General features: G+C 40.8%; 1 protein-coding gene and 1 long non-coding RNA gene across 7 annotated transcripts; one reads left to right on the plus strand and one right to left on the minus strand.

Moving 5' to 3' along the window:
* Positions 1 to 33,691: 33,691 nt before the first annotated feature.
* Positions 33,692 to 50,826, minus strand: LOC138744735 (uncharacterized). 2 transcript variants are annotated; one of them, XR_011345745.1, is made up of 3 exons: positions 50,560 to 50,826; positions 42,276 to 42,353; positions 33,692 to 34,485 (listed from the first exon to the last, which is right to left on the minus strand). It is a non-coding gene; the product is annotated as an uncharacterized lncRNA (long non-coding RNA). The 2 variants fall into 2 exon arrangements; XR_011345746.1 differs by lacking the exon at positions 33,692 to 34,485 and adding an exon at positions 40,757 to 41,860.
* On the plus strand, positions 50,645 to 119,045 carry vps9d1 (VPS9 domain containing 1). Of its 5 annotated transcripts, XR_011345743.1 has the most exons (16): positions 50,645 to 50,793; positions 55,792 to 55,864; positions 59,554 to 59,646; positions 63,993 to 64,152; positions 65,292 to 65,403; positions 78,528 to 78,590; positions 80,290 to 80,342; positions 82,643 to 82,733; positions 83,206 to 83,291; positions 88,106 to 88,695; positions 94,282 to 94,411; positions 98,957 to 99,162; positions 101,054 to 101,138; positions 108,608 to 108,712; positions 112,435 to 112,503; positions 117,761 to 117,811. XR_011345743.1 is itself a non-coding variant. In XM_069901317.1 (15 exons), exons 1-15 carry the CDS (start codon positions 50,701 to 50,703, stop codon positions 117,840 to 117,842), a joined length of 2,022 nt encoding a protein of 673 aa, XP_069757418.1. In that variant the 5' UTR covers positions 50,645 to 50,700; the 3' UTR covers positions 117,843 to 119,045. The 5 variants fall into 5 exon arrangements, 3 of the variants coding, with proteins under 3 accessions (XP_069757418.1, XP_069757420.1, XP_069757419.1); XR_011345744.1 differs by lacking the exons at positions 112,435 to 112,503; positions 117,761 to 117,811 and adding an exon at positions 104,690 to 104,944 and having other exon boundaries at positions 108,608 to 108,691; XM_069901317.1 differs by lacking the exon at positions 112,435 to 112,503 and having other exon boundaries at positions 117,761 to 119,045.
* Positions 119,046 to 144,179: the final 25,134 nt, after the last annotated feature.

A 144,179-nucleotide genomic window follows, 5' to 3' on the forward strand; every position in this document is an offset into this window, starting at 1 on the left:
CTTTTAATTGCACCCTATCAAATAACAGCTCTTGATCACCATGGTGTGTGCTATCACTCGCAGTACAAATGTATTGATGGATGTATTCACCTAGCAACAGAATTCCCTGTACAAGTATGGGGAATCTTCTGTATATATTGCCAGAGTACGGTAATTTCAGTAATCTATACAAATATCTATCCCAGATTCCCAGCAGAGCGACAGCCTTGATTTCCACTTTTGAACAGGTCAGTTCGACAATGCCATCAGCAATAGAAAAAGATTTGGGGTGTCAGAAAGGGAGTAAGTTATGACAACTGACACAGACTCTTTAGAGCATAAATGACAGCTGGAAGGAAATGGGTAAAAATACCAAAAGGAGTCTCACAATTATCTGAAACAATTATTTACACAAGTATCGAATTCCCCACTTGCAGGTCCTCATGAAACTCGTGCCAAGTTTCCTGTTCTTGCCTCAAAGTTGGCTGGAAGTGCACAGCACACATAATCAGGAAATATTGCAAGTGCATTCTCTGCTCCCCTTTGAATACAATAATATAGGTACTTCCTGCTTTGGACAAGAGCTTTCACCACCCTGCCCACAAATCATAGGTGACTTCAGCCTGTTCAGGAAGTGGTAGAGCTCAGGAGTCACAGAGTGCTTCCAAACATTACCATCTGTTACATCCCAGCTGTACTTGGAAACCGGGATGTAACAAATACTAAAATTAGGACCAATGGTTTCTCTGTGGCTGATGTCTCTCCAACCAAACACAGTAAAGCCCCTACCATTCAGCACCTATGGAGATGCCAGATAAGTGAATTTTCCAGTTGCTTGAGATTGTGGGTTGTGTGGATTAGTGAACTAATGGTGCAGCATGCCAATGGTAAACTCTATTTTTAACCTATTTATATTCAGCAATATATTTTGCTGGTTGCTTGAGGCTGCCAACTGCTTGAATTCTGGATAAAGGGGAATTTACTGCATTGTGAACAAAATAAAGAAAAGCATTATTATTTCAGCATCTGTTAGCTCATGTCAGAGTTTCATTAGACATGCTTGTAAATTCTTTCATCAGAAAGTGAACAGCACTGATTACTGTCACTTTGTGACATCATTTTATTAGTGACAGAATAGATTTTACACTCTGTTCCATTGTTTGTTCTGAACTAGATTTCTAACCTTCAAAGGGTTAAATGCACCATTCAGCACGAAAACTGGAGGGGAAAAAAAAACACAGTAATCTCACCAATGTTGGGACAATTAGGGTGGGAAGGGGAAGTGAGAACATATAAAGGAAGCCAATTTTAAGGATTAAATGGAGGACCCCCCCCCCCCCCCCAGGGATTATTGATCTTAAAACAGTGATTCAAATTTTAACCCAAAATGTGCTGAAGTTCCAATTCCATTTAAATTTCCTTATATGATATTCTTCACTAAACTGTGTAACAAAGCAAGGTAATTGTTCTATTAGGCAATTTTTATTACTAGATACGTACAGGTGCTTATCTTTATTCTGAGATCCTTGGGACCGAACACTTCTTGGTATTCAGATTATTCTGGATTATAGAATTAAAACGGTCGCAAAACCCAAGCCCATTTTTTATGGAGTGGCGCACCATTGAAGCCGGCTCAACAAGCAATGGTTGACTTTGTTACCCATAATCCCCTATGCAGCTGGAACTGCTCTGGGAAATGCAGAGCAGTTCCAGCAGCGTGGGGAATTATGGATAACAAAGAATGCCATTGATCCCGCATTAAAACAAAAAGAGGCTCCGCCGCCGGGCTCCGCTGCGCCTTTGTCTGCCTCCTTCCAGCCTGGCTTCCATTGGGCTGCTCCCATTATCTGATCCCTCTGCACCGGCTCAGCTACTGGGGGGGCTTCCCATCACCTGCTCCTCCCTTGGGCCCGGCTCTTGCTGCTGCTTGAGCTCGGCCGCTCCCTGGTGTCCCCTCTGCACCGCATTCTCTTCGGCACTCGTTTGCTTCTCTCCTCCTTCCTCCTGGGCCGTGGAGCTCAGTACCTGGGTCCCTTCGTACTCTGGCTCCAGCGGCTCGGCAGGCTCTGACTCTCCTTGCCCACCACACTTTTGGAGTCACATTCTCTCCTCAGTCTCCCTGCTCACCCACCCGAGTCGCACTGCAGCTCTCTCACCGTTTGCTGCCCAAGCCAAATATACTTTACATGCAGTTTTTTTTAAAAATGATCGAAATTCAGAGGTTTTTGGAATTAAACATAAAGGGATAAGGACCTGTACATGAAAGATTTGCAGGAAATTATGCCCATCTGGACAATTCCTTACTGGAGCCATTTACTCAGTAGAGCTGGCAGCATGCTTCCTTGTTATGTTAGGCTACACAAACACTCAACAGGGGAGTTTAAAATTCTGCTGATTTCCCAGTTCTCAAGCTGGGAAACCCACTGAATCCAGGCCAGGCTCATTCGATACAAGTGATTGTTTTTGCACCAGATCTCAAAGTTCAGCCGTTCCAGACTGAGAGGTTTGGTGGGTAAGGAGGATCTGTGTAATCTTCTGTAATTAGACAGAGTGACAATAGTGCTAATCAGGTAGGTTGGGTTTTATAATTCTGGTTTAAAGAGACTGCTTCTGGGGGAAGGGGAGATGGACAAGACGACAGATTGCACCTCAACTGGAATGAGTCCAAAATCCTTGCAGGGATGTTTGCCAATATTATTGGAATGGTTTTAAACTAATTTAGCAGGGGAGCAGGACTCAGAATAAATGCACAGTTGGGGGGAATTGCAGTCAAATATAAAGGGAATACTAAATCAATCCAGTGAGTGGAGCAGATCTGGGCATAATATGGCACATGAGAGGGATACAAGGCTAAACTATCTATTTTAATACAGAGACTGATTTGTAAGGCAGATGAACTTAGCATGTTGATCAGCACAAGGATGTGTGATAATGCTGCTGTCATAGAAACACAGATGAAAGAAGGACAGCTGACATTCCAGAACATACAATCTTCAAATGTGATAAATGGCAGTAGGAAAGGTATGAGTTATGCAAATGAGAATCTGGAACTGCAATATGGACTGAGATGTCCATTACTGCGGTAAAGGAGCTTACCCGAGAACCTCTTCAAATGAGGTCATATGGGGAGAATTTAGGAATAAAAGAGAGGGATATACTACAGACACCTCTCAACAGCAGATAGAGCAGATATGTGGACAAATGTAGAAATAAAACCCTCAAAATATTGAGAAGTATATGAGAGGTGAGAGGGTAACCAGGGAAAGGGCCTGTTAGAGACCAAGACAGCATTCGGAGTATGCAAATAGATAAGGTCTGATACACCGTCAATAATGCCAGAAGACTGGAGTTACTTTACGACAGGCTTTTATATTACCACAAGACTGGACACAGGCTGTTGCTGGCCCGATTCCAGGATTCATACTGAGGGAGGGACTCAGGTGTAATCGCCCTTATTGGGGAATTCCATGGGGTTGGAGTTACAGGGAGGATACAATACCAATGGCAAAACAGTGTCACAGTTGTATCACCACAAGGTCTTAAATCAATACCTCCTATCATTTTGCCAAAAGAACTTTGCAATATAAGAATTTGGGATGGGGCAGGGGCGTCAAATTTTACAATGCGTCATCTTGAAAAAGGAGCAAGTGTTCAATGTTTTAGCAGGCTTAAAGAGGAGGAGGAGATTGCTGGGACCCAGATAGAGATGCTGTGTTCTTTTCTGGTCACGTGATGAGAGAGCAGCCAACGAGGTACCCTACTGTTGTCCAGAAGAGTTGCAGGTGCAAGCTGCTAACTACATGTCATCAGTTGGAAAATTATCAGAATAAAAATCTGAGCCACAGGTTTAATCTGCACTTGCAAGGGGAAGATTAATCAAAGATAGTCAACAGAGTTTTGTTGAGGAGATCCCTCTGACCTACTTGACAGAACTTTTCAAAATAAGTAGCTTGTATATGGTTGGAAGAAATGTGGTTGAACATGAACACCAGTGAAGCCTTTGATTTGATCCGAGATGGGAAACTGGACCAAAGGTTAGAAGCCATGAAATTTTCCAAGGAAAATTGGATCCAAAATTGGCTTTTTAAAAGGAGGGAGATATTAATGGGGAGAGTGCTTTCGACGATTTGAATCCCATGACTGATGCTGGATGAAAGAGGTTACCAAGTATCTGAGGTCAGAATCAGATTCAAAATTTATTGTTAAGAGCATGTCACAAAATTGGTTGCTTTGCAGCAGTATCACAGTGTAAACATTTATACAAACCCATTTCAAAATAAATAAAATTGTGCAAGAAAAAGAAAAAGACAAAGTGAGGCAATGTCTTTGGTTCATTGCTTCTTCGCCCAAACACTGGTTGGAATCTAGAATATACTACCTGAGAGACTGGTGGATGTAGATATAACATTTAAGATGCATCTGGTCATGGAATTTTTTCTGTTCTATAACTTAATGAATTAACTTGAACTGGTGGGTGTGAATTATATGGGAAGGCTGGAAAGCCTAGAGCTTTTCTCTGTGGAACATGGGAGGCTGATTAGGGACCTTATAGATAAGGAATATGGGTAGGGTAAATAGCCATAGTCTTTCTTCCAAAATTTGTTTTTCACAGTGCAGTGACACAAGACCTGCCACCATACAGATTCAGCAGTCTAAGTTCGATCTTGATGTTACATGGAGTTTGCATGTTCTCCCTGCAACTGCATGGATTTCCCCTAGGTCCGAAAATAGGACTGAATTGTTTCTTTCAGTGTCACGATCAGTAAAAAGAATTGAGCTTTGAAAGGGCCTCAGGGTGTGTGCCTGTGTATGTGTGCGTGCTTGCAAGTGTGTGTACGTTGTGTGCTTAATTCTTTAAAGTTTAATTTTTTTTCATAATTTTAATTTTTGGTGATTTTTAACATTTGCTCAAATACTCACTTTTGAAGGATGGGTTTAACGCTGGCAGGCTGGGAACTGGGCCCTGGTGGCAGCTGAACATTAGTCAGGCTACATTTCAAGAATTATAAAAGTAAAAATACAATACTGGAGAAACTCAGCTGGTCAAATAGTACACTTTATGTAGCAAAGATAAAGATACAGAACCAACTGAGTTTCTCCAGCATTGTGTTCTGACTTCAACCATGGTGTCTGTAGACCTTTGTGTTTTACATTTGAAGAATTATGCACAGATCCACTTGTCATTCACTAGGAATGATACTGTAGCAAAGAGCAATTGGATAGAATGTAGATTGCGCTATTGAAATATTTTTTTTCTTGCACTTACTGTAACTGAGAATATTTATCTATCTATACATTACCTCTTTCCATACTTGCGAAATTTAATGTATACTATTGCAATTGGTGTATCTCACCTGTTAGGCCTGCAGCAAGTAAGCAGCTCGGGGCATATGTACATTGTGCTTATCTGTATGAAAATAAACTCAATCATTAAAATTAGCTTAATAGGTCAACCCCAGTGAGGACAAACTCTTCCCCGCAGGACATCAGTCTGCAATGTGCCAAGGCAGACTCATGGTTCAAAGTATGTACAAGACATCACATAAAACTCAGATTCTTTTTCATTCAAGCCAGACAGAATTTCTACGTATCGGTACAGTAGTGCAGACTGTACTCAAGAAGATATTTATGCAAAATTCAGAAATGTAAAGAGAAAATTGCAAACAATCTGACTGTGCAAATACAGAAAAAGAATTCAGTAATAAATAATGTGCAAAGAAAGAGTCTTTAAATGAGTCCCTGATTGAATTTGTGGTTTCGGAGTTTGATGGTGGGGTGGTAGCAATTGTTCCTGAACCTGGTGGTGTGAGTCTTGTAGCACCTATACCTCTTACCAGATGGGAGCAGCAAGAATAGAGTGGTGTAGATCCTTGATGATTCCTGCTGTTCTCTGACAGTAATGATACATGAAGATTTCTTCGATAATAAGCAGAGTTTTGCCTGCAGTGTACTGGGCTGTGTCCACCATCTTTGCAGGGATTTCCGCTCAGAGGTTTTGCTGTCCTCAGACAAGGTAATGATGCATCATCCAGTCACTCTTTCCGTTAATGTAAATCACTGACAAAATTCATAAATTATCATTATTTTGCATACAAAACATTGAAGAATTATTATATATTCAAAATAAGTAGAGTTCAATCTGAGAGGTGTGTAAGGCTGATGAAGTGCATGTAGGAACTGATGATCCTTCCACATTTGGAGCAGGTGTTATGTTGCAGACCAGCAGCAATAGAAATTTACCAAGTCAGTGAGAGAGAGAGAGAGAGAGAGAGCGAGCGAGAGAGCGAGAGAGTGAGAGAGCGAGAGAAAACAATCACGCACATTACAGCTTAGGCACAATTCTGGAAAGTCAATTCAAAGTTGTCTTAGAAATCTCGTATTAAAACCCAACTTTTAAACTGATGTACAGAAGTAATCATGAAGGAGGTGACTTGACTGTGTGATCATACTCAAAACTCACGAATCCTTGTCAAATTGCTTCTAAGAGATTTTTTTTTTCCCCCATACCAATGGTTGTCACAACTCCCCTCTTCTTTGTATAGGGGAAACAGAAAGAGTGACTTTCACAATGCTTCCAAACTCCAGGCATAGATCAACCAAAATGACCATTGGAATGGTCACAATCCCAATGCATGAATCCTCCTGCTTCCTTTATCCAGATATGGCTCATTCACAGTGATTATTACAATGGTCATGGTGGGTGACTACTTCTCCTGACAAGGAGAAGCAGCAGAACTGTCCATCATATACAAAGTCCTCCACCTTCATTTTCAGATAACTGGCTGATCAATACTGAATTCTTTAAGTGACCCAAACACATGACTTTCAATCAAGTGTCTCATTCACCACTCTCTTTGTCCCCCGTCTGTTTTCCTTGAAAAAAACAACATTGTTCTTTTCTTCTTCCAAAGTATCAACTTTGAGTTATGCTCCTAGTTGACGGTGCCTTCTGTCTGACCATAAGCTGTAAAAGGTTTTGCTGGTTAAGGTTTGCAGCCTGTGTTAAACCTTAAAGTGTGGTTATTAAAGAAAATGTGTGATTATAATCCAGGGAATGACTGAAAGGGTGAGCAACGTGAGGGAATCTTTGTTGATCTTTCAGTAGACGAAAATAAATTTTGTGTAACATCACATTTTCTGTTCTATTACATGAAAATAACATAATACTAAATCTTGAAAAGAGATCTAGCATGTTTTGATTCAGATTACAGAAGTTGGTTATCTGAGCAAGAGGTACAAGATAGCTTTGATAGATTGGGGAAAAGCTCCCAAAGAATTGACCAGTGGATAGGGAATAGGTATTTAATAAGTGGATGGAAGAAAACTGAGGTCCATCATCAGCCAGCTCCCCACCATGACTACCAGCCCCCCACATCTCCATCGTGCACACAAAACTCAAAACGGTCAACCAGTTTACCTATCTCAGCTGCACCATTTCATCGGATGCAAGGATCAACAACAAGATAGTCAACAGATTCGCCAAGGCAAATAGCACCTTTGGAAAACTATACAAAAGAGTCTGGAAAAATAACCAACTGAAAAACCTCTCAAAGATTAGCGTATACAGAGCCGTTTTCATACCTACACTCCTGTTCGGCTCCGAATCGTGGGTCCTCTACCGGCATCACCTACGGCTCCTAGAACGCTTCCACCAGCGTTGTCTCCGCTCCATCCTCAACATTCATTGGAGCGACTTCATCCCTAACATCGAAGTACTCGAGATGGCAGAGGCCGACAGCATCGAATCCACGCTGCTGAAGATCCAACTGTGCTGGGCAGGTCACGTCTCCAGAATGGAGGTCCATCGCCTTCCCAAGATCGTGTTATATGGCGAGCTCTCCACTGGCCGCCATGACAGAGGTGCACCAAAGAAGAGATACAAGGACTGCCTAAAGGAATCTCTTGGTGCCTGCCACATTGACCACCGTCAGTGGGCTGTTATCGCCTCAAACCTTGCATCTTGGCGCCTCAGTTTGGCGGGCAGCAACCTCCTTTGAAGAAGACCTCAGAGTCCACCTCACTGACAAAAGACAAAGGAGGAAAAACCCAACACCCAACCCCAACCAACCAATTTTCCCTTGCAACCGTGTCTGTCTGTCCCTCATCGGACTTGTCAGCCACAAACGAGCCTGCAGCTGACGTGGACATTACCCTTCCATTAATCTTCGTCTGCGAAGCCAAGCCAAAGAGAAAGAGAGAAATTACAGAAATGATTTGTTCAATTTTGAGTTCTATGTCTTTTGTTTCCATATCTCTCTCCCCCTCTCTTATTCATCTGTCTCAAGGGAGAGGCTCAATGTTAATGTCCACTTCAAGGTGCTTTCAGTGATGAAACATTCAGTGAGAAGAATCAAGATCATTATCTACAATGTCAATAAATTAAGTGCTTTATAATGATGTCTCCAAGTGCCAAATTTACTGATACTGACAGCTAATTTTTTTGGAGAATTTTGGGAACCAATATAACATTGTGGAATACTCTGATACAACAGTTGCTAATTAACACACAACAGAAGCACAGCATTTCATATTACCTTCTTCTTTCTTTGGCTTGGCTTCGCGGACGAAGATTTATGGAGGGGGTAAAAAGTCCACGTCAGCTGCAGGCTCGTTTGTGGCTGACCAGTCCGATGCGGGACAGGCAGACACGATTGCAGCGGTTGCAAGGGAAAATTGGTTGGTTGGGGTTGGGTGTTGGGTTTTTCCTCCTTTGCCTTTTGTCAGTGAGGTGGGCTCTGCGGTCTTCTTCAAAGGAGGCTGCTGCCCGCCAAACTGTGAGGCGCCAAGATGCACGGTTTGAGGCGTTATCAGCCCACTGGCGGTGGTCAATGTGGCAGGCACCAAGAGATTTCTTTAGGCAGTCCTTGTACCTTTTCTTTGGTGCACCTCTGTCACGGTGGCCAGTGGAGAGCTCGCCATATAATACGATCTTGGGAAGGCGATGGTCCTCCATTCTGGAACTTTAAATGTATCTTCTGAAGTCTCAGGAGGGGAAAAAAGTACTGAAGATTCAAATCCACTTCTGTCAAACAGTTTAACAATGACAGGTTGCCTGCAAGGTAAATTTTCTTTGGAAAATGGCCTAATGATTAGTTGCAGAATAAAAGGAAATTTTAAAAAATCTAAGAACAATATATAGTGTTTATGTAATTATAAAATTAATGTTAAAGACTTTGAAATTACTTGGTTGAAAATTTCACGCAATCCAGCTTGTTGTTAAGCATCTGTAATTCAACTTTTTCAGGAATACTGTGTCTTTATAATCCAAACTGTTTTATAACCTTTAAAACAAATAGAATTAATCATTTTCACTTCTGCAGTGATTATTCACTCTTGTAAAACTCATCTGTAGGTGATTTTGCTCACCAACAGCTGTCACTCCAATACCAGAGCACGGTCGGGTAACACATTTCACCAATTATTCAAGCTGTTTAAAAATGTGTCTGCAATCACAAGGTTAAAAACACCCTCTGGGAATACCACATCATTTTGCCCCCATCTCCATGTATATTTATATTTTGTTAGTTGTTATAATTTAATAATCTGCAGTATTTTATTACTGCTTTATAATCTTTTATTCAATTATCATGTCCTTTATCATTCAATAATCCTATAACACTGCACCTCCTGACATTGCCTTTCCTTCTACTTGTTCTCTGTTTGATGTCAGAACCCAATTGCTCTTGAATGTCCCGTCATCTCATTGTTAATGTAACCAGATGCAAGGATTGCTATCTTTTTCAAAGTCAAGGAACAAAAAGAATTTGTATGCATGATAAAAATAACATATGGTTAAGATAAAAATTACAGATCTGAGCAGGGTCTTGATAGTTTCAGACTTCCACAGTATGTGTAGTCAAATCGGAAACACTTGCATTTTTGCTGGCCCAAAGCCAATTCAGCATTGCACACATTGTAATTCATCTAAACGTTTATTGCTTTATATACAATGAAATCATATTTTTCAATGTGCACATTATTTCAATGAAAAATAAACATTGAAAAGTTTTGTTGTATGGTTCCAGTTAGAAGTTCAATGGCAAGAAATTTCTCATTTATATTTTACTTCTCTAGATAGGACAACAATTCATATGGTGCAGTGTTCGATCACAGCTGCTCAACATGTAACCTCCCATGGCTTTTTTTTTAAACCCAAATTTGTCACACTTCTGGAACATATTTCAAAACGCAAAAAGACTCTACAGATTTGTGCAATTCACAGTTACCTCCCGCACAGGGAGTTACTGTTCAACATGACCACACGGGAGGAAGTTGTTAATTGTGCCACTCCAGACAGTGTGTTCTGCCAAGCTGCAGAAAACCAGCTGCAACAAAAACATCTTAACAAAAAAAAGGGTAATAACTGAAGCGCTTCAGCAAACACGAAGAAAGCTTTTCAATTAAAAACTAATATTGTGATCACCTGCCAATAGTTAGCTGGGTAGACCTACAGGGATTATAAGCTCTGCGCCCACCTTATTAGAACAAGTATTTATCTTTACCATAACATTATTGAAAAAAAGTCAATAGTTACTTTGTAGTATGGATTTAATTGTCGCCATCTGCTGTCCTCTTGCTTGAATTTTCTTTCCCGAAGCACATTTTCAAAATTTCAGTAGCTTCCTTGGTATAAATTTATGACTTTTGTTGTCTGTGGATAGAATCCATGTTTACTTTGAATTTCCAGCCATAGCAAAACTTACTTGAAATTACCTACAGATGTACATTTTGCACTGCTTTCTTTGGCAAAGGACATCAAAACTTATGTCCAAATTTCAGTTATAGACTAAATACAAAGTTAGAATGTTATTCAACATAACTTAGAATATCATTATTACAGTGGCTAAGTTTATTTTAAATGACAATTATAGCTATTTTGGCACTCATTAAATGCAAAATGGCTTCCATATTTTTTCGTAGGGTGATTCAGCAGTTGGATAACATGGAAGGAACATTTGGATACTGTGTCTAACACAGTACACTGCCTTTCAGTGCTCATATTAATATACACAGGACAAGTACACTGATTTTAACACATCCAACAAACACTTGTTTTTATGGCATGTTGATCTTCATGTCTGGAAAATCAATTACATATTATTTTATCCAGCAGCACTCAAATTTGAGTTTTCCATGAGTGAACCATGGCAATGACTATTTTCAGGTCATTTTTATTCACTCAGACAATTTGACTTGGCATTTATGCCAATTTCTGCTTTGGGTCCGCAAGAGATTACCTCATTACTCGTGGAACTTTCTGACTGGAGTAGTGCAGGAGAGAATGGAGCACATCGCCTTGGGGGCACCTGTTAATCAGCACCCTCAAGACAGGAAGCTTGTGGGAGAGTGGGAGATTAAAGTCCGCGAGTTTGTGGGAGAGCTGGGATTAGAATGGGATGAGATGAGAAAGGGTTGTGGAATTATAAACAAGAGAGTTTGGGGGAAAAACACAAGATCAGCAACTGGGAATTTGTGACCTATTCCTGGATCTGGGACTAGTGCCGAGGAGATGAAGGGCTCTTGAAGGGCCTTGGGCGCTTAAGGATTCCTGAGGCAGCGAGAGCACTGGATGGGAATCCATGGACACTCAGAGACTCTGAAGGGACTCTCTTTTGCTTCTCTTTCTCTCATATCGGGTGACGCTAATGGCATGTCTTAGTCTGCCTTACGGCGGGCAGAGACAATTTCATGTAATATTACATGTTCTGTACCACAGTCAAACTCCTGGCATCCAGCACCTACAGAGATTAGAAGATGCCAGATAAGCAAGTTTTCTTGTTGCTTGAGACTCACTCTTACAATGCCCAATTAATTCATCTGCATTAAAAATAAACATTTTAAAAGGCAAAAATCCACTGAACAAACTTCAGTTGCATAAACCGTAAATCATTTTATTTTCAGTCACATTCTTTGAAAACATTTAACCATCATTGCATCTGCAGGTTCCTCCCCTCCATGGAGGCACCCAAAGATGAACAACAACATCATAATTAAACATCTATCCCCCCTGGTTTACAGTTAAAGCCTAACATATACTTAATAATAAAGATAATGATAGGGATAAGGAGACACTTTAAGAGAGTCACCCCAATGGCATCAACCAGCTCTTCATCCTGGGTGACACCATTTTATTCAAACACAACCTTATTCGAACAGCTACTATGAGCAAAGGCACTCCACTGGCTGAATATTAGCTCCCATCTTTACCAAAGGTTATGTGTAATTTCAGAGAACATTTACAATTGTAAACTTTTATTTAATTTATTATTATTATTTATTCTTATTCATTCTATTTAGCTATTTATTTATTTCCTTTGATTTTTTTTTGCCTCTTGTTTGGATTCCTGATAACATGTGATACTGTATCACATGACAATAAAGGAATCATGAGTACTTACCTGGAAATTAGGAAATTTCATAGCTACATCCTTTAGGCCCAACATTCTAAATGTCTTCTTTGCCATTCAACCATGGACATCCAACAACATTCACAAATTCCGGCTACATAACCACATCCAGTAGACATTCTCACTCAATTCATGGACATCATGAACCTGTAATCCCCCTTTAGGTTTACTGCCAGTCATGATCCTGCCAACCAACAATGCTGGACCATTAATCACACCACATGGTCTCCGATGGAATCATAGACTACAACAGCACAGAAACAGGCCATTCAGCACATCAAGTCTGTTCCAAACTATTTTTCTGCTTCGTCCCACTGACTAGCACCCAGACCATATCCCTCCTGTCCAATTTTCCTTTAAATGTCAATCTTCTCAAGCATCCCAGGCCTCTGGTTCCCAGGGTCTAATCCCCTGCTGCTTCTCGGCCTCTGATAACTATGGCCAAATAAACACCCAGTTTTTGATATGCCACCTTTTCTGGAACTTGAATGCTCTACTCCACACAGTCCCAGTCTCTGATCTGCTGTTTTCCCATAAATTCTGTTTCCAATTCCACTCCCGTTTCCAGTCTCCAATCCTACTCTTCTTCAAAAATGTCGTCACTGATCCCTGCTCTCCCATAAGATGATCTTTAATCCTGATACTCGTAGAACTTTGTTTCTGATCTACTACTCTCCCACAAACTCCAGCATCCAATCTTCCAAACGCTCCTAAACTCCAATCTCCATTCGTGCACAAAGCCTGAGATTCCAACCCTGACCATCCTCCCGACTCCCAGAACAGCAATACATCAGTCTGCTTCCTCAGTCTCTCGACATTTTGACTGTCACAGCAAAAGTCTGCTGTCCATTTTCCCAATCACATAACATCCCTCATCAATTGCTTTGGTCTTATCCCACTACACACAAGCTACAGTGATGACTGGTTCGTACATCTATGGTTTTCCATTTCCTAAGTCCACAATCAGCTCTGATGTCATGGTGGCATTGAGTGAAAGGTTATTGTTATTACACCATTCAGCCAAGTTTCCAATCTCCCTTCTGTTTGCTGACTCATTGCTCCTTTTTATACAGCCCATTACTGTAGTATCATCAGTGAATTTGTAAATGGAGTTGTTATCGTACCAAGACACAGTCATAGATGTAAAGAGAGTACAGCAAGGGACTAAGAATGCAGGCCTGTGGTGCTCTGGTGCAGATGGAGATGTTCTTGCCAATCGTACTGATTGGGTCTGCAGGTGATGAAATCCATTATCCAATTACACAGTGGGGAATTGAGGTTCGTGTTTTGGAGTTTTCCGATCAATTTTGAGTGGATGATGATGCTGAATGCCCAATTGTAGTCAACAAAGAGCATCCTGATGTATGCATCATTGCTGTCCAGGTGTTCCAGGGCTTTGTGTAGACCCAGTGAAATAGCATCGGCCATAGTCCTATTGCTGCGCTAGGCAAATTAGAATGGATCCATGTTTCTGCTCAGATAGCAGCTGACACTTCATCACTGTGGATGTGAGTGCCATTGGTCGATAGTCATTTAGGCAGATTACCACACTCTTCTTGGGCACCAGTACAATTGAGGCCTGTTTGAGACCGGTGGGTCAAATCTTTTTGATCACAAGAATGTGCAATGCCCCATCTCTGTGATTAAAGTTTGAGCCTCATGTTGCAAATGAAATATGATTTCGGTGGGCAACAAACAAAAGTCATTGTTCCATGGCATCTGCCCTATTTGAGAAAAAACTTACCAGCTACTTTTGGCTGTATTCAAAGAAAAATGAAGCAAAACAAAAAAGTAAAATGTTGTTGATCCTGGAATCTGAAATTTAAAAAAAAGATAATGTTGGAGAGATTCAGCAGGCCAAGCAACATCCAGGGGTGGGGGGGGGGGGGGGGAGAGAGAGAGGGAGAGAGAGAGAGAGAGAGAGAGAGAGAGAGAGAGAGAGAGAGAGAGAGAGAGAGAGAGAACGAGACAGAGAGAATGAGAGAGAGAACGAGAGAGAAAACGAGAGAGAGAACGAGAGAGAGAACGAGAGAGAGAACGAGAGAGAGAACGAGAGAGAGAACGAGAGAGAGAACGAGAGAGAGAACGAGAGAGAGAGAACGAGAGAGAGAGAACGAGAGAGAGAGAACGAGAGCGAGAGAACGAGCGAGAGAACGAGCGAGAGAGCGAGCGAGCGAGAGAGCGAGCGAGCGAGAGAGCGAACGAAAACATTTTAATTCAAAACCTCATTTGTGGAATCTATCAATACAATCAAGAATGTCCAATAATATTGATTGGGTATCATCCTTTTTAAAAAGAACATGAGAGTATGCCTCAGTAATGACACAAATGTATGCAGATTATTCGCACGTCATTCGTAATCCACACTCTTTGAGCTGTCTGTCGTTTTTGCTTGAGTTATTGGTAAAGATAGATACAAGAGGGTGAATAGCCAGAGGTCTTGTTCCACTTTTCCACCATAACCTTGACAGAAAAATTATGGAAAAGTTGCATTTCTGCATTTTGCTTCACAAGCACATCTGTTGTAAAAGCTTCAATGCATCTGTAGATATACATGGACTTGCAACATTAGTGGTTCTCAACCTTTTTCTTTCCACTCACCTACCACTTTAAGTAATCCCTATGTCATAGGTGTTCTGTCATTAGTTAGGGATTGCTTAAGGTGGTAGGTGAGTGGGAAGGTTGAGAATCACTGCCCAATTGCTACTGAAATATTTTGCTTGAGAAAAATGGTCATTGGCCCATTTCCTTTGGAGTTATGAAACCGTGCAAATAATGATTCAATTAGGTACGATTAAAACGGTGGATTTCAAACTTTTTCTTTCCACCCACATACCTCCTGAAGTAATCCCTTACTAATCACAGACCACCTGTGGCACAGGGAATGCTTAAAGTGGTATGTGAGGGGAAAGAAAAAGGTAGAGAACCACTGTGCTACATCCACATGAGGCGTCCACTAAGTGATGAAGTGTTAAAAAGTGTCACAAAGCACTGAATGGCTCATGGCTTTTACAAAACAACTTTTATAATTAGTGGTGAGAAACATGAAAGACTGCAGATGTTGTGATTGTTGTAAAAACACAGAAATGCTGCAGGAACTCAGTTGGTACAACCAACATTTCGGCCCTGAGTCTTTCTTCAAGGTATGAGCAAAAAACAAACAGGAGCCTGAATTAAAAGGCTGGGGGCAGAAGGATGAAAGGGCAGGGGGAGGACCATAGGCCAACAACCAAAAGGCCATAATTGGACATAGATAGGAGGACAGGAGAGGAAATGTGAGAATTGATTAGGGGAGGGGGTGGCTGTGTGAATGCAGAGCTGGAGGGAAGGAGAAAGAAGGGAAAGGGGAGAGAGGGAAAAAGAGCTGGAGGAAAGAAGACTGTCTCAAACAGGCCTCAATTGTACTGGTGTCCAAGAAGAGTGTGGTAATCTGCCTAAATGACTACCGACCAATGGCACTCACATCCACAGTGATGAAGTGTCAGCTGCTATCTGAGCAGAAACTGGATCCATTCTAATTTGCCTAGCGCAGCAATAGGACTATGGTCGATGCTATTTCACTGGGTCCACACAAAGCTCTGGAACACCTGGACAGCAATGATGCATACATCAGGATGCTCTTTGTTGACTACAATTGGGCATTCAGCATCATCATCCACTCAAAATTGATCGGAAAACTCCAAAACACGAACCTCAATTCCCCACTGTGTAATTGGATAATTACACTCCCTCTAAGCTGGGAGTGATGGGGGTGGGGGCTAATGAAAACCTGAGAAGTTGCTGTTAATACCTTCCAATTGGAGGGTATCCAGACGGAATATGAGGTGTGGTTCTTTCAATTTGCGGGAGGTCTCAATCTGGCAGAATTAATAAAGGTGATTTAACTTTTTCAACATATTCTTAATGAATAAAATGTAGAGAGCTTTCTATTTAAGCTTTGAGGAAATGTAAGATGAATGAAAGAATTTTCACTTTTTAAAAAAAAAAATTAATCGTTGCATATCCTCCCACTGATCTGAGGGCCAAGGTGAGTTGCAATCCAAGTTGTTGCCCAAGGGCTGGTATCCCAAAAAATCTTCTCTTTCTTTATTTCCATCTTAAATGGCATCAGACCAAAAGTCATTACGTCCACTTGGAAACTATAGGTAGATGCAGGAGTGGAAAGGAAATAAACCCAGTTTGCTCAACTAGATTTAGCATAATGATTGCGCCAGAATACATGCTGGTCTGGAATTTACTTTCTTATACCCTTTGACTTTCAAAATAATCAAGCCTTTCAAACTCAGCAATACTTTCTGCAAAACCATTGCAATGAAGTCATAAAGTACCATGTCTGTAGAATATGTCTTAATTAAATTTACATGGAGAATTTTACAATAAAATTATATTCTAGTTGGTTAATTAATTTATTCATAAAATGGATCATGCTTAGCCAAAAAATATTCAGACCCAAAACTGTTCCTATTCATTAAACGATAGAGGATAGTTGTTTTGGCTGAATGGAAATAGCTGAAATGGAAACGTGACCCTGAATGTAGAGGTTCTCTTTTAACTGGAGATGGAAAGCTACACATTTCTATTGATTACAATTCAAGATTCCTTTACTGTCATGTAATAATAGGGAGTATGTAATATTACATGAAATTACACGAAAAAAGCTACACCTTTTATGCCTTCCATAAGGGAGACAAAAGGTCACCATTTACAGAATGGAAGAAAGAGAAGCAAAAGATAGTCCCTTTTGAGTTACTAGCCCCTTTCACACTTGCAAGTGAACCCAGGAATTAACAGCCAATCAGCCTTTAAAGTGTGAAAGCAAAATCAGCTCAACGCCAGTGTCAGATGACGTCATTTCATACTGGGGATTGACGGCCTCGACACCAAGTATGATCCCCGCCGTCTGCAGGCGGTGGCGTTGAAATAATTCAAGTATGAAACAGGCAACTGCATTGTGAGATTGAAATTACCCAAGTGTTTGTGTGAGTGCAGGAACGTGAAGGAAGATTAAAATGAAGGTATAAACTTTGCCGTGGGAAAGTCACGGGTGGGGGGGGGGGGGAGAAGAGAGAGAGAGAGAGAGAGAGAGAGAGAGAGAGATTGAAAGAAAGGAAATAAATAGCAATAAATATCAATAGTGGGCACTTTTTAGACAGCGACGGAAAGTTGGTAGTGCTAAAACGCACAATTTATAAAGACCATGGAAAAAAGCTACACTTTTTCACACTGTATAAAAATTGTCCATTTTTGTTATTTATTGCAAGCTTCTTCCTACGGATGCTTATAAAGGTTTATATAGGTCAGCACAACAACAATGGGCTGAAGGGCTCATTCTGTACTGAACATAAAGCTTAATTATTTTATAATTAGGCATAATTAATTATGTTCAAATATAAGATCATAATACATTGCTCAGGATTTAGGGGAGGATTTAGTGGATGGCTCCTTGCAAGTGTGAAAGTGTTCAGGAGTGGTCAAATGTGAAAAGCCAAACCCCCATTCCTATCCCAGGACACGGAATGGCCAATTTCATGGAATGCAAGTGTAAAAGGGGCTACTGAGTGCCCGTGGATTCACCTCAAGTGCTCCCACAGCCTCTGAAACCGCACAGACCCGTTCAATCCATCAGCAATCCGAGCTTTAGATCCAAACCAACACGATCAGGAAACCATCAGGGAGCCATTCCTTGCCCTCAACACCCTCTTGAATCCCTTTTCCAATTCCTACAGGCGCAAGTTGCCTGCGGTCTGTGCTGCTCTCAGCTCTCAGCTGCTGAGCCCCTCACTGGACTTCCGCTGTGGACACCATACTGTATCCATTAATGGTTGCTTACAATATAAATTTCAAACATCTTGACCATTATAAAGTAGAAATAGATATTTAAATGTGAAAGTTATACAGGTTTTAGTATCAACAATCTTTTGTAGGTCAAAGAAATTAGAGCCTTGAAAATGGGAAAAAAAACCTGACAAGCCAGATCGATTATAGTATTATTGAGTTGCAAATGCTCCCAGGTCCACATTTTGCCAGAAATATAAAGTGCAATTAAAATCATTTAATTTTTACAGCATTTGTTTCCATTTATACATAGGTAGTTCTTGGGTCAGCATCATTTAAACATGGACATTTCGTGCCTTGTTGCCATAAATTAAATCAGCATTTTAATTGTGGCCATGCTTGTGGTTGTTGGCAGTACAAAAAGATCAATGAATGCACGTACCCAAAAACCTACTGAGTGATTAATTACCTGTCTGGAAGATATAAATATCCCTTTCACTAAAGATGGTATGAACCACTGGGAGAACAGTCTACATCACAGTGGGGTGCATTAATTTAGCAGACACTAATTCAAACAAGACTTCAGTACAATAACTGGCAACATACCACCATTCCATAGTCCATCCATACAGAAATATAGCCAGAGATCACTTTCTTCCAGATGAAAATGATGATCTAATATAATTACCATGCTAGACATTGCTCAATATAAAAATGTTGGAAGCCTTCATTTAAATTTATAAACTGTTGTTTGATTTACAGCCTTCTGCACATGTGTTTTAATCTTCAGAATACTCTACTTTGCAGCTTGCTCCAAATATTGTTCTCAAACACATATTGACTCCAGTAATTGCACTTTGTAAAACGATGACTTACTTCACCTAAATAACACTAGACAACATATTTTTCAAAATGTTTTGTTTCAGAAAAAAATTAATGATGATGGACCAACTACAAGTGAAACACAAAGATAATTTCAGATTTTCTATATCCTGGAGGAAGATGGAGAAGCATTAAATTATTTTTTTATTGAATTTAGCATGTTTAATCGCTTAATGCTACTGACTCATTGTATTTATTCAACTGACCTAAAAATGTTTGGCTACTGATTGTTGTTGGTACTCAGCATCTGATGCCTCTCAGGTCAGTGTCCAACAATAGTTGGCCAGCATTGATGGATTCCAGTTGCCCTGATAATTGCTTTTCCATGCTCGAATGTCCTGATGAAACCTTTCACCATCCTCATCCCTGACTGCACCAAGATCAGCAGAGAAGACGTCCAAGTGAACAACAGAAAATCAATTTTCAATAACAGCTGCACTTCGTGGCTTTGTATCCTTGACGTAGACTTAAAATATGACAGGAAAACACAAAAACAGGTTATATCTAAAAAAAAGGTATGCGATAGGAAAATTTTAAAGCGATTTCTGTGATTAGCAACCAAAAATCCATAAGATACACCCAAAAATATTCAGGAAGCAAAATCTTTGTTGTCCAGTGTAATATGGAATAAAAAAATTACTTGCAAAAAAAAATTAACATTGTCAGTTGAGGGATAGCATCAAGGAAGCAGGCACTTTTTTTCTTCTAAAACACACCATAGCTGATTTGCATGTTTCTCCTTTATTTCAAAGAGATTTAAAAAATCCATTTCAGGAAATGGAAGCTCAAAGCTATCTATAGCTATAGTAAGTGCTAATGATGTAAATGTTGAGGCCACTTTTGCCCTGTTGAACCAAGTTCCCTCCCTAAGAATGGACTTGTAAATGCTGAGATCCATTTTAGTCTGGATCACATGCTGGCAGTAGAAAGTAATATCTTACACCATCACTTAGATTAGACTTAAAAAGAGATTCCCAAAGGGATTTTAAAAAATTATATTACATTCTACTGTTTGCTCTACCTTTCAGGAAATATTTTCTGTCATTGATTTATATTATTTTGGGGGGCTAAGTGATAGTCTTCTGCTCAGCAGCATAATTCATACTTTCCCTCTCACCCAAAAAAAATACTTGCTTCGGCACAATAGCAGCAGGATAATGAAAGTAAATGGTTCTTGGGATGTAGACGTCACTTGGGTCTAATAATTTATTTGATTTTCCTTTGGTATGAATCAAGGGAGAATACAGCAACTAATGTTTAACACAGGTGACACAATATCACTATTTAGTAGATCACATTAGCTATTTTATGTTCCCATTTATTTCCTAAAAAAAGAATAAATGCCACTCAAATTTGCACTTAGCAAGTTGGTATGGATACTGCTATCAATAACATGCAAAATGTTGACAAGAATGGCTTGGAGACATCAAGTTATTGATTCCCATGAGAAACACTGAGTAGCTGAAAAGAAAAATCAATGCCTGAAGGTCTTAGGAGTGTTTTCTTCTCATTTACACTTTCTTTTTTTTAAAGAAAGTTCTTCATCTCTCATGACTTGAGCATTGAAAGGGAAGGAAAGGCCCCACTTTCAAGATTTCCACCACCAATGCTTCAGAAAAACCTTCAAACAATATTTCTTCTGTTATTGTGAGACTTGCTTCCCAATTTCCTCTTTCCCAGAAAACAAATTTCTCTGGCTTACAAAATTCTCAATGCCCCATTCCAAACATAAAAGCTGGCAAAGCTGATCTTGATGATGGAGAATGTGGTCAAAATTTCAACCATGTAACAAGGGATTAACTGCAGACAATAGGAAATGAGGAGAGAGAAAAAAATAAACCAAGTGCAAGTCTTGTCCAAAAGAAATAATTGAGAGATATTAACTGGACCTACATCATATGAGCTTACACCATTCAAATCCAATGCATCTATTTCAGATCCTGGTAGGTGCTTCACAGTAGTTAGCGTTGAGGCCGCTTCTTTTTATGTTGTAGATTAACAATTTGGATTTTGGAATGAATGGCTTTTTGGTCAGGTTTGCAATTGATACGAAGGTAGGTGGAGGAACAGGTAGTGTAGAGGGCAGAGAAGTAGCAAATAAAGTATAATGTTAGGAAGTTCATTTGGTAGAAAAAAGTAAATGAGCAGACTTAAATAACATTGAAAATACCTACTGTGGATGGAAAGGGACCTGGGAGTCCCAATGCAGGATAGCCTGAAGGTAAAATTGTGGGTTGAGACAGTGGTGAAGAAGGCGAATGCAATGCTGCCATTCATTTCAAGAGTAGAAGAGCAGGAATGTGATGTTGAAGCTCTATAAGACATTGATGAGACCTCATTTGTAGTATTGTGAGCAAATTTGGGCTCGAAGAAATGATGTGCTGATGTTCGAGAGGGCTCGAATGCGGCTCACAAGATTGATTCAGGGAATGAAAGGGTCATCATGAGAAGCATTTGACGTATTCATTGGAATTTAGGAGAATGGGGGGGTAGCTCTCATTGAAATATTTTGAATGCATGGACAGAGTAGATGTAGGAAGGTTGTTTCCCATGGTAGGAGAGTGCAGGACAATGACTTTCAAACTGCTCCCCCCCCCAACTCACACTTCACCTTAAGCTATCCCTATGCCATAAGTGCTCTGTGATTAGTGAGGGATTGCTTAAGGTGGTATGTGAGTGGAAAGAAAAAGCTTGAAAACCACTGTTTTAATCGTACCTAAATGACTCGTTATGTGCACCGTTTCTTAACTCCAAAGAAAATGGGCCAATGACCATTTTCTCAAGCAAAATATTTCAATAACAATTCGGTCTACAGTACAGGTTCTCAATGTTCTGTTACCGCTCACATACTGCCTGAAGCAATTCCTTACCAATCACAGAGCACTGACAGCATAGGAATTGCTTATGGTGAAAGGTGAGTTTAGGGGGCAGTTTGAAAACCACTGGTCTAGGACAAGAGGGCACAACTGCAGGATTAAAGGGTGTCCACTTAGAACAGGCATAGGAAAGATAGAGATAGGCAAGTTGTTTCCATTAGTGGGAGAGACCAGAACTAGAGGACGTAGCCTCAAGATTCAGGGTAGTAGATTTAGGACAGCGAACTGCCTTTCCCCAGAGGATGGTAAATCTAAGGAATTCACTGCCCAGTGAAGCAGTGGCTGTTACCTCAGTAAGTATATTTAAGGTAAGATTTGGATAGATTTTTTACAAAGTAGGGAAATTCATGGATATGGGGAAAAGGTAGGTCGGTGAAGATGAATGGCAGAACAGGTTCGACAGGCCAGATGGCCTACTCCTGCTCCTATTTCTATGTTCTTATGTTTACTTCATACATGTTTACACACCTTTTTCAAACTCTGAAAAGATTTAAACATTTTAAAGGCTTTTTTTTTAATGCCACTGTTTCTCCCATTCTTGTGTTCTCATGTTTTCCTACATTCTGTCTCAGTACACAAATTTCTAGTCCTCTTAATATTGTTGGATGACTTTTCTGCCACTTTTGTTCTTTTTGTGTAAAGGTGAAATTAAAACTTGGGCTCTCTTAAAACCATCAGAATCACCCTTCCAAAACAAAAAAAATACACAACTCAGATGATTAACTTGACCACTTCCTCGGATTTCACTGAGATTTCTCCTTACCGTTTTACTATCTGCTTTTCGCTTTTTTAAAAAATACTTTTGTCCCTTCTGGAGTTTCCCTACTTCTGTTTCCATTATAATTTCCCAGTGCCCCCAGCACTCACTCAGAAAAAGAAAGGTATTGAATTGTATTTTTTCTGGAAAATTCAACAAAGAGGCATTACACCAATATAATCTTAGTGCACTAAGCTTTCAAAGTGGCATTCTGATAACGTCCATCTGCAAATGTGAGACTTTTTATTTATTAGATAAAGTAGAAAATAAATATTTACTATTTATTAGTGTAATAGTTTATTAAAACAATTAACAAAACCTATTAGATGATAAAGAGATAGTCAGGAAGTGAGGCAAGCTGCAAAATACTTAACCTTTATTATTCCCTAAGCACTCGTTTACATCAATATCAATGAAATCATAGAACATAGAACACAACAGCACATTTACAGACCTTTCAGCCCTTAATGTTGTGCTGACCCATATATCCCAAAAATCAACCAATTTCAATTTGAAAAAGTACCAAAATTGTTTGCTTTTTTTTGCTTGATACCATTGGCAATTTCAACAGGTCTTTTTTGTTTAGAAACATATACTATGTGCTTGCCTTGATAAAAGATAAGAGTGTTATCCTCTTGGGTGAATGTGTTCAGGTCACTTCACTTGAGGAATGAAACGATATTAGCCAGGGAAATGACGTTAAATTGGTAATCATGTCATGTAAAACTTGTTCACTTATTTCATCCAAGAATTCCTCAAAACATCCTCAGAACTTGCATTTCCGATTTACAATATTGTTATGAGCCAAAGGACCCCAAATCGCAGCAGCAATAGAAATTCACCAAGACAAATGGTAACTGAAACAAATGTTGTTTTTAATTATCTTTAAACATGAAAACAGGATCAAACTCTATTAATATTAACGTAACCCCCTTCTACTTCTAAGCGCACATGTATGTAATGCGTGTGCAAGTTCAGAAAAGTTCTTTAATTCACAGTCCAATTTCACTTCTCACTGGTTTACTGGTGACAGGCAATTCTTATACGGTGCACAGAATTTAACATTTAGGCTTGGGTACTTGACAGGTAAATGGTTACGGCTCAGAAAGGTTCTTGTCGGTTTTCAGTGAGAGATTTGTTGCTCATTGGACACCCACAACTGATTCCGTCTGATCAGCCATGTCAGTGTGTGGTTTTCTCTGGGCGTGCCGGTGCGTGGGCGTGCCGGTGCGTGGGCGTGCCGGTGCGTGGGCGTGCCGGTGCGTGGGCGTGCCGGTGCGTGGGCGTGCCGGTGCGTGGGCGTGCCGGTGCGTGGGCGTGCCGGTGCGTGGGCGTGCCGGTGCGTGGGCGTGCCGGTGCGTGGGCGTGCCGGTGCGTGGGCGTGCCGGTGCGTGGGCGTGCCGGTGCGTGGGCGTGCCGGTGCGTGGGCGTGCCGGTGCGTGGGCGTGCCGGTGCGTGGGCGTGCCGGTGCGTGGGCGTGCCGGTGCGTGGGCGTGCCGGTGCGTGGGCGTGCCGGTGCGTGGGCGTGCCGGTGCGTGGGCGTGCCGGTGCGTGGGCGTGCCGGTGCGTGGGCGTGCCGGTGCGTGGGCGTGCCGGTGCGTGGGCGTGCCGGTGCGTGGGCGTGCCGGTGCGTGGGCGTGCCGGTGCGTGGGCGTGCCGGTGCGTGGGCGTGCCGGTGCGTGGGCGTGCCGGTGCGTGGGCGTGCCGGTGCGTGGGCGTGCCGGTGCGTGGGCGTGCCGGTGCGTGGGCGTGCCGGTGCGTGGGCGTGCCGGTGCGTGGGCGTGCCGGTGCGTGGGCGTGCCGGTGCGTGGGCGTGCCGGTGCGTGGGCGTGCCGGTGCGTGGGCGTGCCGGTGCGTGGGCGTGTTTGTGCGTGGGCGTGTTTGTGCGTGGGCGTGTTTGTGCGTGGGCGTGTTTGTGCGTGGGCGTGTTTGTGCGTGGGCGTGTTTGTGCGTGGGCGTGTTTGTGCGTGGGCGTGTTTGTGCGTGGGTGTGTTTGTGCGTGGGTGTGTTTGTGCGTGGGTGTGTTTGTGCGTGGGTGTGTTTGTGCGTGGGTGTGTTTGTATGTGGGTGTGTCTGTGTGAGAAAAAATTCAGTTGCACAATTCAGCAGAAGCAGCTGGGACTGGAACAGGACAAGCTGGCAAGCTTGTGGAAAAAAAAACCATTTTGAAGACTGGTTGTGAGTTCCTAGTTCGGCCTGGTCAAAGCCCTTGTGGTCCATACAAGAGGAAAGGACTGGCTGCATAATGTTTCACTTGAAATAATGGAAACAAAAAGGAACTCTGTGTGGTGACCTGAAAGAAAGAGGTTATCATCTGGAAAACTCTGAGGGGGCAAGTTTCTTTGGCAAGACACTGACATGGCTGATCAGACGGAATCAGTTGTGGGTGTCCAATGAGCAACAAATCTCTCACTGAAAACCGAGCCGTAACCATTTACCTGTCAAGTACCCAAGCCTAAATGTTAAATTCTGCGCACCGTATAAGAATTGCCTGCAACCAGTAAACCAGTGAGAAGTGAAATTGGACTGTGAATTAAAGAACTTTTCTGAACTTGCACACGCATTACATACACGTGCGCTTAGAAGTAGAAGGGGGTTAAGTTAATATTAATAGAGTTTGATCCTGTTTTCATGTTTAAAGATAATTAAAAACATTTGTTTCAGTTACCATTTGTCTTGGAACTTGAATTTTCATCCCCCAATGATCACGGGATTGGACACCTCTGGTTCTCCCTTCCTGAAGTCAGCAATGAACTCCTTCATTTTGGAGACATTAAGTGCGAGGTTATCATCTGTGCACCATTCAATCAAGTTTTTAATCTCCATCCTGCGTGCTGACTCATCGCCTCTTTTTATACAACCCACTACTGTGGTATCATCAGTGAATTTGTAGATGGTGCCTTGTCATATCGAGCCACACAGCCATTAGTGTCATGTGAGTAGAGCAGGGGGCTAAGAACGCAGCCCTGTGGTGCTCCAGTACTGATGGACATTGTGGAGGAGATGCTCTTACCGGTCCTCACTGATTGTGGTGTGAAAGTAAGGTAATCCATGATCCAATTACACAGTGGGGTGTTGAGTCGCAGGTCTTGGAGTTTGCTGATCAGTTTTGAGGGGATGATGGTGTTAAATGTTAATCTGTAGTCGATAATGACATCTTTGCTGTCCAGGTGTTCCAGGGCTTTGTGTGGAGCCACTGAGATGCCATCTGCTACGATAGTCAAACTGGAACATAACCATGTCACTGCTCAGACAGGAGCTGATCTGCTTCATCACCAGCCTTTCAAAACACCATCACTGTTGATCTAAGTGCTACTTGTCTACAGTCATTAAGGCAGGTTGCTGCACACTTCCTGGGCACCGATATGATTGACCCCTGTTTGAAACAGATGGGTACCACATCCTGCTGGTGTGAGATATTGAAGATATCCGTGAATACAGTGGTAATTATATTTACATTTAAATTAATTAAAGTAAATTCCACAGGTGGTTTCTAAATAGTTTATCATTGTCAACAAAATAAAAAATTATTTCAATGTTTTTTTTGTTTTATTATGTCTTTATTAAACAAGACTGTACATCTGACAAAATGTGTTCAAAAATTATTGATTTAAGAAAAAGTATTCAAATTTGATACTTGAATTTGCCCAGTAATCTCAGCTGGGGATTGAAAGAGTTTTTAGATTTAAAGGCTATTTAAAAAGGTTGATGCTAAAAATATATTTATTAGTACCTTTAGTGCATAATACAAAATTGGGCTGAATTATATTTGCACATCGAACTCATGTAATAGCATATGCCACCAATTAGGTTCTGGAAAACTTCATGAAAATCAACTATGAGTTTAAATAGTTGAATAATTACACCCCAAGTACAATGGTTGGTGTTTTAGAAATGCTGAGCTGCATTAGAAAACATAATGGTGTAATGATGTATTTGCAAAGAAAGAAACCATGATGTATGTGCTACAATGTTGGTATTTCCTTTTCAGTTGTCAGTGTACTTCATACTTTGACTCAAGCAAATTCATAATTGCTCCTGTTCAGTATCATATTATTATTGAAAGAGGTTGTCAAAAAACCAGCAGAATGTCTCAAGGAAAAGTTGAACAGGCTGGATTATAGCTGCATGAGTTTAGAATAACAAGGGATGCCAGAGAGTTTAAGGAGAGAATGTTTCCTCTTTTGAGTTAATCTAAAACTATGGGGGTAATTGTTTAAAAGCGAGGGACATTCCCACAGGACAGAGACGAGGCATTGTTTTCATCTCTCAGAGTCACATTTTGGATCTTCAACTGGAGATGAAAGTGGAGTCTTTGAATAATCTCAAGATCGAGGTAGATCTTGGGTAAGCAACAGGCTGAAGGATTATTGCAAGGAGACAGGAATAACGAGAAGTATAACAATAAATCAGCCAAGATCTTATTAATAGACTCACCAGGCACAAGAGCCTATGCTGCTACCTCTCCGCACAAATCGTATCAGTAGGTTGTGATATTATTCAAACCTGTGCAGTTAAAATTGCAATAATTAATATTCATTTTCTGATCAATTCCACTTCAACAGCATTTCAACCTTTTCATGTTTAGTATCGCCCAAAACAACAATGAACAGAACAGAATTGTATATCATTAATTAAAGAACAGATTATCTGCATTAAAATTATGAGATACTCTACAATCATCAAAGAGCCAAAAGCTTTTCTAACTGTAACAAGGGCCAAAACCTTTATGAAAGTACATACATCTACAATAGCACCATTATTCTGCTATACAAGGTACCAGCAAAATGGAATACTAATAAAATGAACATTCAAAGTATTCAAAGGGTTAATGAAAGGTGCAGGTGTGTACAAGCATTAAGAAGCCATTTGATCAATCATATTTTCTAGTCAAATTTTAGAGGTCTGCACATGAGAGATTTCTAAATGTTAACAATTTGACCTTGTGGTACTATATGATGTTACATAAGAGATAAACTTTCATTCTCCATCAAATACAAACTAAAGAATCCAAACCTAATTTCACTGCTTTCTAATCCGATTTGGCCATTATGTACAAGATATCTAAATGTAGTTGAAAATCTAACAGTATTTGCAATCTTTATTGTAACAATATTATCTGGTTTTAATTAGAAAATTCACCAGACAGGGATTAATTAAGGATGATGACATGCTATAATAAATGAAGTACTGGATATAATGATGCAATTATTGAAAACTATACAGCCTCGCCCAAATCCAAGATTGAGGCCCACTAATTTTGTAAATACATCTACCTAAAAATCTCAACCACATAATAGTTTTTAAATCACTCTGAAGCAACTGACAGTTTTGTATATTTCCAAGATGAAATACAATAATAATCACAAGAATAGGTCAGTAGTTGGTTATCCTGTGTTGCTTTAATTCACCTCCAGATATCTAAAAAGCTTCCCTTCACATGAAGAGCACAGCACAAGGGTGTGATGAAATACTCTCCACTTGCCTGGATCAGTATTGCTCCGCAACATTCAAGAAGCAGTATTCATCAAAGCTCCTCTGTCAACATCTCCCAAACCTGGAATCTTCACTACAAAGACAACCTCAGAGAAGCACTTGCAATTTTCTGTTCCAAGTTGCGTACCAATCTGACTTGGAAATAGAGTCTCATTCCTTCATTGTTTCTAGATCTAAATCCTGGATCTCCCTGCCTTCACCAGAAGGACTGCAGTAGTTCAAAGTTTCAAAAGCAATCGACAGAAGGGCATTCAATGCTGGCCTTGTCGGAAGAGCTGACATACCAACATACAGCTCTGGATGAACATATATTTCAAAGCTCAGATTTATTGTCAGATTACATTACGACCACACATAAAACCTTGATTCTTTTTCCTGCAGGCCATGCAAAATTTCTACTCATCAGCAGTGCAAAAGTCTGCACTCAAGAAAAAAAATAAATAAGAATGAAGTGCAAACAAACTGTGCAAATACAGAAGTAGAAGCACGAGTTGAATATGTGCTATCTTCCTAAAATCATCCAACAAACGTTTGTGTTCAAAAATCCATCAAAGTTCAGAATGGCAAAACATTTTTCTTCACAAACATGCAAAGGATGTAAAATCCAGGAGTGAGGTGGAAAACCACCAGATAAACTCAAATAACATTTCTGACATTGCGTGAAGCTCATTTAACTGACCACACTTGCATAGAACTTGAACAAAAACCTTGTCTGGTCTGAACCAATCATGTTGGCCCCATTTGCCTGCAATCTGAATTCATCCATCCCCTGTCTGTTCTTACGGCCTGTATAAATACCTCTTAAATGTTGCCCTCAAATCTGAATCCACCAAGGGTTCCTTTTATTGTCAAATGAAATAAGACTAAATATGTAATATACACAAGATACACCACAACTGTAGGGGTAGAAATGGGCCATTCAGCCCATTGAGTCTGCCCTGCCATTTAATCATGATCTGATCCATTTTCTCCACTCAGTTCCGCTGCATGGCTTTCTCCCCATAACCTTTGATGCCCTTATTAATCAAGAACCTATCAATCTCTGTCTTAAATACACCCAATGACCTGGCCTCCACAACTGCCTGCAGCAATAATTTACCATGCCCTGGCTGAAGAAATTCTTACGTATTTCTGTTCTAAGCAGACACCCTTCAATCCTGAAGTTGTGCCCTCTTGTCCTAGACTCTCCCACCATGGAGAGTTATTTCAATGAGATGCCCCTCATTCTTCTAAATTCGAATGAATACTGACCAAGATCTGTCAGGTGCTCCTCATATGAATACCCTTTAATTCCCGGAATCATCTTTGTGAACCCTCTCTAACTTCAGCACATCTCTTTTTAAATGAGGAGCCCGGAATATTCCAAGTGAAGTCTCACCAGTGCCTGAAAAAGTCTCAATATCACATCTCTGCTCTTAATTCTATTCCTCTCAAAATGAATGCCAGCATTGGATTTGCCTTCTTCGCAACCATCTCCACATGCAAATTTACCTTCCAAATATTCTGCACAAGGATTCCCTTTGCATTCAGAGATTTTAAAATTCCTCCCCATTTATTAAGTCTGCCCACTTTTTTTTTTAAAAACCAAAGTGCATGACCATACACTTTCCAACATATTTCATTTGTCACTTCTCTGCCCATTTTTTCCAAGTTCTTTTGCAGCCTCCAAGTTTCCTCTACACTACATGCTCTTCCACCTACCCCCTTATCATCTGCAAACTCAGCCACAAAGCCATTCATTCCATAATCTATATTATTAATATACAACAGTAAAAGAAGTGGCCCCAACACTAACACCTGTGGAACACCACTAGCATTGGGTTGTCAATCAGAATATGATCCTTGTATTCCAACTCTCTGCTTCCTGCCAATCAGCAAATGCTCTACCCACCCTAGTATGTTTCCATAAGGCTACTTAACAAGGTAAGAGTCTATGTGCGACACCTTGTTAAATGTCCTCTTCAAATCCAATACACAACATGCCCTGTATCTCTTTTATCCAGCTTGCTTGTTATTTCCTCAAAGAATTCTAATAGGTTTGTCAAGCAAGATTTCTGCCTAAGGAAACCATGCTGGCTTTGGCCTATTCTGTCATGTGCCTTCAACTACTCTATAATCTCATCCTTACAATTGACTCCAACATCTTCCTAATCATGGACATCCAGGCTAACTAGCCTATAATTTCCTTTCTGCTACCTTCCTCCCTTTCTGAACAGTGGGGTGATATTTACAACTTTCCAGTCCTCTGGAACTTTTATCTGCTGTAAAGGCACAATCACACGACCATTAGCCGGCATCCCCAATAAGAGATAGAGAAGCAAGAGAGAGTCCCTTCAGAAACAATGTATGTGGATTCACCTCCAGTACTCCTGCAGCCCCACCTAATAGAATTTCATTCAATCCATTGGCAACCCAAGATCCAGATCCAAAACCACCAATATGATCAGGAAGCTTCCAGTGCCTGATACCCTTCTGCAGCACTTCTTACCCTCAGCACTCTCTCAGCTCCAAGTTCAGATACCTGGTTCCCATGAGCCAGACTCCAACTGCCTGTGAGTCCTTCAACCACAAGCCACCAAGTGCCTGCAGCCTGTGAAGGTCTTTCAGCTGCTGAGCCCCTCACTATTCCACTGCCATGGTTACCTTCTCATAGGTTTCTCCTTCTCAACAGGGGGGTGCTTCTCTTGTCCTTCATCGATCTGCTGGTCCCCTGTATTTTTAACCCCTTGTGATATACTGCCCAGCATATGCGTCGCCACATTGGGCAGACCTGAGTAGTTGGAGAATATTCTTTTTAAAAACTGTTGGCTCCTCTAACAGACTGTTTAAAGCTTGTGTCAGCCATCAGCATCAGAACCAGGCAATGGGACCCTGCGAAGCAGGGCTACGCTACCACTCCCTGCTCTCCCAGGACCATAGCAGTGGCAGCGCTGCTATTACAGCACCTCCCCTGGCGTGTGTTTTAGGCACTTACCATGCTCTGAGTAAAAAAAAGCTTCTCATACAAATCTCCTTTAAACATGAAGCTGTGCCCTTTAGAATTTGACATTTCTACTTTGGGGGAAAAAAAAGATCATCTACTCTCTATGCTTCATACTTTTATAAACTTCCATAGGTTACTCCTCAGCTCCAGAGAAAACAATCCAAGTTTGTCCATCCACTTCTAATGGCTAATATTCTCAAATCCAGGCAACACCCTGGTGAACTTCTTTTGCACCCTCTCCAAATCCTCCCCATCCTTCTCGTCAGGTGCACGTTGAGTCAGATTTTTTTTTAATGCACCACCACTAAGTGGTCATTTTGCCTCACCCGCAGAAAAATGAATCTTAGGTTTGTATGTGATGTCACATACATACTCCGACAATAAATCTGAAATCTAATGCAGCAACCAGGTGTGCACAAATGTGCCTAACCAAAGTTTTATACAGCTGCAACATTTCTTCCCATCTTTGATTTTCAATACCTTGATTGTAAATAGGAAATGCATCTTCTTTGTCACTCTCTTTGTGTTGTCACTTTCAGGGAACCATGGACGTGCACCTATTTGTTCATCACGCTTCTAAGGGTCTTGCCATTTTTACTTACATATAACCTTCCAAAATACAATGCCTCACACACTTGTCTGGTCTAAACTCCATCGGCCATTTTTCTGCCAGCATTTCCAAATGAACTGTATAATTTGACATGGCCAGACTAAACCAGCCATAACATGGAGGACCACCACCTCATCTTCTGATTGGGGACACTCCAATCAGATGGCTTTCAATAAAATTCCGCCCCCCCCTCACAGCTTCACTGTTCATCTCTCCATGGCCGGTCTCATTTTGCACAGACATGATAAATTCCACCTAGTCCCTTATCATATCCAATTAACACCTTTTGTTGGTCTGGATTCCTCCCCCATTGTTTGAATTCTGAGACTTTCTGTTATATCCTGGTTCTGCCTTTACAAATTTTTCCTTGATGAAGGACTCAGGCTCAAAACATCAGCAATAATTTTTTTGTCAGAAAGATCCTACGTGCTGAATAAACCAGCTGAGTTCCTCCACCATTTTGGTGTTTTATATATAATTTGACAACATTCCTCACTATCCACAACTTTGCCAAGTTTTGTGCCATGTTTAATGCTACACAATAATAAACATGTAACTTACATGATATACAGCATTTTAACTTTTCCCTGTCGCAACAAAGTGTCATTAGTATTACACAGCGCCCCTTACAGTACGAGAGAAAGGGAAGCAAAAAGAGAATCCTCCCAGTCACTGAGTGTCCATGAATTCGCCTTGTGCTGCAGCCACACAGATTCCTCTTCATCATCAACCCAAGCTCCAGATCCATTGATCTGCAACTGTACTTTCATGACATATCAATCCATCAAATTTTCTTAGGGAAACTTGATCATGTGATATGCATAAAAAATGTGACATTTCAAGTGTTAACCAAGGAAGAATAGGGAGAGGATGAAGACTGAGTAAAAGAAAATGATTGTGGCAGAATATGAGAATTGATGAGATCAAGAGATAAAATTTGAGACAATGTGTTCTCTTCATTCACATACAAACCAAACCGAACAATCCACGTCATTATTTTTATACAGGAAATTTGCCAATTTGTTTTTTTTTCCCCTTCAAGTGTTGAAAACCCACATGGACATCTTAATGTCATTCCGATATTATTCCATTTTTATATGGCATAACCTTTGCAAAGAGCTTGCAAAATTATATCTGAGAAATGTGCTTCAGAATTCTAAGAGACTATAAGCAATGCCTTTAAGAAGTCTTGAATTCAGGCTACAGAACTTCCCGAATTCAAATTGCTTGTGCTCAGAATTTGTTCCCTGGCTTATAATTTTATCCTTGTGTGATGAAGATCCATAGAAATTAATACTGCAGGGCTTGCATCAATTTAAGTAATTCAAGTAAAGAAATTATTAAAACTGCATTACCCCTTTTGGGTTGTCCACATGGGATATATTTTAAATTAAGATATAGAAGATTTATACATCTGCTTCACATATTTTAGACCTCGTATATCGAGGTAGTAGCGGATTTATTTTTTTAATACCACCTTTCACATTCCCCAGGGTTTAAAAATATCCATTTCTAATCAGTTTTGCAGGTCACCAAGGCATGGTTAATTCAGTGCACTTTCCATAGCATTGCAAGTAACACACATATATAACAAGTAAATCAACATTTCAAGATAAACACATTGGTCTTACTCATTTTGTATCTCTCATCATGTGGACAAAGCCAGAGAAAGTAAAACCTGCAGTTCGTTTCTATGGTGGTTGAATGCCCTCAAACCAAATTAATAAAATACAAAAGCTGCATTTTTAACTGTGCATTGCTTTAAAGCTTCCAAAGTGAAAGGAGCAATATAAGTGACAAATGATTCAAACTTTAAATGAATATCCAGTGAAAATTGGTTCATTTCTATCATCAAATTCAACCCTTCAAAACTAAATCAGGTCTATAAAAGACAAGAAAAAGCACGTTGAACCACAGGGTTTTGTTAAATCTGTTTATTACATATTTCCATTTTTGATTCTCCTCCAAAAATACCTTTTTCATAATTTTCCTGGAAAATTAATCAAAAATCACTTTCTCAACACTCTGATAATCAGTCTTCAAAAGTACAGGTATATTAATGTTATTATCTGATAATCACGTGTTTCAGGGTTATCTGTAAATTGTTATTCAGATACTTTCATGGTGAAAACCAAATTGTCCCAAGATACACAACACTAACCTAGCCCCATCCCCAGCATTATCTATATGCGCCTGTGGATCCAAATACTTCCTCCACTTTGTGATACATTTACTATGATACCATTGCTGAGATGATGGAATGGAACATTTTGATTTTCAGGCAGGACTCCAACAGGGAAAACAATAAGTGCACTGCATGGATCAGATCATGTCAGTCTTCTGTGCATGCAGACTGAAACTTTCTAATGCACCACTAAATGCTGTGGAAAACCGTTTCTGACCTCTAGCGTTTATGCCAATGGCTGCCAAAAAATTTCATGCCAACAATGGAGACATGTACTATACAGATGGATTTCTAGGTAATTTCTAGTACTTCAACATATTTAAGTGGTTTTTATTTGGAAAAATTTAAATAATATTGCTACATTCATTTCAATGGTTTTAAATTTATCAGAGACATTAAAACAGTTACAAAAGCTGTCTGAAACTGATGAGAAAAGGTATGGTGGGGCTCAGGATCCACAGCCTGAGGTCCTTGTCATGACTCGTGGCTATCTTCACTTCACCAGCCAGCTGTAGAATCAAGATTTCAAAATCCCCTAGAAAAACAAAATGGAGTGTTAGGAGGGAGGGATTCATGATGATGGATGGGCTTCATCGAGTATGATCTGGTCCAATAATATTGCCAAAGCTGAAAGAAAAATAGAATATGGTGGAAACACTCAGCAAGTCAGGCAGCACCCACAATAGGAAAAACCGAGTAATCTACTTGGACTGCTGAGTGCTTCCATTTCTGTTTGTGTTTCAGGTTTCCAGCATGTGCTTTTTTTTAAATCATTTTTGAGTTTGAGGTTAGCTGTTAATTCTACATGTGATTAGATTTTATTCTACTTCAAAGTCATTGGAGAGAAAAAACAAAGTCTCTAATTTAGATGACATAAAAGACTGAATATGATGAAATCTGAGACAAAAAAAAACAATCTGCTAAAAGAACTTAACATGTTCAGCAACGTCAGGAGGGTGGCAATTGTTGATACTTCAGGTTGAAAATACTCATCAAAATTAATCATGGAGAGGGGCCATTGGGCTGTTGACTGCCCGATGGAATACAAGGTACTATTCCTCTACAATTCCTTACAGTGTGGATTAGATTTAAAAATGATGCTTTTAAAATTTCAACTTTTGAAACCATCCTAAGAAACTTGAAGTGCAAGGGGCAAAAATCCAACTTGTGGCTCACCATGCAAAAGAACAGAGTGCTACCATGGGTCACTTTGGCTTGTCACCCTCGATATGAATGTTGTATTATGAGGAACACAGCTACTACATTACAGAATATCTGTACATTTTTTCATTTATATTTAAAAGGCAAAGATAATAATTAGATAATAAATATGTTCAATGTAGCTTGTGAACCAAGTCAAAAGGAAAAGACCCCATGTATGTATACAACAAAGAGGGTCATCATGTCTGTGCTATTTGATTGAGCAAGTCAAAACTAATCCTCCCTACTGCCCTTTTCTTCAGCCATTTCAAAAATATTTCCTGACAGAACATTTTTTTTTCTCTTCAATCTTACACTCTGGTAAAATATCCCAAAGCTCCAATAAGTTGACACAGAGAAATTTCTCCTGATCAGACTTTTCAGTCCCGATGTAGAACTTAAACTAATAACTTCTCATAAATGTTCTCTCCAGCCAGAGAAAATAGACTACTATATTTCATTTTAAAACTCCAACTAAGGGATTTGCTGACGATTCCACTCTCAATTCTGTTTTTCTGCTTTTGCTTTCAGATCAGATTTTTTTTCTACAGTTAACAATCATACCTTCCCTAAAATATCTTGACCAAAAAATTCTTTCACATAAATCCCAAATAAATTTCAGTGATATGTAGTTGAAAATTGACTCAACCAAAAGTAGAACAACTATGTATCTGTTTCTGGGCATCTTCTCTTGGCTGTGAAATTCAGCACCTGAATTTGAACAGGATTTTTTTCCTCTCTCAAGTAAATCTCCCTTAAATGACCAACATTAGTGCAACATAAAATGTAGCTTCAACTTTCAGCTCTGAAAAATTACATTTTACTTACTCACAGAACAATCAGCTTTTCTTCACGTTTTCTCTTAATTTTTTCTAATTCAAGTTTAGTTAGTGGGAGGTCCATCACCCCCATAGGAGATTCCAAGAACATACAATTACAGGCATATCCTGCCTAACATGGTTTTGAATAGTGCGGGTTTTGATATAACATGGGCGGGCAGTCACCATCCCGAGCCAAAGGCAGGCATTCAACAATCACCTGGCTCTGCATGTCCGCAGCCCCAAGACCATCTTCACCCCCCACCCCCTCTTCATCTGACGGATCCCGCACAATGAGCGCTGTGGGCTGAATTTGCTGGAGACAGGCAGAGGAGGAACTGTAACTAAAGAAATGCAAATTACTGTACATTATTATTTTCTTAAATAAACAATGTTAATTTATTGCCAATAAAGATTTTTGTCATTTTTCAGTTTTATATATCCCCTTTAAATATTTTATGCACATGCTTGCTAAGAGTTCTATGTAAAAGAATAATTATAGGATAATAAATTATACTAAAGTACATTGTAATAATGCTTTTCCGTAACACTGAACAAGTTTGGAATGTATTAACTGTGTAACACAGGTATACCTGTACATCGGTTTGTTGACCATGTCTCAATCTGACTTGACCAATCCAAAAAAAGTCTTCTCTCATGTGACAAGCATTACACCATCAGCATTAAGCTACACACTATTCACTATAATTAGGTTCCCCTTTTCTCAAGCATAGTTCTTGCACATCCCAAGATCTGGGGAAACTCCAGACTAGTGGAAGCTTACTAGCTGGACAGGGGTTGCCTGGCAACACAAGTCATGGGGCTCCTCTCTCTCTTAATATTTATAACCCTCCGCATAAGTATGCGAAGTAGCAGGGCTCACCCTTACTTAGTAAGGGTAGACTCTTACTTCCACAGGTCCCAACCTTCAAACAACCACCTGACTCTACAATTTATTTAACAATACTTGTTTAAATCTTTGTATATATGTACTGCTCACATGTATCATTTGTCTGTATATGTGCTATGTCTGCATGTGTGTTTGCAGTATTTTTCACTGAGGGCCAGAAAACACTGTTTCGTTGGGTTGTACGATGATAAAGTTGAACATGTTGTCACTGAAATCTCTGACAACTTGGAAACAAAGGCTCCACTCATCCTGGAATGCTTTGCCCTTGGAGGGTTCTGTCACAGTGACTTTCGGCTTCCTGGTCAGAATCAGTTCAGGCCACTGAGGTTGATAACCACATGTCAAAATTTCCTGTTCACTTTTAGGTTAGAGTGGTCACCCAAACACCATACTCAAGGAAAGCAGTCTCTTGTCTACTTTTTTTCTGCCCATAGGAGCAAGCAAAATAGGATTCGCTGGAACTGCAAGATTCCTTAATGATCAGGCATTCAGAGATGTCACTCACAAATGCACCAACACATTCCTGGTATCCACATTAGGAACCTCGACTCTGGTCCAGGAGGATTCCATGGAACCTGTGCAAAGACATGACTTGCAGGTTTTGGTCTTCACCAGAACATCTGTTAAAGCCTGAAAACACCATCAACTCACCCAAATCCAATTTCTGTTGCACTGATATATCCACTGGCAGTTCTTACCTGTTGCTGGAAGAGTAGTGTTTCTTTGGTTGGATATTAAAGAATTAATTGCAGAGATCAATAGAGAAACACAAAAGCTTAAGTTAAATATAGTTTGAGAAACCTGGCATGTAGGACAGCACCTGTGGGTGGAAATACTCCATGTTTTGGGTGTGCACCCTTGCTTAAGAGCAGGATAAAACAGGAAAAATTACATTTATAAGGGGGAAAGAAGCTGGAAGAAGGGCACAGAGGTATTAGACTGGAGTACAGGACAGAAGGCATGGGAGATGGAGAGACAGGTAGAGCGAGAAACCATTAGGAAGACTGGGCAATCACTTGACCAAATAACCTCCACTCTCTGTGTCTAAACTTAACCATTTTGTAGCCAACCATTTGAACTTCCCCCACCCATTCTTCCAATGACATGTCTGTCCTCAGCCTCATCAATTATTAGGCCAAATGCAAGCTTGAGGAACAACACATCACATTCCTTCTGCACAACATTAAAAAAGAGGCATGAACATTGATGTTTCTGTGTAATGTGAGTGGTTTTGAAAGTGAGGCTGAGATGGGCTTTACTTCCGGTCTGTCTTCTTTACTCCTTGTGTGCCTTGTATACAGCTTGGAGGCCATGCTGTGTGTTGCAGAGGAAAAAGTGTGTGCACGCACACCACCCTCCCCCATCCCAGCCCATCCCCCCAAACTGGAGCTGTGCGTTTGGATGGGTTCGTTCAAGATTATTGATGAGTTTACAGAAGGAAATGAGGGTTGGAACACTTTTTCTGTACTAATGGAACTACAGAGGCTAAGAAGCACTCTTCTCCTGAGTGAGTAAATGAGAGGCAAAGACTTACAAATTGATAAGAAAGTGAGTCACACCACAGAAAGAGGGGAAAACTCCATTTGACAAACTGGTCACGCTCGAGGGCAACCATCACAATCCAAAACCATGGTTCAAGTTTCATCGTCTTTCCAGGAAGCCGGCACAGTCTGTGGCCAAGCTTCAGCAGGTATCAGAGCATTATGATGCCCTTACTACCCTTCCCACATGCAATTTTACCCATTTTATCTCAATCTTGATAAGGTTTCAGAGCCAAAACATTAACTGACCATTCCCAGCCATGGGTGTTGTCTAACCTGCTAAATTCCTCCAGCAATTCTTTGCTGACTGTGATTACCCACGAGGCAAATCCTGTCAGCAGCAAGATTTGCAGTACATCAGTAGAAAACATCACAAACGTAAAACCACAAAGCTGAAATTGGAGGGGTTTATCAGTGTTGCACAAGGAAACACTGTTTGGAAACCACACCATGTTGATGCTATCTTTACCAATAGTTCAGTCGGTTCAGTAGCAGTGCCATTGGAACTACTGCACTGTTATAAAAACCTATCTGGTTCACTAATGTCTTTTGGGAAAAGAAATCTTTCATCCTGAATGGATCTGACACTGCTGCAATATCAGACACTCCACTGAACTAAGGAAGTGGTGAAGAATCAATTAGAATTGGACAATTTACCTGTGAATAAAGGAAGAAGAGCTTTTCTTGTCAACAACAGTCATTGACAAAAAAAGTTCTCCATTAATACTGCAATGAAAGGACATCAAATAATAAGTCTTCCACCATTTACCCAAATACCAAAAACATAGGCTTTTTTAATTAAGAGTGGGGGATATTCAAACCAGAGGCCATGGTTTGAGATTGCAGGGGGAAAATTATGAGGGGAAATTTCTTCATGCAAAGGGTGGTTGGGATGTGGAATAAGCTTCCAGCAGAGGTGGTTGAAGCAAGGACGTTATTTACATTGAAGGAAAGACTGGATAATTACATGGAGGGGAGAGGATTGGAGGGGTATGGACCAGGTGCTGGTCAGTGGGACGAGGAGGGTGGGGATTTGTTCCAGCATGGACTAGTAGGGCCAAACTGGCCTGTTCTGTGCTGTATATGGTTATATGGACTTTCTGAAAAGAACCTTAATGTATATGTGACAATCTACAGCACTGGAGAGAGAGAACAGGCTTAAAGCCATAAAGAAGAGTTGTTGTAAATTAATTTTTTTCTGCTATGCAGAATAATTGCTGGTGATATTCTGTGGGCATTTACATCAGTACCATTGCCCACAGGACAAATCTTAATGAAGGGCTCAAGCCTGAAACGTTGGTTATGCATCTTTATATTTGGTATGTAAAGTTTGACCTGTTGAGTTTCCCCAGTATTGTGATTTTATTTGGTACCATTGCCTTTTGCTAGTTTGATTAATTGTGATGGTGTGTTAGGAAACGATTCACAAAGTTTATGGATGACAAGAAGGGGAGGTTGAAGGGACCCAAGAACAGCAGGAAATCTGAGCTGTGCCAGGAGATAAAGCTAGTGACTGAGAAATGCTCAACTTTGAAAATGTGACATGGATTGAAACAAAAATTGAATGTAATGGGGAGAACCTAGGTGTACACCTCTCTGAAAAAATAGAGAGTTTTTGGATTAAATAAAGATATCTGGAGATTTGATGCACAAGCATTACCTCTGAGTGGGGTATTTTTCAACCATTGCTCATGTACACCCAATTAAAAAAAGAAATTGAACAGCTTTAAATTATGCAGAAGGACTTGTAATTCTCGAGACCAGAAGTTTGCAAATTTTCTTGCCAGCATAGCATGGAAGACCATGGGGATCCGAAAGATTCATTGAATTTTTCAAGCTTTAAACATTAAATGAAATTGTTGAGGTCTGTCATGCTAGAAAGCACTTATCCCCACTAAATGAAAGGACTAAGCCTGAGATGGTAAGGAAAATGTTTTCTCCCTTCTCCCAACAGACCCCGACTGTTAGGTTTAAAATAATGGAAGAGCTGATGAGAGTTCTTTTTACAACTTGCTGATGCTTATTTGCAAAACCCTTTGGCCCTGGAGTTATCATTGAACTCCTTTCATTCCACTGTATACAGGATATTAACCCAACAGAAATGAAGATATGCCAGTTAATGTTCAAACCAGAATGGTAGAAAATGTGTTCTCCTGACTTTAACGCTCTTGCCTTTCTTTGTGTTCAAAATTGCCAAAGAGAGCCATTTCCTATACTAACCACATCAGTTGCAGTAAAGCATCTGTGGTTCATATCAACACTTGATTGTCAACCCACAAGATTGTTCACGTATCAACATTACCTGCATGAAAGGTAAAAACTACAAACGAAATGTCATATTTTTACACACATACGTGCATTATGAGTTTATTATTTTTACAAACCTAGTCACCCACCTTGCGTTATGTGCGTATACAAGCAATACAAGAATTTTTTTTATATACATGTTGAAACAACATGCACAATTTATAGCGGGCGTGGTCAAGTCACACCGGAAGTGAACAATGCGCACAATTTAGAGCAGGCGTGGGAAAGTAGTAGTAGCGATAAAAAACATGCACATAATTTACAGACGAACATGAGAAATGGGTACAGACAAAATCGAAAAATTCAAAATTTTGATCTTGGCAGTGTTGGGAATATCACTTGGGATTATACAAGACTACCTTTACAGTTCACGATTTTATGTGCATGCATTATATGACTGAAAATACGGTAGTTACTCAAGATACAAATAGACTATGTTTTGACACTTATGAATCAAAAACATTTTGGAGGCAGTAGATTTCAAAGCCATTTATCATTGGATGGTTCTAGCAAGAAATTTCTATTTGGGTAGTTCAGTATCTGCCACATCTTTGAGAAAAGTTAGTATAACACTGTTACATCACCAGCAACCCAGATTCAAATCCAGCACTGCCTGCCAGGAGTTGGTACGTTCTGCTCATGACCTGTGTGGGGCTTCCCAGGTGCTCCAATTTCCTCCCACTCTCCAAAATTGAAGAGGGCCGAAGGTGAATTGGGTGTAATTGGGCAGCATGGGTCTCAGTGACCAGAATAGCCATTTACGGTGTTGTAAATAATACAAAAATTGGTAACTTTCACGGTCGTTCGATTCCAGGGGTTGAAAGACCCCTATGTTTATTTTGGTTTTAAATCGACAACCAATAGAGTGCACAGGGCAGAAAATTGCCGAGACATGAAGCAGATCTTTTTCTGGGACTTAGTACTGCCTTCAAAACTCTTCACAGGTTCATCAAGAATCGAGTATTCCCAGCAAATGACTGAAAATCTGGTTACAGAAACGCATAATTGTTGCTGAGGCAAAGGCAATGAATAATATGAGTTCTTAAGCAGCGTAATGGTTCAGAAAGTAGATATCCCCTTTGTGCATTTCATGAAAATGTTTTCCTGGAATTCTTCCTTCTGCACATTCCTTTCCTGAAATAATAATAAATGCATGTGGAAAGCAACAGCTTCATTGTGCTCCAGTGCACTAATCATTACTGAAGTTGAAACTTTGGATATCATCAAGTGATCCAGGAGATTCTGGGATCAGAGCAAGCTACTCATGATTCATTTTGGGAAATACTATACTGAAGCCAATTTTAGGGAGATGTCTGATGAAATCTTACATTTAATATATTTTGCGATTTTACATTTCACCTCACAGAAACTTTGTGACTAACTTCCATTGTTCAAATGAATAACAAGTTATTGAGTTAAAACAATCTTTCTCATCTTGAAGTGTTTTGGGTAACTGTTAAGTTCACAGAAACCATGATAAAATGCAATGCTATGTAGTTTTATTTTGACAATCTTAATTTTAAGGAGAGATTGAACGGACCACACCTACCTGTCATGCATCGATGGGAAGGAGATGAAGAATCAGAACCTTTAAGGGCATTGGAGTCCATATTTCAGACAACCTTTCCTGGAGGCAAGACACTGAGACAGCCATTAAGAAGCCACACCAATACCTCTACTTCCGAAGGAGTCTGAGGAGATTTGGCACGTTGGATACTCCATCAAACTCATACACTGACTGGTTGCATCACAGCTTGGTTTGGGAATTCAACACCCCAAACACGCAGAAGGCTCCAGAAGGTAGTAAACTTAGCCAGGTTTATCACACGCTCTGATCTCCCAATCATTGCAGACATCTAAGTAAGGTGCCAATACCATAAAGAACCTCCACCCTGATACCTTCTGGTAGAAGGTACAGAAGACTGAAAATTTACCACAGAAGTAACTTGGAGGCACGTTAAACAGAACTTATGATAGAAACTACAAAACAATGTAATTCTTCCAGATACATTCTGAGTGGAGAGCTATTAAAACAAACTCAGTCATTTCCAATTGTGAAATCACTGTTTGATTCACAAAGATATTACCCAATTATCTCCACTCTTCCTGAAAAGAGTATTAACGATAGTCTTTTTTTTTTGTAAAATGGATCCACTTGACCATCTATTTCCAACAGTGCTGTTAGTTTGTCATATACAAGAGGCCTAAAGTTGAAAATTACTAAACATGCAAAAATAATGAGACACAAACAACAAATAATCCTCAATTACTCTATGCACTCATTCACCAATTGACCAGGCATTTAGATGAAGTTCACCTACACCTGTACTTAGTTTCCTAACTTTTTCCAACTTCTCTTCACCCCTCCCCCAACCCCCGCCACATCTTGTGGTCTCTCCCGAATACAGGATTCCCCCTGGTCCTTACCTACCACTGCACTAACTTCTGCATCCAACGTATTATCCTCCAAAATTTCCACCAACCTACAACTTGACCCCACTACTAGACATCTTCCCCTCTCCCTTGTCCACTCATCCCTCCCCACTAATCACACCCCCCCTCCCCCACCGCACCTTCCCTGTGGTCTCAGGAAGTGTCACACACTTGCGCTCACACTTCCTTCCTCACCACCAAATAGTCCTTGCAAGTGAAGCAACTGTATCCGTTGGAGTTATTTACTGCATCCAGTATTCCCTTTGTGCCCTTCTCTACATCGGAGAGACTGAGCGCAGACTGGGAGATCATTTTGCTGAGCACCTTAGTGGTGTACATCAGTTGGAGGGATCTCCCAGGGGCCTTCAATTCTGTGCCCCCCTCCCATGCTCACGTCTGTACTTGGCCTCGTATTAATCCACCTGTAAATTGGAGGAACAGCACGATTTTCTGTCTGGGCCCTCTCCAACTTCTTCGGTTTCTGCTAGCCTTCTCTCCATTCTCCCTCTCTTTCCTTCTTTCCTCCAGATCTCCACTCCTTCCCTCTCCATTCATAGAGCCATCCCTTCTCTTCCTGTTTGCTGGTGTACCCTCCCTCCCTCCCTTACCACCTATTACCTCCTGCCTTTGGGACCATGCTCCTCCCCCTATCCCTTCCCCAATCATTCTGTTTGGGCACCTGCCAACATTTTTTTCATACCCTGAAGGGCTCAAGTCTGAAACGCTGGTTATGTATCTTTGGTATATGAAGTGCACTGTTTGACTAATTGAGTTTCTCCAGCTTTGTTTTTTTTAAAACAGACTCTCTCTTTCTACCTGTCTCTCCATCTCTTATACCATCTGTCTTGTTACTTCTGGACCTCTCTGCAATGAGAGGGTTAATAACATTTTTTCCAATTAAAAGAGAGTTGTTAGCTCACTGCCCTTAAAATGACCCTGTATGCAATTGGGAAAATGAGCAAAACAAGGTCTTGATTCATGGGCTCCAAACCTGTAGATGGAAGACAAAGGAATGTAATAAGATTAAAGGTTCAAAGGACTCTTATTGTCACTTAATATTATATTAAAATATAATCTACATGATATTCCTCAACTTTTGCCTTACAGTAAAGTTGTCATAAGCTTTGTCCAGCAGCCCTAACAATGGGAGAAAGAGAAGTAAATGAGAGTCCCTTCAGAGTCAATTGAGACACCATGGATTCACCTCCAGCTGCACAGACTCCAGTTCAATCCACAAGGTTAATTTGTTTTTAGAAACAAATGAAATTGGTTCTGTTAACAATGCTGGACTGGTCTTACATTAAGGTTAACGATTAGTTTTGCAGTTATAGCTATCCAGTATAGGTAGATTAGCTAAGTGCAAGCTCTTTCATTACAGACATAGGAGCAGCGAGTAAGCTCTTGAGACTTCTCATACAGGGAACATACCTGGTGCCCAGGGGCTCTGAGACCCTCCAGACCAGCCGTCGTAAACCGAAAGGCAACAAGGCATGAGACTTGCTGTTTATTGCTATACTGTTAATCTTTCATAATACTTATTACACATTAAGAAAATATCATTGCATTCTTGTCCTTTCTCCCCAATGATACAAATTCTCAAAAACTTAATTTTTCCCTGTTATAACCTCTCCCACTTCTTTCCCCCTTTAGGTACATAATATTTCCCCCTTTAGGTACATAATATTTCCCCCTTTAGGTACATAATATTTCCCCCTTTAGGTACATAATATTTCCCCCTTTAGGTACATAATATTTCCCCCTTTAGGTACATAATATTTCCCCCTTTAGGTACATAATATTTCCCCCTTTAGGTACATAATATTTCCCCCTTTAGGTACATAATATTTCCCCCTTTAGGTACATAATATTTCCCCCTTTAGGTACATAATATTTCCCCCTTTAGGTACATAATATTTCCCCCTTTAGGTACATAATATTTCCCCCTTTAGGTACATAATATTTCCCCCTTTAGGTACATAATATTTCCCCCTTTAGGTACATAATATTTCCCCCTTTAGGTACATAGTATTTCCCCCTTTAGGTACATAGTATTTCCCCCTTTAGGTACATAGTATTTCCCCCTTTAGGTACATAGTATTTCCCCCTTTAGGTACATAGTATTTCCCCCTTTAGGTACATTATATTTCCCCCTTTAGGTACATTAAATTTCCCCCTTTCCTCTTGATGTGGTGTGCAAACTACAGAGGGAAATAGAGAGGGCATGCAAAAAGAGCAACTTGACATTAATCATGGGGGTTTTCAATATGCAAATTGATTGGTAAAGCCAGGCTAGTAGTGGATCAAATGCCTTCAGGATGGCTTTTTAAGAACAGTTTGTTGCTGAGCCAACCAGGAAAATGGCAATTCTGGATTGGGTATTATTGACAAATCAGATATGTCAGTATACCAGTGGAATAAAGGGAACTACAGAGGGATGAGAGAAGAACCGGCCAAAATTGATTGGATCGGTAGACTAGAAGAGAGGTTGGCAGAGTGGTTGGAGTTTCTATTAGAAATAAGGAAAGTACAGGACAAGTATATTCCAAAACATATATATTTTAATGGAAAAATGACACAACTATGGCTCTGAATGCAAAAGTGTTGGGTGCATTTAAGGCAGATATTTACAAGTATCTGAATAGTCAGGATTTCAAAGGTTATGGGGAGAAGGCAGGGGAGTGGAAGTGGGGCTGAGTGGGAGAATGGGTCAGCTGATGATGGAATGAGCATCATCAGCTGGGCTGAATATATAAGAGCAGAGTGACTTGCTGGGTCGAATATCCTACCTCTGCTCTTATACCTTATGATGAAGGATTCGGACTCAAGACCTTAACTGACCATTTCTATCCATGGACGCTGTCAGGCGCGACGAGTTCCTCCAGCAATTCCGCATTTGCTCTAGGTTCCCACATCTGTGCCATTTCTGTTTCCCATGGGTGGCACGGTTAACGCAACACTGATACAGCACCAGCAATTAGGACTTGGGTTCCAATCCTGCACTTTTGTATGTTCTCCCTGTGTCTGCATGGGTTTTTGCTGAGGAATCTGGTTTCCTCCCACCCTCCAAAAATGTACTGGGTTCGTAAGTCAATTGGTTGTGATTGGGCAGCATGGGATCATTGGACGAAAGGGCCCATTACCATGCTGCATATCCAAATTTTTTTAAAATCAATACGAAACAGTTCTAAATTGCAGCGCAATTCTCAGGCCCAACAACTGGATGGAGCTATTGCACACTTTGTTCACAAGCCTCAAGAGACAAACATAATCCAAGTAGTTATTTTTGAACTTTGTAATCTGGATTCATATCAGGCATGTTTCTTTTTTTAATTTATTTTTAGTTTCAATGCAATTTTACAAGTGTGTAATTGTGTTGATGAGATTGCGTTGCTAAGAGATGCAGCAACATTTAGTCTCCTTCAAGCAGATACTAGTATTAGAGGGCTTCAGTTCAAGGAGAGATTGGATAGGCTTTGTTTTCCTTGGAGCAAATCTATCAAAAGCACAAAGGCAAAGGATTAAGGCAAGAACTAAGAGATTAAAAGGAAATCAGAGGGGAAAGCTTCCCCACCCCACATAGAAAGTGGTTGATGCTGGAATTCAACTGCCAGGTGTAGTTAGATACAACAACAATACTTTAGAGGTATTTATATGGGCACATGAATAGGCAAGGCAAAGAAGGTGAATGAACATAATGCATGCAGATAGAATTAGTATTAGATAGCACTATCTGTATGGACATTGTGGGCCAAAAAGCCTGTTTTTAATGCTCTACCACTTTATTACATAGTAGAATTTGGTAATAGTAAAAATATTAACACTGGTGTCTCATCCTTAAAAGTTACCAGTTTTGACAAACAAATCAGATTGGTCTCAAAGCAAGGTTAATAAAAATAAAAATTCTGTGTGAATGGCAATAATTGCTAGCAAGCAATTTTACTGGGAGAATAAATATAAGATTATTTTTCCAACTCTGCCTTCAGGGGTGTTCAGCCTTTTTCAATCATTACACCAAAACATTCAAGCCCTCAATATTCCATGTTATTTGATGTAAATATTCAACCATTTGTCAATTGAATCTAAAATTTTCAATTTCAATGCAGCATTTGAGAAAACAGTAAACAGCACTTCTGATGTTATGTTGCTTTCAAATCCATAAATTTAACTGAAAATCCAAAATACCTTCTCTCACAGTTTGTCTTTTGCTTGTGGTACAACTTGCAATCAAGATTTACAAAAATACAGTGGTTATACTTTATTCTGCAAACCAGAATCAAATCTTCTGAGGCAGTCCTGCAGGTTCATGAGCAACTTGCTTTGCCTCACTCATTAGGTTCTGTCTTATGATAATGCCACCTCAGATAAGGCAAGTAGATATAGTCATTGATTGTTTATTTTGTGCATGACCTCTAGGCGGTTCCATCATAAACACTGTGGCTTCCAAGATGTTCTTTCTCCATTTTGAACTGTTATTGGTCAGATTCCCCTGAGATAGTGAGAATATTAGATTTCTTTTCAGGGAGACTTTAACCCCTTTCACATAAGCAAACCACTAAATTGGCAGGTAAATGAATCATTTTGAAAAACCAGTAGTACCGTTCACACTGGACTAAAGAAAACAGTTCTGAGCCCTTTCACACTGCCTACCCGGTAGTGTAGAGCAAAGGGACACCTATCCTCCAGCGACGATATCCTGAATGATGCACTGAGAGATGGCAGTCCTGTGCTCCCAGAATTATGTGCAGGAGAGAAACACCCTCCACTCTTATTCATGTGTCTTTTATTCCTGCTACAATTCTTGCTCCTGAAGTAGGTTTATGTAGGTCAACATAACATCATGGACTAAAGGGTTCATACTAGGCTGCACATAATGCTTAATTATGTTTTAATTAACCATAAATAATTTTGTTTAATACATTGATCAGGATATCAATTTTAGTTAATCAAATGCAAAGTTTATACCTTAATTTTAAACTAATGTTGTTATTTGGAAGAATACATTTTGTTTTCTTCATGCACACAAAGCATCATGAATGCATCACTAATTGGAACCGGCACGTGGGTGTCCCATTCACATTGGGCAACCCAGTATGCCGATTCAAAATGAATTGGCAATGATACACCCCCCCGAGGCAGTTCATCTCCAAGGTGATTTAGTTCCCACCCCCCCAGTTTGGGAGCGTTCACAATGACAGGTGAACCAGTAGATTGGCAGTTAATTACTGGGTTCAAGTGCCAGTGTGAAAGGGGCTACTGATAACACCACCCTGGAAATAACCTCCCAAATGGAGCTCATGGCCAAATACTACTCCTACTCCATATTCAAGTTTGCAGATGACATTCTGCTGGAAGCTGGATCTTAACCAACAATGAGACAGAAAACCACAACTCCACACTAATCAGGAGTTATCTTTGTATCATCTGCAAACTTTCAAATTCACCACCAACTCTTTTAACTTCATTTATATGCATCACAAACAACAGAGGTCACACCACCAATTCCTGCAGACCACAAGCCAAAGGACTCCAGCTTGAATAACAATCTTCCACTACCATGAGACAGTCAATCCAAACTATCAACTCACCATGGATCCCATGCATCTGCAACTTTAGAATTAGAAACACCTCAAAAAATCCATGTATACATCCACTGCCCTTCCCTTATTAACCATTTTTTTCACCTCCTCAAAAAAATACAACAACCCACCCATCAGAAAACAATGTTGACTGTCTATAACCTGGCTATGACTTTCCAAATATGCATAAATATACACAAGATACACGAGTTTGAAAAATCAGTGGATTCAAGGACCATTTCTTCCCTGCTATTGTCAGACAATTGAACAGATCTTTCACCGTTCAACCAAAATAAATTCAGGAAACTTGGGTTACTCTTTACTTCATCACCAACATCGAAGTACTCGAGATGGCAGAGGCCGATAGCATCGAATCCACGCTGCTGAAGACCCAACTGCACTGGGTAGGTCACGTCTCCAGAATGGAGGACCATCGCCTTCCCAAGATCGTGTTCTATGGCGAGCTCTCCACTGGCCACCGAGACAGAGGTGCACCAAAGAAGAGGTACAAGGACTGCCTAAAGAAATCTCTTGGTGCCTGCTACATTGACCACTGCCAGTGGGCTGATATCGCCTCAAACCATGCATCTCGGCGCCTCACAGTTCGGCGGGCAGCGACCTCTTTTGAAGACCGCAGAGCCCACCTCACTGACAAAAGACAGAGGAAAAACCCAACACCCAACCCCAACCAACCAATTTTCCCTTGCAACCGTGTCTGCCTGTCCCACATCGGACTTGTCAGCCACAAACGAGTCTGCAGCTGACGTGGACATTACCCCTCCATAAATCTTCATCCGCGAAGCCAAGCCAAAGTAAGGAAACATACATGACATCACATACAACCCTCAGATTCCTGTTCTACAAATTATATTCAAGAAAGAAAGAACTATAAACAAACAGACTGTGCAAATACAGAAGCATAAATATTCAGTTATAAATAATGAGCCTCTGAATAAGTCCACTACATAAAACATTACAGTGCAGACCTATCATTCCAGATTTTTTGTCAACCTCTATAAACTTTCCCTACCTCACACCCATATTCATCTATTTTTCTTGTATCTATGTATTTGTCTGAATGTTTTAAATACCCCTATTGTACCAGCCTCCACCACTACCCTTGGCAATGGATTCCACTTACTCCATGTAAAAAAAAAATTCCCCGATGTCTCCCCTAAACTTTCCTCCCCTTGTACAGATGTCCTCTGGTGTTTGATAGTGTTGCCCAGGGGTGGGGGTGAGAGAGGGAGATGCTGATGGTCGTCCACCCTATCCATGCCTCTCATAGTTCTGAGACATCTCTGCTGTTCAGGAATCTGGTCGATGAAAGGCACCAAACCTGGTGGCACCTCTACTTCTTTACTGATGACAACAGCGAGAACAGAGGATGTCCTGGCTGGCAATGGACCTTTAACAACTTCAGAACATCTTTAAACTTAACTGCACGTGTTTTCACATAACAGTGGACTTTTGAAGGGAAGTAGACTATAAAATGGACAGCTCCTGGAAAAACACCGCAAAAAAATATTTTAACACAGAATCAGATAAAGTGAAACTCACTTCTTGTTTTCTCATTTCAATGTAGTTCTAACAGGGGCATTAACAGAGCAAAATAACCAATGCTGAAAGGTTGGTGCTATAAAATCAGTGAAGTGAACACGCTGGAACTAAATGCCGGCGGTGACCTGGGTTCAGACACTCACCCCCCCCCACCCACCCCGGGCTCAACCGCCCCCACTGGGCAGCACTGCCAGAGTTTCAACATTTTGTTTAATTTTAATTATTGCAGAAGGCTGTGTTGAGGCCGATTCAACTTTCACTGACCTTGAGCAAGCAAATTAACGCAGGACCCCCGCACTACAGGTCCATCCCCACATGAGTCCAACACATTAACATGTCCGGCCGCCCACGGGTCCCCGCGGGGGATATCCCTGCACATACGACGAACGTTCCGGGCGGGAAGACATGGCGTTACCGGATGCAGCGGGGAATGCGCTGCAAAATGCGATGAAGATGGCGAGAGTCGCCATCCAGTTGGACACAGAAAGCCGTCAGAAGGTAAAGCCGTGTCCAGCGTCGTGAAGCGGGGCGAGGGTCAGACTGACAACGAGCGGGACGGGTGGGGGCTTTGGAGAGGCTGCTGGATCCGGGTTCGGGAGAGGGAGGGAGAGAGAGGGGTGGGGAAGAGAGTAATGGGAGGGGGAGAGAGAGGGAACGGAGGGGAGAGAGGGGGAACGGAGGGGGGAGAGAGGGGGGAGAGAGGGGGAACGGAGGGGGGAGAGAGGGGGAACGGAGGGGGGAGAGAGGGGGAACGGAGGGGGGAGAGAGGGGGAACGGAGGGGGGAGAGGGGGAACGGAGGGGGGGAGAGGGGGAACGGAGGGGGGGGAGAGGGGGAACGGAGGGGGGAGAGGGGAACGGAGGGGAGAGAGGGGGAACGGAGGGGGGAGAGAGGGGGGAGAGAGGGGAACGGAGGGGGGAGAGAGGGGGAACGGAGGGGGGGAGAGAGGGGGAACGGAGGGGGGAGAGAGGGGAACGGAGGGGGGGAGAGGGGAACGGAGGGGGGGGAGAGGGGGAACGGAGGGGGGGAGAGGGGGAACGGAGGGGGGGGAGAGGGGGAACGGAGGGGGGAGAGAGGGGGAACGGAGGGGGGAGAGAGGGGGAACGGAGGGGGGAGAGAGGGGGGAGAGAGGGGGAACGGAGGGGGGAGAGAGGGGGGAGAGAGGGGGAACGGAGGGGGGGAGAGGGGGAACGGAGGGGGGGAGAGGGGGAACGGAGGGGAGGAGAGGGGGAACGGAGGGGGGGGGAGAGGGGAACGGAGGGGGGGGAGAGGGGGAACGGAGGGGGGGGAGAGGGGGAACGGAGGGGGGGGAGAGGGGGAACGGAGGGGGGGGAGAGGGGGAACGGAGGGGGGGGAGAGGGGGAACGGAGGGGGGGGAGAGGGGAACGGAGGGGGGGGAGAGGGGGAACGGAGGGGGGAGAGAGGGGGAACGGAGGGGGGGAGAGAGGGGGAACGGAGGGGGGAGAACGGAGGGGGAACGGAGGGGGGGGAGGGGGAGAACGGAGGGGGGAGAGGTGGGAACGGAGGGGGGAGAGGGGGGGGAACGGAGGGGGGAGAGGGGGGGAACGGAGGGGGAGAGGGGGGGAACGGAGGGGGGAGAGAGGGGGAACGGAGGGGGGAGAGAGGGGGAACGGAGGGGGGAGAGAGGGGGAACGGAGGGGGGAGAGAGGGGGACCGGAGGGGGGAGAGAGGGGGACCGGAGGGGGGAGAGAGGGGGACCGGAGGGGGGAGAGAGGGGGACCGGAGGGGGGAGAGAGGGGGACCGGAGGGGGGAGAGAGGGGGACCGGAGGGGGGAGAGAGGGGGACCGGAGGGGGGAGAGAGGGGGACCGGAGGGGGGAGAGAGGGGGACCGGAGGGGGGAGAGAGGGGGAACGGAGGGGGGAGAGAGGGGGAACGGAGGGGGGAGAGAGGGGAACGGAGGGGGGAGAGAGGGGGAACGGAGGGGGGAGAGAGGGGGAACGGAGGGGGGAGAGAGGGGGAACGGAGGGGGGAGAGAGGGGGAACGGAGGGGGGGAGAGGGGGAACGGAGGGGGGGGAGAGGGGGAACGGAGGGGGGGGAGAGGGGGAACGGAGGGGGGGGAGAGGGGGAACGGAGGGGGGGGAGAGGGGGAACGGAGGGGGGAGAGAGGGGGGAGAGAGGGGGAACGGAGGGGGGAGAGAGGGGGAACGGAGGGGGAGAGAGGGGGAACGGAGGGGGGAGAGAGGGGGAACGGAGGGGGGAGAGAGGGGGAACGGAGGGGGGAGAGAGGGGGAACGGAGGGGGGAGAGAGGGGGAACGGAGGGGGGAGAGAGGGGGAACGGAGGGGGGAGTGAGGGGGAACGGAGGGGGGGAGAGAGGGGGAACGGAGGGGGAGAGAGGGGGAACGGAGGGGGGGGAGAGGGGGAACGGAGGGGGGGGAGAGGGGAACGGAGGGGGGGAGAGGGGGAACGGAGGGGGGGGAGAGGGGGAACGGAGGGGGGGGAGAGGGGGAACGGAGGGGGGGAGAGGGGGAACGGAGGGGGGGGGAGAGGGGGAACAGAGGGGGGGGAGAGGGGGAACGGAGAGGGGGAGAGGGGGAACGGAGAGGGGGAACGGAGGGGGGGGAGAGGGGGAACGGAGGGGGGGGAGAGGGGGAACGGAGGGGGGGGAGGGGGGGAACGGAGGGGGGAGAGGGGGGGAACGGAGGGGGGGAGGGGGGGAACGGAGGGGGGAGAGGGGGGGAACGGAGGGGGGAGAGGGGGGGGAACGGAGGGGGGAGAGGGGGGGAACGGAGGGGGGAGAGGGGGGGAACGGAGGGGGGAGAGGGGGGGAACGGAGGGGGGAGAGGGGGGGAACGGAGGGGGGAGAGGGGGGGAACGGAGGGGGGAGAGGGGGGGAACGGAGGGGGGAGAGGGGGGGAACGGAGGGGGGAGAGGGGGGGAACGGAGGGGGGAGAGGGGGGAACGGAGGGGGGAGAGGGGGGGAACGGAGGGGGGAGAGGGGGGGAACGGAGGGGGGAGAGGGGGGGAACGGAGGGGGGAGAGGGGGGGAACGGAGGGGGAGAGGGGGGGGAACGGAGGGGGGAGAGGGGGGGAACGGAGGGGGGAGAGGGGGGGAACGGAGGGGGGAGAGGGGGGGAACGGAGGGGGGAGAGGGGGGGAACGGAGGGGGGAGAGGGGGGGAACGGAGGGGGGAGAGGGGGGGAACGGAGGGGGGAGAGGGGGGGAACGGAGGGGGGAGAGGGGGGGAACGGAGGGGGGAGAGGGGGGGAACGGAGGGGGGAGGAGAGGGGGGGGAACGGAGGGGGGAGAGGGGGGGAACGGAGGGGGGAGAGGGGGGGAACGGAGGGGGGAGAGGGGGGAACGGAGGGGGGAGAGGGGGGGAACGGAGGGGGGAGAGGGGGGGAACGGAGGGGGGAGAGGGGGGAACGGAGGGGGGAGAGGGGGGGAACGGAGGGGGGAGAGAGGGGGAACGGAGGGGGGAGAGAGGGGGAACGGAGGGGGGAGAGAGGGGGAACGGAGGGGGGAGAGAGGGGGAACGGAGGGGGGAGAGAGGGGGAACGGAGGGGGGAGAGAGGGGGAACGGAGGGGGGAGAGAGGGGGAACGGAGGGGGGAGAGAGGGGGAACGGAGGGGGGAGAGAGGGGGAACGGAGGGGGGAGAGAGGGGGAACGGAGGGGGGAGAGAGGGGGAACGGAGGGGGGAGAGAGGGGGAACGGAGGGGGGAGAGAGGGGGAACGGAGGGGGGAGAGAGGGGGAACGGAGGGGGGAGAGAGGGGGAACGGAGGGGGGAGAGAGGGGGAACGGAGGGGGGAGAGAGGGGGAACGGAGGGGGGAGAGAGGGGAACGGAGGGGGGAGAGAGGGGGAACGGAGGGGGGAGAGAGGGGGAACGGAGGGGGGGAGAGAGGGGGAACGGAGGGGGGAGAGAGGGGGAACGGAGGGGGGAGAGAGGGGGGAGAGAGGGGGGAGGGAGGGGGGAGAGAGGGGGGAGGGAGGGGGGAGAGAGGGGGGAGGGAGGGGGGAGAGAGGGGGGACGGAGGGGGAACGGAGGGGGAACGGAGGGGGGAGAGAGGGGGAACGGAGGGGGGGGAGAGGGGGAACGGAGGGGGGGGAGAGGGGGAACGGAGGGGGGGGAGAGGGGGAACGGAGGGGGGGGAGAGGGGGAACGGAGGGGGGGGAGAGGGGGAACGGAGGGGGGGGAGAGGGGGAACGGAGGGGGGGAGAGAGGGGGAACGGAGGGGGGGGAGAGGGGGAACGGAGGAGGGGGAACGGAGGGGGGGGAGAGGGGGGAACGGAGGGGGGGGAGAGGGGGGGAACGGAGGGGGGAGAGGGGGGGAACGGAGGGGGGAGAGGGGGGAATGGAGGGGTTTTGATGGAGGGATGTGTGAGACAAGTGAGGAGATTGGGGATGGAAGGTAAGAATGGAGGATTAGAACAGGGAGGGAGGAAGAAAGAGAGGATGGGATGAGAGAAAGAGGGAAGCAGATGTTTTGAGGAAGTGGAGATGTGGGGAGAGGGTATGAGGCAGAGAGTGGAATAGGGAGAGGTGAGGCTGAGGAGCACTGATTTTACACAGGTGGTAATTAATTGGTATGGATGCATTGAATAATAATGTATGGGAATACTAAATATTTTAATTTTTAATTCTAACATGACCAAATTGGGACCTTAATCTTGTTAATAAAGAACACCAGGATTATATAATTATCAGCACCAGCAAGACCTGATTCGCCTTAGATCTGTACCTTGACTCTTTCAAGATGGTAATAGATCTGTTTGATGTGGATAAAGAAAAAGGAAGCCAGTGGTTAAGGGAAAGGATGATACGAGAATCAGTTCATCAATCAAATGTGCTTCTCTTGTTCCAACTTTTTTTTTGTTTTCTTAGATCTGTGAATTATCTATTTGGCTGGAGGAGAATCTGTTTAATATAATGTGTACATCTCGTCCAAACCTATTATGATGTATTTGCCCTTGAACTTCGAAGATCTGCTGGGACAATAAAAAGCAGGAAAAGATTCCCAATATCTGCAGTGAAATAAATGATACAAATAAAATATTGAAATGGAATGGTTGGTGCACTACAAGTTTTAAAAATAATTTATTGCATCATAAATCGTTAAAATAATTTTTAATTAAAGATTATTTAACATTATTACATATTTCGTAGTTTTATATTTAGGTTTTGTGTTTGGTATAAAAGGGTCACTGACTTTTTATTAAATACTGAGGGAATCATCAAATAACAGGAAAAAATATCTTTTTTTTCAGGAATTAATCCCAGGAACTAATTCATGTCCTGAAACATGAACTCTCTATACTTCTGACCTCAGGCCAGTGAGCTGAGGTATTAACTCTGTTTCTCTTTTCATAGCTACTGCATTGCCTGGCTATTGACATTGTAACCATTTTCTTATTTCAGTTCAGAATTCCAAAATCTACACTATCGAGGTGCAACTTTTCTCTTTCCCCAGGCTAGTTGTATTCCAAAGCCATAACAGGAAGTGTTAGTGATCTTCTCTCTTTTCTTATTGACAGGAAGCTTATTGTGAATACCTGAAGAGTATACACTTTATCACACAAGCTTTGATCGAAGACGCCCAAATAAAGGGTAAATCTATCTTATTTATACACTTTTCCTAATCTTAGATTTAAAAAAAAAAATGAAATGACAATTAATTTGAAATTCTTTTGTCAAAATCACTTGTTCAATCTCATGTGCTGAATTCAGTGTTCTCAATGTGGATTCCACTCCTTGGGGAACCAAGTGCAGATGGGGTGATTGCTCTGCAGAGCACCTGCATTCAATAGGCAGAATTGGGGCAACTCATCCATGCCAACCAAGATGGCATTCTAGGCTACTCCCACTTACCTGCATTTCATCCATATTCTTTCAAGCCTGTTGCTATTGATGCATCTATCCAAAGGTCTTTTGAACATCGAAACTATGCCATGGCAACTTGTTCCAGATATGGACCATCCTCTGAGTGGAAAAAAAAACTTGTTACTCCAGTCCTTAAATCGCTTCCCTCTCACCATAAACCTATAAGCTTGGGTTTGAGAATCGTCGACACGGTGGGTGGGGGTGGGGGGGGGACACACAAAAACTGTGAGCATTCACTTTGACCCACTGTCATCAACAAGGAGGTGCAGGATCATCAAAATCAGGACTGCCAGAATGAGAAATAGGTCTTCCTGCAGGCTGTGAGATTAATGAGCAGACTTCTGTAACCTAGCAAATCAACCCAAAATGTTTATACATATTTATTTTAAATTGAATCTAGATGCATATATGTGATTATTATATGCTGTGTGCACCATGGTCCAAACAAACAATGTCTGGTTTTATATGTACAGTCAAATGATAATAAATGAAGTTTATTCATTCCCCTCATAATTTTATGAACGCCCCCAATCTGATCACCTCTTGGCCTCCTGCACTCCAGGGCAGCCATTCTCGATGGCGGGGGTGGGGGGGGCTGCCCACAGACTGAAATCATAAAATAACTTTAATGCTTTTAATGTCATCAGTAGGAGAGAAGTATGGAAGAAACCAACTGAACTTGACTGCTTCACAGGGAAGGGGGCCCATAAACTTTGAGCAGAGTCCTCGTGAGGGATCATAGCCAAAAAACAAAGAGAATGCTCAAGGGAATAAAGACCAACAATTTCCAACCTCATCCCGGTGATATCCTTCCTACAGCTGAGTGACCAAAATTGCACACATTACTGTTCGTGCGTCCTCGCCTACACCTTGTGCAGCTGACTCTACACATTTGCTTGCGATGCCACAGTAGTGGGTTGGATAAAAAGGGGCGATGAGTCAGCCTACAGGAGGGAGATTGAAAACAACAAATTTGCACTTAACGTCGCCAAAGCCAAGTAGATAATTGTTGACCTCATGAATGCAAAACCAGGTGTGTACGATCCAGTGATAATTGGGGGATCAGAGGTGAAGAGGGTGAGCAAATAAAGTTCTTGAAAGTCACTATCTCAAAGGATCTTTCCTGGACCCAACACTAATGGTATCATGAAGAAAGGACGCCTCTTATTTCCTCAGGAGTTTGCAGAAGTTTGTTATGACATCTGAAACCCTGGCATATCTCTCAGGATGTGTCGTGGAAGATGTGCTGACTGGCTGCATCAATACCCCTGAGCATAAAGTCCTGCAAAAGGTAGTGGACACAGCCTAGGACATCACAGGCATAACCCTCATGACCATCGAGAACGCTGACAGGAAATGCTGCCATCGGAGAGCAGCGGCAATGATCAAGGATCCACATTACTCTGCACATGCTCTGAACTCGCTGCTACCATCAGGAAAGAGGTACAGGTGCCACAAGACTCCCCACCCACCAGGTTTAGGAACAGCACCTACCCCTCCACCATCGGACTCCTCACCAACAAACTCAATCAGAGACTAATTTAAGGACTTACTTTTGCACTTTATTAATTTTTTTCACTCTGTGTTGCACAGACAGCCATTTTTTTGACATTTCTTTATTTGTGCGATGAGTACAGTTTTCTTGTTGCACTACCCATAAGTAGATTGCAGGAAAAAGAATCTCAGGATTATATGTGATGTCATGTATGTACTCTGCAATCTGAATAGAATCATGAGATCATTTTTGTACTTGGTACCCAGTCAAATGAAGGAAAGTGTGGCAACCCTAAGCTTCCTGTTTCCTTTCACTTTAATACTCCATTCTGATCTCTCAATCTGCATCTCCTCCACTGTTACAAGAAGACCCATCACAAGCTCAAGGAACAGTATCTCCTGTTAGGGTACGTTGCAGCCTTCTGGGCTTGATATTAATTCTACATGTTTACATTAACTTGATTGTATCAATCCTCCATGATATTGGCTCAGCTTATTATGTTGCTTTTTTTTTTAACCCCCGACAGAGGACATCCAGTCTAACCTTGTGGGGATAACTTTCTGCTCCGCATTTTACAACCTCTTGTGTTCTTTTGCACGTCCTCCTATTCTGACCATTCACATTCAATCATCAGACTGATAACTTTGTTTCCATTTTATCCCCCTGGTTAACACTATTTTTCCCTGTAAGAGATACCAGCTATCCCACACTCCCTGTTGCACTGCCAAACCAAAGCCACCTATAAATTGGAGGAGCAACCCTAATATTCCATTTGGGCATTCTCCAACCAGATGACATTAACATTGACTACTCTGGTTTCTGTGAGACCACTCCCTGTTCTCCCTCTCCTCCCCATCCCTCTGATTCCTTTCCTCTAGTTCTCCATCCCTTTTCCTCTGCATTCAGAGAGCAGTTCCCTCCCCATCACCTGTTATTTTTCAGTGGCCTTCCATCTATATCTACAATTAACCTGTGGTCCTCCCCACAACCCCCCTCACATTTTATTCAGGCACCTGCCTGCTTTTTGCTCATACCTTGATAAAAGTGAGTTATGTACCTTTATCTTTACCACTGCGTGATTTTTCCCAATATTTTTCTGTAAACTATAATCACAGTGTTTGTAGACTTTCTTGTTTAGCTCCCTGAAGCTTAATGGGTTTCTTTAGTCTCCTTCAATGTCCTGATGAAGGTTCTTCAACCTGAAACTTTAGTTTTCAAGTTCAAGTTTATTATCATCCTATTGTGCAAGTACAACCTGATATAACAGTGTTCACTGGCTATTGGTGCAAAATGTACAGACACACAACCAGACATAATACACATACAGTCAGACAATACCTATGCAGGGCAAGTATTCATGTATACACATAAATAAATAGAGTTTCGGAAATAGACAAGTCTCAGATGGTTATTGTGAGCAGTTTCTTTGTTCTTTCAGCATTCTCACAACCCACAGGAAGAAGCTGTTTCCTGGTGATGCTGATTTTGATACTTCTGTACCTCTTTCTCAATGGGAGCAGTTGAAAGATGCTGTGTGTTGGGTGATAGGGGTCCTCAACTATTTTGCACATCCACTTCAGACAAAGATCCCAATAGATCTTGTTGATGGAGGGAGGGAGACCATTGTAATCCTCTCTGCCAACCCTGTTGATTGACTTCCAAAAGCTCCAGTAGAAGATTGGCATAATGGTGGCCAGTAGACTTGCCCACTTCAGACTTCTCAGGAAGTGCAGTCGGTGTTGTGCCTTCCTGACAAGTGAGGGGATGGTTTGGGTCCAGGATAGGTCTCATGCTCAGTGGATTCCAAGGAACTTGGCGCTCTACTCTCTCCATTTCCAAGTTATTGTGGATGTTTTGTTTCTCTCTGACCTGCGTCCAGCATTTTTTTGTTTTATTAACGTAAATTTTAAATTTACTGCAGATGAAAAGGAGCTGATAACACCCGAAGTGCAGAAAATGCTAAAGTTGGCTGATCAATGCTTAGAAAGGATTAAAACCACAGCTGGTAAACTTGGTGAGTACTTGGGCATTTTAATTGTTGTTGGGGGAATAGTTAACTTTCAGGAACAGGACAATTTTTCTTGAAGTTATATTCCCAAAGTACATATTCCAGGAAAGTAAAATGATTAATGGAGTAGATTTCATGCAGTTTTTGATAAAGTGGCATATTTTACAATGTTCAGTGTGGATTGAATGTAAATATTCCCTGAGGTATCTTTGAATTTGCAGGAGACAGATATAAGGAAGGGTAGAATACCAGAATGTGTCTTTCAAAGGCCAAAATACTTCTCAGAAGCTCATGAATTAAGAGCAGTGAATGAGGAACAGGAGAAATTCACTTTGCTCAGTCGTGCCTCGGCAATGAAGGAATTTCAACAGAAACTGTGTGTTGAAAAAGGAGATTTGCAGTGATGGAGAGGGCCAGTAAGCTGGACGGTGTGAGATTAAGGCAGAGGGGGATAGAATGTGGATAAATGGAAGTGGGAAAGAAAGTGATGAAAGCTTTTGATGATTTGAAGCAATTCCTGATGATTGGTGATGTTGGAAGAAGAAGAAAAAACAGTCATTTCACCTAGCAGAGAGCATTGCTTTGACAATTCATGCTGACGTTGTAGTGTGAAGTCAGTGAGAGGGGGTGGGAGCGTGGGCCAACTGTACAACTGAAGACAAAGTCGGAATGTGCGGCTGTAGGCAAGGAATGAGGCCTTGTCTGTGACAGATCCTGATCTGCATCCATTGTGATTGCCCTGCCACATCATCCATGGGGATCAGTGGTCTGTGAAGCCTGCGTTGCATGCCAATTGCTGTTCCAGGTCGAAAGCAGCTGCGGACAGGTGATTTGCATTCCAAAGCATGAAGTTCATGATGAACTGGACAATCTCCGTTGTGACAGAGCTGAACGTCACTCAGCTGCCGAAGTCAGTAACTCCGATGCTTGGATTCGTGCAAGCAGCAGCTCAAAGAATTCATGCATTAGTGACAGAAAGAATACACGGCCACACAAACTCCCCACGTCAGCTACCTCCTGCCCCAAATATGAAAGAGTCTTGTCATTCCCATACTAGCTTTTTCAGCTCATTCAGGACCCGTGAATGGGAGTAAGTCATCCTGCCTGCAAAGAAGAAATGCACAGATAAGAAAATAATTGTTCCAAAAATGGTTTCACCAGCTTCAGTTGTAAGGTATTTCCACAGAATATGTAATGCAGCTGTGAAACATTCACTGTAATGGCAGTAGCTTTTCAAGGGGGGTGATGTAATGGAGGAAGGAGGCAGCCTCCCGAAGCTCCTCGGTAATTATAAAAGGAAAATAAAATAATTTTACAGTAATTTGAACACATCTTTTTTGTGAAGGTGCCAAAAAAGAATAAACATTTGTCATTGGCTTTGAGTTCCCGACGGGAAGCAATTTTTCAAGGGAGAAGACCCGATTTGCAGAAAGAAGTGAAGGATTGTGGTTTGTTCTGCCTCATGTGAGACAACCCGATTCCCAGGAGGAATGATGGATTAGGGTGTAAAGACATTGGAGAAGAAGAAAAGAAGAGACTGGGCATGCGTACAGTGAAGGAGAACTGGAAGAAGCAAGAAGAAGGAGGTCTCTCTCAAAATGGCAATTTGGAGACTGATCAAAGCACAGAAAAAGAGGATGAACTGGTAAATGTTAATTCAGTGAGTCGTTTTTTTTTAAAAAAAAGGAAATATACTAATGAAGATATAATAAAAGTACTTTTATCGAAAGAACAGAATACTAATAAGAAACTGGATCATATTTTAAAAGTAGTGACCAGACTAGAAACAGAAATTGGGAGTTTAAATGAAAGAGTTACAGAAGTGGAATAAAAAATGGATGAAACTACAGAAAGGGTGGTTAAAGTGGAAAAAGAATTAAATGAATCGGCTACAGAAAAATCAAAAATATTGGAAACTTTACAAGATGTAATAATGTTTAAAATAGTGGGACTCAAAGAGGGAGTGGAAGAGGTAAATCCAATCCACTTCTTTCAAGAATGTTACCAAATGTTCTGGGAGTACAAAATGTTGGAGAAAAGGTAGAAATTGAGAAAGTATATTGATCTCCTTGTTCATGTTCAGGAATGAATTCAAAACCACGCTCTATATTAATTAGATGTACGAAATTTAATTGTGGAAAAATATTCAGAGCTGCAGCAAAAAAGGAAAGAAGGAAAACCACTGGAAGTTGAAGGTGAAAAAATGTTTTTATCCTGATAGAAGTGCTGTGCTAATATTACGTAGAAAGGAATTTAATCCACTGAGGAACATCCTTTGGGGAAAAAAAAGGATACAAATTTGTGCTGCGCCAACCAGCTAATTTGAAAATCATGATCGTCAGATGGACAAGGTGTTTTTTTGCTGACATTGAAACAGCAAAGAATTTTGTGAACAAATTACCAACTTTGAAGTAAATTGGAAGAAAATGAGAGAACTTATTTAAACCTGATTCTTTAAATCTGAATCATGATATTATTTCTTCCTGTGTATTTGTATTTGTTTAATATTAATCCTTTCTTGTTTTGCCTGGGAGTTCGGAAGACTGGCCTCCAGAATCCACTAGTTTTTCCCCATTACCTGTAAAATTGAGGTTGTGGGGGGGAGGGGGGAGATGATTTTTATATTTACACTAAAGGGAGGCTTTCTCATTTTTTTCCTTGCTTTATAATTTTTTTTCTTGCGAATTCATTTTATGGGGGGAAATGTTGATATTGCATCCTGTGTTTGAAAGAAGTGAAAATGGTTTTTGAAAGGAATGTGTCGAGATAGAAGGAAAGAGGTGAAACATGTAATAATTATAATTTTTTTTGTGTGGAATATGATAACTAAAGATTTTGAGTAATATCACAATTTTGTGTTTATTTTATATTTTTGAAATTCACACTGAGTTTTTTAAGATCTGGTAAAGGGAACAAGATCCCTTTTATTTTGATACTAGTTCTAACATTTTTTTTTCTATTTTTTGCGAAGCATTGTTAGTAGTGAGCCCTGTTTTGTGAGAAGGAGAGGTTGGGAGGGGGGTGGGGGGGGAAATGGTTGGACAGAATAGATTTGGGTTTTAAAGTTAACATGTAATATGGTTTATATAATGATATTTTACAATGGATTTTGAATATAGATGAGTGTGATTTGGAATTTATGATTATATGACTATATTGTACAATGCAAATCATACTCATATTCAAAATTCATTCTTTGATTTATATGATTATATTGTACAATGAATTTTGAATATGGATGAATGTATGACATAAAAACTTCAAAAATAAAATCTTCAAAAAAAATGACAGTAGCTTCTCTCATTTTCACCTCACAGTTAAATGGGGAAAACCTGGAGTTACTGTCATTGAAAGGGTTATCAAATGAGGAGAATTTGACAGCTCTTGGCCTGTATTCATTGGAATTCAGGAAAATGATAGGGGAACTCATGTTTAAAGACATGGGCAGAGTAGATGTAGAAAGGTTGTTTCCCATTGTGGAAGAGTCTCGGTCAAGAGGGAACAGCTTCAGGAATGAAGGGTGAAGCCCTGCTAAGAACAGAGATGCGGAGGAATTTCTTTAGCCAGAGGCTGGTAAATCTGTGGAATTTGTAGCCCCAGGCGGTTGTGGAGACTAGGTCATAAGGCAGAGATTGATAGGTTCTTGATTAGCCAGGGCATCAAAAGATATGGGGAGAAAGTCAGGAAGTGGGGCTGAGTGAGAAAATGGATCAGCTCATGATTAAATGGCAGGCAGACACAATGGGCTGAATAACCTATTTTTATGATGCCCTGATCTCTTGCTTGGCTATTGCACTCCTGGCTGATGGATGCCATTTTCAGTGTAAAACTCCTGAAAATTGTAACTGGTGACTGAGTTTTCTGATAATAATTACTGCCAAGCATTATCTCAGTTCCTAAAATTAAGACCAAGTTCAAGGCCCAGAACCAGGTCTTCTGTTTGGCCAGGATGCAGCCTGCAGGACTTAAATGTTGAATGAAAATATTTCAGGTAACTACTTTTTTGTTCCTTTTCTCACTCTTTTTATCCCAAACTCCCACCCCAATATCCTTTTATCCCTTTTCCTTCAGATGCAGCTGTAGCTTTCTGCTTCAATGTGTATCTTTTTGCTTCTTCCCTCTCTACTCATTCGTTGATAGTTCCATTGTACTTTCCACATTTTCCAGTTCTGGTGAAGAGTCGTCAGCCAGAACCATTGGCCCAGTTTCTCCCCCACCCCTCACATGCTGCCCAATCTGCAGAGTGCTTCCAGCATTTTCTGCTTTTGTTTTTTTTAATATAATCAAGAGGTAAATAAATCCTCCGGGGAACTGCTGACATGTTTTATTGCAGCTTGATGTATGCCTCACAGGTGAAGTGGAAAGTCAGCCTGCAGCAGGTCACATCGCCGAGCCCTCGTACACTCCAAGTCATCGGAGAGTGGTCTCGGATGGGGGAGGTGCTGGTACATCGCTTTTGCCTCCTGAAGTCTTCCAAAAGCTGCAAATACCAGAAACACAAATAACAAAAAGGTTAAATTCAAGATTCTATTATTGTCATGTAATAAAACTTAAAATGTGATATTACAAAAAAGTTTCCTTTAGTCTTTTAGCCTACTGTAAAGCAGACTATGATTTGCCATCTTCAAAAATTGCAGGGCACCGCTTATAGACAGAGAAAGAGAAGCAAAAGAAAGTCACTGAGTGTCTGTGGATTCACCTCCAGCACTTTCCACAGCCTCTGTAGCCACTCAGATCCAAACCTCTGATACAATCAAGAATCCTCCAACTCCCTCATCACCCTTTCGGATCCTGGTTCTGATCCCTGTGTGTTCTTCAGCCACAGAGTCCCTCACTGGTCTGCTGCTGTGGTTACCATCCCATGGGTTGTCTCCTCTGTTTCTTCTTCTCAAACAGGGGGTGGTCTTCCTGTGTTCTAGTGCCTTGTGCCAGTCCTCTGCTTCCCCAGTCTGCAGCCGTACATAGGCACCACCATCTTAGGCCCAAGCCCATGGACGCAGGATTTAAAAACCATCATCAGCTCCTTTAGCAAGCCATTTAAAGCCTCGATGGAGCCGACAGCAGTTGGACTGGGCAGTTGGGGGAGCTCTGTGTCTCTGCTCTGTGTCTCTGCTCTCTGCGGGTCGACACCATAATCCAGAATGCAAATAGCATTTCCACGCTCTTCTCATTGTTGTTATCCAAATAGAAATTGATCATAGATGGAGATTTTGCTTGCTTTGATTCCACTGGCCATGCTCCCTTGAAACATACTCTATGTCATAAAGTAGAATATAAAAATTCCCCTACTCCCACCAAGGCATGAATAATCATTCTAGCCAGGTCTGAAGCCAACATCTCACTTGTCTGAGGAATTCATCCAAATGGGCTAGAATTTCATTTTATTTCCGACTTCGAATGGTTATATATTAAAGTTTCCATTTTATTTTGGAAGATTCAATCCATGCAATGCAAAAAAGTATTGTATGAATACAGTTCAGACATCAAAGGTGAACCATGTCAAATGCACTTATTTATTGGGAATAGTACCTTTCAGAATTAAAAATGAAGATTTTCTACAGTGGCCACCCTTTTGCAATAAAGGCTATTAAACTGCCGTATTTGACTCATTCATGACCAATGAAATATCATTTAAAACTACTTCTATTTAGAGAACTTACTCCATTGGAGGAAGCTTCAAGACAGAATCAGAAGTTGAAAGCTGCTTATGAGGCACGGATGGCACGATTGAATCCGAATCAGGGTATGCAGAAAACATCACTGGTGAGGCCACATCTAATGCTGTTCCAACATTGTAGCCAAAGAATAAGTGAATCAACATAATAATATAACTATAATAATCCATGTGTGTGTGTGCGTGCGTGTGTGCGTGCACGCGCAATGAAATGTAACTATACAAAGCAGACAAGGTATGTCCAAAGAGTACACAGTAAAATCATGATTTTTCACAGATGGTCCAGTGAAACAAAAATGGAACTCAGAATTAAGCTGGCATGGAGTGCCTCACAGAAGAATGTGCTAAAAAATAATTCAGGCTTTCAAATACAGCTGAAAATAAAGTGAGATCTCCCTTCACATTTGTTGCTATTCTTATTTGGTCCAAACACAAATGAGGGAAAGAGATACAGGAGTATTAGAGCTACAACCACCAGGCTGAGAAACAGGTTCTTCTCGTGGGCAGCGAGACTGATGAACTGCTCGTATAAACCCTCCGAGACTCTACTACTGTATTTATTAAACAATAATTATTTTTATGTACGTACTGCATATTCTTTGGCTTGGCTTCGCGGACGAAGATTTATGGAGGGGGTAAAAAGTCCACGTCAGCTGCAGGCTCGTTTGTGGCTGACAAGTCCGATGCGGGACAGGCAGACACGGTTGCAGCGGAAAATTGGTTGGTTGGGGTTGGGTGTTGGGTTTTTCCTCCTTTGCCTTATATATATATATATATATATAATATATGTTTGCATATACCTACGGCTCCTAGAACGCTTCCACCAGCGTTGTCTCCGCTCCATCCTCAACATCCATTGGAGCGCTTACATCCCTAACGTCGAAGTACTCGAGATGGCAGAGGTCGACAGCATCGAGTCCACGCTGCTGAAGATCCAGCTGCGCTGGATGGGTCACGTCTCCAGAATGGAGGACCATCGCCTTCCCAAGATCATGTTATATGGCGAGCTCTCCACTGGCCACCGTGACAGAGGTGCACCAAAGAAAAGGTACAAGGACTGCCTAAAGAAATCTCTTGGTGCCTGCCACATTGACCACCGCCAGTGGGCTGATATCGCCTCAAACCGTGCATCTTGGCGCCTCACAGTTTGGCGGGCAGCAACCTCCTTTGAAGAAGACCGCAGAGCCTACCTCACTGACAAAAGGCAAAGGAGGAAAAACCCAACACCCAACCCCAACCCACCAATTTTCCCCTGCAACCGCTGCAATCGTGTCTGCCTGTCCCGCATCGGACTTGTCAGCCACAAACGAGCCTGCAGCTGACGTGGACTTTTTACCCCCTCCATAAATCTTCATCCGCGAAGCCAAGCCAAAGAAATATGTTTGCATGTTTTTACACCAAGGTCTTTTACATCAAGTTTATTATTAACATTAATTTGTACTTGTACAATTGTATGATAATAATAAACTTGAACAATTGGAGCAGCAAAACTGTTCATCATCCACCTGTACAAGTTCAACCCAATGAAACATTGTTCTTTGGTCCGCAGTGAAAAAAACATGCAAACCCTTATCCAGAAGCAACACAAATACAGACAAGCAATGCATATGTAATACGTATATTCAGATATAAATAAATAGTGGGGTCTTGGAGGGTTTACATAAGCAGTTCATTCAGTTGTTCAGCATTCTCACTGCCTGTGGGAAGTTGTTGTTTTTCAGCCTGGTGGTTCTGGCTCTGATACTCTTGTTCACATAATACTTCAAAAGATGCACTTCTCACTTCATGCATTTTGGCATGAACACTGTCATTTATGCTGGTTCCTTGTGAAGCACACTTTGCACTGAGGCATGAACAATTCTTGGCAGAATTAGGGAGGTGTAATCTGTTCCTGTTAACGTTTGTGCATGGATGAATATTGTAAGTGGCAGACCCAAGCCAGCTGTAGGTTGAAGGTAGGTATTTTTCTTGAAATTCAGTAGTTAAGAAATCTTTCAGAACCAAAGTATCATATTGCTTTATGTTGTACACAGAACTTGAGTAAACTCTGGAGATATTCATTATAGCGCTAAGATGTGCCATCAGCAATGAACAATTTGGACCTTCAGTGAATTTACGTTGGTGGTAAGATTGAATCACATTTCTTCACTGGAAAAATCTAGAATCAGAGGGTGAAACACAAAAGTCTGCACATGCTGTGATTGTAGTAAATACAATCACAGAGAAACTCAGCAGGTCTCGAGGCAGTAGGTAAGAATATTACCAATGTGAGAAAAGGCAGGCAGTGTCTGAATAAAAGAAATGGCAGGGGGAGGACTACAGAGCAACAGACGAAAGGAGATCATTGGATATGGAGTAGAAGCCAGGAGAATGGAAAGATGAGAATTGGTAGAGGGAGGGGGTGAATTTGACAGTGAGTGCAGAGATGGGTAAAGGAGACAGAGAAAATATAAAAGAGAAGGAGAGAGCTCCAGGCAAGGTGATGTTGGAGGGTGGGGGGGTGGGGGGATTGCTCAAAGAAACCAGAAAAGTCAATGTTAATGCCATCCAATTTGAGGATGCCCAGATGTAATACAAGTTATTGTTCCCTAACTTGCAGATGGTCTTAGTCTGTAAGTGTGTGAGACTGTGATCAGACATGTTGGCAACAGAATGGGATGGAGAATTGAAAGAGGTGGCCACTGTGAGATCCCCGCTATTGCAGTGGACAGAGCTGAGGTGCTCATCAAAGTGACCTTCCAGTTTGCGTCCAGTCTCTCCGATGTAGAGGAGACCACAACGGGAGCCCTGGATGCAGTAGATGACCCCTGCAGATTCACAAGTGAAGTGTTGCTTGGGAGGACTTTTTGGGCCCAAAATGGCGGTGAGGGAGGAAATGCGGGCACAAGTAGAGCATTTCCTGCGGTCACAGGGATAGGGGCCAAGAGGGTGATTGGTCGGAAGAGAGGTGGATGAGGGAATCGTAGAGGGTCCGGACATGCAGAAGGTGAAGAGGGGAGGAACAAGGAAGTTGTGTCTGGTCATGTGATCACTTAGTAGTTGGCAGAGTTTGAGATGTTGGAGGCAGAAGCTGGTAGAGGATTCTGATGGTAGGTAAAAATCTGATCTAGAATCCGAATAAGAATTTATTGTCATGAACAGTCACAAAACTTGTTGTTTGTTGCCAGCATTGCAGATGCAAATATTGCTTATAAATTATGTATTTTTAAATAAATAAATTGGTGAAAAAAAGAAGAAAACATAAGGTACTGTCTGAGGTTTATTGTCTATTGCGAAATCTGATGACCAAGGGGAAGAAGTTGATTTTGTATCATTAGGTGTTCATCTTCAGGCTCCTTCTTGATGCTAGCGGTGTGAAGAGGGCGTGGCCTGGGTGGTGAGGGTCCTTGAGGATGGAGGCTTCTTTCTTGAGACACTACCTCATGCAGATGTCCTCAATCAAGTGAAGACTGATGCCCATGATGGCACTGACTGAGTCCACAACTCTGAAGCATTTTCCTATCCTGTTCATTCACATCTCTATACCAGACAGTGATGCAACCAGTCAGAATGCTCTCCACTTGTAGAAATTTGCAGGTCTTTGGTGATGTACCAAATCTCCTCAAATCCTCACGAATCTTGCTACTGGGGAGCCTTCTTCATGATTGCATCGATGTGGAGGCCCCAGGACAGATTGTCAGAGATGTTGAGACCCAGGAATTTGAAGTTCTTAACCCTTTTCACTGCTGACCCCACTGAGGACTGGTTTGTGTTCTCTTGATTTTCCCATCCTGAAATCCACAATCAGTTCCTTAGTTTTGCACATTGAGTGCAAAGTTGTTCTTGTGGCACCTTTCCACTAGCTGATCTGTCTGACTCCTGTACACTTCTCCTTGCCTTCTGTGATTCTGCCGACAAATGTGGTGTCATCGGCAAATTTGTAGACGGCCTTTGAATTGTGCCTGGTTGCGCAGCCATGGGTGTAGAGTGTATAGAGCAGTGGGCTAAGCATGCCTCCTTGAGATGCGCCTGTGTTGATTGTCTGTGAGGATGGGATGTTGCCTCCAATTCATACTGACTCTGGTCTTCTGATGAGGAAGTCAAGAATCCATTTGGGAGCTTATTGACCTGTACTGAGGGAATGATGGTGTTGAAAGCTGAGATGTAGTCGATGAAGTGTAGTCTGATGTACTCATTGCTGATGTCTATGTGATCCAGGGCTAAATGGAAAGCCAATGAGATTGCATTTGCTCTGGAGTGATTATGGCAGTAGGTGAATTGCAGCGAGTCTGGGTCTTTGGTTAGGTACGAGTTAATTCTGACCATGACCAACCTCTCATTTCATCACAGTTGATGTGATTCCTATTGAGCAATAATCATTGAGGCAACTCACCCTGCTCTTCTTGGTTGATGCCCTTTTGAAGCAGATGGGAAACTCCGACTGCAGCAGTGAATGATTGAAAATGAAAATTCCAGCCGGTTGGTTGGCACAAATCTTTAGTACCCTGCTATGGACGTCATTAGGGCCTGATGCCTTACGATGGTTCACTCTCTTGATGGATGTTCTGACGTTGGCCTCCGAGACAGATATAACGGGGTTGTCAGTTTCTGCAGGGATTCCCAGTGGTACCTTTGAATTTTGCTTTTCCAAGTGTTCAGCTCATTGGGTAGAGAAGTATCACAGCCATTTATGATGTTTGGCTTCTCCTTGCAGGATGTCATGGCCTGCTGTAGAGGGTGAATATCTGACTGTCTATAGCTTCCTTTGGGAATTGCCTTTTTGCTGCTGAGAGAGTCTTCCTCAGGTTGTAATTGGATTTCCTGCAGAGATCTAGGTCACCAGTCTTGAAGGCCATTGACCTCACCCTCAGTAGGTTGCAATTCTTTTGATTCATCCACGGCTTCTGGCTGGGGTACTCACAGCATGTGCTCGTGGGCACATGCTCATCTTCGCAGGTCTTGAAGTCGGTGGCAGCCGTGACATGTTCATTCAAGCTTGAATAGGAGTCCACGACTCTGGTCAAGTAGGTAGACTCCCCTGATCGCGCAGGCAATGCGTTGGCCTGGTTGAAGTCCTCTACAATGATCAGGAAGGCATCATATAACCATATAACCGTTTACGGAGCGGAATCAGGCCATGTTGGCCTTTCGAGTCCGCACCGGTTCACTGATTTTGTGCGCCCTCTTCAGGCATTGGTGATTTTAAGTGTAGTGTGCTTTCTCATGACTGCTGATCACCGTGCTCAGCCCCTCCAGTGCCAGCCTGTGGTGGAATGTACCAGCGACCAGGATGATGGTCCTTGCTTAGGTCTAAACTAAAGAAAAAAATAGAAGAGTTTTATCTTAAGGATGCTTATAATTTCTGTTGGATCAAAGATGAAAGCATATTTCAATGGCATTGTAATTAGAACATGATGTCAACAGAAATGCTGTGCAACGTCCATAAAAATTCACAAAGGAATTACAAAGTTCTTTTGTGATTAATTAGCTTTTTAAGTAGCTATTTTCTTTCAATTTTAATTATCAGTACAGTCATTCAATTTTGTATCAGAGGGAAAATTATTTTATCTGCTTGAAAAATGTTTCCTTATTGTAGTCCAGTATAAAACTGGCTGTGATGTATGGCATTATTTCCTTAAAAACTGATAAAAGTACAAACTGTTTCCCGAGAAGTTAATTATTTGGTCAATTCATGAGGCTTTTGATAGGGTACAATCAAACTCTTGATAAAGCCTTCCATTCATGAATACTAAAGCTCCTCTCATATTACATTTGCTGTCAATTCTTCATCCTATAGCTGTAGTCTTGCACTAAGACACGAGCATCATATTTTAGCCGGTGCTTAATTGATGGTGACAAAGAGAATCTATAATGTAAATTAAACTTTTTATGAAGGTAAATTCAAGCAAGAACAAAGAATATGATATGAAAACACAAATGATGGAGGAACTCAGCAGGTTACACAGCATCCATTGGAGGTAAAGATATATAACTGATGTTTCAGGTCTGAGCCACAACCACAGCATCTGCAGACTTTCATATTTCCCTCTGCTTAATGATATACCTGCCAATCCTGAGACAAGATGCGATGAGAAATGCCTGAGCTACTAAATCAATATTTCCTGGTTCTTCAGCTAATGGGATCAGCTTTTCTTTGCTGCCTTTGTATGTCTATGCAAATGTTTTTCCTCACCAGAATGTTTTTATCGGTATGTTAAGTAAATGATATGTACTAACAAGAGAGGGCTACAAAACAGGTTTGCAGTTTGCCTATGGTCAGCTGTTATGGTCTGCTTGCTTTATGAAAAGCTTCTCTGAAAATCAAAATAAAGCCTAAAAGGTTTGTTCTTTGTCGTGTTGAGACAGGCAATTTGGTTTTTTTTTAACCATTTTCATTTGCCATTCTTCTTCAGCAAATGCCAGTTTGGTGAGAAGAGAACAGAAGAGAATAAGCAACAAGTTAGAGTTTGAAAGTTTGAACTTTTTGTCTTTATAAATAGATCAAATCTTAACTTGATTTGCATTTGCTACCGGCATCCCATGTTGCCGAATAAAATGCAGTTGGAGCATTTGAGAGCAGCTATCTTATCAAACGTAGAACATGACACCATAGTACAGGCCCTTCAGCCCAAGATGTTGTACTGACCTATGTAAATCTAGAATATTTTCATGATTATTCTTCAAAATATACCTGAATTCTATGGAAATTAACTAATAACTTGAAAGATTGCAGCATATTATAAAGGCCGTAATGCTCAGCAGCTGCATGGATGTATTTTGTGAATGACCTTGCGGCAAGTATGATGTGTCAGGCAGTGCCGTGAAACAATTACATTGAAAAAACTTTTGTAATGGCATTATCCTCCCATGGGGCAGAAAAGTTAATCTACATAAGAGACACTTCCAATCTGCTGTGATTGTGTCAACTGTTTTCCTATGGTAATTCAAGGCAACTCCTATAGCCCATCTGCTTCTAACACACTACTTGATAAAAGAAGGCCAGGCTAAGTAAGTTCATGATCCCTACATTGTATTTACATCAGTCATTCACATTTAATTGAAGTTTTTGAAATGTTTCTTTTAAATTTAAAAAAGCAATAATCAGGAATATTTATCAATACATTTGATACTTCTGGGGTAATTTAATTGTTTATTCATTTTTTTATTTCCTTTTTAATTTGAGAGGGTATTTGTGGTATCTGTCGTATAATTAAGATACGAACATTTAAAATTACACCATTGTTTTTCAATTTTTCGTGACCCTTTATTGAAATGTTTTTGAATTCAAATGTAAAATAGTTCGACTTTATTCTCGATTTGAATTTTGTTTTTTCATAATTTGTCCATATATAAACGGTAATTTTTTTTTTTTTTAAATTAAATTTTTTATTTTTCACACCATAAATCACAATAGCCATGATATACACTTTTTCTTTTCCACACATTTACAGTGAATTTTTCTCCCCCCCCCTCCCCCCTCCCTCCTCCCAAGCCACCCCCCCACCCCCCCCTCTCATCCATTTTAGGTATACAATCTAGGTTGCATTAATTCAGTCAGACAATGTTGTCATTCAACAAAAATACACCAGAAATTCTACTGAGTCCATTCTTTTCTTTTCTTCTCCTTCCATCAACTTAGGTAATGTTTGTTCCCGGTAGGTTTTCGCTATTGTATTTAATGTAAGGCTCCCATACTTGTTCGAATATTTCAATATTATTTCTTAAACTATATGTTATTTTTTCTAATGGAATACATTTATTCATTTCTATATACCATTGTTGTATTTTCAAATTATCTTCCAATTTCCAGGTTGACATAATACATTTTTTTGCTACGGCTAGGGCTATCTTGACAAATCTTTTTTGTGCATCTTCCAAGTCAATTCCAAATTCTTTATTTTTTATGTTACTTAGGAGAAAGATCTCTGGATTCTTTGGTATATTGTTTTCTGTTATTTTATTTAATATCTGATTGAGATCATCCCAAAATTTTTCTACTCTCTCACATGTCCAGATTGCATGAATTGTTGTTCCCCTTTCTTTTTTACATCGAAAACATCTATCAGATACTGTTGGGTCCCATTTATTTAACTTTTGCGGTGTAATGTATAGTCTGTGTAACCAATTATATTGTATCATACGCAGCCTCGTATTTATTGTATTTCTCATCGTTCCAGAACATAATTTCTCCCATGTTTCCTTCTTTATCTTTATATTTAAATCTTGTTCCCATTTTTGTTTAGTTTTACCATTTGTTTCCTCATTCTCCTTTTCTTGCAGTTTGATATACATATTTGTTATAAATCTTTTGATTAACATTGTATCTGTAATCACATATTCAAGGTTACTTCCCTCTGGTAAACTCAAATTGCTTCCTAATTTATCTTTCAAGTAGGATCTCAGTTGGTAATATGCCAGTGCTGTATCTCCAGTTATATTGTACTTATCTCTCATTTGTTCAAAGGATAAGAATCTACTTCCTGAAAAACAATTTTCTATTCTTTTAATCCCTTTTTTTTCCCATTTTCTAAAGGAAAGGTTGTCTATTGTAAAAGGGAGTAGCTTATTTTGCGTCAATATTAGTTTTGGTATTTGATAATTTATTTTATTTCTTTCTACATGAATCTTCTTCCATATATTGAGGAGATGGTGTAATACTGGAGAAGTTCTATGTTGTACCAATTTTTCGTCCCATTTATATAATATGTGTTCAGGTATCTTTTCCCCTATTTTATCTAATTCTAGTCTCGTCCAGTCTGGTTTTTCCCTTGTTTGATAAAAATCTGATAGGTACCTTAATTGTGCGGCTCTATAATAATTTTTGAAGTTTGGCAATTGTAAGCCTCCTTGTTTATACCATTCTGTTAATTTATCTAGTGCTATCCTCGGTTTCCCCCCTCTCCATAAAAATCTCCTTATTATTTTCTTTAACTCTTTGAAGAATTTTTCTGTCAGTTGTATTGGCAATGCCTGAAATAAGTATAGTATCCTTGGAAAAATGTTCATTTTAATACAGTTTATCCTTCCTATCAGTGTTAGTGATAGCTCTTTCCAATGCTCTAAATCGTCCTGTAATTTTTTCATTAGTGGATTGTAATTGAGTTTATATAATTGGCCTAGATTTTTGTTTATTTGCACACCTAGGTATCTTATTGCCTGCGTTTGCCATCTGAATGGGGATTCCTCCTTAAATTTTGAGAAATCCGCGTTATTCATAGGCATTGCTTCACTTTTATTTACGTTTATCTTGTATATAAACGGTAATTTTTAAAAAATATTTAAGATACAGTCTTTCCGGCCCATGACCCCATGCCACCCAATTAACCTATAAACCCCGTACATTTTTGGAGGTTTAAAGGATAGCAGAGCACCTGGAGGAAACCCAGGCAGACACAGGGAGGATGTACAAACTCCTTACAGACAGTGCTGGATTCAAACCCAGGTCACTGGTGCTATAACAGCATTGTGCTAACTGCTACACTAACTGTGCCGTGATAAATAAACAAGAGATTCATGACTGCTTCTTAACTGGTATGTGATCTCGCTTATCAGAAAAGTTCCCTTTTTTCTCTTTCTCGGTTCCAATGAAGGTTCCACGTATGAAATGATGTTTCCCTTACCATGGCTGCTGAATGTTTCCTGCATTTTCTCTTTCTTTCATTTTTTTCACATCTGCAGGTTTAGAAAAAATATTAAAAATGATTTCAATACTTTAGTGAGATAATGGTTTGTGCCTCTCAGATTTTCTGTTCTTAATATACTTGATTAATTCTGTAATGTTTAGAACATATTAAAAAGAAGCACACACACACTTATTGCCCTCCTTTTTGGCTCTTGAATCATTTACAGAGGATTCCTGATAATAAGAAAGATTTTTAATTCAGTTCAGTCAGATCATTATGTCATTTAAAGATTCTTATTAGTGGGTGTTATTCACTCAGTGTTTTCACATATATATAAAAAAATAGCAAACCACTTGATGCTGTTTGTTGACAGAGCAAAATCTTATTTGAATGCCACATCTTCTACTTAGTACTTTCTTCATCATTTATAGAGAAGAATACTGCAGAAATAAGTGTTGCTCATCCATCTTCATGTTTTTCTGATGAATGAAAGAGATTAAAAGTATTCTTTCAGGTGCAGTAAGATTAATGATAACGCAGTTGCTTGTGACTGTGCCTCTATTAGTAATTGTCTTCTTTACGTAGATCACGTTGTATAAATCTAGCATTTTGAGATTTTTCTGAAATTTCAATTCCTGACTCAATGATGTAACTGGGTCGTTGGATGTCTGAACAAAACCAGCAGAGCATTTTGAACTCTGGTTACTGCTAGATGTCTGTATAAATTAATCTGTTGGATTTTGTTTGTAGATTGTTTGAGGTATTATATAAAATGAGGAATGGAAAACTGAAAGTTGAATCGAGGAACCTTCAGAGATCCTGGATTCCATTGAAGGATATTGGGGGGGTGGGAGGGGAGAATTTAGGTTGTCTTTCAGGGCAAGGAAACCCCTAAAGAGTGTGACAAAACAGTTCAGAGACTGTGATGTAGATTGAAACATTGCAATGAGCTGCAGATATCTGGAGATTTTTTTACTTTGTTACGAGCCCAGAGGACCCCAAAACCCAGCAGCAATAGATATTCACCAAGACAAGTGGTTACTTAAACAAAAGTTGCTTTTAATTATCTTTAAACATGAAAACAGGATAAAATTTTAACTTATTACTATTAACTTGCCTAACTTAACCCCCTTCTAATTCTAAGCGCACGTGTATGTAATGCGTATGTAAGTTGAGAAAAGTTCTTTAATTCATAGTCCAATCTCATTTCTCACTACTCCAAGTTCACCAGTATTAGGCAATTCTTATACTGTGCACAGAATTTAATATTTTTGAAGCTCACCAGGCTTGGGTGCTTGAAAGGTAAATGGTTATAGCTCAGGAAGGTTCTTGTCGATTTTCAGAGAGATTTGTTGTTCGCTGGACACAAACTGATTCCTTTTAATCAGCCATGTCACAGTCTTAGCGAAGAAACTTGCCCCATCAGGGTTTTCCAGATGATAACCTCTTTCTTTCAGGTCACCACAGAGTTCCTTTTTGTTTCTCTCATTTCAAGTGAAACATTAAGCAGCCAGTCCTCTCCTCTTATATGGATCACAAGGGCTTTAAACTAAGAACTCACAACCCATCTTCAAAATGGGGTTTTTCTGCAACTCTCTCTCTCTCTCTCTCTCTCTCTCTCTCTCTCGTTCACTCTCTCTGCTTGCAAAACCACCTGATCCTCTTAGAACAGAAAACTGCACTCAGACAGCCTCTGGCTCTGGACCTAATCCTCCAAGTTCTTTCATCTGTTGCTTTTCAAAACAACAATCCATTAGTGAAGTCCCTTGGCCATTCCCCAAAGCTTTTGCAAAGGCACTCGGAGCCGTCCTGTCTGGCTTGAGCAGAGCTCCAGTATTTTAAATGAGATTTGTTTTGAAGTGTTTGTATGTGACTTGCACTAAAAACACCTGACACAATTTATCTCCTTTAAAGCATATCTATTTACAATACAAAATACAACATAATCTGTCACAAATTATTGTAAAAATAATGAAATATTAGAAAAGAATTTGGTTGAATTGAGTTGCTTAGTGTCACGTGCACTGAGATGTAGTGAAAAGCTTTGTTTTACATGGTTTCAGGGCAAGTCAACTAGTACTCGTGTAGAGCAGGTAGTTCAATAATAAAACAAAAATATATATAGACCAGCCAATTTCAATCTTTTGGCTCTGCTCCCCCACCACATTCTTTTGACTTTTTGAAATGTGTTCATCTTATAAAATCCTGTCTGGCTTGTAATAAGCTTGCACAAAATATTCTGTACAGAAATATTTACTGCACTTTGCCCAGCTTCAGATTATTCAATACATGATATGAAATTAACACCAAATATTTTCCTCACTAAATATTAAATTCAATAGATATTTTTAGTTCATTGTACGTTAGTCTCACATGGTTTTTAGGTGAGATTTAAAATAACAATCAAGCCAATTTTTCTGTCACACAATTCTTGCAAGTGGATTTCTGACTTTTGAAATGTCCAAACTGAAATCAAAATAAGGAAATAAAATAGTTTTAGAATTTGAGAAGTGATTTGAATATCAAGTTACGAGACCTTTTGAGAAAAATACTTTATTTTCAAATTTGGATATTAATAAAAGTAAAAAGAAACTGAAAGTCCTAATCAAAGCAAGGTAAGATAGACAGAGGTTGGAGATATTGTGGATAGAGTAGAAGGTTACAATAGGATATGGACTGGATGCCGAGTTGGGCAGAAAAGTGGCAGATGAGGTCCATTCTGGATAAGTGTGAAGTGATGCATTTTGGAAGGTCAAACTTGAAGGCAGAGTACATGGAATGACAGGATTCTTAACATTGTGGAAGAACAGAGGGACCTTGGCGTCCAATTCCAAAGATCTCTCAAGGTTTCTGCCCAGGTTGATGGGGTGGTTAATGGGGCTTATGGTATTCTGGTATTCATTAGTCGGAGGATTGAGTTCAAGAGTTGAGAGGTATTGTTGCAGCTCTATAAAACTCTGGTTAGACCACACTTAGAATATTGTGTTCAGTTCTGGTTGCCTCATTGCAGGAAGGATGTAGAAGCTATGGAGATGGTGCAGAGGAGATTTACCAGGATGTTGCATGGATTGGAGAACTTATGAGGCAAGGAGAGCAGAGCAAGGGTTTTTCTCATTGGAATGAAGAAGGATGTGAGATGACTTAATCAAGGTTTACAAGAGTATGAGAGGTATAGAGAGAGAGCCAGTACCTTTTTTCTCAGGGCAGGAATAGTAAGCACCAGAGAGCATCTGTACAAAGAGAGGGGAGTTAAGTTTAGATGACAGGGATAAGTTTTTTTTTATACAGAGGATATGGAATGCATTGCCATGAGTGGTGGTGGTGGTGGAGACTGGTACAATAGGGACATTTAAAAGATCAGACAGGCACATTAATGAAAGGAATATAGAAGGTTATGGGTGTGAGGTAGGGAAGGTTTCATTTTTTAAGGTTTAGATATGTTGACGCAATATGAGCTGAAGGACATGTACTGTGCTGTAATGTTCTGTGTTCTTTTGAGTGCAGTTGCCTCATGATGCCATCAAGGATACAATTACAGTTCACTTTGTTTGAATAACAAATTGTAAATACCTTTTTCATCATTTCCTGCCATAACTTGTTCTTGTTTTTAGACTTTATCTCTTCAGCGGCAGATGATGGAAAATCTGATCATTGGACAGGCGAGACAAGCCGCAGTATCCTTTCATTGGAATGATTCTCTCTCTCTGGGGCAAACAGTTACTAGGGGCATGGAGACACAAGGCGACAGATGCTGAAATCAGTGGGTCAAGCCACTATCTGTGTGGGGGAAAAAATAGTAGATGTGACCTGTTGAGATTCTAAATCAGGGCTGAGAGCCGGTATAAAGAGTAGAGTAGAGGATGAAACAGAGATGAGAGGTGGGATTGTGAGATATTCTTCTGGTTAGTGTTGGGCCTCACCCTTGCAGTGGCAAAGGCCAAAGATGGACAGGACAATTTGGGTATGGGAAGGGGGGTTGAAATGGCATGGGAGCTCAGGATGTCCTTTACCATCAGAGTGCAGGTCCTCTGCAAACTGATTTCCTGGCCTGCACTTGGTCTTACAAATGGAGTGGAAGCCATATTTGGAAAGTCAAATGTGGTAGATAAGGTTGGAAGAAGTTCAGTTGAATCTTTCCCTCAACTGGAATGGCTGTTTAAGTCCCTGGATTGTGAAGAGAGTTGAGTTGTAAGAACAAGTGGTACACCTGCAGTTGCCATGAAAAGCGTCAAGGGCCAGGAAAGGATGGGTGGGGAGGGAGGACTAGTTGTGGAGGGTGTAGATCCTGTGGTAGGCAGAGAAGGGTGGCTTATGGTGGGATCACATTATATTTGACAGAAATGGTGAATGGTGTACTGTGGGAAACTCTGTCTCTGCTCTGTTAGGAGGGGGCAGAAGTGGCAAAAGTAGGGTGGCCATTCCAAAGCAGGGTGTGTTAATAGGTTACCTATATTTACTATATAGTAAATATATAGTGTTTAAAAAATGTTTTAATAAGATTTAAACGGTATTCCAAAAACAACAAGATCCCACCAAACTCGCCCAAGTTCATTGGCCACTGGTTGAAGTCAGCTGTTCACAATGTTGTCACTCTCGTTGTCTTTCAGGGTCCTTCCTCTCCAATGTAAACATGTTATACCCACTTCTGTACCTTCACTCATCTCCATCTCAACTTCACTCCGTGCCTTCTCTGCATGCAGAGTAAGTTGTGTGATGGTTGGATGTCATTTCATCCTAAAACTCAAGTTCAATAAAAATATCTGATGCTTGTATCCCAGTCCTGCACAAAGTTGTGATCAGCTATTACTCCTAAGCTTATAGACCTATATTTGCATCACCTCCAACATTAAAACTCTCAGATATGTGCTCAATTCAATTCATGGTCTTACCCCTTCCTTTCTCTCTACTTTCCAACCCTGATATTCCTGTTGAGGAAAAGAATATCTTTTAAAAATTGATAATGTAAAAACTCCACTGAACAATTTCTGTGATGTGTACATTTTGCTATTTAGTATACAAGCATAGATTTATATCTTGTGTCTGTCTTTGAAAGGGCCAAGCCATTGAAGTAAACAAATTTGATTAAATATCCCACTCCTTTCACAACTCTTATTTTTTTTTAAAAAACCAGATAGGCATCGTGTTTTCCATCCTTAATGGTTAAGCTCTGGTATCTTAGGTTAATGATAATTGAACAGAATGAAAAAGGAATCTCTGAGTTATATGTGATGTCATGTATGTATTCTGACAAATCTGAAATCTGGAAGATAATTGTTCATCTTAATTTACTATTGTGTATGTTAACAAATTGTGGAAATGCCTTTGCAAAACTTTCTGGAAGTGAGCAAGTATCCATAACAAAGATTTGTGTAGCTGCAAAGAAAAATGGAAGAACGAAGGCTGAGGCTTCAAGAAGAAGCAAACAGGTGATAAGCAAAGCCATAAATCAGATTGCATTTCTCAGTGTATCCACCAACACTTGTGTTTGCCGAACTAACATCTATTTCTTCATGGTGGAGAAGAAAATCATTTTAAGTATCATCTAAAATTCAAAGATGAAGTGAAATTCTTGGCTTTGACACTGGGGAGGCAACATTTCTTTCTGAAAGCTTGCCAGTATCCACATTTCCCAGGGGAACCCTGAGTAAGGATAATCTGTGTTCCTTGAAATCATGCCCACTGTCTTGAAACAGGACCTTGGTTTAATCTCTCACTAATCCACTAATACAGTATGATCTCATTACTAGAATATCATCCAACATCTCATGCTCAATTCAAATGATATTAGAACATAGAGATCTGCAGCATAGTGCAGGCCCTTCGACCCACATCTTGTGCTAACCTAATAATCATTTCTAACATCAGCCAAGAATTTCTCTACTGCATGTTTCCATTTTCTCAATTCCATGTATCTATCTAATCGTTTATTAAAAGATGCTGTTGTACCTGCCTCCAGTGCCATTGCTGGCAGCATATTCCATGCACTAACCACTCTGTTAGCTCTTGGATCTACCCTGTACTTACTCCTAAGAACCTTAAAACGATGCCCTCTCATGTTAGCCATTTCAGCCTTGGGGGGAAAAAAGTCTCTGGCCATCCAGAGCGATGCCTTTTGTCATCCTATACACCATTGTTTTAATCGTACCTAATTGGCTCGTTATGTGCACGGTTTCATAACTCCCAAGGAAACGGGCCAATGACAATTTTTCTCAAGCAAAATATTTCAGTAACAATTGGGTCTATAGCAGTGATTCTCAACCTTCCCTTCCCTCTCACATCCCACCTTAAGCAATCCCGTACTAACCAGAGCACTGATGGCATATGTGGCATGTGAGTAGAAAGAAAATATTTGAAGACCATTGGGTTAAAGTGTTACTTCAGAGAACATTTATAATTTTAAACTTAAATTTTTATCTATTCTTGTTTATTTTAATTTTTTTAATTTACTTTCCTCAAATATTTTCTGCTGGATGTTGAAGATTGCCATTTACTTGAATTCCACATACTGGGGTTTTAATGTAAGACATTCACTCTGACCACACACTGTGAAAAGTTTGCTTGTATGCAAATGTTTTGATTTTTTTGTGTCTTGAATTCCAGCAATGATCTCTGTTATTTCCAGCTATACTTGTTCATCAAAAATCTATTTTGCTTTATTTGGTCAGAATTTTGCTGGGGTACCATGGTTAAGCTACCATTATTCGTTTGTCAACCATTCCAAATCTACGCCTCACCTCTGCACTAACATGTCTGCCCAAGGCCTCATGCGCAGCCAAACTGAGGTCAACTAATATTCTGTCTGGGCACCAGGAGTGCAGTGGTAGTTTTTTAGGTGCCACAGCTCATCAAAACTGACAACAAGGAAGTCTCGTGAGACCTGGCCTTGGTGGCCCCCATTTTGTACTTGGCATTGTATAATTCAGAGCGGACGGTAGGATGAGGGGTACCTTGTAATATCCAGAATAGCGCTCAGAGGAGGGAGGGGGGGATGGCTGCCACCCCACATCCCCCCGCCTCCTACCCCAGCCTAGAGCAATGAGGTGCCAGAAGGGCCACATAGCAGCCCCATAATGTCCTGGAGTGGTGCTCCGGTGAGCTCTGGGAGAACCGCACCCCCTGCTGGGCATTCTGCAACTGGATAACATTGACATCAACTTCTCCAGATTCTTTTAGGTCACACCCCTGTCTACATCTCTTCCCTATCCCTCTCTTTCTTTTCCTCCAGCTCTCCAGCCCCCTTTACTCAGAGAGCTATCTCCACCCCCAGAGCTTCTCAGATATTTTTCTCTTTCACCTTCCCTCCCATATCCATTGATGACTTCCACCAGCTCAGTGTCTTATACAGGCATCTTTTCTGCTTTTCTCTCATACCTTGATGAAGGGCTCAGACCTGAGATGTTGGTTGTGTTTCTTTATCTTTAGCACAAAAAGAATGCTGTGTAACTTGTTGAGTTTCTCCAGAATTTTTGTGTAAATGACAATCGCAGTGTCTGTAAACTTTCTTGTTTAAATTGCACTTGTTGGCTTGGTGATTCTTGAAGCTTGTATATGTATGAGTATTGCAAATTTGAGTTTGTCCCAAATCTTGTGAAGATATTTTTTTCCCCTTTATGATCAGCCTTCAGTTTCCTTTAGTGGAATATAATCTTTCACAAAGAATGATGATTCTATGTGCTGTGCGGTAAATTGGGGAGGATTATCAATAATGCTTTGGTTTGCTTTTAAGGAGGTTTTCAAACAGTGCCGTACTGACCCCTGAGGAGGAGGAGGAACAGAGAAATGTATATACAAGCATTTTAGAGTTTGAACAGGATCACGTAAGTGCCAAAACAAAAACACTTTAATGCACTAACACAAATAGGTATTGGTGGTTCATGTCCCCTTCAACCAAACAAATGGTTCTTGTGAATGAGAATCACAAGTGCTTTGCTTTGTTCAAAATGCTCTGTAAAGATTGCTTTGTTACGGTTTACTCTTTTAAGATGACTGTTCAGAAATTTTCTTTTAAGTCACCTTTGTACATTTTATCATTTTAGCAATCAGTGAATAAACATCAACTAAGTCTTGTTTAAACATGCAGGAATTTTCGGGTGCAATGGACTCCTTAGAGGAGTAAATTAAACATCTGATTTCAATCGTAATTTGTTCAGGTTAGCTGATAGCAGCTGAGTGATTTATAAAGGATTTTTCCCTCACTGTTGAATGCTAATAGAAATAGTTGTATTTTAAATAAATTATCCATTAGCTTTTTGACAATTGCATTAAAGTTTCTCTTGTGTTTTTGTATAGGAGTGGCCCAAACAATGGAAGATGAGATTAAGTTCGCAACCGAATGATCTTGCACTGGTGGCTGGTCTTGTATCCCAAATACTGAGGTCTCTGTTTTTTTGAGTATGACAAGTAAATGTAAATATTGAAGACAGATAGCAAAGGTTTTCTTTATAATTCATATCGTAGATCAGGATAGTTAACTTATTTCAAAGGATCAAAAGTTCATCTATTGCCATATACAGAGATCCTGAACCATTGGCAATGCAAGTTCCAAGTCCAGCATGATCAGCAAGCCTTCAGTGCCCAAGGTCCTTCGGGAACCCTTCTTGCTTTCAGAATCCTCTGGAATCCCAGTTCTGAATCCTGGTTCCCGTGAGACTGTCTCCAGGAGACCTCAGCCTGTCCAAGACCAACCGCGTCTCCAGCTGCCCGCAGCTTGTGTAGGTCCTTCAACTGCAAGTTACCAACAGGCTACCACCTGTGTGACTCCTTCAACCACTGAGCTGCTATGGTCACCATCCTGTAGGATCATCTCTTCTGTTTCTCCTTCTCAATAGAGGGTATTCTCCCTGTTTCTGGGCCAGTCTGTTGCTCCCCCTGGAGTCTGCAGCCCTGTTGTAGATCAGGATCGTAACTTATTTCATAAATAACGAACATTTTCAAGGTTGTGAGAAGTAGAAATCATTGGAATCTTGATAATTTGCTCTGGAGTTCCGTGGCTGTCCATTGCCCTTGCAGTTTTGCAAAGAAAAATTCTGCAAATACTCAGCCGTTCAATTTTCATCTATGAAAAAAGATGTAATCTCTCCTTCAGTTGAACAATCTCAGTGCAGTATTATGGTTTAAAACTAATCTGTGCAGTAAAAATTGCAGCATTTTTTTTTAAACTGGTTTGTTGCTGTATTGATCACTGAATGGAAAACTGTATATAACAGCGTAATCGTGAAAAGGGATGATTATCTTCTAATTCATTGCGTTTAATTTGTAAAATGGGGCACATGTGGTAAATCATTGTTTTCAAACTCGTTTCGAAGGATATCTTGCAATGTGCAAATTTTGAACCATGCTACAAGTGTCATTCATTGCAAAATTTTCAGCCGATAACAATTTCCGCTTGGCCCATATATCCAAGTGTATCTCCACCATGGACACACATATTCACGCACAGACACATGTACGCTTGTCAATTATTTAACACTTCAGTATTTCTGAGAACAAAATGTTCAGTATGAGCCTATGGTACTAATTGAAGACTCAGATTCAATTCTTCCAAGGGAAGAATGCATGGAGAAGAGTTTTTTTTCCAAATTATTTTACAATTTTCCAAACCTTACAGTACAGGTTCTTCAGCTCACTATGTTGTTCCAACCTATATAACCTACTCAACAATCTAAACCTTTCTGCCTCGCATCCATGTCCCTCTATTTTTCTTGCATCTATGTCCCTATTGTGCCAACCTCCACCAGCGCAGCAGTAAATGCATTCTTGGTACACACTACTGTATGTATATTTTTTTCTAACCTAAACTTTCTTCACTTTGTACAGATGTCACCCTGAGAAAAGGGTGCTAAGATGTCCAATCTACCTGCTCCTTTCATGATCATGTAGAGCTCCATTAAATAATTTCTCATCCTTCTTTGCTCTGTTAACCTTTCCTTGAGGCATGTTCTCCAATCCCCACAACATCCTGGTAAACCTCCTCTGCTTCCCCAAAGCCCTCTTGAAAGATTATTCTATTATTTTATCTAAAGTATCCATTCCATTGCGATAACTTGATGTCAGCTTTTTGGATCTTCATTCAGTTGCAAATTCTAGTGAATAATTTTAGTGAGGATTACTGAAAGCTCATTTTTTTAACAGAAAAATTGACTCAAATTTGTTTGCACTATTTACAGTATCATGCAGTTTTTAAAAGATGTAATTGTCTCAAACTTCAGCAGTGGACTCATTTTCAGGGAATTATCCTTGCCTCATGGTTATTAATGCTGGACATTATTTTTTTAAAAATAATGTTTGCTTCTGAAAAAATACAGGGATTAACACGGGTAATTTAAGATTTGCTGTATCACATAGGAAGTTAGAGAAACATAAAATTAACTTTGAATTTAGCAGGTTTAATCGCATAATGATGTGATTTTTAAAATATTTTTCCGCTGATTGTCATTTGTACTCTTCATCTGATGCCTCTCATGTCAGTGTCCAACAGTAGTTGGCCAGCCTTAATGGATTCCAGTTGCCCTGACACCACTTTTCCGTGGTGCCAATATCCTGGCGAAACCTTTCACCATGTTCATCACTGACTGCCCCAAGATCAACAGGGAAGTGAAAGTGCAATTGCAGAAAATGAATTTTCAATGACATGTTGCCCTTCATGGTTTTGTATGCTTGAAGTAGATTTGAAATATGACAAGAAATCACAAAAATAGGTTATATTTTAAAATATCAGTACGCGATAGGGAAGTGTTAAGGTAATTTTTGTGATCAGCAGCCCAAAATCCATTAAAAAAAATCACGCAAAAGTGTTCAGGAACCAAATTCTTCGCTGTCCAGTGTAATTAATCCTCATCTCCAGGAGATTTTTTTTTTTAATTTTATTAAATTTTTAAAAAGCCAAACACGCAATGAACAAAAACAAGAAAACATTGAATACAGAATAAAAATAATGATTTATGATACATGATGGTTATAATCCCCCACCCTCCCATGAAAAATTAGTAAAGAGGTCTCAAAGAAAAAAAGTGAAGAAAAAAGGAGAGAAAAGAAAAGAGAGGAAAAGAGAAATAGGGATTGTCAGAAATCTGTCCACTACACAACAGATTTCACATTTTCAAGATTTACCTGGATCTCGAGGGGACATGAGTATGGGTCTTGTGCGTGAGATGGGGCACAAATAAAAATTTGTGCCTGTACTTTGTAGGTATGGCTTGCATATTTTTAAGAACATGTCATACTTATCTCTTAGGTTAAACGTAATCTTCTCAAGGGAAAACAACTATATATTTGTGCATATCAACAGGCGATGTGAATCAGGCTTCCAAGTAACCTCTATACATTTTCAGGCCACTGCCAATGTAATCTTGACAAAAATTGTTTCCCCAGTAAAAATAGTTCTGGGTTCTGTGGAAATTGAATTCCTGTAATTTGCTCTTAAAATTTTCCACAGATCTACCCAAGTTGAGTGTAAAAATAAAAGTTCGTATCTCCTCATCACACCGAAAGCATTGATCTGAATAAACTCCAGAAGATTATTCATCTTTTTTATGCAAGGTGTATATATTGTTCTTAAATATTGATGTTTTAGTTTGAACTTTTAAGATTAGATATGTTTCCCCAATTATTTACTTGTGACTGCTTACATTGGAACATTTTCTAATTCACTTTTCTTCAGTTTACTGGTTGATAATAAACCACGAGTAGGAAGATCCCAAATAATTCACTGCTCTGCCTGAGGAAAGATTTGAAAATTCTCGACTTGGTGTAGAAAATACTAATTAGAATGATTACGGGAAAGAGGGACTTTCAAGCAAAAGAGATCCATGTAATGTTGGACCAGAGAATTAGGGGTTGTCCTCCTTGGAACACAGAAGTTTGAAGGAGATTTAATAAGAAATAGAAGAATGATCAGGCCATCACCTTCTTGAGCTTTCTTTGTCGTTCAGTAATATCTCGTCTCTTTTACTCAGTCCCACTTTCTTATTCAATCCCATTCTTGCTTTATTCCTCGAATATCCAGAAATCTGTTGATCTCTGGTAATTAATAATATTCTAAAATATTATTACCAACCAACCAATTTTCCCTTGCAACCGCTGCAATCGTGTCTGCCTGTCCCGCATCGGACTGGTCAGCCACAAACGAGCCTGCAGCTGACGTGGACTTTTTTACCCCCTCCATAAATCTTCGTCCGCGAAGCCAAGCCAAAGAAGAAGAAAATATTAATGTAACCTATAACTAATTTTCCAGTCTTCTTAACCAAAGGATTAACCATCCTGTGAACAAAGACATTTCTCCTATTTCACCTCTAGTTGGTCTATTCTTTATTTTGAGACCATGACTCCCCAACCCAGGAAAGTATCCTCTACCCCAGCCAGTTTCATTGGGGGCCCAGAGCATCCAGCCCCAGGCCACAGCACATTTTAGTAAAAGTCTTGTTTTCTTTTCACCTCATTGTAACATAACTTTTTTTAATGTAGTTGGTAGGATGGAAATAGGGAAGAAACCAACTAAACGACTGCTTCACCAGGAAGGGGGCCGATAAGATTTGAGCAGAGTTATAAAAGGGTCATCGCCAAATAAAGGTTGAGAATGACTGGTCTACCCTCTCGAGCACTGTAAGAGCTTTAAATACTTCAATAAGTTTATCTCTCACTCTGAATTCTACAGAATACAGACCCAGTTCATTCAACTGCTCCTTGTGTGGCAGTCACATTTGCCAAAATACTTTCACCCACTGTTATTAATTTGATTTTTATCTTTAGATATGATTATTTTGGAATGTTCAGGATTTTGAGAGGTGGAATATCTGCAATGAAACATCAAACTTCAGTTAGGCAGATGTTTACTTTTGTAGACCTTGAGCTGCTGGATGAATTCAGTGAGTAGGCCGCATCCATGGGTAGAAATAGTCAGATTTTTAGGTCAGGATCCTTTGTTAGACCATTAGGTGTCAGAGCAGAAATAGGCCATTTAGCCCATCGAGTCCACCCGCCATTCCATCATCAGCTGATCCATTCTCTCAGTCTCATTTTCATGTCTTTTGATAACCTTTGCTACCCTGACTAATCAGATACTTATCAGTCTTTGCCTTTCAATCCAGAGGTTCAGCACTTGAGATTCACTTAATCGAGATGTTTTCTTTTGTTCTCCTTATCAATTGCTGGAAATTAATACTGTTTTTGTTCAATTAAATCTATTCTGCAGCTGTACAGAATATCCTATCACACAACTACTGAAGAAGGTGCAGTGGAGGATCTACACCAAGCTGTACCCAATGGTGAAATCACAATTTTCAGATGTGTCTGACATTCCTGAACAGTGTCCAGGCACCGCATTGTACACATCCCCTGACCAGTGCCCACTGAAGATGGATGTAACATCATCGTTCAACAAGGGAAGCAAGTTAACGTCTTCCAAAAGTGCATGCTGTTTGGGATATGTTCCAGATCAGAATAAGATAGGTGGTGGTCCATTAAGACACAGTTCCTCTATCAGCTCCATGGCATGTACTGAACGTTACAAGGAAATCACAGATATTAGCAACCATGGTGGACTGGGACAAAATAGTGCAGCTCAGCAAATCAACCCAGCAGTGAATGATAGAACAGATTTGATGGTTGACAAAAACAGCCCATTTGAAGATTTGGAACATTATGTAATGAAATTTAATCCACAACTGGGAAACATCATCAACTGCCCAACACTGATGACAAATATTGAACAGCATCAGGTGGAAGATACTCCCCTACAAAATCACTTAAAGGATATTGTAACCGATGTGCATAATTCAATAGGTAACATACTGATTCCTTTCATGACTTTTATAATTTATTCCATTGTTTGAGTGCATTTTAATAATATGGCGACACAGATGGCGTAGAAGTTAGCATGAAACTATTTTAGCGCTAGTGACTCATGTTCGAATCCAGTGGTGTCTCTTAGAAGTTTGTATGTTCTCCCTGTGTCTGCGTGGGTTTCATCCGGATGCTCTGGTTTCCTCCCACCCTCCAAAAACGTACAGGGGTTGTAGGTTAATGGGGGTATTTGGGTGCTTGGGCCAGATGGGCCTGTTACCATATTGTACATGTCTACATTTTTTTAAAATTATAGTGAATGGATTTGTTGGCGAGATTGAGAATGTTACTGTGAATTATGCTGTAAGGTCATACTGGGGAATACATTCGAGTTGTTAGCAAGTTCAAGTTTACTTATCATCTGACTGTAACAGTACATTCTGACTAAACATCTGATGATCCACAGTGCAAAAACAATGCAAACACAACTTAAAGACATACACATACAAATGTTACATATATATGGAACCAATATATAGATATAAATCTATCTATCGATAGATAGATATATATCGATAGATAGATAGATATCTATCGATTAGATAGATAGATAGATATCTATCGATAGATAGATAGATATCTATCGATAGATAGATAGATATCTATCGATAGATAGAGAGATAAATATTATAAGTAAATATTAATAATAGTAGAGCCATGGGGAGTTGTTTTAGCAGTTGCTTTAGCTGTCATTCAGCAATCTCACTGCCTGTAGGAAGAAACTGTTCCCTAGCCAGGTGGCTATGGCTCTGATACTCCTGTATCTCCCAACAGAAGTAGCTAGAAGATGCTGTGTGCGAGATGTGAGGGGTCTGTGATGATTTTGCGAGCTCTCTTTAAACAATGGTGCTGGTAGATCACATCAATTTGGCAAGAGGGGTGGAAGGGAGAGAAACTTCAGTGATTACTCAGTTACTAGGTTTCTATCAGCCCAATTTCAAAATGTGTGTTGCATTTGGATCATAATAAAATTTAGCCCTGATTTTAATCCCCATCTAGTTGCAATCAGCTATTGCAATGTCCATTCTCATGAGACCATTACTTCGTTCCAATTTTAACCAGTATTTTATGTATTCAGCTGCAGGAAGGGAAAAAGACCCTAGATTATATGTTGAGAATGATTTAATCAAAGGTCCAAGGTGTAATATCACCACTGTTTGGCAAGCACATAAGTAGGTGGCAGAAGCATCCCAGGAATTGCTTTAAATTTCTTCCTTAGAATTGCCAAAAAGCTGGAATGTTCCTGAAAGACTCAAAAGGAAGCTTTGTAATGGCCGGTTCCTTTCCTCATAGATCTTGTTGTCTTCTGCAGTCTTTTATAGCCACCCATCTCCAGACCCATCATTGCCTGTTGGAGACTATTCCTGTTGCTTCAATCCCACTCCAGGGCTGAGAATATAATCTAAAGTGATGTTGGAGGTGCGATCTTGCTTTAAAATAAAACTGAGACAGATGCAAAAGGTTCAGTGGCATGATTCAGGATCGGCAGGAATCTCTTCTGAAATATCATCTGTCAGACAACAAATTGGCATTAACCCTCTCCACCTCCATCCCTTTGACGCAGACAGGTGCACGTTTCCCTCTGATTTCCTTCCTAAAATCCAAAATAAGATCCAAGGTTTTATTGACATTGAGTGCAAGATTATTTTTCTGACACCACCCAACCAGACTTGTGTACTCCACCCTGTATTTTAACTGATCATTTCCCATTATTTGCCCAACAATGGTGGTGTCATCGTGGAATTTATAGATTACATTGGAGCTAATCGTGACAACACAATTGTGTTTAGAGGGAATAGAGCAGAGGACGATGCATGCAACCTTGGAGCAAGGCAAAATTGAATGCATTAATCAGTACCTTGGGGAGTGTGTTTATGGATAAAGGGGCATCTGGCATTGGTGGATTTTAAGGGACCAGTTGGGAAAAAATACAGGGATAGCTTGCTGCTGTCAGTGAAGGCCAAAGCTGGGAAGATTAAAGAACCCTGGATGACCAGAGATATTGGGGATCTGGTCAAGGTAAAGAAGGACGCATACATCTGAAATCAAGTGAATCCTGTGGACAGTGCAGAGATGTTGGAGTTTGCTGAGTATAGATTTGCACAGAGCAAGAAAGGGGTGTGAGATGGCTCTGCCATATAAATTTAAGGAGGTTCCTAAGAGATTCTATACGTACATTAAAGGGAAAAAATGGAGCCATGGGAGATGGGCGAAGTCCTAAATGAATATTTGTCAGCTATATTAACTGCTGAGAAAAATGTGGAGATGGGAATTCTGGGATGGATTCAATTATATGGATAGACTGAATGGATTGGGACTGCTCTGCCTGGAGTGTAGAATCTAGGGGGTTTCTTGTAGAGATTTGTAAATCATGGGGAACATGGATAAGATTGACAGTCAGTATCTTTTTCCCAGGTAGGAAAATCTAAAAACCAGAGGACATAGATTTAAGGTGGGAGGGGGAAGCTAAAGAAGGGACATGAGGACTACCTTCTTGACAAAGGGTGGTGAGTACATGGAACGAGCTGCCAGAGGAGTGGTGTAAGCAGTTACAACTATAATGCTTAAAAAACATTTAGTCGTGCACGGATACGAAAGGCTTTGAGGGATACGGGGCAAGCTTGGTCAGCATGGACAAGTTGGGTTGAAGAGCCTGGTCTGTACTCCAGAAATCAATTTTAAGTTTTAATTTAGACACACAGCACAGTAACAGGCCCTTCTGGGCCACCCAAATACCCCAATTAACCTAGAATCCCCATACATTTTGAAAGGTGGGAGGAAATTGAAGCACCCAGCAGAATCCCACGCAGACACAGGGAGAACATACAAACTTACTACAGGCATTGCCGGATTCGAACCCGAATCATTGATGTTGTAATAGTGTTGCGCTATCCGCTACACTTACCACGGTCTATAATTTTTCTTTGTTTTAGAAACATAACTGACCGGTGTTTTTGATGTGGGCCAAGTGGCAAAAAAGGTTAATATTTTAGATTAACTCAACATAAATTTATTGTTATTTTCTGCTGAATATTATGGTTGAATGATAGATTAGAATGTAATTTATTTCTGATATCTTCATGGTCAACTTTATGGAGGAAAAGTTTGAACAGTGTAAATAAAAGCCACATTTGATAGGATGCATCTTGCAGCACCTTAACTTTACAGGTAAGGAAACTGAGGAAGTTTCTCATTTAATGTGAGGCAAAGGGACAACCACTAGGTGTCAGTGTGTTTTCAGTTTGTAAATTGATACTGTATACTGTAAAAATATAATTCCACACGGTAAGTCGGAATAAATACAACTAGACTGTACATCAGTAAAGAATCTTCAGTTATTTTTCCTTAACTTTGTCCTCTGATTATTTCTTAAATTGTTTCAGAACTGTGTCTGTTATAATCATATTGATCTCCGTGATGTGGAGAACTTTGTGCAATGTCTCCACGTATCTCCAGATATGTCTCCAGATGTCTCCAGATATCGAGCCTTTATGCTGTTCCTGTAATCGTGCATTTTAAAATAATTGTATTTTTTCTCTACTTTTTGCAATCTTTGGATCCTTCTCAGATCCCAACTTATTTGCCTTCTTGACAAGATGTTAAAACTAGGTTTAACCAGACTCACCTCATTGATCAATCCTCTGACTTGAGTGAATTTCCTGATTCCACAAATCCTGTTTCAGTTAGGTTACCTCTCATTGTCCCAACTCTCGACTGGGGCTGAACGACAGTCCCCCCCACCCCACAAAACCGGGGTCCACAGCACATTTCAGGGGCCACGGACTGGAATCATAAAATATTTTTCATGTTATTGATGTGGTTGGTAGGAGAGAAGTACAGAAGAAATCAGTTAAATAAGTGCTTCACGGGGAAGGGGGCCCCATAAACTTTGAGCAGAACCCTAAGGAAGCTATTGCCAAAAAAGGATGAGAATGGCTGTTGTAGAGGACAGAGACCTTCCTTTCTTGACAGACCTGCCTTTCCATACAATGAATATTCATTGTACTCTGAAGCGAATATCTTTTTTCTGGGGATGAAATTCAAAATTTAATGCAATATTCCTGGTGTGTTCTCACCACGGCTCTATATAATTGAACTAAGGCATGTACGCAAATCCTTATCAAAGATGAGCAACTTTTACCTTCCAAATCCCATGCACATTAGTTTTCACTGATTTGTGTCTAATGACACTGGGACTCTTCATCAACATTTCTAAATCCCTGACCATTTAAAATTACTGACTTGTTTATTTCTACCAAACTAAATAATTTCACGTTTCCTTTGTTTTATTCTAACTAACCCATTGTTATCCGCACACTGAACCTGCCTATGTCCTCTTGCTCCCTTTTAACATCCACATCACCACTCGCATTCCCACTTCATGTGGGCAGCGTACTTGGGAATATAGATAGTGTTAATTTGGCCAAAGCACTGATTGCTGCAATATACCACTATTGGGTACATCTACAGGGAACGGTGCTGTCAGAGGGCAGCAGCAGTCATGAAAGACTGAACCACCTAGCACACGCTCCTTTCTCACTGTTGCCATCAGGAAAGAGGTGTAGGTACCACAAGACTCGCACTATGAGGTTCAGGAACAGCTGCTACCCCTCCACCATCAGACTCCTCAACAACAACTCAATCAGAAGCTCATTTAAGGCCTCTTACTTATGCACTTTATTGATTTTTCCTTTGCTCTCTCTGTACTGCACAGTCAGTTTGTTCACATTCATTATCTGTTTACAGTTCTTTTGTTTGTTTACATGTTCATGCTGAATATAGTTTATTTTTTACACTACCAATTAGTGGTAATTCTGCCGTGTCCACAGGATAAAGAAATCTAAGGGTTGTATGTGATATCATGTATGTACTCTGACAATAAATCTAAATTATTAGATATAAACATGCCAAACTAAAAGGACCCATTTATTTCTACTCTATTTTTGATCTGTTAATCCACTTTCAATTATAGCTCATTTTTTAACCCCCAATTATTTATGTTCTGATTCCTGTTTACCAACATCATATGTGGAAGGATATCAAAACCTTCTAAGAATCAAAGTAAACCAAAATTTAAAAAAAAACATCCACTGGTTTTCCCCTAATCTATACTACTGACTAAATCTTCAAAGGCTCCAGTAGATTCATCATCCATGATTTCCATTTGATAACTCTGTGTTATCAATGATCAAGGATATTATTTTCCAAATACCTTTATCATATCCTTCATTTGGACATTCCAGCATTTTCCTTGCAAGATTTTGTTGTCCCTTTATTATTGGAATCATGTTTTCTTCCCTCTAACCTGAAAGAATTATTTCAGAATCGAGAATTTTGGAAGTTGATAACAAGAGCATATAGTCAGTTTCCAGTCAGATGGGGTGTGTTTTGTATTCTCGTTAAATTATTTTTAAAAATGGTATGACAAACAAAATAAGAATGGTTTGAAATCATATGCAAGTCAGATGTATATTCTGGTAGCTGAACAATATTTTAGTTCAACGCTTTTGTCCTTTTGTTCAACAGACAAATTATTGTCCTTGTGTATTCTGGCTTTTGAACCTCTCGACACGGCAACAGGAAAAGACCAGTGTCTGGCCAGCATCGAGGAAGCTTTGTTCCAACCCATCTGGGTGTTCCTTTTGGCTCTGTTTAGGTATTACATGATTGTAGTCCTCACATGATTGGCAAACAATTTTTTTAAATTGGAAAAACAGGTAAAATTAGGTTAAAATTATTTAAGTGACAACTTATGTCTGTGGTCCAATAATTATTCAGTTACCATGAGAAAGACCACAGCCCTATATCAGTTCCAACTAATCCCACTGCCCTGCTCTCTCCCCACAGCCCTGTGTCGGTCCCCACACTGATCCCACAGCCCCGTGTCGGTCCCCACACTGATCCCACAGCCCCGTGTCGGTCCCCACACTGATCCCACAGCCCCGTGTCGGTCCCCACACTGTTCCCACAGCCCCGTGTCAGTCCCCGCACTGATCCCACAGCCCCATGTCAGTCCCCGCACTGATCCCTCTGCCCCGTTCTCTCCCCACAGTCCCATGTCAGTCCCCACGCTAATCCCTACTTACAAATAAAAAGTTTACAGGTACCCTGCAGTATTCCATATAGCTTTGCTAAGTATATAATATGGTATTTGCACAATACCCACATCGCATAACGGCCAATTTCACAGAACGTACCGTGGATGTTAAGCGGCACATATCTGTAATTCTTTGCTTTAGAGATGAGATAAATTTGGTTACTAAAATTGTTTTCTTTTTTAAAAAAAGGTGTGTTGTTCAAGTTGCATCTTGCACTTTTTTTGATCCAGCAAAGAACATGGCGATTAACAGCTTCCAAATTAGAAACAATGCATTTTGTAGTATAAATTAATTCCATTTCACATGTCAAGGCTAAGTTTTTTCCCCTTTTTTACAGTTCACAGATGACCACTCTCACTATAGCCTCACCTACAGATTTCAAAAGTCCTTTCCCAAAGTATCTCATCTTGCTATCCTCCCTTAGCACCTGTTTTAAAATCTGCTGCAGCATTAAAGTTATGAGTTTGGTTGTGCAGCAGTCAGAGTTGCTACTTCGTGGGGCCTGGAATCAGCAGGTCAGGCTGCATCCATTGGGAAATAAAAAGAGTTGGTGTTTTAGGTCATAAAGTTATTGTTCTGATCTGAAATTTGGGTCTACTTATAAAAGTATTGACAAACATCATGTCAAATCTCAAAAGGTGTGTCAGGGTTGGATCATCGAACCATGGAACATTACAGAACTGGAACAGGCCCATCGGCCCTTCTCGTCTGTGGCAAACTATTATTCGACCGTCTCGCTGACCTGTGGCCTGAGCATAGCCTTCCATACCCCTCCCACCCATGCACCTGTCCAAATTCTTCTTAAAAGTTCAAATTAAGCTCCCATTCACCACTTCAACTGGCAGCATGTTCCACACTCCTACCCCACTCTGTCTGAAGAAGTTGCCCTAAATCTTTCCACTTTCACCCTTAACCCATGTACTCTGGTTTGTATCTCCCCTACCCTCAGTGGAAAAAATCTACCTACATTTACACTGTCTAGACCTTTCAAATCTCCCCTCATTGTGCGACACTCCAGGGAATAAAGTCCTAACCTGTTTAAACTTTCCCTATAACTCAGTTCCTGAAGTCCAGTCAAAATCCTCGTAAATCTTCTCTGCACTCTTTCAATCTTATTGATATCTTTCCTGTAGTTAGGTGACCAAAACTGCATACAATGCTCCAAATTTGGCCTCACCAATGTCTTATACAACTTTAACATAATATCTCAACTCCTGTACTCAGTATTTTGATTTATGAAGGCCAATGCCAAAAGCTCTCTACCTGTGATGCCACTTTCAGGAAAGTATGTGCCTATATTCCCAGGTCCCTCATCACCCTACCATTCACCGTGTGCGTCCTTTTTTGGTTTGGGCTTCCAAAATGCAAAACCTCATACTAAAATCTGCCATTTTTCAGCCCATTTTTCCAGCTGGTCTAAATCCCTCAGCAAGCTTTGAAAACCTTCTTCGCTGTCTACAACATCGTCAATCTTTTTGTCATCCGCAAATTTACTGATCCAATTCACCACATTATCATTCCGATCATTGATAGAGATGACCACAAAATTGGTCCCAGCATTGATCCCTGAGGCACACCACTAGTCACAGGCCTCCAGTCTGAGAAGCAATCATCCACTACCACATTCTGGCTTCTCCCGTGTAGTCAATGTCGAATGCCTAGCATCTGACTAACCTCCCATGTGGGACCTTGTCAAAAGCCTTACCAAAGTCCAGATAGACAATATCCACAGCCTTTCTTTCATCAATGTTCTTGGTAACCTCTTCAAAAAACTTTATAAGATTGGTTAAAAGTGATCTACCATGCACAAAGCCATGGTGACTATACCTAATCAGTCCCTGGCTATCCAAATATGAGTATACTTTATGAAAGTAGAGCATTCCCATGAAACTTTTTGTAAGCCGAAATGCCGTAAAGCAAAGACCCATTCATTTCTATTGAAACCTATTTTCATAAAAGTGAAAACCCATTCAAATTTATTTAGGATAGCGAACACAGGTTTCTTGTGGTAAAAGCGAATTTGCATTAAGCGAGTATTCATAAAGCAGGGTACACCTGCACTAGTCTACCCGATCCCTAAGAACACCTTACAACTTACCTACTACTGTCATCAGGCTCACTGGTCTATAATTTCCAATTACTTTTGGAGCCTTTTTTAAATAACAGAATAGTGCAAGCAATCCTCCAGCACCACACCCGTAGCAAAGGACATTTTAAATATTTCTGTCAGTGCCCCTGCAATTTCTACACTAGCCTCCATCAAGGTCTGAGGGAATATCTTATCAGGCCCTGAGATTTATCTGCCCTTATTTGCTTTAAGACATAAAGCACCTCCTCTTTAATCTCTATGGGTTCCATTACCTCACTGCTTGTTTTCCTTACTTCCTTAGACTCTGTGCCAGTTTCCTGAGTAAATACTGATGCCAAAAACCCTTTCAAGATCTCCCCTATCTCTTTTGGCTCCATACAAAGCTGACCATTCTGATCTTCAAGGGGACCAATTTTGTCCTTTACTATCTTTTTGTTCTTAATATACCTGTAGAAACCCTTACAATTTTCTTTCACATTTTCTGCCAAAGCAACTTCATGACCTCCTCAAACCTTCCTGATTATTTTTTGCATTTTTTAATACTCCTCAAGTAGCTCATTTGCTCCGTGTTGCCTATACCTGGTTATATACCTCTCTCTTCTGAACCATCCCTCGAAAACCAAAACTTCCTGTTTACTTTGCTTTTATTCCTAACATGAGCGTACAAATTCTGTCCTCTCAAAATTTCACATGTAGAAAGTCTTCCACATATCTTGCACATCCTTTCCATAAAACAACTTATCCTAATCCACAAATTCTAGATCCTTTCTTATTTCCTCAAAAATAACCTTTTTCCAAACTAGGATCTCAACCTGAGGCCCAGATTGATCCTTTTCCATAATTAATGAAATTTATGGCATTATGATCACTGGACCCTAAATGTACCCCTTTATATCCTTCTGTCACATGTCCTGTCTCGTTCCCTAATAGGAGATCCAATATTGCACTCTTTCCAGTTGGTTCTTCTATATATTGATTTAGAAAACTTTCCTGAACACATTTGACAAACTCCGAGCCATCCAGCCATTTTACAGAATGGGAATCCCGGTCAATATGTGGAAAATTATAATCTCCTACTTTCACAATCTTCTATTTCCTGCAGCTGTCTGCTCTCTCTCTCTCTCTCTCTCTCTCTCTCTCTCTCTCTCTCTCTCTCTCTCTCTCTCTTTCTCTCTCTCTCTCTCTACAGATTTGCTCCTCCAATTCTCGCTGACTATTGTGCGGTCTATCATTTAACCCCATGAGTGTGGTCATATCTTTCCCTTTCTTCAATTCCACCCATATAGCCTCGGTAGATGAGAGCCCACTGGTCTATCTGATCTGAGCACAGCTATGATATTTTCCCTGACGAGCAATGCCTCTCCTCCTCCTTTCATTCCCCCCATCCCCCACCCCTGCTCTATCGTGTCTGAAACAAGGGAAGCTCAGAACATTGAGCTGCCAGTCCTGCCTCTCCTGCAACCAAATTTTACTAATGGCCACAATGTCATTAGCCACGTGCCAATTCACACTCTTAAGCTCATCTGCCTTTCCTACAATTCTTCTTTTCCTTGAAATAGATGCACCTGAAAATTTTCCATCATGTGCAACCCTTTGACTTCTGACATTACATGCAATCAGCATGTCATTTTTTTCCATCTCCTCTCCCCTATCTACTCTAACATTATGGTTCCCATCCCCCTGCAAATCTAGTTTAATCCCCCACCCCCGCCTCCCCAGACCAACACTGGAAACCTTCCCGCAATGATAGTCCCTTCAATTCAGATGCAAACCATCCCATCTTCCCACCCGGAAGATGAGCGTGGGTTCTCATCAGGATCCCAGGAAAAAAAAAATCCCATGCTACAATTGGGAGAAATCTAGTATTTGGGGGGATCCTACCTCAAACATTGTGTTTCTTTTAATATCCAAGCTGTTGAGCCAGAATTACTGCAGTCCTCCTGGAATAATGCAGGAACCCAAGGAGGTGGAGAATGGTTAACTACCTTGAAATTTTCACTCTATTTTCTTTTAGAAAAGTGAATACACAACGGGAAATTGCACTTGACAAGAGCATGAAATTGTACACGTCAGTAGGTCCAGAAGACTTTGGCATTACAGATAAATTTTTCCCCAAGGAATCTGCATCTTCAAATGCTTCTTACCCGTACGAAGCTGCTGTGAAAGAGTTAAGGTTGATAACCAAAGAATATTGTCCACAAAAAAAGCTTGAATGTATTGGTAAGCTTAAAATATAAATTTCTACAACTTTTAAAATCTAATACTCTAAATGGATAGCCCGAATTATCATTGAAATAATTTAGTGTTGCAACGATCTCCACTGTATATTTACAATATTTATTTTTACTGTTACAAATTAACTGAATATAAAAAATCTTAGTAAATGCATAAAAAAATCAGCAAATAACCCAGCTTCTTTGAAGAGACTGGGTCAATTATCCTTAATATAAATTGGAATGCTTGTAAATGAACAGAATAGAATGAAATCTCTTGCACAAACGATATAGCAAAGTAGAATTCTTGTTATTGACATAACTTAAGTGGCAAATGAAAATTCATTATAAATGCAGTCAAATGTGCATTTGGGGGCATATTGAGGGAACTGAAATTTTAAAAAAAGCTTTCAGTGAGACATTTGCAGAAAGTGAGCACAGAACCGCGATGAGAGGAAAACGCTAAGAACAATTTTTAGTGCCTTTGTGGATTATTTATGGTGTATACAGTCACAAGTGTTCTTATGATGCTGTGTTGTGGCAGTCGCTGCTCGAAGTATAAATCTGCACTTCATCCCCTTCTTGACTAGTTTGTTTGAACAGATTATGTGTAATTATCCTGAATGCTTTTCTATTTCAATTATAAAATATCAAACTCTCCTAATTGTGCATCAACTTCTCTTCTTGTGATGTTGGGTGACATGCTTATTATCCCTTTATCCAGGATATCAACTTAATTTTCCATCCCTTCTCTGGTCTTAGGCATTGTACATTGCAATATGAATTAATGTCCGTTCGTCTCCAATTTTGTACAAAGTTGCTCAATTTGTTTGGACACCATTTTTGTGAATTGTATTTCAATTGTAATTGATATTTTGGGCCTGTTCATAGGATGTCGGAGCAGAATTAGGCCATTCAACCCATTGAGTTTTCTCCACCATGCTAATCATGCAGAGGTATTTTTCCTTTCACCACCTTTCTCCTACCTTCTTCCCATAATATTTTACACCCTTAGTAATCAAGAATCATCAACCTCTGCTTTAAATATACCCAATGGCTTAAATGTATTTAAATTTAAATGCAGACATACACTGTGCCCATGAACCCATGCCACCCAATTACACCGCATTAACCCGATACATTTTTGAAGAGAGGGAGGAAACCGGAGCCCCCGGGGAAAACCCAAGGAAACACGAGGTGAATGTACAAACTCCTTACAGTCAGCGCAGGTTTCGAACCCTGGTCTTGATCACTGGCGCTCTGAAGGCCTTGTGCTAACCACAGCGCCAACCATGGCTTGGCCTCCACAGCTGTCTGTGGCAACAAATTCCACAGATTCTGGCTGAAGAAATTTCTCCTCATCTCTTCTAAAGGGACACCATTTTTTTCCTGAGGCTGTGCCCTCTGTCCCTAGATTCTCCCACTACTGGAAGCATCTTCTCCACATCCAACCTCTTCTGGACCCTCACTCCAACCCCACATCCTTCCTCATATGATTCAGATCCTAATGTTTTGTAAACAGCATTATTTATGTTTGAGGTGAATTGTGCCAGCCAAAAATGGATATATTGGGCATAAGTCAAGTTAAAATCTCAATATTTCCAACGCTTCTCCCAGTTTTGAGTGAATCAAGAAACTGGCAGCCTACCAACCTATTTAATAAAGCTGGCTGCCTGTAACTTAAGATGATTTTGAGATCTAATAATGGCCGATGGGGTTTCCGAGGACCCTGGAATCACACAGGAGAGTGGGAAATAAGGAATGCTTTAGAGAGAAAATGAGTGTTTATATAGTGCTGCCTGTGGACTAAGCAGTCTTTAGCTGCCTCTGTCTCATCAATGATTTAATGAAAAATTTATGAATAATTTAGTTTTAACAATACTATCTCATTGTAATAGTGCGAACTCTCCATCTCATCTGTGAAAGTGCTGAATATTACTGTAATTCCAAGGAAGCTGGTTCAATCCACGTTGCTTCTCCCATGTAAGTATTGCCTGTTTGCAGATTCGTAAACTTAAATGCTTGTCATTCTACCAACAATCACTTAGACAATCTTGCAAATATAATTCATTGCATTACTCCCTGTTTGTCGATTGGATATGGATTGTACAATGGAGTTTAATGGTGATCTGCTGATTCATCTTGAATTTTAACCCTAATGACATTTTATTTCCTCATTTCATGGAACCATAAATTTTTCTAAGCTTGAGAAATCCCCTTTTTTCTATCTTTGCTCGCCCTGACTGCAAATCCCAAGTAGAACTATTACAAATTGGAGACAGAGAGATTGGCAATCTTTTACTTAACCATTGATAGGATTACAAATTGGTCGGAACTGGTTATTATTTGTCTTTTAATAAAATGGCAGTGTGTTTGATGCCCTCTGTGACTGGTGACATTTGAGAGTAATGAAATGGTATTTGACCTCACTGGATTTGTTCTGACATTTGTACATTCAGCACTCACTGCTCAAACAAGTCAACGCCTGCACTTGTGTACTGGCCTCCACTGCCATTGACGATAGAGATGTTCACAGAGCATTGACTCTCCTTGATTGTTAATTATTCAGAACCATTCACAAGTGCAAACTGAATATAAACAGCAACATGGGAAGAAATCTGGATTATGAGAAGGAAATCAATCTTAAATCAATCTCCCTCTTCCACGATGCATCAGAAGTGGTCGAGCAGGTGGCATGAAATCGTATAATGATCTGGAAAAGCCAGATAGGCAGATTCCGCATCTGGAATCTGTTTCTAGACCATAGAGAAGGAAATTTCAGATTTTGATCACTGGTTTGGCAGCAAGAAAGGCTATAGAAGTCAATCAGCGCATCAAACAGTCATCTTTAAGTTATAAGCGAGCTGGGCAGAGATCTCCACTCCTGAGAAGTTCATCAATTTCTTGGGTAGACTGAGAGATAGCAGAGATTCATGTCATTGAAGCATTCATTACAACTCTGTTCTGTAGTCTCAAAATTCCGTAACTCCATCCATAGAACTCAGCTTGATAGGCAAGAAACTTTGTTTAAATCATAGTTATGGAAATGACCAATGTTTTTCAAGTTGCACTCTCTGAATCAGAGTTGGTCCCATGGTTAGAATGAATATGCCAGGCCATGTATAAACAGATTATGACAACAGACTGCAACACTTCATCGATGACTGTTTTGGATCAGTTCTGAATTTGCTCAATTATCGAGTTTCACGTAGCACAGAACATGATGGAATGGTGTTCAATGTGACCTCACCTTCAGGGGTTGTGTTGTGATCACTCCAACCAATTTTGACTCCAGCAAGTGGATTGGTGAGGGCAGAGACAAGTCATTTTTACCATCAGTTACCACAGACCCTTCAGTACATTGCCACCCTGGTCATAATTTGCTTCACTAAGACATGAGTAAAAATCACTCTGCTGGAGGAGCTCAGTAGGTCGAACAGCTTCAGATTGTGGTAGAGGCACCAGTACCTCTAAATGGAATGCCCTGCAAATAGTAGTGGATGCAACCTAGCATTTCTCAGGCAAAACTTTCCCCACCATCAAGAAAATTTTCATGGAATGCTGCCATTGGAGAGGGGCAGCAATCATCAAGGATCCACACCACCCAAGACGTACACTCTCTGTTCTCACTGCTGCCATAAGGAAAGAGGTATAGGTACCCCCAAGACTCGTACCACCAGGTTCATGAACTGTTGCTACCCCTCCACCATCAGACTCCTCAACAACAAACTCAATCAGACACTCATTTAAGGACTCGTACTTTGAAAATTATTTATTGCTGAATATTTATTTTTATTTATTTACTGCTGATTTTTTTCTGCAGTCAATTTGTTTATATTTCTCTCTCTTCTATGCATATCTTTTCTTAAATACAGTTTTTTGCCTAGCACACAAGAAAAATAATCTCAGGGTTGTAGGTGATTTTATATATGTACTCTGACAATAAATCTGAACTTTGAGAATTGTCAACGTTGCAGGTTGGAACCCAAACCCATCTACAGCTACCTCAACTTCACCTCCTCACAACCTGAGTCTTGTACCAAGACCAGCACTAAGACATGGTTGCCAATTGTCATTGAGGATTCCCCATCCACAAATGGTATTCTGTGTCCTATTTGGAATGCTTCAATGTTCTGTCTTTTCCATTAGGAAGTAGAGCTTGGTCTGTTTGTTTCCTCTTAAGGGGGTCACGGTTAGCACAGAGCTATTACAGCGCCAACCACTTGGGTTTGAATCTGGCACTGTGAAGAGTATGTGTGTTCTCTCCGTGTCTGCATGGGTTTCCTCTGGGTGCTCTGGTTTCCCCCCACCCCATCAAAATGTACAAGGGTTTTGGGTTAATTGGGGTGCTTGGGCAATAAGGCTCGTGAGCCAGAAGGGCCTGTTACCATGCTGTGTGTCTTAATAAATTTAAATTTAGATTTCCAGGGAGCAGATTCTTGCTATTTTTTAAAAAGTTAAAAATGTGCAATGAAAGAAATATAATCGCATGCAGCTTAGTAAAATAACAAGCTGATAAATGGGTTAAGCAAGAAAAATGAAGAAATTCAGTTTATTACCCTGTTAAATAGTCCAGTAACATTAAAGTATTGCAAGTTATAGGTAAGATTTGTGCATTCTCTGAGAATGTAGTCACAAACCAGGAACATGATGGAGGTAGATAAGTTGTTTCCATTCGTAGAGAGACTAGAATGAGGAGACGTAGCCTCAAGATTCAGGGTCGTAGATTTAGAATGAAGATGAGGAGGAACTGCTTTTCTCAGAGGGTGGTAAATCTATGGAATTCACTGCCCATTAAAGCAGTGAATATATTTAAGGCAAGTTGGATAGGGATATAGGGTAAAGGGAAGTAGATGGAGATGAGCATATCATCAGACCAGCCATGATCTCATTGAATGGTGGAGCAGCTTGATGGGCCAGGTGGCCTACTCCTGCTCCTCTTTCTTGTGTTCTGATCATATATCCTCAATTTTGAAGGTATTTTGGTTAATATCAGAATTAATAACAAGCAATCATTTCTGTTGTCGAGGTTTAATTCTTCTCGGTGTTTTCACTCTCACAGCCAGACAAGAAAACCACTAATGAATTGCAGGAGAATATGCCTGCTCCATCAAGAGAGTCTACTTGTGAATCAAGAAGGCCACTGTTCCACTTCAGGCATGCATTCTTACATCACCTATGTGATGAATTTGAGAAGCCCACTAAACACCTCTAGTCCCACTTTTGTTCCACGTATGTGCTTTAACTCTCAGCTTTGGAAAACCAAGTGTTTTCCAATGCTGAAAATATGGAGCAAATTTCAGAAAGTTTTTAGTTGGCAGTCATTGACAATCCAAACATATCAGGAAAGAGCAGAGCAGCTTAAAGAAGTTGTGAATTCTGCATTCACAATATGTATGCTACTCCTAATTTAATTGTAAATGTTGGTGCAAATTTCTCATCAGTATTACAAAGAACTCAAATCTTGGTTAGGAGTTATGCAACTTCAATTACATTCACTGCTGGAATTAAAATATATTTTTCTTCTTTTGTAGATGTAAAGAATGAGCATGCAAAGACTTAATATTTTTGGTTTTCCAGTTCCTAAATCTGTTGTTCAATATCTGCATTTGCAAAGAGTTACTCAATTTGTAATGTACACACAGAAACTCTTTAAAATCATCCTATCAATGGCTTCTATCAGCTTTTACATCCATGCTTCTGTGAATTCAAACTTCATGCATGCTTTCCATGGTGTACCACTCCACATATGAATCATCTGGTTCAAAGGGAAGCTTTGTTGAATGCATGTAAGTTGGATCTCCATTTCTAGTTCCAACAATTAAGTTGGGTGTTTGGAAATGTTCTTCCTGTGGCCCTGAGTAGAATGCTTAATTGCTTCAATGCAAACAGAAGTCCAGGGCTAAATTTGTTCATTGTCCAAACCCACTTTCTATTAAAAGGAGGGAGCAACAGGCAAAAAAAATTACAGAAAAAAAAAAACTGTACAATAAAATCCCTGTTAGCCAAATTCAAGCAAACTGCAGGTTCTAGCAACTGGCAAAAAAAAATGGTGGAAAATAAATAGGTTATTAAAAAAATAAAAGTTTAAAATTAGCATCTCCTAGCAATATCAAGCAACCAACAAATTCACTTATCCAGCATCTACCAATCCACGTGGGTGGCAGATACCAGGAGTTTTACTGCAGTAATGTTAATATATGACCTATTTGTACAAATATAAATTGGGTGCCGGATAACAGTAGAATTTTATTGCTGCTGAGTAACACTGATGTCTAGGATTTTGGATGTAAAAATTGCTCCACACCATTTTGTCATTAAAATGGCATGATGGGTCACCTTGTTGCTGTTGGTGGGTCCCATAAACAGAAAAGGCTCCAGCTGTGAAGCTCACAATACAAGATTATTGGTTCTCTCAGTGTAGCATTGTATTGAAACTGATATTGCCATTTTAGTACAGCATTCTCACAGCTGTCAGCATGTAGCCCAATGGGTGCAATCGTTGCAGTCAGTTCATAAAGCTATTCACCACAATACTACCAGCACTCTTCCAGCTGCCAGGGTTGGGAATGTGTCTGGGATGCTATTGCTACTGAACAGATGGATGCTGCAGTGATGAGGAGAGTAGGAGAGAACCCCACTGAGTCCAAAGGACCTGGCCAGACATGAAGAACAATGCATGCGGGAGGCATGTTCTTTGTGCAGGGAAGTACCGGCACTACAGACAAGTAGTTGTGGCTGGAGTTACCATGGAGATCCCAGTACAAGCACAATTAGGAATAGTTGCATGTCGGAGAACCCTGTGCCATAGATAAATCCACATTGCCTGCATTTGTGGACAAATGGAAAAGCCAATGAAGACCTTGACCTAGGCTACCTCTGGAACGCAGAAGGAGCAGAAATGCGGAGAATTTTGAGTACACTTCTCTAAATTTTCATAGGAACTTCCTTATATACCAGACACAACAAAATCAATTGATTGATTTGTTTTTTATCACACAGACATGAATTCAATTTTAATACAGCCTGTTACATCCAAATTTCAGGTTAATTTCTGTCTGCTATATTTTATCCTCCTTTTGTAATTTTGCAAGCATTTTGGTCATTATTGACAATATTACATCATAAATTTAGACATTCGGGACCAGCAGGCAATTTTAATCTGAAAAACAATATAATTATCCCCGAAACTACTTTTCCCAATAGGGTGGATTAATTTTTTAGCAGGAATTGCATTTTCGTGCTGAGCAGTGATACAGATTTATCTCCATAAGCCTTAAGGCTAGTTGTGAAGTAATGTTATGCGTATACAGTGCTTTACTTGGCAAAGAGATCAGGCGAGAAATAGCCAGCAGGATAGCTTGCTAAAACTAGGTATTTTCTGTTGAGCTTGTGCACTCCTACACTGTACAGTTGGATCTTTTGAGAGCAGCATGCTTAGTGTAGAGGTGAGTGCAATGCGATTACAGTGCCAGAAACACAGGTCCAAATCCGGTGTTGTCTGTAAGGAGTTTGTAGGTTCTCGCCGTGTCTGCGCGGGTTTCCTCCAGGTGCTCCAATTTTCCCTGCTCTCTTCAAAACATACGGGGGTTGAAGGTTAATTGGGTATAATTGGTCAGTACAGGCTTGTTGGCTGGAAAGGACTGTTACTGCAATGTATGTCTAAATTTTTTTAAAATTCTACTTAGTAAGGCATATGGGTTGATTTCTCACTGTATAAAACTTGATTGGTTTTGCCTCAGGATACAAACAACCCTCTGCTTGCAAGATATGATGAGAAAGGGAGTGTGCGTGAGTAAGTAACTAACCACAGCTTTAAATAGAAATGTAAAACCTTCGCCCACTGTCACGCAAAGCTATTGTTTTCATCAATTTCAGTGTTTGCTTCTCAAGCACTTATGTTTGTAAATCTAAATTCTTTGGCTGCTACAGTGAATGTAGTGTGCAGTTATTATATTACTTGGCTCAAGGGAATCCTACCTAACCTGAAACAGTCCTAAATAATGCATCCATAAATTTTCAAGTAAATCTGCAGAAGTCTAAAGATTACATATCAAGGATCAAGAAAACCACACAAATGCCAAGAACTGCTGTTTGTTCAGGAAAACTTGATCTTCTGATAACATTTGAACTTCCATCCATCTCGGAGAATTCATTCATATTTGCTTCAGTGGTGGAGTGAGGGTAGATCAAATAAATATCAAAGTCACTGTGCAACGTTTCAAATTCCTGGCTATTAATGACCACAAATGCCAGTGGGTGGATTAGTTGTTCTGACCCATTGCCAGCTCCTTGGACATGCCTGAAACGCTGAGCACTTCATTGAGTATTAGTAGCAATTTGGGCTTTTGTAATCTTTCTCCATATTGAACCCTTTGTACCTTTAAGTTTGTCACAGCTACAACATCATAACCTTCGACGATAATGTTCAGCACCATTCTCTAGCTTCTTGCTGCGGATTCAAAGTTCTCATTTGTTGAGATCCAGATCTTATTTGTTTTCTTTCCCAAGGGGCTCAAGTTGCTAAGTTTTATTCCACATTTCTTCCATGTGAAATTCAACTTGTGCAGCATTTGAGCTGTCTGAAATATATTTCATGTGTGCAACTGTTGCGATGTGGACACGAGCAGCATTCATTTCTCATATGTGATTGTCCTGAGAAGGTATTTTACACGCGTGTTAAAGTCAAATGGGCAGCAATGGAACGGGTAGGACCACTCAAGGACAAAAAGGGAGTCAGAGGAAATGGGTGAGATACTAAATGAGTACTTTGAATCAGTATTCACCAAGGGGAAAGAGTGAGATTAGGGAGAAGAAGGCTGCTGTTTTGAACCACCTATTCTCAACCTTTTTTGTCTATGCCCCCCCCCCCCCCCTTAGGACTCTGCTCAAAGTTCAGACAAATTTAGACATGCATACAGCACGGTAACAGGCCATTTCAGCCCACGAGTCCATGCAGCCCAATTTATACCCAACTAACCTACAAGCCCCGGTACGTTTTGAAGGGTTGGAGGAAATCAGAGCCCCTGGGGAAAACACACTCAGGCACAAGGAGAACATACTAACTCTTTACAGACAGTGCAGGATTCGAACGTCAGTCCTGATCACTAGCATTGTAAAGACGTTGCACTGACCACTACCCCTTTCCTGGAAGCAGTCAAGTTTTGGTCTCTTTTGTACTTCTCTCTTACCGACTTCCTTAAAAAAAATAAAAAAAACAAAGTTTTTACTTAAATGTGCTGGTTATAAATTGAATTGTAAACTTCTTGAAAAAACAATGAACTCATCTAAATTATCCATAAATATGATGGAGATGTTTGTTTATTACAGGGAAGTGATCACTCAAGAGCATGTTGAGGGAACAAATCAACTTAATTTGGCTTAATGCTTGAGATTTTTTTTCTGGTTAACATGTTCAATACAACGTCTGACCATCGTGACATCTCTTACAGTGGTGCCGATGATTTGCTGCCCATTTTGTCTTTTGTCGTGCTAAAGAGCAACTTAACCCAGCTCGTGTCGGAATGTGCAGCATTGGAAGAATTTATTCATGAAGGGTAAGATCCAAGTTGAGGAACCACAATAATGTTTGGGGAAGAAAAAAGTTTCTAAGAAATCAAATGTCTCTAAGCAAAATATTACAGCTATCCTTTCCCATTGAGGATGATCCCTACCCTTGATTAACCTGAGGTCAGTTGAGGAACACACTGGTCTATGTCAACAGCTAACAGATTTAAATAAGGATGTGGGCAGCAGAAGATTTGATCCTGTTGGGCTTTATGTAAGTGTCAGATGAAAACTAGCCCAGAAAAAAATGGAATTATTAAGCATGCAGGGGAGAAAAGGATGGATCCAACTTTTGTTTCCCCACCACCCCCCTTCTTCATGGTTTCTCCCTCCACCTCTCACACCTTCTATCCCAGACTTGATCACCTCTGAGCCCCTCCCCCCAGCTTCTTTCACCCTTTGTATATGTAATTTCACCCATTCTATTTTAGTCTTGTAAAAGGTTCAGATCGGAAACATCGACTGACCCCTTTCTGCCCATGGATTTTGCCTCACTTGCTGAATTCCTCCAGCAATTCTTTGCTCAAAATTCCTGCATCTGCAACTTTTGTGTTTCTCAATTTTATATCATGCTGGCTGATTGAGTGGAAAGATAACTCAGTGAGGGTAGGGGACCAAAACTGCACAGTATTCCAAGTGTGGCTTCACTAATGCCCTTGTAAGTGAAACAAAGCTTGCTTGTTCTTAACCTCTTGTTGGAGTACTACAAAATTTATGTGATTCATGCATTAGAGCACCGAGATCCCTCTGAACATTCCTTTATAGACTCTCTCTCTCTGTTTAGATGTTAATATACTTTTAGATTCCACTTACTGAAGAGCTTGATGAACGCCCCCCCCCTCACCTTCCTTCCCCACCTTATTTCCCAGTATTTTGCCCAATCACTCAATGTATATCCCATTTTAGAATTAGAATGTCCACCTCATGAAATTCCTTCCACCTATTTTCAAATCTTTGACAAACATTAGATTTAATTCCCTCCTCCAGGTCTCTCATGTAGATAGTAAACAACTGAGAGGCAAGAATCGATCAGAAATTGCATTCCTCCAGTCTGATATGGACCCATTTATTGTTTGTTTTCTATGTGACTAATGCACTTCCTCCAATATCTTGGATCTTTATACTCTGACCTATCATGTGACACTTTGTCAAATGTTATTTGGAAAGTTAAGCACGTGACATCTGCAGGTCTCCTACCAACTCTTCCTATCACATCCACTAAAACCCCTGGTGTCCAGCACCTATGGGGATTGGAAGATGCCGGAAAGTGTATTTCCAGTGGCTTGAGGCTTAATCTTACAATGCCTAACTCACTAAGAAAAATCAGTTTAAAAGACAAAATTATGATACTGTACTTACACTGAACAAACTTCACTTTCATTAATATATAAACCTTGAAGCATTTTACTTTATTTTCAGTCACATTCTTTGAAAACATTTAACTGTCTCTGCATCTGCAGGTTCCTTCCCCTCCACAGAGCCACCTGAAAGATAAACAATAATATCATTTGTTGACCACCAACCAACATTTATAGATAAAGCCTCTGACCAGGTTGACTTTTACTAAGTCGAGATGAGGGCATACTGTAAGAGAGTCACCCTATCAGCGAGCGGCATCAACCAGCTCTTCATCCTGTGCGACACCATTGCTGTTTTGCACAACTTTATTCAAACAGCTGACAAGAGCAAAGCATGATCAAGGCCCTCTCCGCTGGATGAATATTTGCTCCCATCTTCACCGAAAGTTTTTGTGTTACTTCAGAGAACATTTATGTATACATTTTTAAACTTAAGTATTTTTTACCTATTATTTTCCTCTAATTTTTTTCTTCTGGTTGCTTGAGGCTGCCAGTTGCTTGAATTCCAGATACCAGAGGTTTTACTGTATTCCAAGAATTTGAACGTAATTTATCATTTGTAAAATCAAGTTGGCCAGGTTTGATTATGTTCAGCTTCCCGAAATAATGAGTTATTTCCTCTTTGATTACTGATTCTCTAATCTTGCAAACAACTGCCCAAGAGATCCCACCTTCTGTCATTATGCCTTTTTAAACAAGGGAATCACATTGGCTGTTTTCCAGTTGTTTGGTCCACTCCCAGAAATTTACGTTTTAAAAAAAAAATTCAATCACTTTGTCCATCATCCCTGCAACTGCTTTCAAGTCCCAGTCATCTGTAAACTTTTAGTCCCACGAGTTTCTCTAGCTCGTGATTGGGATTTTATTTTTAAATGTGTTCCTCCCTGTTATTCCAAGTTAGCCCTTTTTTTTTTTTGACCCCTTATACAAATTATTAATGCTTTCTGTGAATAGCTAGGAAGAAAATCCTCGTGGTTCCTGTCAAATCACTGCTGTCCATCTCCGACAACACTCTCCCATTCCTGAATTCTCTATCTCCATCTCGAGAGACAAGCTTTCTACTGACATATATTACAAACCCACTAACTCGCAAAACTACCTTGACTAACTTCCTCACACCCTGTCCTCTGCAAGGATTCTATCCCCTTCTCTCAATTTCTCTGTCTCTGCTGCATCTGTCCCCAAGATGAAGTATTCCAGTCCAAATCTTCCAAAATGTCTATCTTCATTCACCTTCAACTCAGCCCTCACCCACATCTCCTCCATTCCACACTCATCTGCCCTGGCCCCCTCTGCCCCCAGATGGAACAAAGACAGAATCCCCCCCTTGTCCTCACCTACTACCCTACCAGCCTCCGCATCCACACAATCCTCCAGAATTTCTAGCACTTAGGACAGAATCCCACTACCAGACACATCTTCCCCTCTCTCCCTTCCATGGGGACCACTCCCTCCATGACCACCTCGTGCAGTCATCCTTCCCCACCAATTATCCCTTTGGCACCTTCCCTGTGGCCTCAAGAGAGACCACTCTTGTGCCCACATCTCCTCCCTCACCACAATCCGGCACCCCAAATAAGTCTTTCAAGTGAAGCAACATTTCACTTGTGTATCTGCAGGATGGATTTACTGTATCCGATGCTCCCTTTGTGGCTTTCTCTATGACAGAGAGACTGGGCGCAGACTGGGAGATCTCTTCGCTGAGCACTTTCGCTCTATCTGCACCAGTGACAGGGACCTCCCAGAAGTCAACCATTTCAGTTCTGTGTCACACTCCCATACTCGTATGTCTGTCCATGGCCTTGTGTACTATCTCACCAAGACCACCCATAAACTGGAGGAGCATCACCTGATTTTCCGTCTGGGCACTCCTGCCAGATGGCATTAATATCAACTTTTACGGTTTCTGTTAGCCTGCTCTCTTCTTCCCCTTCCAGCTCTCATCCCTACTTCTCTCTCTATTCACCCAGCCATCCCTCCTCCCCTGGCTTGCTGATGTCCCCTCCCTCCCTTCTCCACCTATTACCTCCTGCCTTTACGAACACACCTCTTTTCCCCCCACCACCCCAATTCTTTTATTTAGATGCCTGCTGACATTTTTCCATTCCTTGATGAAGGGCTCAAGCCTGAAACACTGGTTATGTAATTTTACCTTTGCACTCTTTGACCTGCTGAGTTTCTCCAGCAAATAGATTCTATGCAAATATTGTTTTCAGCTCAGTCAGGATAGATGCAGACAGGCTATAAAAGCAGCTCACATACACAGATGCTGTACTTACATTGATTTTAGATTGAATGCTTCTTCAGGCAATATCATTATTAGTGCACTTAACAATAGCTTTTATTACCTTAAGGAGGATTCATTAGATCATAAACGTCTCATCAATGTTGTAACAGCTGCGATACATTCTGTTGCATTAGTGGTGAGTATACGCTTAAGACTCAAGACGACAGCTGGCTGCACTTATTGAGAAAGACTATGAGCTCTACTTCATTTGAAAAATTGGTGACCAATATAAACCCTGGGCTCCTCATAATTTGTAGAGCAGCACTGTGCAGTCAATCAGAGAGCTTGGTGTCAGCTTCATTATGCAATTAAACATGCTAAATTCAATAAAAGTTAATGTTTCTCCAACTTCCTACGTGATGCAGCAAATCTGAAATTATCTTTGTGTTCAGCTTGAAGCTGTTGATTATAATCCCCATTTTTTTTATTTTCAGGAAGCAAAACATTTTTTAAAAAAATTGTTGTCCAATTACTTATTTTGTAATATAATTTGAAGGATAAAGTTGACCTAATTTTGTTTCCTAAATTGTGTCCAGATATAAATAAATCTATGTTTATTCTTTGTTCATCTTTGAAAAGCATTGCATTTTTATAAATCCTGCAACATTTCTATGAGTCTTTTATTTTAAGAAGAATTTTGCACATCTCATTCTGTTGTTCTCTGGCACACTGCCCCGAGCCTCAAATTATGATCTCCTGCAATGTAACAGACACCACAGTGAAGCAGACAGAATTTGCCCTCGAGATCTGCCTGGCCTATATCCCGCAGCAACTGGCTTCATGAAATGTAGCTAACATTTTAATTTCTGTCAGTTTGGAGAGAAATATACTTCTTCAAAAGATTGATGGATAAGGATTATTATGTAAGCATTATCTAGTTCCTATTGGACTTTCTAATTGATTACGGTTGAAATAGAACCATTAGACATTGTGGCCATGGCTTGTTTAATTGAATGCACTTTCACATTTTAATAAACTCTTGTTAATTTTTTTCATATTTTGTTTATAATTTTAAATCACATAACATCAATTATAACATATTGATACAAACATTATATAATTGAATAAAATACCCCATCCTTCCCACTAACACCCTCCCTCCTCCCCTTCCACCGACAAAGAAAGGAGATGATCGCTAAAAACAACAAAAAATCAACTTCTTAGCTGCAGAAACCGAGACATCCACCGGAGCAGACCAAGAGATTAAATTTTAATACCATGAATTTTTAAATATGAGCACCATACTTTTGCAAAAAATGATATTTATGCCTCAAATTATAGGGTTTCATTTCAACATGCCATCGTTGCATTCCGAAAACTGAGTCAGATTTCCAAGAAATAGCCAAACATTTTTGAGAAACAGCCAGAGCTAAACGTAAAAACTCAATTTGATACATAGTCAATTTCAATCCTAAAGCAATCGACCTATTAAAAATAACATTGGATCAAAAAGTAAACTTACTTTTAATACTCGCTCCAAAAACAATTTAACTTGTAATCAAAAATTCTTAACCTTAGAACAAGTCCAAGTCAAATGAAAAAAAAACTATTTCTTGTCTGCATCTAAAACATCAATCTGAAGAAATGAAATTCAAATGTCTTTAATTTCTGACGGGTTAAATACAATTGATGTAAAAAATTATATTGTACTAATCTATATCTTACAATTATAACCTTAGTCATACTATCTTTACACAAGTTCCTCCAAACATTTTTGTCTACCTTTCTATTTAAATCAAGTTCCCATTTCATTCTTGATTTATGAACATTCAACTTAGGCATTTTATTTTGTAATAACTTATACATCTCAGAAAAAAATTTATTTGGTCCTTCCTTGGTGAGCAATAATTCCAAAGCAGATTGACTTGGTAGTTTTAAACCATGGCCTAATTTTTCCAATAAAAAAGTTTTAACCTGTGAGGAACAGAAAAAAGTATAACTAGGAACTTGAATCTTCACCTTCATTTGATTGAAAGATCAAAACTTTGCTGCTTCAAAACAATCCTCAACTTTTTAAATCCCCAATTGATTCCATATTTTCAAAAACTGATTATTGAAAGTAAAAGGAAAAAGTTTGTTTTGATATAGAGGAGTTTTCGCTGAAATCTTTCCCTTTCCACCTATCTAATCATCAATTTTATTCCATATTTCAATTAAATGTTTCAAAATTGGTGGATCAAAACCAATTAACAATTTTGAGTTCCATTTATAAATAAATCTGGACATTAAATTCTTGTTAATTAAGTAACAAACTAATTAGTAAACTTTCTGCTTGTGAGATTGGTCATGGTCATCTTTTTGGAAGGTGCAGGTGTATTCGAGAAGAAACAAAGGATTTGCTTTGCCAAGATCCTCAAATGTTTTTTCTTTCAATTGTTGCTGTAGAATGAAAATAAAAATTCAACTGAGGATATATTGTTGTAGCGGGCTCCAAATTGACCTTTTTCTCATGAAATGTTGAAATACATTGTAATGGAAAGATCAGAACCATAATTTATCGTCATGGATCATCTCATGATATTTGTTGTTTTGCGCCAGCCTTTCAAATCCAAATGTACCTATAAATTACATTTTTTTTAAAAACTAAATAAATTAGTGCAAAAGAAGTGAAAGTGAGGTAGTGTCTGTGGTTCGTTGTCCATTCAGAAAACTATGGGGAAAAAACTGTTTTTGTGCCATTGGCTCCTGTACCACCTTCTTGATAGCAGCAGTGTGAAGAGTGCTGGGTGCTGGGGGCCCTTGAGGATGGAGGCTGCTCTCTTGAGACACTTTGAGAAGTACAATCTTCCCATGGGTAGTCAGCATGGCTTTATGAGGGGAAGGTTGTGCCTCGTGAACCTAATTGAGTTGTTTGAGGAAGTAATGTGGTAGATATGGTGTAGATAGATTTTAGTAAGGCATTTTACAAGATTCCCCCTTGAGACACTTTTTCAGAAGATCATGAGTTATGGGATCCATGGAATATTGGCCCCCTGGATTCAGAATTAACTTTCCTATAGAAAGCAGAAAGTGGATGAAAAGTATTCTGCCTGGAGGACAGTGACTCGTGGAGTTCCTCAGGGATCTGCTCTTTGTGTTTTTTTATAAATGACCTGGATGAAGAAGTGGAAGGATGGGTCAGTAAGTTTGTGGGTGATACGAAGGTTGGAGGAGTTGTGGATAGTGTTGAAGGTTTCAATAGGATATAGATAGGATGCAGGGTTGGACGGAAAAGTGGCAGATGGAGTTTGATCTGGATAAGTATGAGGTGATGCTTTTTGGAAGGTCAAATCTGAAGTCAAAGTACAGGATTAATGATCGGATGCTTAACAGTGTAGAAGAACAGAGGTCCAAATCTATACATTCCTCAGAGTCGCTGCAATAGGATAGTTAAGAAGGCCTATGGGATGCTGGACTTCATTGGTCAGGGGATTGAGTTCAAGAGTCGAGAAGTCATGTTGTAACTCTACCAATCTCTGGTGAGACAATACTTGGAGTATTGTATTCAGTTCTCATCACCTCATTACATGAAGAATGTCGAAGCCGTGGAGAGGGTGCAGAGGAAATTTACCTGGATATTGCCTGGATTAGAAAATATGTCATATGAGGCAAAGTGAAGAGAGCTAGGACTTTTCTCTTTGGAGTGAGGAAGAATTAATCCTTCGATGAAGTGAAAGTTGATGCCCATGATGACACTAGATGAGTTCACAACAACAGTATCTGTAGTCTTTTCCTGTCCTATGCATTGGCACCTTTCTACAACCAGTCAGAATGCGCTCCAAGGTACCCCTATAGAAAGTCTGGGAGCATACTGTAACGGATTTGTTATAATCTTTAAAGTTAAAATCTTTAGTTATAAAATATACATTTCTTAGTAAAGTAAGTTATATAGTTAAATGTATGTTTTAGTGAGGGAATTGTGGGCTGGATACAGGATCACAGACATTTCCAGATATAACACTGAACTCAGAGAGTTCATTTTCAGAGTCAACTCATCTGGAAAAACAAAGCCATAAAGCTGAAGAATTGTTCTTAATTGAAACTCAAGTACCATGTGTGGTTCTTCAAAGCATATTTGTGTACAATCAGCATTATGCTGGCAGCTGTTTCAAAACTCAGGTACTATTTGAGTGACATTTGCAGAATCGTAAACCACTTAAGGCTCTTGGAACAGAGATGACGTCAGAGTTTGTTATGGATATGGAGTGGTTTTGAAGAATGGAAAAAGGTTCTGCAGAAATGAAACTAAAACCACGATGATGTTACGTCACATGAAGTCCAAGAAACATAAATCATTTTAAAACCAGAGGGAGAAAAAGACACAGGGGTAAAACAGTAGTCTCTGGAGAGAAGGGGATGCTGTTCTTAATTGTATTATCCTTATCATAGGATATACACAAAATCAGTGGCCATAAAGAAGAGTCACTTCACTGTCTCTGAATAAGGAAGACTGTTTTGGATTTGAAGATACAGTAATCAGAAAATGTACTATTGTGTGTTACCCCTGGAAAAGGGGAATGCAAAATAAGTGGCTTTAAAATAAATAAGACCACTTCTGATTGTCTCCTTAAGATAAAGAGGGCAGATTCATCGTGTGGATCACAAATTCCAAAATCTCCAAGCAAGAGAGAACACTCGTGAAGAATATCTCTCTGAAAGACGACTCATCAAGAGACTTGTGTCTTTAAAAAGATCTGAAGATATAATGTTTAAAAGTGCTTTATAATCTCTTCTGAGCTGCGATTTTAAAAGATCCCCAAATTCAACAAGATATTTGAAACTTTTTCAGAATCAAGCATAAACTGTAATGGTTTGAATTTAATTTCTCTCACACACACCGGTTTAAGATAGAGTTAGGTTAAGAGATTAAAAAATTGTTCCCAACCCCCCCCCCCCCGAAGTCTACAACCAGCTCCTTAGTTTTGCTAACAATGAATGGAAGGTTATTGTTGTGTTACCACTCAACTAATTGATCTGCCTCCCTCCTGTTCGCTTCCTCTTTGCTGTCTGTGATTCTACTGATGATTGTGGTGCAACAGCAAATTTATAGATAGCACTGGAATTGTGTGTAGCTGCACAGTCAGGGGTGTGGAGCAAGTAGAGCAATGGGCTAAGCACACATCCTTGAGGTGCACCTGTGTTGATTGTCAGTGAGACTTTGTTTCCGATTTATATGACTATGGTCTTTTAATGAGGAACTTGAGGATAAGGTTGCAGAGGCCCAGGTTTTGGAGCTCGTTGATAACGAAACGGCTTCAAAGATGAGGGTATTGGATATAATAACTCAGGACTCCAATATATCTGGCCCATAACTATAACAATGTGGTATTTGCGTGTGCAGAATTTTTTCTATTGCACACATCTTCCCCACACAGTTTGAAGAAACCTAATCCAAGTTATTTTTTTTCCCTTAGATATTTAATTGGTGAAGAAGGATACTGCCTGACATCGATGCAAAGCGCGCTCTTGTATGTGGAATCTTTATCCAAAGCTTGAGTCCTGTCATTTACCTCCATATATTTGCTGAGAGTTTTCAAGAATTACATTGTTACACTTACTAAAATACTATTTTTATATAAAATTCACTGGTTGAATGTAATTTTTAATAGATCTATAAAATGTTGCAATATTTGGACTAAACATTTTGATGTTGTCCAGAATGTTCTTATCTAAAAATGTATTTATGTGAGCATTATGTGTGACTGGTTCAAGGTAATAGGAGATGGCACAGGTGCTGGAGAAAGTCTCTATCCAGTGGGCATCATAGCTGGATGAGCACATATTCCTTAACCAGTTCAGGTGTAGTTTGTGGATTATTTTGAATCCTGGATTTTTTTCCTTGACATATCCTAATATATTAATATTCAGAATGTTGTTGATTTTATACAGATTTAAATTTTAAGTTTATAGATTAGATTATTATGTGTTTATTTTTTTTAATTAAAGAAAACAGGATCTGTAAATCAACATTCCAATGCTGCTTTTCAAATCTTTTGGTGAAAACCTAAGGTCAAGAAAAGGTTTAGCTTTGAAATGTTCCTCTAAATAGTAACTGATTTAAGTTTCTGAACACTTCTTAAATATTACATTTTCATGATTATATATTTTGCATTAGTGTGTGTAAAATCCAATGTAAAATGTAGATTGTTGCCATTGCAAAAATAATTTATTGTAATTTTGCTGGGGGGGGGATAAAAGAATGTATGTTGGGTAGGAGGAAAATGTAATTGTTAAGTATCATTTTACAGTCTTTATGCATTGTTTTGACTGAAATTGAACATGCTTTTGGAAAGTAAGGAGAACCTATAATGGAACCTTAATTCACACAATGCTGGGCTCTGTTCCTTTGTTGTAGTTATGTTTTCAATAGTCAACTGACGTGATACTCTGCCTGAAGTAACTGGTTGACCTCTGGCCATTCTGTTTTTAGTAAGTCTTTGAGACCTGTTTAAAAAAAAAAGCATAGCAGGCTTAATCTTTTTAAACAAACATAAAGGATGCTGAAGGAATTGAGAAATATGGCATTAGTGTTGAAAAATGATACTAAGGAACAAGACCAGCCATGATCAAAACCAGCCATTCTCAACACATTTAAGGGGAGCCCTGAACTAACATCATATTTTTATGTAGTTGGTAGGAGAGAATTATGGAGGAAACCAACTAAACTTAATGACTTCATGGGGGGGGGGGGGGGGGGAGGGGCGAGACAGTGTATAAACTTTGAGTCCTAAGGGGCTACAGCCCAAAAAAAAGGTTGAAAATGGCTGGGTTACACCATGAATTACTGGGACACTGGGTATTCTCTTTTGGAGGCCCAAATAACTGAACAATTAGATCAATCTGATGAATTTCAGAGCTTCCTTTAAATCAGCCGTTCTCAACCTTTTAATAATTTGGCAACAAATGACAACAACCTTGCTATATAAACACAGGGAAAAGGAAGTGAAGTGTTTAAATGGCAACCAAATGTTCCTGGTCTTCAATCAGTTGGGCTCCAGAGATTTGGAACAGAAAATTAGGTTGTTTTTTTTTCAAGACAAAGGATTTAATTTTAGCTGTGAACATGCAGTCAAATAATTAATGTATCACTGAAACTACATAATGGTTACATATGAGACTCCAGAGAAGAGTTACTGAGATGGTTTCCCCTTATTATGTCTCCTAATATTTATTTTTGAACTTCTTCCAAGTAGTCTACATCCAGAGTCCGAGCCCTTCCTGTTCTTTGCACTGGTGTCAAGGCACGTGTCCTGTTGCCCATCAATGAGTTTCTGAGCAAGTGAACCTAGCCCCAGTCCTTCAGATGATGATGGGCATGCCCTTCATGTTAGAATGCTGCAATTGAGCAAGTACACACTGTGCCAAAATGCCCATTTTGCTGCTTATTCTGCATTCTCTCTGGACTAAGCGAAGAATTCTTTATCTTCTTGCCCTGAAATAATTAATGTAATTCTTTGCAATTCAAGTTAATGATGTCAGAAAAATGTGATTTTTCAACAGAGCTAGGTGTAATTCCAGTACCTCTCAGCTGAGCAAGTACCTCGCTTTCACTGGCAACATTGTGCTCCACTTCATTTTTGGGGGGTTTTGTATTCTGAAGAGCACATAAAATTGACTGTTTTAGTTGAATTACCTCAAACTTGATTTACTTTCTCTCCAAAAAAAGGAATATATCCTTTCTGAATGCAATGTAAAAGTTAATAAGATGGTATGAATTTCAAGTTGAAATTAATTGTCAGAGTACATGACATACAACCCTGAGACTATTTTATGAAGCAGATGTTTTTGAATAAATGAAACATGTTTTATTATACAAAATGAATTGTCAGTAATAATAAAACCTTTATGTTATATTATTAAAGGGGACAGAGATGGGAGGATAAAAGTGAAGTACTTGTGAGATCTAAATAAAATTCTGCCATGGGCCATGGCATTAATATCAGGTAGATTGCTATGGGATTGCAATTTAGTGAGGTAATTGTTTAAGTAGTTAGTTGTGTTAAAAGTTCACAAGAACAAGTTCACTACATAATCTTTTAGTTTTAAATTTGAGCTAACCACTGCACAGATAAAGCCAGCAGAGATTGTATTTATCTTTTCTTCAGTTAATCAAAAGGATTGAAGTTTGATTGTGGCTTTTGAATAACATGGAATATGCTTACAGATAATTTTTACTGATCCAGCATGAAGGGGCAGTTAATATCTTGTTGTGGCCCCATTCAAAAACATGCTGTTCAGATGATTTATAAAATGGTGAGATCAGTGGTATCGCTGAAACATTTTTATTTGGTCCATGGCCATGAAAATTTAATTTTCCTTTTCAGTTATCCATGCAACTTCCAGTGCTGAGGAAAAGCATGCTTCTGCACGCTGGAAAGTTGTACTGTTCACATCGACCCACAACATTTATACCTTTGGAATGTAACTTCAGTGATGATGTTTGAGTTTATTTAAATTGTGAACAAAGTTGAATTAAATTGTTGATTCTTCTGTATAAACAAACAAGTTCAAAATTATAATTGCATATTTAATTGAAATCATGTGAATGTATTAACATTGGGGCATTACAGTTTGTGAGGTAAAAATAAAAACATGGTGAGAGGAAGATCATGGCTTTCTTGATCATTGAAAACTCATTTCAAACCAATTTCTGCAATATTTTGGGTTTTACATCACAAATGCCAAATTATTCCTTAAAAATACAATTTTGTAATTTAATTTTAACCGTTGTTTACATCTTAATTTGATTTCAATATTCTCTTTAAGGTGACCATTGTCATGGTACAGAAATCCTTATTTTCTTTTGATATAGACCATAATGCAAAGGAGCAGAAATAAACCATTCGTCCCATTGAGTCTGACCCACTGTTCAAACATGAGCTGGTCCATTTTCCCCACTGCTTGGCCTCTCCCTATAACTTTTGATGCCCTGGTTAATCAAAAACCTATCAATCCTTGCTTTAAATACAGCCAGTGACTTGGCCTCCACAACTACTTGTGGCAACAAATTTATCACCCTCTGGCTAAAGAAATTCCTATGTATCTCTGTACTCAGCAGATGCCCTTCAATCCTGAAGCTGTGACCTCTTGTCTTAGATTCTCCCAGCATGGGAAACAAACCTTTCCACACCACTTTGTCCATGTCTTTCACATTCGATATGTTTCATTGAGATTTCCCCCCCCCCCCCCCCCCATTCTCCTAAATGCCAATGAGTACAGGCCAAGAGCCATCCAACGTTCCTCATCTGATAACCCTTGCATTCACAAAATCATCCTTGTGAGCCTCCTCTGAACTGTCTCTAATGTCAGCAACATGGAAGAAGCCATTTGGCCAATCATCCATGTCAGCCCAGAGCAATCCTATTTCCCCACTATTTTTCCTTGTAACCTATTATTCACCATTCCCATCAATTCCAAATGCCTGGGTTAATTTTATAGCGAACATTTTACCTACTATTCCACATAACTTTGCATGTGAAACAAACCAGACTATCTGGAAAAGGCCCACCTAGTCGCGGAGAATCTGCAAACTCCCCAGCAGAGAGCTCCCTAGGTCAGGATTGAACCCAGGTTGATTGAGTTGTAAGGCAACATCTGTGCCATTGCGCTGTCACTGACAATGGTGGTCTAGTGTCATGCTGGAAACAAGTGTGCCATCTCAATATGGGACAACATGCAGCGCAGTACAAAACAAGAAGGTCGAACTTAGAGCATAGATGGCCATTGTACAAAATGCCCCTCATACCCTGTTGATTAATGCTATAGCAAGTTGTTCACAGTCACTGCCAGTCAGAGATGCAAGTGTGTACATGTTTGGTTAAAGGTATACGACGCAAGTAATTGAACACTTTCTAATGCTGTATTTAGATTCATTTGGATAAAATGTGATGATCTCTATAAAGAACTCCCAGCATTAAGGGTTAAAACACAGACTACTGTTGACACCATGGGTAAGTGAAAAAACACACAAATGCTGAAGAAACTCAGCAGGTCATACAGTAGCAAAGGTGAAAATACATCAGCAATGTTTCAGGCTTGAGCCCTTCCAGCATTAAGGTTAGTCAAACTTCATAGTTTTAAAATAACTTTCTGTTTGGTGTTAGATCTTCACTTTTACTGATCCAAAGAATTACTTTTTAACTCCCCGGGTGTAAATGTGGGTTTGAGGATGTTTACAAAAGGGAACTGACAACTCTCAAAATTACTGTTTAGTGCAACTTTATTAGCTAGCCACCTCAAAAAGGTACAATCATTGTTGAATCACAACAGTCCAACTATTGAACCTTATTGCTATTACAAAGACATTTCTGTGTCACACATCCTGCAGGTAGCTTGGAGAGTTGGATACTCTGTGATAGCAGATGAGAAACCAGTTTAAAAAAAAATGGATTGGATATAATCCAATTATCAGAGTCCTTTCTAATCTTTTATAACTGCCTATGCATAGAAACATAAACAATCTGACCAAAGGATTATATGTTCTGTACCTGCCCACTTTGATGAACATCAGAGTGAATGTATTGATCTGCATCTTCTTTTCCAAAATGATGCAATTTAATTTTTAATTTAATTTCTATTATATTTTTTAATTTATTTTTATCTTTTTAACTTCAAGATGCAGCACAGTAACAAGTGCTCACCAGCCTAAATACAACAATTCATCTACAATTCCCATACCTTTTTTGAAGGGGGAGGGAACACTTGCAGATACAAGGAGAATGTAGAAAGTCCTTATAGACAGTGTCGGATTCGAACCTGTGTCACTGGCACTGTAATAGCACGGCACTGACCATGCTGCCCTATACATAACCTAATCTCGCCCATACAATGGAGCAAGTTTAATAGATTGGTTTTCTTCCTAGATCAGTCTCTTGGGAGCAACATATCACTAGAGAAATGGTGTGACCCGCTGGGTTTCCCTTCCCAAATGGTAGATGGAAGTCTAGACACCAAGACTGTAGTAAAAATGCAGAAATGCTGGAGGAACTCAGCAGGTCTCACAGCGTCCGCTTGAACTAGTGCTCAGGGCTCAAATCTTGGTTATATATCTTTACCTCCAATGGACGCTGTGAGTCCTGCTGAGTTCCAGCTTTTCTGTGTTTTTATGGCATGTTGCAAATCAGGTTTGGAAGAAAGTCATTTTTATCTGAACCGTGAAAATACAAAGCCTGCCACAATATCAAAATGACAGAATCAAAATTCTTGATAGAATTGAAGTTTTGACATTATTTTGTAAATTATGATCTATAAATGTATATAAAGATGTAAGTGAAGAAAAACATGCCCAGCATAACAGTTCTTCTCTTCCAAGTTCAGTGAGAAATTCAATGGACAGAAAAGATTTATAATATCCCGCTATTGAAAGATTGCAATCAAAAACTTGGGAACACAGTTAGGGTAGAGGGTGGCATGGTTAGCACAACGTGATCGCTGTGGCAGCGACCCAGGTTCAAAGCCGCTACTATCGGTAGAGTTTGTACCATCTCCCCGTCTCTGCATGGGTTTCCTCCAGGTAGTATGGTTTCCTCCTCATTCCAAAGATGTGCTTGGTCACATTGGTTAATTGGTCACGTGTGTAGTTGGATAATGTGAACTCATATTATCCTGCTGTTTCACTCAATTAAAAAGAAAGGAATATGTGGATTTCCATTCTGACCTATTTGTGGGTTTTTTTTTAAAAGTCTCTTCCTGCACTGACCCAAACTGTCAAGCTATTAATCTTTTCTATAAAGATCATTAGACTGGTAGTTTGATGCTAAATTCATATTGTAATGCCTGGAGCTTTGGACAGGTGCAAAAGTTGGACAGACCACATCAGCTGAGAAATTTAAATACAAAGAACTGAATACATTTGGAATTAAAAGTTAGTATCAGTGATTGTAATCATGAAGTTATTGGATTGTTATTAAAAATGTATCCTGCTCACTTGTGTTCTTGAAGGAAAGAAATCTACAATTCTTGCCAAATTTGGCTGATATGTTAATCCAGATGCACAGTTTATGGATATCCTTCAATCAATTCAGAAGCAATTGGAGCTGCGAAATTAATGTTTTCGTCCCCATCCCTATGAATGAATACATTTAAACATAAGTATTAATAAAATTATATATAGAATCAGGAGCAAGAAATTGCACTAAAATTGTAAGATCTGATAGTTATTGAGCTGAACTAAAAAAAATTAACATTTTCTTTTGGAACATGGGTTTCAAATGTCTCAGTCTTTTACCAAATGTGCAACTCATTTTCTCAACAAAAGGTGGTGTAAGATGCTCCTTCAGTCCACTAGCCTACAGGTCACCCATGGGCAAGGTATTCTCTTTGGCTTGGCTTCGCGGACGAAGATTTATGGAGGGGGTAAAAGTCCACGTCAGCTACAGGCTCGATTGTGGCTGACAAGTCCGATGCGGGACAGACAGACACGGTTGCAGCGGTTGCAGGGGAAAATTGGTGGGTTGGGGTTGGGTGTTGGGTTTTTCCTCCTTTGCCTTTTGTCAGTGAGGTGGGCTCTGCGGTCTTCTTCAAAGGAGGTTGCTGCCCGCCGAACTGTGAGGCGCCAAGATGCACGGTTTGAGGCGAGATCAGCCCACTGGCGGTGGTCAATGCGGCAGGCACCAAGAGATTTCTTTAGGCAGTCCTTGTACCTCTTCTTTGGTGCACCTCTGTCACGGTGGCCAGTGGAGAGCTCGCCGTATAACACGATCTTGGGAAGGCGATGGTCCTCCATTCTGGAGACGTGACCCACCCAGCGCAGCTGGATCTTCAGCAGCGTGGACTCGATGCTGTCGGCCTCTGCCATCTCGAGTACTTCGATGTTAGGGATGAAGTCGCTCCAATGAATTTTGAGGATGGAGCGGAGACAACGCTGGTGGAAGCGTTCTAGGAGCCGTAGGTGATGCTGGTAGAGGACCCATGATTCGGAGCCGAACAGGAGTGTGGGTATGACAACGGCTCTGTATTCGCTAATCTTTGTGAGGTTTTTCAGATGGTCGTTTTTCCAGACTCTTTTGTGTAGTCTTCCAAAGGCGCTATTTGCCTTGGAGAGTCTGTTGTCAAGGTATAATACCTGTTTAACTTCCCAATCAGGGTCATGTGAAGCTATGGATTGCAGATCGTTTTTCCAAGCGTATTCTACAAATTGAGATTTATGGTTGTGAAACTTAAAATGCTGGGCAGATAAATCTGCTGATCAATGGCCAGGGTTACCCATCCAGTATGTACACTGCAACTGAAGAAGGCAACAGGAAACCACTTCAGTATTTTTCCCTTGTATAAAGATGGAGCTTTCGCTGAAGGAGAACAGGGGAGGCAAAAGCTACAATTCAGAGGGTCAAAGATCATGACAGAGAGACAAGATCACCCACGCCAAAAGGCAAGGCATCTGAATTATGAATATCTTATTTACCTACTGTTCGGGCTATCTACAGTTTAAATAACATTGAAAGCATTCCACTGGAAACACATTTTTACGTATTGGACACACTAATAGTTTTTCCATGATTATTTGGGGTATTATTTATAAAAATGTTTCCTTTTTCCACATATGTCTACTTAAATAAAATTGCCCTTGACTGCCACAATCATTTTTCCCCAAATACAAGAGTGAATTTAAGTATATTATGCACACAAGAATGAAAACATAATCAAGGTTCATGTTTTTAAAAAAAAAAATCTTTTGCATGGAGTTGCGCTTGTTTGGCATGGCTGAACAATCTGATTTATCCGAACGCTTCAGCTTGAAATCTAAATAGGGGACTTAGAGCGAGATGCTGAACAGATCTGATGGCTGTGGAAACATGAAGCACCCCACATAATTGTAAACATGGCGAGTGACAGACACACAGTGCACTCAGCTGGATTCCCTAAAATGTCATCAACAGTGGAGAAAACATGCCACACTGCATCATGTCCAGAGGACAGAATTATTCACAAAGCAATTATCAGAGATATTTCAGCCTCTTCTCCACTATTTATACCCCAGTCTAAGACAGACTGGTTTAATTAGATCATTTATTATTTTGATAATCTGGGCAACTTTGAAATTCTTCAACATGTCAAAATATTTTATTTCCCCAATGAAAAAATGAACTAAGATCCAATTAGCATCTCCAAAAGTTTAAATGTGTTGACCTTAATGTAACATCTTAAATTTTGCAAATTATTGCTGTTTTGGAACGGTATTGTTTAAGATTGGCAACATTCCACAACTAGAATTCAATTTTCCTTTTGCAGTATTAAATTTCTGTCTCTGAAGAAAATTATAAATAAATATTAGGGACACTTTTAACATACGTACCTATTTAGAAAGTGGTAGGTGCCGAAAAACTGGTTTACATTTCAAAACAAACTTATAATTTGCATGATACACTTGAAACTTGCTCTGAAATGAATCTTTGAAACTCACCATGTGTGGGTAGGTGTGGGTGTGTGGGTGCCCGTGCATTGCACAGCGGACCGGTTAACTCTGTTTCATCGGGTTACACTTGTACAATTGTTTGAACTTGTACGATTGTTCTTAGATCCCTTGTTTGTTTCCTGGCCTTTTGTCGATTGTGATGGTCTAAAATGAGAGAAATCAGGATGAATCAGGATCCTGTGCCTGGCCTGCTTATAATGCTTTGTGTTTAGGTCCTGGAAATAGACCCTTGCCCCACTGAATCTGTGCCCACTATCAAGTGCCCATTTGCACTCCTTTTCATTTATTTGATGCGGACATCTTTGTACAAGGCTGTGATACTTCCCATGGTCTAATCATGTGGAATGCATTGCATGGGCACGCAATGAAGGAAGTGCAAGTCCAGACAAAATCCAGCGGTGGATTTAGAGCCTTGGAAAATAGACGGCAGGCTGTATTTAACAAGGAGTTAAAATCAGCACAGGACAAAACTATCAATAGCCAAAAATTCATATTTCAGAAGTACATATTTGCAAAAATTCCTAAGAGAAACTGTTTCAGAAATTGTCCTGGAAAATTCCACTTTCAAACCAGGCAGGCCCAAGTTCTCAAACAGTTCATTTGTTAAAAAGAACTTGCAAACTTCATTAGAATATTATTAGGAGTAGAATTGAGACAAGTCTGTCTCAAGTAAACCCTGTCCGACTACCACCAGCAAGTAACCTACTGTACCAGAGGTCTGAGCACACTCGATCACTGCTACATCAAGATAAGGAAAGCCAACTGTTCTTTCCTGAGACCACACTTTGGCAAGTTGGATCATGTGGCTGTGCTACTTGTACCTTGTTACAGACAAAGTCTAAAAAGAGAGGCTCTGGAGATCAGGGCAGCTAGAAGCTGAAGAGGCTACAGAGCTTCCTTGATTCACAAGATTGGATGGTGTTCAAGGACTTAGCTGAGGATCTGAATGATCACACCGGGGCTGTCACAGACTTTATCAAATCAGCTGTGTTCAATTGTGTCCTCACCAAATCATTTAGGATTTTCCCCAACCAGAAGCCGTGGATGAACAATGAAATCTGGAACCTGCTAAGAACCAAATGCCTAAAGAAGGAGCAGATATGACCCATGGAAAGCCATCTCCCAGGCAAAGTAGAGTTTCTGGATGAAAATGGAAGCCACGAGGGGTACCCACAGCTGTGGCAGGGTCTAAATAACATAACCTGCTAAAAATCAAAAACAGTAGGAGATGGCAAAGATTCACTCCCAGATGAACTCAATGCCTTCTCTGCCCCGGTTCAACCACAAGAACAAGAAAAAAACCACCATGTTCCCAGTGATCCTCTCCTGTCCGTATCTGAGGATGATGTGTAGGCTGCCTGCAGGAGAGTGAATCCGAGTAAAGCATCGGTCTGGATGGAGTACATGGTGAGTAGTAAAAATCTTTGCTGACCAACTTACCAATGTGTTCACAGATATCTTCAATATCTCACTCTGGCAGTGTGTTTGGAACCCACCTTTTTCAAACAGACATCAATCGTACTGGTGCCTAAGAACAGTCTGGTAACCTGACTACATGACTATCAACCAATGGCACCTACATCATGATGGTGTTTTGAAAGGCTAATGTTGAAGCATATCTGAGCAGCAACATGGATCCATTCCATTTCACCTATAGTAGCAACAGGTCTATGGTGGATGCCATTCCTCCTAGTCAGACCAGGTCATTCTGGACTGGTCGACCTACTTGTGATATGCTCCAGTCTTCTAGTTAATAAAAGCCTTGGTTTGGATCAACAAGTCTTTGGTTCTTTCGATGCGCTCTACAATTTTATTAACTAAAAGACTGGAGCATATCACAAGTAGGTCGACCAGTCCAGAATGACCTGGTCTGGCTAGGGTCAATCCTTTAAGACCTGCCAGTAGGTGTGGCTACACTCTCATCCAATCACAGTCATCCTACACTACCATCTGTACATGTACACATTGGTGATAGAATCTGTACTATCACAGACATCATCTACAAATTCACTGATGATACCACGGTAATGGGCTGTATAAAAGGGGGTGATGAGTCAGCCTACCAGAAGGAGATTGAAAACTTGGCTGAATGGTGCACCAAAAACCATTCAATGTCATCAAAACCAAGGACCTGATTGTTGATTTCGGGAAAGGAAAAGCAGAGGTGTATAGTCCAGTGATCATTGGGGAATCAGAATCGGACAGGGTGAGCAAATTTTAAGTTCTTGGAAGTCACTATCTCGGAGGATCTTTCCTGGATCCAACACACTAATGGCATCGTGAAGAAAGCACGTCAGCACCTTGACTTCCTCAGGAGTTTGCAGAGGTTTTGTATAAAATTGGAAACCCTGTGATTGGTATTGGAAATTGGAAACCCTGAACATTTCTACAGATGTGTGGTGGAAAGTGTGTCTCAGTGTGTCTGGTCTGGGGACACCAATACCACCCCCCCAACCCCCAGCGAAACGTAATGGACACAGCCCAGGACATCACAGATAAAACCCTCCCTACCATTGAGAACATCTACCGGGAACACTGGGGTTGGAGACCAGCAGCAATCATCAAGGGTCCACACCCACCCAACTCTCATTCTGTTCCCGCTGCTGCTATCAGGCCACAAGACTCGCACCACCAGGTTCAGGAACAGCTGCTACTCCTCCACCATCAGAGTCCTCAATGACAAACTCAGCCAGGGATTAATTTAAGCACTCTTGCATTTTTTCATTTTTTTTCTCTCTGTTTTGCACAGTTGTTTACATTTCTTTATTTGTTGACGTGTTCATTCTGTACAGTTTTATTTTGCACTACCAATAAGTGGTAATTCTTCCTCACCTGCAGGAAAAAGAATCTCAGGGTTGAATATGATGCCATGTCAGTAAGTACTCTGATAATAAATCCGAAATCTGGAAGTCGTAACTTTTTGACCAATTCACTAAGATTCTGCTGCTCTTCGACCTCAGCTTTCCATCCAATCAATTACTCCCTTCAAGCCAGTGTGTTGGAAATTCTACCAATCCCAGACTTGAACATATTCACTCATAGAATGTTCAGTTAAGTCACAGACATTTCAGCTCAGTAAGGTCATATCATTAATGTTCAGTATATCCCTTGTTTCTCGCCACATACTGTGAAAGAATCAGCTCATACATCCCCGTTAAGCCTTCTGTCAATGTTCTCGTTTTTCACCAGCTAAAGAATTAGATCCTTCTCATTCACTGGGTCCAAGTCCCTTAATGTCTCTTTTTACCCCCAAGGAATCAATCATACCTCACACCATGTTAACTTCATTCAAATATAAAGTATATGACAAATAATGCCAATCCAGCACAACTTTATTCGGTTTGCAAAGCAGGTGCTCTGTTACACGAGAAGAAAATATGCAGATAGGTACAAGCCTTTTTATATGGTTGAGCTTCTCATTTTTACAGCTTGTTCATGACTAATCACATGACCTGTAATCACTTATACTTTGCATCCTTCAGCAAAACATCTAGCACGAGTTTTGAGAAAAATGTGGCCTTGGTTCTAACGTCCTGCAGCTGCACTAATAAAAGAAAGCAATTTCTTTAACAGAGTCTGATATTTTCCCATAAAAAATTCTTTTTAACCCTTTTCTTGCTGCTTAAAAGAAGCAATTAAAGCAAATCTAGACAATCCACGCTATAATCTATCAGTTACAATTCTACAACATTGACAACACACCCTTCAGTGGTCTCTGCATGTTCTACCATCCTATTGTTACCTTAATGGGTGACCGGTACACAACCCCTTTGAACTATAAGAACCCATCATTGTGTATTTGCCTTGCCTTATTTGCCCTTCCCATTTTCTGTTTTTATGCCCACCTTAGTTTTCCATTTCAACCTTCCTATGTACTTAGACTCATGAGTCATGCACCAGATTGTATATCGCCAAGAGCAAGGGACCTAATAATGAAATACCACGGCATTCATCCCTCCAATTACTAAAACTTCTCTGACAAGAGAGAATGGGGCGATAAACTTTGAGCAGAGTCCTAAGGAGGCCATAGCCCAAAGAAAATGATCAAGAATGACTGAGCTACACCCTACCTTATGGCCTTGAGTATATGAATCATAGAAAAGTGTGATGATATCAATATTTTATTGACATGGGTCAAAATCTTATTTATTTGTTATATATAGGCATACATTTTTTTTAGATTTTGCTGCAATTTTACCATATTTCTCTCAAGTCCACCTGGGCCTGTTTCAGGAACTCCTGTCTGCATGCTGTCTATTCATGCATAAGCTGGGCTTAAACAACCTTCCGTGACTAACCATCGCTGTGTGTAATACTTAAATTGGCACAATGTTAACTTCCTCATACTTGTGGGGCCTCCTCTACAGTTCAGTCAAGTTCAAATAGCAATGAATGCAGCCACGTATTCGCGCTTCTGAATCCCATCCAATATTCTCTGCCTTTTGTTTTTCTGTCAGCAAATGCACGCCACGGTTAATGTGATCAAAACAGACGAAATTCAGTCAACAGAGAAAGAAAATCAAATCATTCCTTATATCCAGTTGAAATAAAAATATTGTCTAATTTGATGAGTTCACCAAAAGGAGCTTCTGAAAGTTGAATTATTTCCAGAGCAAAATTGAGAGTAGAAAGAAACCTTTTCACGTGGAAATCTTACCAGCAATGGCTTTAATGGACTAAATAAAAACTTGAAATTGAAACAAATAAGCCTAAGGCAACAATATGAGGTTAGATTAGAGAGATGTAACTGCAAATTTCATGCCAACCCTGATGTGGTTCTATGTTATAATTGATGCATTTCTACCTCCATCATTCTGACAGCAACAAGTCACTGGAACTGCCTTGTAGCCGGTCACCATCCTTTGTATTGCTTCTGCTTCTCTGCATTTGTTTCAGTAACAACAGGCCCATTGACTCTCTCAATTGCTGCAACAGCTCATTCACTGTCTGTATCTTCTGCAGCTGTTTGCACGTGGGATGAATTTCACATCTTTATTTTTAATACAATTTCCCATGGATCCTGATTCATAAGGTGCCGCGAGAGAGAATGTTCTATCGTTAGAGTTTATCACTGGGAGAGGACTTTCACTGATAAACTTATTCCAAGACCAAGTGAATGCTATTTTGCCTCTGGCATGGCAAAGCCAAAGTCCAATGATCGTTTTGCTCAGAAAGCGTGGAAGCTAATTGAACAGTAAGAGCCAGAACCCAGCACTCCTGCAAGCGCAACCAAGGCTCTAAACCTGCATTAACCTAACAAGCACCTAAATCAGGCTAATGCCAAGTGTTTACTTTTCTTATATATTCCGGTGAAAGCAAAACAACATTGAACGATACTCTCAAGGCTTCTGCGTTGTTCTTGACGCGTGCATCACGTTCGGAATAGGACCTGCACTAGTTCTCAGCAGAGTAGGCTGCTTCTGGCCCAACTCCCGAGATAAGCATAGAATGCATGCATCTTGCAATATCATCCAAACTGCAGTCAAGATGCATGGAGATCCACAGACAAACAAATCGCTCGGCCCTACAAGGATTTAGCGAGAAAGTCAAGCAAGGATCCAGAGTTTCACCCCAAACTTCAAAGTCCTACCAATCTCCCCTTGCTCAAATCCACACCACTGTCTCATTTCCTGGCCAAACATCCAAAGCCATGAGATTCAACCAAGAGCAGGGGAGCAAATTACTCTGCCACTCTTTTCACTCAATCTGACGCTTGCCCAGTGGCATTTGGCTGCGGAACATGGGCGTCACTATTACCCTCTGAGGGTCTTCAAAGTGAAAAGAAAGACACGGGCCCATTCCACAGGCAATTCAACCAACACAGGTTGTGTAGGTCTGTCGCCAGGCAGCAGGACCCAGCAGAGGAGAACTGAAAGGCCGTACTCCCACTTCTCAGGCCCGTAACAGCAGCAACAGTGATGTTGTCATTTCTTTTTTTAGATATATTTTATTTTTAAATATATTTAACAATTATACAGAACACAAAACACAAAAAACCCCACTTCCCTACCTCTTCTATATAAATGCAATTAAACCAATATAAAAAATGAAAGAAGAGAAAAAAAAGGTCTGCATGCAGGGAAACACACCAAAACACGGTACTAACGCTCTTTAAAGAGGCCTTCAAGCTCACCAAAAATAATCACATTCCTGTAGTGGCATCAGTGAAGTGCCTATTTATTCTCGGTAAGACTGTCAAATTTTCAGAAAGGTGTTGCGTCCTTTTCTAAAATTATATGCGATCTTTTCAAGAGGAATACATTTCCAAAGACCATCTGACAATGAGGAGATGGGAATCAGATTTCCATGTCATTGTTATGCATTTCCTGGTCACACATAAAGTGATGTCTATAAATTTCATTTGGAATTACAGTACAACTCCAATTATCTGAAATCGGATTCTCCAAAATCCTCAATTTGCAGAATTTTTTAAAAGATTTTTGATAAACAAGTGTGATAGATTGTTTTGGGAGATAAATTTGGGCAGGTTTTTTTAGTGTAGGTCACTTTAAAACAGGCTTATTCTCAGGGAGAGAGATCAGTTTTAGGGTCAGCAGCAGCAACAACTGGAACAGGACAAGCTGGCAAGCTTGTGGGAAAACCCCATTTGGAAGATGGGTCGTGAGTGCTTAGTTCAGCCTGGTCAACGCCATTGTGGTTCATGCAGAAGGAGAGGACTGGCTGCCTAAGGTTTCACTTGAAATAAGAGAAACAAAAAGAACTCTGTGGTGACCTGAAAGAAAGAGGTTATTATCTGGAGAACCCTGATGGGCCAAGTTTCTTCGGCAAGACACTGAAGTGGCTGGTTACAAGGAATCAGGTGTGGGTGTCCAGTGAACAACAAATCTCTCTCTGAAAACCAACAAGAAACTTCCTGAGCGGTAACCATTTACCTTTCAAGCACCAAAGCCTGGTGAACTTTATAAATGTTAAATTCTGTGCACGGTATAAGAATTGCCTGCAACTAGTAAACTTGGAGGAATGATTGGACTGTGAATCAAATAACTTTTCTGAACTTTCACAGACATTAGATACTTGTGCGCTTATAATTAGAAGGGGGTTAAGTTAATATTAAGAGAGTTTGATCCTGTTTTCATGTTTAAAGATAATTAAAAGCAATTTTTGTTTAAGTAACCATTTGTCTTAGTGAATATCTATTGCTGCTGGGTTTTGGGAACCTCTGAGCTCGCAACACAAGGATATCCCAAACAAATTAGAAAAATCCTCATTTATCCAAAATATTTTCAGAGCTGAACTGACCGGGGACATCAGGCTCCCGGCGGCAGTGTTGACCTTGGACTCCCAGCGGCAGCGCGGATCTCAGCCTCCTGGTGACAGCGCGGAACTCAGGCTTCTGGCGGCTGCAGCACACCTCCTGGCACAAGCAGGGCCTCGGCGGGGAGGTGTTGGTGATCGGCGGTGGCAAGCACTTTTATTGGTGAGAATCAAACATTATTTTAATGCTTTAAAAACCTTACCTTTTTTTGTTGCTATTTAAACACTGTTAGAGTGATTTGTTGTTGCTACTGAGCTGTTTTTTTTTAATTTTCATTTCTCCGTAAGAAGCGTTTATCTGAAATAGGCACGATCCTGGCCATTTCCGATAATCGGAGTTGTACTGTAGTTAAAGATCTACTAACTCAAAAAATTATCCAGAAGATGACTACTCCAATCTTAGACAAGATGCCACAGAGGTCATACCAAAAGGCCTCGCCTTTGTACAAAGCCAGGTAGAGTGCAAGGAGGAATTGACCTCTATACCACATCTGAAGCACATTTCTGACAATTCAGGCTGATATTTAGGTAGTTTCTGTGGGGTGAGGTACAGTTGATGGAGGAAATCATAGTGAACCAGTCTGTACCGGGCTTTAATGGTAGCTAACAAATTTCCTTGATATAAATCTGACCAGAGCTGTTCATCAATTGTTATGTTCAAATCTGATTCCCATCTCACTCTAGATTTGTGCAAGCCTGACTTTGGGCCTTCATTCAGCAGTAAAGAATACATTTTAGAAATAAATTTGCATACATTTCCCTCATGAGGCAGTTTCTCCACATCAGTAAATACAGGCAAAGTCATTTCAGGGCCCAGGTTGGTTTTAAGAAAAGATCTTAACTGAAGATAACAGAAGAACTTCTTGCTGGACAAGTCGTATTTCCTCTTCAATTGTTCAAACGACATGAAAGGTCCTTTTTCGTAACAATCTTCCCAATGTTGGATCCCTTTATAATATCAAGGCAACTGTTGTTTAAAGTCATGGTACGAGTTCATTTTGTCTCTGAGGTGTTTTTGGTGACAGTCTCATTTTCAGTCCAAAACTTCCATGAGTCTCACACCATATTTTAATGAAATGCTTTAAAATAAGATTGTCTGTCCTGTTGGATATAATCCTGGAGTTCCATTGATGAAAACTGTAAAATCACTAAATCCCTTTTCTTTTAGGGAGTGCATTCCAATTTGTATCCAGGAGGGGACACTGGCACCCTCAAAAAAGGATGAAATGAATCACATTTGAGCTTCCAAATAATCATTTTTAAAATTGGGTAACCGAAGGCCCCCTAATCTATAATTCCAAAGATACTCTGAGTACTTTACAATCCATATAAATTGTCCAACATGTTTGTTGAGAATTTTAAACTATATTTGGTGTCATGGAATAGACAAGGACTGGAAAAGATACTTTAATATATTCATTTTCACACAGATGACTCTTCCAATTAGAGTAATGGGCAAACTCACCCATCGACATCGAACCTCTTCAATTTTATTGAGCAATGAGAGGTAATTAAGTTAGTTCAAAATTTTAAGGTCATTATCTTCAGTTATTCCAAGATATTTTATACCATTTTTAAGCCACTTAAATGGGTTTGTTTGCTGATACTCAGTGTAATCAAAACTCGTTAGAAGAATAATTTCACTTTTTTCCAATTCACCTTATATCCTGATATGTCAGGATTCTGTCTAATTGTTTAAGCTGGGGGCTCAATAGCCAAGACAAAGACTCGATCTACTCAAGGCAAACGATGTCGAGATCTGTCTGTTAGTGGTAATTTTGGCCTGGGGTTTATGACAGAGAGTTTTTACCCAGTTAATAAACAACTGCCCAAACCCAAAATTTGGCCAAGACTTTAAATAAATATGGCCATTCCAGTCTATCAAAGGGCTTTTCAGCATTTTCAAGACAACATTTAACAAAGTAAGATATTGATTACAAAAGACAGAAAATTGATGGTGCAAATTATATGAAAGTTATCCCTGCTGTTTTCCTTATACTTTTGCTCTTTTAGATCTTCCATTAACTTGCAACAAATCCCCATTCCTGTGTGGTGACCATTTACTGTGAATCATTAATTGTTAATTGCCAGGGACCAATAAAAGGAGGGGTAGCTAAAGGAGCAGCTCAGAAAGTGAGTGGCACAGGGATGGAGCAGAGCTTGAGACTTTGGCTCAAGACACTTAAGTGAGCAGAGGCTGAAAAAGAGCTTACTTATCACCAGAGAATTAAGCCCAGGTGAGGTTGGTTAAATCCTTTAATAAAATTTAGATCATGGAGGTAGCTAGGGCAGTGGATTGCTCCAGTTGCGGGATATGGGAAATCTAGAAGAGTGTACTTGTCCCAGATGACTACACCTGCATCCAGCTGCAGCTCCTTACAAACCAAGTTAGGGAACTGGTGCTATTGTTGGATGAACTGCGGATATTGAGGGAGGCAGAGGTAGTTTCAGTGAGGCAGTCACCCCTAAAATTCAGAAGGTGACTGTCAGGAGAGGGAAGGGGAAGAAGCAGGCAGTGCAGAGTTCCCCTGTGGCCGTTCCCATCAACAATAGGTATACCGTTTTAGATACTGTTGGTGAGGATGACCTAACAGGGAATAGTTGAGGTGGTCATGTCTCCAGCACAGAGGCTGGACCCCAGCTCAGAAGGGAAGTGGGGGATAAGAGGAGAGTGATGGTGATTGGGGACTCATTGGTTAGACGAGTGGATAGGGGATTCTGTGACAAGATCGAGGCTCCAGGATGGTTTGTTGCCTCCCAGGTGCCAGGGTCATGGACGTCTCTGATCGAGTTCATAGCATTCTGGAGGAGGAGGGGGAGTGGCCAGATATCGTGGTCTGCGTGGGAACCAATGACACAGATAGGAGTAGGGGTGAGATCTTGAAGAGGGGATATAAGGAGTTAGGAAAGAAGGATGTTAATCTCAGGATTGCTGCCTGTGTCATGTGCCAGAGAGGGTAGGAAAAGGAAGTTGTGGCAGATGAATGTGTGGCTGAAGAGTTGGTGCAGGGGGCAGGGTTTCAGATTTCTGGATCATTGGGATCTCTTCTGGGGAAGCTCTGACCTCAAGAAAAAGGACAGGCTGCACTTGAACTGGAGGGGGACCAATATCCTGGGAGGCAAGTTTGCTAGAGCAGTTGGGGAGGGGGATGGATTAAACTATTTTGTCAGTGGTGGGAATCAGAATGAGAGTGCAGAGATTAGGGAAGAAGGGAACCAGGGAATTAGGGTCAAGAAAGAGGAAATTAGAAAAAAGACAAAAATAGAAATACAGCAAAATCGGTAACAGATACTAGTCTACTGTACATAAATCCATGGAGCATCGGGAATAAAGTAGATGACCTTGTTGTACAATTACAGATTAAAAGATGTGAGATTGTGGCCATCACTGAGACGTGGCTTAATGATGGATGTGAAGATGTGAATGTCTAAGGGCACATAGTGTACAGGAAAGATAGGCAGGTAGGTAGAGGGGGTGGCTTGGCCCTGATGGTAAGCAATGACATTAAATCACTAGAAAGAATGGGCATGGGGTCAGAGGCGGCAGAATCCTAATGAGTTGAGTTAAGAAATAAATGGCAAGGGTAAAATGACTCTATTGGCAGTTATATACAGACCCCCAAACAGCAGTTGGGGAGCGGACTGTGAGTTACACTTGAAATAGGAAAAGCATGTCAGAAGGAGAATGTCAAAATAATTATGTAGGATTTTAGCATGAAAGGGGATTGAGAAATTCAGGAAGGTACTGGATCAGAAGAGAGAGTTTGACGAATGCCTAAGGGATGGCTTTTTTTTGAAGCATCTTGTCGATAAGCCTACCAGGGGATTGGCAGTTTTGGATTAGGTGCTGTGTAATGAACCTGAGGTGATTCAGGAATTAAAGGTAATGGAACCCTTATGAAGTAGTGATCATAATTTGATTCAATTTCAAATTTAAAAAAAGGTGATTTCAGATGTGATAATATTTCAGTGGAATGAAGGAATTTAGAGTGGTATGAGAGAGGAACTGGCCCAAGCTAGATGGGGGTGGGGGGGTGGGCGGTGGACACAGCAGAGCAGAAGTGGAGGATATTTCTACAAAAAATAAGAAAAGTTCAGGATAGATAGATTCCAAGAAAAAAAGAAAATTATGAATGGAAAAATTGCACAAATGTGGGTAACTAGCGAGGATAAGGCTAAAATAAAAATCAAAAGGGAGGGCATCACAAAGAAGCAATAAATAGTGAAAAAACAGAGGACTGAGAAACTTCTAAAAACACAGAAAGGAAGTCATTTGGAAAGAAAAGATGAATTATGAAAGGAAGTTGGCAAATAATGTACAAAAGGATGCGGAGTTTTTAAAATATATAAAGAGTGAAAGAGAGACACGGGTAAATATAGGACCAATTAAAAATTATGCCGGAGAAATTATAATGGGTAACTAAGAGATGGCAGAGGAATTAAATGAGTATTTTGCATCAGTCTTCACTATACAATATACCTGATGGTTAGAGGTCTCAGGGAATAAAATTAAGTACAGTCAGGATTACTAGAGAGATGGTGCTTAGTAAGATGAATGGACTAAAGATAGACAAGTTTCCTGGACCAGATGAGGTGTGCCCATGGGTTCTGAAGGATGTGGCTTTAGAGATTGTGGAGACATTGGAATTGATTTTCCAGAAATTAATAGACTCTGGCATTGTTCTGGAGGATTGGAAGGTCACAAATGTAGTTATTCTGTTTAAGAAAAGGAGGCAGAAAAAATGGAAATTATAGACCTATTAGTCTGACATCAATAGTGGAAAGTTATTGGAGTCGATCCTCAAGGATGAGGTTATGAATTACCTTGAGGTGCATGACATGATAGATCCAAGCTAGCATGGGTTCATGAAGGGAAGATCGTGCCTGACCAACCTACTGGAATTTTTTGAGGAATCCTCAAGTAGGATGGACAAGGGCGAGGCTGTGGATGTTGTGTATTTTCAAAAGGCCTTCGATAAGGTGCTGCATAAGAGGCTGCTTAATAAGATGAGAGCCCATGGAATTACAGGAAAGATATTAGATTGGGTGGAGCATTGGCTGATAGACAGAAGGCAAAGGGTGGAAATAAAAGGTTTCCAGTTATTAGTGGTGTTCCACAGACGTCGGTGTTGGGGCCGCTTCGTTTTACAATGTATAGCGATGATTTAGATTATGGATTAAATGGGTTTGTGGCTAAGTTTGTAGGTGACCCAAAATAGGTGGAGGAGCAGGCAGAGTTGAAGAAACCGAAAGGTTGCAGAGACTCGGACAGTTGAGAGTTGGCAAAGAAGTGGCCCATAAGATACAATGTTGAGAAATGTACAGTTGTACATTTTGGAAGAAGAATTAAACAGACATTATTATTTGGATGGAGAGAAATTTCAAAATTCGGAAGTGCAAAGGGACTTGGGGGGTCCTTGTGCAGGATACCCTAAATGTTAACCACCAGGATGGATCGACAGTAAAGAAGGTGAATGCTATGTTTGCATTCATTTCAAGAGGAATAGTGTACAAGAGTAAAGAGGTGTTGATGAGGCTCTAATGGGGCACTGATGAGACCTTAATTGGAGTACAGTGTGCAGTTTTGGGCCCCTTATCTTAGAAAGGATGTAAATAATGTTGGAGAGAGTGCAGAAAAGATTTACCAGGATAATTCCTGGAATGCAAGGGCTAACATATGAGGAACATTTAGCAGCTCTTGGCCTGTATTCGTTGGAGTATAGAAACATTTCAGATGCTGAAAGGATTGGACAGAGTAGATGTGAATAAGATGTTTTCCTTGGTGGGTGAATCCAGGACAAGAGGGCCATAAATCTTCGTCCGCGAAGCCAAGCCAAAGAAAGAAGAAGGTACCCATTTAAAACAGAGATGAGGAGAAATTTCTTTAGCAAGAGGGTCATGGATTTCTGGAATTCATTGCCGCATTCAGCTGTGGAGGCCCGATCATTGAGGGAGTTTAGGGAGGAGGTTGATAGGTAATAAATTAGTCAGGGTATCAAGGGATATGAGGAAAGGGCCAGAATTTGGAACTAGATGTGAGAACAGTTTAGCTCAGGGTGGATTAGGAGAGCAGACTCAATGGGCTGAATGGCCTACTTCTGTTCCTTGATCTTGTGATTAATACTGTGCATTTGGCCTGTTGTATCTCACTGCCTGAGTCCCTGAGGTGGATGTGTCTGAACTGCAAAGTAGTCAACCGAAGAATGAGTGCTTGCAGCAAGACCAAAGTCAGTTCCTTTGGACATACCAAAAAAGGAAAGCATAGTACATATTGAGTACATTTTTAGAACACTCAAGTCGTTGGACATCATCGATAAGAAATGCGAGTTCAAATCCTACTATAGCACTTCTGGAATTTCAACTCAAATAAATAAAAAAGCTGGAAATGCCAGTCTCAGTAACCATAGTGATTTTAATGTTCTTGAATTAACTCCCATGTAAATTATCATACTACTTTTAAAAGATCCTCTCTCTTTCATTGTTGATCTTAGACTTTTGGACATTGAAGCAGAAATAGGCTATTTAGCCCATTAAGTGTGCCCTGCCGTTCAATCCTGAGCTGGATCATTTTCCCACTCAGCCCCACTGCCCGGCCTTCTTCCCATAACCTTTAATGCCCTGGCTAATCAATCTCTGCCTTAAATGTAGCCAATGACCTGACTTCAACAACTGCCTGAGGTAACCAATTCCACAGATTTACCACCCTCTGGCGAAAGAAATTCCTCTGCAGTTCTGTTCTGTGGATGTCTTTCAATCCTGAAGTTGTACCCTTTTGGCCCAGATTCTCCCACCATGGGAAATAATCTTACTACATCCACTCTGCGCATTCCATTCGAAATTTGAAATGTTTCAATGAGATCCCTCAACATTTATGGGAGATGGCCACGCACAAATTCTGCTACATACCACGAGTACACACCAAAAGCAGTCTTCCCAAGAGAAAATCTGGCATCAGACCTCTAAATGAATCTAATCCCATCAGTATGGTTGAACATCAGTTAGAAATGGAAAGTCAACGGACATCCCATTGTGTGAATTAGTAACTCAGGTTAAATGCAGCAGAAACTCATCTCATATTCAAGGCCTGAGGCAATCTTCATACTTTTCCAAATGACCATGACTCCGGACGGTGGAACTCACATTCAAATTAACATCGACCTTTGGGACAATGACCACCGACCACTGAATCCAGGAGCATTTCAGTGGGTACAGTATTTAAAGGACAAGTTCTTTACTGGTGGTCTGTTCCTCTTGCCAACACGGGCTTTGCAAAGGAATTTGCTATTTTGCAAATCTTCAGCACCCCTCTTTCATCCTCATATCTTCCATCAACTTACAGTCAAGTTTTCAATGCCAGGGATCATGTCACAGCACTGATGGTGATTATAGAACCATACTTGCTCCGTGCAAACCACCCAATGTACTATACAAAAGATCACGAGGTTCAAAGTATTTTTTTATCCTTCATAATGATGTAAAATATAGTTATTAAAAATCCTTTATGGCAGCAAAAAGTTGCTCCATTTTAATGTCTAAACAGTTTCTTTAACTATTACACGATATTTAAATTTTAAAAGTAAGAATTATTCATTATTAATATATCTTGGATTACGCTGCACAATATATACTGATATACTCCATCTGATGTTAATTATCTGTAAAAACAATTGTGTGGTTGCTAAAATAGTTGCAAAATGACTTGTGCGTGTGTGGAGGCTGGAACATCTGCAGTACATTAATGTTTTTGGATATTGCCCCCATTGCAGCTCCCAACATTTACCACGAGCATCGTCAACCACACACTACAAATCCTTATCCAAGTTCTTACATGGTACTGAAGTGTAGTAAGGATAAATATCAATATATATGGACAAAAAAACATCTGCTGATTTGTCAGACTGAGAAGAATGAGGCAGGGAAGGGTACCAGCCACCATCCTGTTAACTTTCTATCAAGAGCATCCTGTCTGGCTGCAACTTAGTGTGGTAGGTGGCTGTGGAGCATCAGATCGGAAGTCAATCATAAAGTGTGGCAGAGAGGATCCTCCCCACCCACCATCAATACCACGATCATTGTCTGAAGAGGGCTCATAAAATTAGTGAGGATCCCTACACAGCATCTTCCACCTACTCCCATAGGGAAAGAGATACAGGAGGATCAGAGCCAGAACCACCAGGCTGAGAAACAACTTCTTCCCATGGGCAGTGAGACTGGGTCAATGACTGATGAATTGCTCGTACAAACTATCCGTGACTCAACTATTTATTAACAGTCATTTTTATTTATTTTAATATTTTTATATATACACACACACATATACTGTGTATATGTATCACTTGTGTGTATGTATATTAGGTCAGGATGTGTGTTTGCTGTGTGTTGCACTGAGGCCTGATAAAATGTTGTTTTGTCAGGTTGAACTTGTTCAATCAGATGATAAATAAACTTGAACTTGAAATGCAATGACATTGGAAAATTATTCCATACATTGTACCTAAAGTTCCTAAAAATAAGATGTGTATTCATGATTTAGGATTAGTTATGAACTTGCCAGTTTATCACCTTGGTAACAATTTCATAGCTTTCAGTCAGTCTGAAGTGTAACTATGAAGTGCAAAACAACTTTTAAAGCACAAATATTTCTCCAAAAAGCTGCAAGATTTACTAATATGAATATCGAGAAAGATTTGCAGTTTTTAGAGCAATGCTTGCAACTTTAGACCTTAATGACAAGCCGTTGTGATTATGTAAGAATAGTAGCCACCAATTTGTGGCAGGGAGAAAGTAATTGTTTTAAACGTTGATAGATCAATATTGACTAAGCCACTAAGGAAATAATGTTTCCCTTTTCTCAACTATTCAATATTTTAATTATTTTATATTTAGCTGAAAAGACAGAGAAGACTTTAATTTCCCATCTTAACAAACAGTACTTCTTCAAAGTTCACATCTATTGTCAGAGTACATCACATATAACCCTGAGTTTCTTTTTCCTGTGGGCCAGACAGAATTACTACTTATTGGTAGTGCAAAAACTGCACTCAAGAAGATACACTCTTCTTGGACACCGGTATGATTGACGCCTGTTTGAAACAGGTGTTAGAGTAAGATATTGAAAATATCAGTGAATCCATTGGTAAGTTGGTCAGCACAGATTTTTAATACTCGGCCAGGTCCTCCATCCGGGCCGGATGTTTTCCCCAGATTCACTCTCCTAAAAGCAGCATGCACGTCATCGTCAGATATGGACAGGATGGGGTCATCAGGGGACGCACGGGTGTGGAGGGGTTGCTCTTTGCTTACTTAGCTCATTTCGGGGACATAACTCTACCATTCCTACCTGTAGTCTGAGAATCCAGCAGGAATCAGCTCACTTGGGGGAGGATGTGTCGATATTTTTGGATTAGAAAGATCCATGGCAGTTTTAAACAAGCAACGTTTTCTCTTTCTTTTTTTTCTTTTTTTTTCTTTTTTTCTTTTTTTTTAACTTCAGGATATCTGCTTTGTTGTCGTAAGACTTAAGAATGTAAAGAATGAGCAGAACTGCCAGATTAGATCCAGTGTCTGTTAACCCACCTAACTCGAGTTTTGATTTGACATTGGAGCTAATGTTGTCAGGACTTAAAATTCAAGCTAAAGTTATGTTAGTTGAATTTAATCTCAATTGACCGAGTCAGCTAATTGAAAAGAATTCACTAAAGAAAACAACAACAGGTTGGTTTCTTGTCCAGCACACCATATAATGCTCCAATAAGCTTTTGATCCTGTTCTCAATATTGCTGAATCTTGACCTTGGCTGTGCCATTGGAACAGGTGAAGATTAAAAATCATATAGCTGAGCCCAGCTGATGGAAGAAAAAGGCATAACCACTAAAGCTCGACAGAGTTTTCTTTCAACAGGTTGGAGACTAGTTAGGGTGGCTTGTTCCTATTCAACTCTTGTTGAAATGTTGGCAGCATCTTCTCACCCATGACACATATCAATTGTAAATTATAACCATAATTATTACACAACTTATTTCATTCTGGACATCAAATTCTATAATATAATAATTACACAATTAAATCATACTTCGTACTATGTCCAAAAATAATATTGACTACAAAAATTATACAAATAATAAGCGTAAAATTCCCTTTTATAA

This window comes from Narcine bancroftii, chromosome 10 (genome assembly GCF_036971445.1).
Source record: "Narcine bancroftii isolate sNarBan1 chromosome 10, sNarBan1.hap1, whole genome shotgun sequence".
Lineage (NCBI taxonomy): Eukaryota > Metazoa > Chordata > Chondrichthyes > Torpediniformes > Narcinidae > Narcine > Narcine bancroftii.

What these genes read in the sequence shown, in the direction of transcription:
- vps9d1 (XM_069901317.1), top strand. Translation starts at nt 50,701, where the DNA reads ATGGCGTTACCGGATGCAGCGGGGAATGCGCTGCAAAATGCGATGAAG. An exon ending in ACACAGAAAGCCGTCAGAAG is followed by an intron (nt 50,794 to 55,791) that starts GTAAAGCCGTGT and finishes TCTTATTGACAG; the next exon opens with GAAGCTTATTGTGAATACCT. An exon ending in ATCCACGTTGCTTCTCCCAT is followed by an intron (nt 101,139 to 108,607) that starts GTAAGTATTGCC and finishes CATCTCTTACAG; the next exon opens with TGGTGCCGATGATTTGCTGC.